This window comes from Zingiber officinale, chromosome 8B (genome assembly GCF_018446385.1).
Source record: "Zingiber officinale cultivar Zhangliang chromosome 8B, Zo_v1.1, whole genome shotgun sequence".
Taxonomy (NCBI): Eukaryota; Viridiplantae; Streptophyta; class Magnoliopsida; order Zingiberales; family Zingiberaceae; genus Zingiber; species Zingiber officinale.
In genome coordinates this window covers 18,732,055-18,874,765 of record NC_056001.1, presented here as the reverse complement: position 1 = coordinate 18,874,765, position 142,711 = coordinate 18,732,055, and the positions used below count along the sequence as shown (strand labels likewise).

The window sequence follows — 142,711 nt, the reverse complement described above, 5'->3', positions numbered from 1 at the left end:
ACCAACCCTAAGTCCACATCCAAGCTAAAACCCTACTGCAACCGTATTATTGCAAGGGGAAAGAACACACGAAAATGACACATGAACACAAGAAATCACAAAGCTTTCTCTTTCGCGTGCATTGAAACAATCAAAGAGAGAGATTTAGGGTTATTGGACGTACTGGGGAGTGCATCTTCCAGTGGGTCTGACGTAGAGATAGCCGGGCATTCTCGCATCTGTCGCCAATCTGAGGCCTTCCCTTCCGCTAGAAGTGGCTTGAACGCCCAAACCTGCACTACCAAGAAGATAGAAGACCGCCAGAGGCAGCAATACGGTCGCCATTCCTTCTCTCTCCGTGCTCACGCCGCTTCAGTACCCCAGATGAAGCCGAGAACACTTTATTTCCGCTGTCTCTCTTTCTCTCTCTCTCTGCTTCCTCATTTGAATTGACTGGTAGCAATTATTTCGTGGGTCGATTGACAAGAACGCCCTCAAACATTACCAAATTGACTACTTTTGTCCGATTCAAAACTGATACAGTTTGCCTGGTGAATTGTGAATCTTCCGAGGTCAATCCAATCCAATCCATGACGCTGTTAGATTATGATTCTGCAAATAGATTTTGCTGGAATTTTTTTCCTTTGGAAAAGGATAAATTATATTGAATAAAGAAAAATATATTCATAAATAATTTACATTAATTTATCAAAAGAATAATGTAAATTTTTGAATTTATCAAAATACACCACTACGTTAATATTTATTAAGGGACACATTTAATTAAATGTTTTTTTATTTTATCCCTTCGAATAAATTTAACTTTTTTATTTTATTTTTTATACTCTAAATTATATTTTAAAAAATTAATATTTCTTTATATAAATCTCTAATACATAAATATATTTTTTAAATACATTATAATACTCCATAAATACTTAAATTTATTTTATTTTTTCTTTTTCTTTTTACTAAGTACTATAATCTAATTGAAAATTTTTATTTTTAATTTTTCTTTTTACTAAATACTATAATCTAATTGGAAAATTTGACCCCTAGTGATAAAATCTTTAAAAAAATTAACTTAAAAATTATAACTCAATTGGGAAAACATGAATCCTAAAGACAATCTTTATCATTAGATAAAGCGCCCCCGGGGCTATGGTATAGCGGCAGGGCATTCAGATTGACACCTAAGCATCCGTTCAAACCCTAGTTATGACGAATTTGCAGGAATTTTTCCTCCAAATGGGGCACGCAACTAAAAGATGCTGGGCTCTTGGGCTGTCCGCTGCAAGTACTTCCCGATTAACACTGGTACCCGGTGGAAAACTTCCGTGGGACTGGACCGATCACCCCAAGCTCGACATTACCCAGCCTGGTTAATCTTTTTTCATCATAAGATAAAGCAAGTCCAACGTGGCCCTAAAATGGAACTATATCGAGTTACGATTCATATCAAGTCCATGCTTAGCTAATTATTCCAATAATATTTTAACATTTATAGAGAGGTCAAAATAAGTAATAGAAGATATCGTTGAACTTCTTTCAATATCAGAAATTCATAAGACTTGAAATGGATCTAATTGGACCTGTTTAGGTCGATCAGTAGATTCTGACCGAAATCTATTGATGTATCTATATAAGTTCGATTGGACTTATTTCAAGTCCTATAGATTTTTGATATTGTAAGGAGTCCAACGATGTCCTCCATTGTTTATTTCGACTTCTCTATACGTGTTAAAATATTATTGAAAGAATCAGTCCAATGTGTACCTGATATGAATCGTGGACCTAATATGGTTTAGTCCCTAGGGTCATGGTGTATCGGTAGGACATCCAGATTATTATCCAGGCATCCGCGGTTTGAACCCCAACTACGATGTATTTGTAGAAATTTTTTCTTCAAATGAGGGGCATAATCAAAGGATGTTGGGCTTATGGGCTGGATGCCGCGTGCGCTTCTAGATTTATTCTGGTGGACAGTGGGAAACTTCCTTAGGATCGGGCCGATCACCCAAGAATAGTCAATAATGCTAACTGATATTATTTAGTGGACCTGATATGACTTTATATTATTTCTATATTGACCCTAATATTATTTCATATTTAATTGATTATTCGAATAATATTTTAACATATTTGAAATAATTGAAATAAATAATAGAGGAGATTAGTCTTTACACCCTCATAAATCTATAAAACCTTACATGAGTCTACTCGGACTACCTATCCATGTCAGACACACAATCTTTTAGCTGATGCATGCTTTGTACGATACAAATTATACCACAAAGGCATAACTTTCGAAATTACATTGCATCCCAAACACAAACTACAAAGTAAGAACAATTTGCAACTGAGTCAAATCTTTGTAAGCTACACTGAATAGTTTAAGAAAATTAATCAAACATCTCAAATAAAGGTACTAAAATACATTGAAATAGATGAACTAATAATAATAATAATAATAATCTGGTAAATAGCTTCCAAAGTCCAAAGCACCTATCAAAATAAATGAGAGTGGTAGGTGCCTCAAAATGTAGCATAATTAAGCTATAATAAGCTTTTTTATCTCATGAAAAAAGAAACAAATAACTGAGTTCTTGATTGGTTAACTACAACCAAAGTTTAAATTAAGTGGGCAAATTTTCATTTTTTTTACTAGTGCAGAGTTGATTTTTTATTCAGTAGAGTGTATTTTTAGTTTTCAACCAATGAAAATTGTTTTCAATTTTTTATCATAGATAACTATCAGCTCCAAGAGCAATATCATTCTTTTTTACTGATAAAGCTACCATACAAGTATTGAATAGCTAAACGACCCAAGTTAACAATAGTTAAGCTGAGGGATGTTTCTAACTGTAATGCATATTTCTTAATGCAAACCATAAAGCACATATTGAGTAAGTTGAGAAGATATGCTATAACAATCTTAACCCAAGTCAAAAGAAAATAAGAATTACTTAAAAGACATTTTTCATCGTGAGATAAATCAGGCTCAATGTGGGTCTGATATGATATTACGTCAACAATTCATATCAAGTATATATTGTGTTAAGTTTTTCAATAATATTCTAATACCTCTAAAGAAACTAAAATAAGTAATGGAAGGTCCTATAGATTTTTGAGATGGTAACCAATTCAACGATGACCTCTATTGTTTATTTCGATTTCTCTAGAGGTGTTAAAATATTATTAGAAAATTCAACCTAATGTGGACTCATATCAGGCCTGGGGTTCATATAAGTCACGCATTTAGCTGATTCTTCCGATAATATTTTAACACACTTGGAAAAGTTAAAATAAGCAATGAAAAGCATCGTTGGACTTCTTATAAGCTTAAAAATCAGCATGACCTGAAATGAGTTGTGATCCTGTCCGAGAGTTGAGTCGACGGACGCTGGGGAGCGGGTGCTCACGTTGACTGAATGTAGACTGAAGATGATGTGGACCTCCGACGAGCTAAGCCTGCAACCACAAGTCGTTAGTGCCGAGCCAGGGAGGGGTTCCCCGGTGATGGCCCTCCGACGCTCAAGTCAATCACCGGCAGTAAGCGAATGAAGTGGAGAAGAGAAAAGACCAGTAGCGTAACTGTAGTTGCAGTAGGAGTCAACATACCTTCGTCGAAGTCTGAGAGTCCTTATATAGGGCTCCCGAGAGATGCGTGCACGCTTCTCAGAGCATACCTGGAAAGAATGTGTCAGAAAACCGTGTCTGACGTCATACCTTAACAACCCAAGCATATCCCTACCGTGACAGTGGAAGTTTCCACCGTATGATTTGTTAGGATCCTTCGTACGGCTAGAGAGGGGGGGTGTGAATAGCCGACCCCAAATCTTTGCTCGTTTCTTTCTACAAATTAGGTTAGCAGCGGAAATAACAAAAGGAAACGAAAACAAAACAAACCAAACCTCAACTCGTCGATGTAACGAGGTTCGGAGATGAAACTCCTACTCCTCGGCGTGTCCGTAAGGTGGACGAAGCCTATCAATCCGTCGGTGGATGAGTCCCCGGAAAACCGGCTAATACAATATACTCCTTGTGGGTGGAGAAACCTCGCCACAATATTCTTGCAACAGCAAGAAAGGAATACAACAAGAAATACAAGAAGACAAGAACAATAAATGTAAAAACACAGGTTTTCTTGCCTCCTCGCCGACTGGATTCGTTGAAGCAGCAGCTCCTCAGAACACCTCCAGCAGCAGGAGATCCCAGTCGAGAAGCTCACGCGAAGCTTGTGAAGATGAGCTCAACAAAGCTCAAGCACTAGAACAGCAGCTCTTTAGTAGAAGAGAAGAAGGAAGAAGAAGTCCAACAGTAGCTTCTCAACCTCTTTTATAACCTGCGAAGAAGACAGAAGAAACTAGCCGTTGCGTCGCAACGGCTAGAACCCTGATCGGTCTGCGGACCGATCGGCAACATCCTTCAGGCTTCGGTCCCTCGTCTGATCGGTGTCTCCTGATCGGTCTGTGGACCGATCAGGAACCTCCTGATCGGTCCATAGACCGATCGGGCTTCGCCCTCACGCCATCGATCTATGCCCGATCGGTCGCCGATCGATCAGGCCATGGGTGGATCGGTCGGCAGACCGATCCACGACTTTCTTCTCGCAGTTGCGTTGCCTCCTGATCGGTCTCCACACCGATCAGACTGATCTGATTCTGATCGGTCACCGGACCGATCAGGGCAACGCAATATCACCGGATCGGTCACGACCGATCCAACTCCTAGGTTTAGAGTGCCCTCTCTAACCTAGTTCGGAGAACGAGCCACCGAGCCCTCTCCGACTCCATATGCCAAGCTTCACTCACTTGGACTTCTCAACACCGGATGTCCGATCACCCTTGATCCATCCTGGATTTTCCCTTGCCCGCTTTACTCACCAGGACTTTCCACCGGCTTCACTCCCAGATTTCCACATGCCTAACATCCCGTTAGGACTTTCCCACCTGGCTTCACTCACGGGACTTTCCAACCGCCTAACATCCCAGTTAGGACTCTCTGCCCGGCTTCACTCACGGGACTTTCCCGTGCCAAGTCTCCATACTTGGACTTTTCCATTGCCAAGTCTCCATACTTGGACTTTTCCAGTGCCAAGTCTCCATACTTGGACTTTTCGCGTGCCAAGCTCCCTGCTTGGACTTTACCGTGCCAAGTCTCCATACTTGGACTTTTCCCGAATCAGGTCAACCAGGTCAACCCTGACCTATGGTTGCACCAATAATCTCCCAAACATCTATTCTTGTCCCACATCAAGAATAGAACTCTCTCACGAGTGTCAAACATCAACATGCAACACAACTAGGTCAACCTTGACCTAAGGTTCCACCGACAATCTTCCCAAGTCAAACATCAAAATACAACTCGAGTCACGTCAACTCGAGTCGGGTCAACCAGGTCAACCTTGACCTAAGGTTGCACCAACAATCTCCCCCTTTTTGATGTTTGACAAAACCATAATCAAGTTAGGTTAACCCGATAACCTAACTTAGGTTTTCAATCATCTTCCAATGTCCAATGTTCCTTCCTTGAACATTCTCTGGACATTCTCCCCTTAGGTTAACCTGATAACCTAACTTAGGTTTTCAATCATCTTCCAATGTCCAATGTTCCTTCCTTGAACATTCTCCCCTTAGGTTAACCCGATAACCTAACTTGGGTTCTCCAATAATTCTCCCCCTTTTTGACACACATCAAAAAGAATTCCAATGTTCTTCCTTGAACATTCCTAGACATTCTTCCCCTAGCTTAGGTTAACCCGATAACCTAACTTGGGTTCTCCAATAATTCTCCAATGAACACTCTCCCCTTTTTGACACACATCAAAAAGAAAAAGGAGGGTATCAAGGTCAAGATTTTCTTCCTAATGAAAGTCCCATACCTTCCATTGAAACTCTTAATTTCCTCCTTGATACTAAACTCAACAATCAACTTAGTGATAATCTCATATCACTAATCCTCAAAAGTCTTAAGGAGTAAAAACTCCCCCTAAAAGTCAACTCCCCCTTGACCATTGCACCAACAATGTCTTTGAGAGTTCCAAACCTTTAGAAATCCGAAAACACCACTTCCATAACTGAAATTTCAGACAACAGCTGAGAAATCAGAAATTCGGCACGCCCTGATCGGTCCCCAGACCGATCAGTCCTTCACCAGATCGCACTCGTGCTACTGGAACTCACTGGATCGGTCTGCAGACCGATTCAGATCTTCCCTGACCGATCAGATCTTCCCTGGATCGGTCCCCGGACCGATCCAGCTACTGAAATCAGAACTTCTGATTTTCTCCCCGGGAGAAGTTCAGAAAACCACAGAAAATTACAGAAAATTCTAAAAATTACGAAACTTTGAGGATACATTCCTCATATCATACACTATCATGGAAAAATAGTTTTAGATGAAAATAACTTCCATTTTCAAATCTTGATACAAAGTTCGAAAAGTTTTGCAATAGCTCAAAGTTTCAAAAACTTTGTATCACTTTGTTCAATGATGAATGCAATCACTAAGATGGCTTCATCAAGGTTTTCCAAATCAATTTTAAAATGATTTTAAACCTTTTAATTTAGGACCATAATCTTAGGGCTAGATGTACATGACTTGTACACAAGCTTTCCCTATGATCCTTAATTTCTTGAATTAGGGTCATCTAGGTACAAGGACTATGCACCTTGATCCTAACTCATGATCCTAATATCTCACACACATCTAAGGTGTATCAAACCACATTCAAGTCAATTTGATGTGAGACATGGATTAAGGTCAACTTAGGCTAAGTTCTCATGCATTTTCTAAACTACACTTTTATCTCAATATCAAAATGTGTTTTTATCCTTAAATCAATTTCATTGATTATTAATGCAAGAGATGATGACATGGCATAAAATGGTATCATAAATGAAAACATGTGCCAATGTCATGATGTCATGACATAAAGTTTGAAACTTAAATAAACATGACATAAAAACTAGCCTAAGCATTATCATGACATTTCAAATGATAATAAAATAAATATGATGTCATGGCATGGCATATGGCAACCAATCATGGCAAGTTAGCACAAATAAAATACCTAAATTCCCTATCTAAGTATCCTTAGTCTTAGCTAACTTAAAATCTAACCCTAGACTGCCCATATATCCCTAAGAGAAAACCAAAATCCCAATTATGGTATTTCTCTAAGTTTTCTTAAATTGTGCCAAATAAGATTAAAATCGATATTTTCCAATTATGGCACAATTTACTCTTCAAGGAGTAAATGATAATTCCATTTCATTTTCAAAAGTTCTCAAAACCTTGAAAATGCTCCTTGAGTGTCAATTTCCTCAAAGTTGGGTTAACTACCCTTCTAATTGGAGTTGACACTCTCTAACCCATCTATGGGGTAGAGAAGATGCTCCTAGGAACCCAATACCTATTTGAGCTCATTGGGTTCACTAAAAATTCACTAGGGATAACTTCCCTAGCAACTCTCCTAATGACCCTCTTAGGCTTTAAAGCCTTGGCCATTTGGGACTCATCAAGATCAACTCTAGGGGTGACTCCCCTTGTGACCTTGGCAATGGTCTTCCTAGCCCTAGGTTTTGTTCCATAATCGAATGGAACATTATGATAAGTGGGCTTGACCATTTGGGACTTAGGTTTGTGACCCAAACCTTTCTTGTCCTTGGACTTGGGTTTTTGACTCTTAAACCCTAGAGATGACTTCTCCATGTTTTTAAGAGCCTTTTCTAAATTATCAATTCTTGACCTCAAGACTTGATTTTCCCTCTCTAATACCTCAAGTTTTAATTTGTCATTTTCTCTTGAGATATTCCTAGGCATGTGTCTTGTTTTCTTGGGATTTCTACCTAGGTTTTCCTTAACTTTAGAAGCGTTAATCCTAGGGTTGGTATTTCTAGTGTTATCCTTACCTAGGCTAACATGTTTAGCTCCTAAGCACATGTATTGGTTCCTAAAGTTAACATGCTTATCATTATTAACAATTGCAACAAAACTACTAGCATGAGTTTTATTAGAATTGCAATAATGAACCTTAGAGATTACCTTAGGGTTTGCCTTAGCTCCCCCTATCGATGTGCTCGGTCTCTTGTCCTTGTGAGATTGCCTCCCCCTCGGACATTGGCTCCTATAGTGTCCCCTTCGCTTGCATTGGAAACACACCACGTGCTCCTTGCCCTTGCGTGTCGGGACTCCGGCTTCCTTGACTTTTGGCGCCGGTGGAGTCTTTCTAACCCTCTTTGGACACTTACTCTTGTAGTGCCCAAATTCCCTACACTCAAAACACATTATATGCAATTTACTTGAACTTAAAGTGTTTGAGTTACCTAGGGTTGAGGATGAATGGATGCTCTCTTCTTCATCCCTCTCGGAGGTAGAAGCTTCTTCTTCGTGCTCCGATCTTGAAGAAGAACTCACTTCCTCTTCTTCTTTAGATGTTGAGTAACCCTCAACTTCCAATTTGCTCTCTTCATGATGTGAGCTACTTGGCTCACTAGGCTCCTCTTCATGGCTTGAAGTGGAGCTCTCTTCATGGTACTTGGCCAAGTTATCCCATAATTCCTTGGCATTGTTGTAACCTATCTTACACAAGATGTTAGTAGGCAATGAAAATTCAATTATTTTCGTTACCTCTTCGTTGATTTCGGATTTGTGAATTTGTTCTCTTGTCCACTCCTTCTTCTCAAGTGGTTTTCCTTCCTTATCCACCGGAGGAGTAAATCCTTCTTGTACACAAAACCAATTCATTATGTTAGTCATAAGAAAATACTTCATCCTTACCTTCCAATACGCGAAGTCGTCGCATTCGTAGAAGGGTGGAATGGTGACGTCTTCTCCATAGAGATCCATTCTCTAGCTTTGCTCCCACGGGTGTTGATCCGATGAAGAGCGAACCTTCGCTCTGATACCACTTGTTAGGATCCTTCGTACGGCTAGAGAAGGGGGGTGTGAATAGCCGACCCCAAATCTTTGCTCGTTTCTTTCTACAAATTAGGTTAGCAGCGGAAATAACAAAAGGAAACGAAAACAAAACAAACCAAACCTCAACTCGTCGATGTAACGAGGTTCGGAGATGAAACTCCTACTCCTCGGCGTGTCCGTAAGGTGGACGAAGCCTATCAATCCGTCAGTGGATGAGTCCCCGGAAAACCGGCTAATACAATATACTCCTTGTGGGTGGAGAAACCTCGCCACAATATTCTTGCAACAGCAAGAAAGGAATACAACAAGAAATACAAGAAGACAAGAACAATAAATGTAAAAACAAGTTTTCTTGCCTCCTCGCCGACTGGATTCGTTGAAGCAGCAGCTCCTCAGAACACCTATCAGTCGAGAAGCTCACGCGAAGCTTGTGAAGAAGAGCTCAACAAAGCTCAAGCACCGCAGCACTTCATAAGAGAAGAGGAAGAAGAAGTAGTCTCGACCCCTTTATACTGCTGAAGAAACTGCCGCTGCGTCGAAGCGGAACTCGATCGATCACCCCAGCGCGTGAAGCTTGCTTTGTCACCGATCGGTCCCGGCCGATCAGGTGTCGCGATCGAAGCCCCGATCGGTCTGTGGACCGATCGGAATCCTGATCGGTCCATAGACCGATCGGGCTTCGTCTTCCGCCATCGATCTATGCGATCGGTCCGCCGATCGATCAGTGAGCGGTGGATCGGTCCGCAGACCGATCCACGGCTTCTTCTCGCAGTTGCGTTGCCTCGATCGGTCTCCGCATCGATCGATTACAACCGCGAGCCATCGATTCGATTCCGATCGGTCACCGACCGATCGAGGCAAACGCACATCACCGGATCGGCCACCATCCGATCCAACTCCTAGGTTTAGAGTGCCCTCTCTAACCTAGTTCGGAGAACGAGCTACCGAGCCCTCTCCGACTCCATATGCCAAGCTTCACTCACTTGGACTTCTCAACACCAGATGTCCGATCACCCTTGATCCATCTGGATTTTCCCTTGCCCGGCTTTACTCACCAGGACTTTCCACCTGGCTTCACTCACCAGGATTTCCACACTGCCTAACATCCCAGTTAGGACTTTCCCACTGCCTGGCTTCACTCACCAGGACTTTCCAACTGCCTAATATCCCAGTTAGGACTTTCCACTGCCTGGCTTCACTCACTAGGACTTTCCCCGTGCCAAGTCTCCATACTTGGACTTTTCCAGTGCCAAGTCTCCATACTTGGACTTTTCGCGTGCCAAGCTCCCTGCTTGGACTTTACCGTGCCAAGTCTCCATACTTGGACTTTTCCCGAATCAGGTCAACCAGGTCAACCCTGACCTATGGTTGCACCAATAATCTCCCAAACATCTATTCTTGTCCCACATCAAGAATAGAACTCTCTCACGAGTGTCAAACATCAACATGCAACACAACTAGGTCAACCTTGACCTAAGGTTGCACCGACAATCTTCCCAAGTCAAACATCAAAATACAACTCGAGTCACGTCAACTCGAGTCGGGTCAACCAGGTCAACCTTGACCTAAGGTTGCACCAACATGATTCTCTATCTGACCATGTCGTCTGTCGGCGACTGCGACACTGGTCTTTAGAAGATATTCTCAACTGCTCCTTTTATCCGTTATTGGGCCGAGCGGGAGTGCCACCCGGCCAGTCCGTTGTTCGAGCGATATCGTGGTCGGGTTGAGCATCCGCTCGGCCAATGGTCTGTTGTCCAGCTCCGTCCCGTCGAGCGAGGGAGCCCTGCCTGCTTGGTCGGGGCTGTGCCCACCGTTTAACTGAGCGAGACGGCCGCTCGACCCTCGTCCTTCCATGCTTGAGCTTTTTTAGCGTCGAAATCTTGGTATTTAGTGGAGCTATCGAAGTGTTGGATCGACTACTCTTCATGCCGATCGGGAAGGTGGTTCTCCCGATCGGACAAGTGCTCAGGACGTTAACCACTTTGATTATGACCCTCCGTGTGGCAATGACCACCTACAAGGCGGGCTCGACCCTTACCACCGGATCACGTGCCTCCTTTTCAAGTCTAGTCGAAGGAGGTTGTGAGTCCGACTGACTGAACAAGTAGTCTGGTGACCAATTGGTCGATCGGGCAAGGGTTGGTTGCTCCCCGATTGACCCACGTAGGGTTGATCTCCCAGGCTGCTCGACACCCTGAGGATTTACACTTGGGAAATTTCTCCTTCGGCATCTTCGGATGGTTGCGACCCTCGCGGTCAATGCTGATGTTGCCCAAATCTTCTCGAAATTCATGCAAATCCCGCCATCAAGGTCCGAGCATGCGCTCATTAAATGCCTCTCCGTAAGCGAACTCCATGTGGCATTGTCGTCGTTACCGTGCGATCGAAGCGACAGGGGTGATGTGACGATCGACGGTTCAAATTCAACTGTCGGATATATACTTTGGATTCTGTGCCCTAGATCGGACGACTCCGGTCGGCCGATCCCCCTCTTTATAAAGTCGCAATGTCGGCTTCTGCTCGATCGCTAGCGTCTTTCCCGTGTGCTCCGGCGATACCTTAGCTTCTTCCCCCAGTGATCCGTCTGTAAGCTCTTCAACCTTGCTTCTGCCTGATTCTTTTTCTAAAGTTGCTTCCTTGCTCCTGCTTTGGCGTTTTCCCATCCCCTTTTTCCGTCCATCTTCCTATTTTTTTATTTTCCGACGATGGCTAGTTCATCGCGGTCGTCCGACCCCTGCTCCCGATCTCTGGTATAACACCATGGAAACTCGGTTCGACACGAGCAACGCTGCGAGCCTCGTCAACGCCTTTGACATTCCTCTTGACCACGAAATAGTCTTAGCCTCCCCGTCCGATCGGCCTAATGATCCGTTGATTGGCACTGTCTGCTTTTTCCGCAACCAATTCGTGGCCAGTCTGCGCTTCCCAATCCATCCTTTCATAACCGAAGTCTGCAATTATTTTCGTGTCCCTTTGGCACAGCTCGCCCCTAATTCTTTTTGCCTCATGTGCGGTGTGGTTGTATTGTTCAAAGTGCATGGTATTCCCCTCACACCTCAGGTATTCCACTACTTCTATTACTCCAAGCAGTCCGAGCTGGGCATCTATCTCTTCCAGTCTCGGGGCGACTTGGTCTTCTTCGACAAAATGTCATATTCCAATAAACATTGGAAAGATTACTTTTTCTATATGCGTCTCCCCGACTGGCCGAGCTTCCGTACCAAGTGGCAGGTCGGGCTCCCGCCTCAACCAGAGCTGTCGAAGTATAGGAGCCAATCGGACTATCTCCATGCAGCAACCTGCTGGCCGGCCAGAAATTCAACATCCATAAGCTGCTGCCGGAGGGGGTGATGTATACCTTCGGGCTGAGTCCGACCCGGACGAAGCTCCCAAGCAGCCTAGGTATGAAATTTTCTCTTCTTTCTTCTTTTGAATCTAACTGATTCTTTCTTTCTTTTGCAATCGACATCATGATGCACTCCTTAGCCTTCGGACTTATGAAGGTCAAGCAGGCTGAGATCGAGGCAGCACCAGTAAAAGAGATGGCGAGCCTCAGTCTGACTCCGGTTGGCTCTCACGAGGGTGAGAGCGAGACAGCGCAAACTGAAGGAGAGGGTGTCGCCGGTCAGCCGCTCCCCACAGAACCAGTCGGGGATCCGCTTCCTTCTAAGTCCTAGCCTGCCACCCAAGTTAAGGGCTCGGGGTCTTCTGGCGAGGTTCCTTTACTTCAACGCAAGAGACACCACACGACCACCTCATCTCGTTCGACTGCTTCGATGGTGCACTCTCCCGAGCGGGGTGGCACCTCCTCTCCAACCGTTCCTGAGAGGACCCCTCTCCGTCGAGGTCATTTCCTCTGATCGGACCCCTCTCGTTTGTCGATCTACCCCCTGAACCGATCGCAATCCAACCACTTTCCTCTCTTCCTCCGGCTCAGCAAAGGGTCTTACGATCCGACATCCTTCCAGCCTCGGCCTCCCAAGCTTTTGGCCCGCGACTTCTTCTCAGTCAGCCCTAGTGACCACTGATCAGTGACTGTCATTCTCCACCTCCCAACGGAGGAGTTCCTGGCGGCCGGCGATCAATCGCAGACTCCCGAACATCAGATACACATATGTGGGTCGCTCGCTAAGGTCTGGGAGGAAGCCAGAGGGTGTGCTGCGATGATGCCTCCCGGGTTGCTTGGCAACAACCATATGTAAATGGCCGCCCACATAAGTTCTTTATCTATTCATGATTTACCTTCGTTCGACACTAACATTCTTCCGTTCGGATGCAGTACTGGGTGGAGAGTGTGGTGGTGTGCAACCGCCTGGTGCTGGTAGAGGAGGAGCTTAAGAAGCTCAAGATTTCTGGTGGAGCTTCTTCCTCCAAGGGCCTTTGATTGCCAAGCTGCAGGCCGATCTGGCCAAGACCAAGAAGCTTCTGGAGGCCGAGCAGAAGACTTCCTCTGACCGGGGGATCATGATGGGTCGGCTCGAGACCCTGGTGAAATCCTATGACCAGAAGATCGATCTGGCCACCACCAGAAAAAATCAAGCTATAGCTGACCTGGATCTAAAGAACCAGGAAGCTCGAAACTTAGCCGAGAAGCTCAAGAAGGTGGAGAACCTTTTGGCTGTCGAGCGAAAGAGCCGCTCAACTCGAGAAACCGCTCTTCAAGGGAAAGTGAAGGCCCTCGAGGATTCTCTGTAGACCTCCCGCGCGGCCCTGAAGACTTACCAGGATGCCGAGCCGAGCCGCTTCGTGGCCATTAAGCAGGGATACCTCCGCTCGGACCAGTTCCTCATGAAGGTGTCCACACGGATCGTCCAATCGTTTGAACTGGCCATCGACGCAACGATCACCTAGCTGAAGGTGAACGGTCATCTCCCTGAAGCCTTGCCTGCTGACGCTGTCGACCGCGTCCAGCTCCTCAACTCTATTCTTGACGAAGCTTTTGATTACATCGAGTGAGGAGGGCTTCTGTAACTCGAGTGAGGAGGGAGTCTGTAACAAAGTGTTGTATGTTTGATTGTCGTTTGACAGCTTTTTGTTCATTATAAATGAAGTTGTTTGGCGGTTCTTCACATATTTGCTTGCCTAAAGCTTTTGACCTTTCAATCATGGACGGGTGATACATATCCATTATTGAACTCATTAGGGTCATACCTATGGGGTTTATAGTCGCCGCTCGACTCTGGGATTTAACGTCGTCGCTTGACCGTCGGTGGAGACCTGAGTTTAACGTCGTCGTTCGACGGTCTTCTAAGGCAGGAGTTTAAGATCGCTGCTTGACCGTCGATGGAGACCTGGGTTTAATGTCGTCGTTCGACGGTCTTCTAAGACAAGAGTTTAAGGTCGTCGCTCGACCATCAGTGGAGACCTGGGTTTAACGTCGTCGTTCGACGGTCTTCTAAGGCAGGAGTTTAAGGTCGTCGCTCGACCATCAGTGGAGACCTGGGTTTAACATCACCGCTCGATGGTCTTCTAAGGCAGGAGTTTAAGGTCGTCGCTCGACCGTCGGTAGAGACCTGGGTTTAACGTTGCCGCTCGACGCTCTTCTAAGGCAGGAGTTTAAGGTCGCCGCTCGAACGTCGGTAGAGACCTGGGTTTAACATCATCGTTCGACGATTTGTGTTGCCAATGGGTAAAGACTTTAGCAAGCGTTTGCTTTTGATTTCAACCCTGCATTTTAAATGGCGTAGGGATAGGAAAAATACATTAATTACATCAACGCATCTCTCATCCGTCTTGGTACGGCTGGAGATGGTTCGCTCTCCATGGGCGTTCTAGTTGTCGTCCGTCTTCATCCTCTAGGTAGTAGGCGCCTGAGCGGAGCTTTTCCACGACCTTGAAGGGTCCGACCCAGGGAGCCTCCAGTTTGGTGATATCGTCGACCGACTTCACCTTCTTCCATATGAGGCCCCCGACCTGGAATGACCTCGGAATCACCCTCCTATTGTAGTTTTGTCGCGTTCTTTGCTTGTAGGCCATCAACTGAATGGCGGCTTTAGCGCGCACCTCATCCACCAGGTCCAGCTCTGATAGCCTCCGCTCGACGTTGCCCTCGCTGTAGTTCTGTATCCGATCGGACTCGACTTCGATTTCGACGGGGATGATCGCTTCGCCTCCATACACCAAGTGGAATGGGGTTACTCCCGTACCTTCCTTAGGGGTCATGCGAATTGCCCATAGCACGCCGGGGAGCTCATCCACCCAGCTTCCTCTAACGTGGTCAAGCCGAACCTGCAAGATTCCCAAGATCTCCCAATTGGCGACTTCGACTTATCCGTTGCTCTAAGGGTATGCTACGGAGGTGAAAGTCTGCTCAATGTCATACCCCTTGCACCATTCTTTGAGTTTCTGCTCGGTGAATTACCTACCATTGTCTGAGACGAGTCGACGCGGAATCCCGAACCGATAGATGATGTGCTGTCAAATAAACGTCTGGACCATCTGCTCGGTTATTCTCGCCAATGGCTCCGCTTCAACCCATTTGGAGAAATAATCCACTGCGACAAGCAAGAACTTCCGTTGACCTATCGCCATGGGGAAGTGTCCCACGATATCCATACCCCATTGGTCGAACGAGCATGATACCGTGGAAGCCTTCATTTCTTCAGTAGGTCGATGCGAAAGGTTATGGTACTTCTGATAGGACAAGCATGTGGCCACTGCCGAGCGACGTCTGCTTGTAAGGTCGTCCAGAAATATCCAGCCAACAAGATATTCCTCGCCAGCGGCTGGGCGCCCGGATGTCCTCCACAGGAGCCTTGGTGTACTTCTTGTAGTATGTAATCGGCGTCTTCCGATCCAATACACTTAAGCAGCGGCATAGAAAAAGCCTTCTTGTAGAGTTGGTCCCCGACTAGTGTGAACCGACCGACCCTTTTTCTAAGTAGTCGGGCCTCCTCCCAATCGTACGGTGTAGCTCCCAATCGTAAAAATTCTACCAATGTCGTCCTCCAATCGCCAGGGAAAGTGAGTCCCTCCATCCGATCGATATGGGCCACCAAAGACACTTGCTCGATCAACTGTGTGATAACAATGGGTGATAGCAAGCTGGCTAGTTTGGGCAGCTCGTCCGCCGCCTGGTTCTCCGCTCGGGGAATCTTTTATATGATGACCTCTAAAAAATTGGCCTTCAGCTTTTCCAATACCTCCGCGTAGAGATTGAGCCGAGTGTTACTTATCTCGAATGCTCTGATAAGCTGCTGAGCGGCTAATTGGGAATCCAAGTGAATTAAAACCTTGGCGTCTCCAACGTGTCGGGCGGCCTGCAGGCCTGCTGTGAGTGCTTTGTATTCGGCCTCGTTGTTGGTCGCCCGGTAATCCAACTGAACGGACAAATGCATTCGCTCTTCCTGGTGGGAGATCAGTAATATACCAATCCCGCTTCCTTGCCGAGTGGGCGATCCGTCCATATATATCCTCTAAATGGCTTCTAGATCGGGATTCTGTACTTCAGTAATGAAGTCCGCCAAGGACTGCGCCTTAATGACCTTCCGGGGCTGATACTGGATGTCGAATTCGCTGAGTTCTGTTGTCCACTTGATCAACTGTCCTGACGCCTCTAGATTGAGGAGGACTCTCCCCAGAGGGTTGTTGGTCATCACGATGATTGTGTGCGCGAGGAAATATGGGCGGAGCCTCCGATCGACCAAAACTAACGCAAAGGCAAGCTTCTCGAGACTAGTGCAGCGGGATTTAACATCTTTTAAAATATGACTCAGGAAATACACTGGTTGTTCTTCGCTGTTCTGCCGAACTAACGCCGAGCCGACAGCATGCTCGGTCGAGGACAAATAGATTCGGAGCGACTCACCGGCAGTTGGCTTAGCCAGTACAGGCAGCGAGTTCATATACGCCTTGAGTTCCTTAAAGGCCCGGTCGCACTCTTCGTCCCACTGAAATTTGGTGGCTCAGCGTAATATCTTGAAGAAGGGTAGGCTCCGGTCGGATGACTTGAAGATGAACCGAGATAATGTTGTTATCTGACCGGTGAGACGCTGAGCTTCCTTTAAATTTCTTGGAGGCGACATATCTTGCAATGCTTTTACGTTGCTAGGGTTCACCTCAATGCCCCGCTCGGTGACTATGTATCCCAAGAAACGCCCACTCCTTGCGCCGAACAGACACTTGTTCAAATTCAGCTTGATTCCGTACGTCCTAAGTGTCTAGCGAGTCTCCATGATATCTGTACAGAGGTCAACCACTCGGAGGGATTTGATCAGTATATCATCGACGTATACCTCCATATTGCTGTCGATCTGTCACCGGAACACCTTGTTCATCAACCTCTAGTAGGTGGCTTCGGCGTTCTTCAGTCCGAATGACATCACATTGTAACAGTAGGTTCCATCAGCCGTAATAAAGCTAACCTTCTCCTGATATTCCTTGGCGAGCGGCACTTGGTGGTACCCCTGATACGCGTACAGCATGCATATCAGCTCGTACCCAACAGTGGAGTCTACCATCTAATCGATCCGGGGCAAGGGATAGAAGTCTTTCGGGCACGCTTTGTTCAAGTCTTAGAAGTCAATGCAGACCTGCCATTTATTGCCTGGCTTGGAGACGACCACCACGTTCATGAGCCAGCTCGGGAACTGAACCTCCCGTATGTGGTCAGCTTCCAGTAGCTTCTCGACTTCCGCCCGGATGATCAGGTTCTGCTCAGCACTGAAGTCTCTTTTTCTCTGCTTTACCGGCCTAGCGTCCGGTCGGACGTGGAGTTTATGTTACGCGACGCTCGGAGAGATGCGGGGCAACTCGTGCGTTGACCATGCAAAACATCATGATTCTGCTAGAGGCAGTTGATCAGTTCGGCTTTTTGCTCGGCCCCCAGGTCGGACGCTATAAAGGTCGTTGCCTATGCTTGGGCGGGATGTATTTGTACTTCTTCCTTTTCCTCATAAACCATACTAGGAGGTTTTCGGTTATGGCGTGTACCTCTACCCGGGGTGTCTTCCGAGCAAACTTGGCTTCTGTCTTGACCATCTCCATGTAGCAGCATCGAGCAGCCAGTTGATCCCCTTTGATTTCCCCCGACCTTGTCTTCGACTGGGAACGTGATCTTTTGGCAGTAGGTTGACACTACCGCTTGTAACTCATTGAGGGCCGATCGACCCAGAATGACGTTATAGGCGGAGGGAGTGTCTACTATGATGAAGTTGGCAGTCCGCGCCCTCCAGAGTGGCTCCTCTCCGAGTGATATGGCCAACCTCATTTGGCTGATCGGCTGAACCTCATTACCGGTAAACCTGTACAGAAGGGTCATCATCGGCAGCAACTCGGCACGGTCGATCTGAAGCTGATCGAACGCCTTCTTGAAAATAATGTTGACCGATCTCCCTGTGTCAATGAATATGCGGTGAATAGTATAGTTGGCAATTACCGCTCGGATAATGAGGGTGTCTTCGTGCGACACTTCAATCCCCTCAAGATCCCTGGGGTCGAAGTTGATCTCAGGTCCGCTCGCCCTCTCTTGACTGCAGCCTACAACGTGGATCTCCAACCTCCGAGCGTATGATTTTCGGGCTCGATTGGAGTCTCCGCTAGTCGATCCACCAGCTATGATGTTGATCTCCCCCGGGCGACATTGCTTCTGTTCTCCTCCTCCCGAGCGGATGGTTTGCCTTGTTCGTGTGAGGCTCGGAGAAGGTCGTTACTCCTTGGCTGACGATGGTGCTGCCGCTTGGGTGATCGTTTGGTCTCCTCCCGTCGTTCGGTGCTCTGACGCCTATGTCGTCGGTTGGGGGAAGGCGGTCGATGACGATGACTTCTATGGGTCGTTTAAGCGATTGAGGGGAATCGGCGACAATCGCGGGTGTTGTGGGTTGCTGACTGATGGAAAGTACAAAACATAGGGGTTCATACCTTTCCCTTTGACTTTGGCCGCTCGGAGGCCACGTGCTGGACGACGTGTGACCTTGCTTCCTAATATGGCCATGCTCCTTTAGCTCGGGGCCCTCTCGGCGGCTGGTGGTTGGTCGGCGACCTTTGCTCGGGCGGCGCTGATGGTTCTGATGGCGCTTCCTTCCTTCTGGCCGCCTGAGCTTCCTCCATATTTATGTATTCGTTGGCCTTCTTCAACATATGATCATAGTCTCGGGGCGGCTTCCTGACGAGCGATCGGAAAAAGTCCCCGTTCATGAGCTCTTGTGTGAATGCATTCATCATGGTGTCGAACGAAACCGAGGGAATATCTATCGCTACCTGGTTGAAGCGCTGGATGTAGGCTCAGAGAGTCTTTCTTGGCCCTTGCTTCATAGAGAACATACTGACGCTTGTCTTCTGATAGTGCATGCTGCTCGCGAAGTGGTGGAAGAAAGCCGTTCGGAAGTCCTTAAAACTCCGGATCGACCCATCCAGCAACCTCCGAAACTAGCGTTGTGCCAAGCTGGATAATGTAGTGAGGAAGACTTGACATTTGACTCCATCTGTGTATTGATAAAGAGTAGCGATGTTGTCGAACTTACCAAGATGGTCGTCCAGGTCAGTTGATCCATTGTACTCTCCAATCGCCAGAGGAGCGTAGTGCCTCGGTAGCGGATCTTGCAGTATCACCTCAGAGAATTGGCGATTGATCCGCTTGGGGGATAAATAAGCTTTCGGCGCTTTACCTTGCCTCACGTCCCGAACGGGCGCTTCGTCTGACGAAGAACCTTGCTCTTGGTTTGCTTGCGCGATCTCGGCGGGTGTCTGGAATAAAGCCCGATGGAATGGTATCGAGGCGGACGACGCCTCCCCTTGCATGTCGGTCGACCCTTTATTTTGTCCCCAGATGGGCAGCTGTTCAAGCTGGTCTTCTTGCGCCGCTCGGCCTCTTGAGGCTAATGTCGCCTATTGCGCCAGCCGATCGACCAATGCTTTTTACTATTGCTGCTCAACTATTTTTGCCGCTCATGCTTGTATGAGCGTGTCGAGCTCCTCCTGAGTGACAGGTGAGTTCCCACAGACGACGCCAAATTTGATCCTGTCCGAGAGTCGAGTCGACAGACGCTAGGGAGAGGGCGCTCTCGTTGACTGGATGTAGACTGAAGATGACGTGGACCTCTGACGAGCTAAAACTGCAATCACAAGTCGTTAGTGCCGAGCCAGGGAGGGGTTCCCCAGCAATGGCTCTCCGATGCTCAAGTTAGTTACCGGCGGCAAGCGAATGAAGTGGAGAAGAGAAAAGAGCAACAATGTAATTGTAGCTACAGTAGAAGTCAACATACCTCCGTCGAAGTCTGATGGTCCTTATATAGGGCTCCCGAAAGGCGCATGCACGCTTCTCAGAGCATACCTGGAAAGGATGTGTCAGAAAAGCATGTCTGACGTCATACCTTAACAACCCGAGCATATTTCTGCCGTGATAGTGGAAGCTTCCACCATACGATTCTCTATCTGACTATGCCGCCTGTTGGCAAGACTGGTCCCTAGGAAGATATTTTCAATTATTTTTTTTGTATGTTATTGGGCCGAGTGGGAGAGCCGCTCGGTCAGTCTGTCGTTCAGGTGATACCATGGCTGGGCCGAGCGGGAGAGCCGCCCGGCCAGTCCGTTATTCGGGTGATATCGTGGTCAGGCCGAGCATCCGCTAGCCCAATGGTCTGCTGTCCGGCTCCGTCCCGTCGAGCGAGGGAGCCCTGCCTGTTTGGTCGGGGCTGTGCCCACCATTTAACCGAGCGAGACGACCGCTCGACCCTCGTCCTTCCATGCTTGAGCGTTGGAAGCTTGGTATTTAGTCGAGCTGTCGAAGTGTCGGATCGACCACTCTTCATGCCGATCGGGAAGGTGGTTCTCCCGATCGGACGAGTGCCCAGAACGTTGACCACTTTGAATATGACCCTCCACGTGGCAATGACCCTTCACGTGGCAATGGTCACCTACAAGGCAGGCCCCACCCTTACCACCGGATCAAGTTGAATAAGACATGTCTAGGTCGATGGCTTTGATCAAAATATACTATTTGACCTACACAAGTTCGATTTGACCTATTTCCAGGTCCTATGAAATTCTAAGGTTACAAGGAGTCCAATAGTACACCCTATGTTGCTTATTTCAAATTTTTTCATAGGTGTAAAAATATTATCAAAAGAATCAGCCCAACGTAAAAATGATATAGAACCATATCATGTCCACAAAGTCATACTCTCTTTTATACTGCAATAGGAGATGGTCCAAACTTATTCGCAATATAGGATGACTATTAAAGTCATTTTTTATTTAAGCAAAGGGTAAAAGGGAAGAGTTATAACTTGCCTTTCGTCGCCTACAAGGAAATGATCGGTGGTCGATTGATTAAGTCTTCATACTGTCTTTATAATTTCTTAAAGGGCTAGGTTCTTTGTCCCATTTGATTGGTCTAGTGGCTAGCGCATGAGGTGTTACCATCATGAGGTCTGGGGTTCGAATGTGCTAGTCACTATTTTAAAGGCTAGTAGCTGCCCTTGATTTACCTTCTCCATGTTGACCCTGCGATGGATTGGTGGGGACACTGGGAGCGAACACATTCGCCTTTTTTTTGCCACCTTAAAGGATTGGATTCTTTGGTTTGGTTAGATGAATTACGTAATAATCAAAATCAAGGTATTTGGACATGCATTGTAATATCTTTTTGAACCCCATGGTAAATTAACCATTGGTTCACTTCACTTAAATTCAACTTCCATGAAAAGTAAAGCTCAAAATCACAATAGGGACATAAGAGGAGGACGACCAGTTTGTAGGGATGATAATTTCACCCGAATCCAATGGAGGATCCGACATCCGACCCGAATGGAGGAGGGTTTGGAGGGACTATCAATACCTGATACCCGACCCGAATATCCGATTAAATAATATATATACATATATTAAAGAAAATTTCATTTTTCCAAAATCAACTGGCTATTTTTGTTGATATTAGGAGGAGACTATATAGATGTTTAATCTATTTTTTAATTATATATATAATTTTTAATAGGTTGTTAATTTTAATATATTTTTGTTGAATGATAATAGTTGGATAGAAAGAAGAAAAATTATAACTATAGAAGATATCCGATCATTTAATGGGTATGAATATACCCATCGGAGATCCTATACCCGATGGGTATGGAGATGGAGGATATAAAATTCGACCCATTGCTATCCCTATCAGTTGGCTTTGCTTACTTTAGATTTGGTGATAAGATTGGAAGTTATATTTCTAAGGACCTAGATACAGTTCATATCATATTCATGTTGGTTTGATTTCTTCTGATAATATTTTAATATATTTGGAAAAGCCAAAATAAGTAATAGAGGACATCATTAAATTTTTTACAATATGATAAATTTACAGGACCTGAAATGAATCTAATCGGACCTGTTTAGATCCATCAATGAGTTTCGATCAAACTCACTTATCGATTTAGAGATCCCAAATTGCAACAATTTCAAGTTCTATGAATTTCTGAAAATGCAACGAGTCTAACGATGACTTCCATTGCTTATTTTAACTTCTCCAAAAATGTTAAAATATTATCGAAAAAATCAATTAAATCCTAAATACTATGAGCCCGATATGATTTAGATATTAGACTCACATTATGTATGTATGCATCAACGAGAAAGGAGAAAAAAGAAAATAGAAGTGGCATGTATAGGAGAAATGAAAGATAATAAAGAAAAAATATAAAAGAAAAGAGAAAAAAATTAGAGAACAGTTGGTTTGCATGTTTACAAATTTAATATTTTTGAACAATACATATTTTCTGAAAAATAGTATTTGATTTATATTTTCTTTTTATAAAAAACATAGCATTCTCGGAAAAAACTAGAGAAAGTTAAAAGTTATTTTATAAGAAAAAAAAATACTCATTTTTAAGGAAATGAAAATAAAAAAATGTACAAATAAATGCTGTATTAGATTTGTTAAGAGGGGTACAACAGAAAGTACACATAATTGAGTGCATTGTAAATAATAAAGTAGTGGGTACCTATGTCCTTTTGATAAATTATTGTCGTAAATATTGGCACCATTTTGACATGAGCAGGAGCTTGATTGAATGAACATGGCGAAGGAGGAGGAGATGCGTGACCACAACAACTGCATCAGCGAGTGTTCAGTGATGTTGGACGTAGCGCGTGACCTGCAGAGAAGCTGAATCTTGTCTGGTCGATCATGATCAAGCTAGGCACGGGTAGCTTGGCTCTCTCAGTTTAAATTACACCAAAGCAGACCTCTAGTTCGAAATCTACTCTTTATTCTAAACAGAACTCGAGATTTGAAATGAATCCAACGGAGCTGGTCAGGTCGGACCTGACACGATAAAAATCGGTCGGGGCACGACCCATCTCGGGCCGGGATGACGGGACGGTCCAACCCGATCGACACGCTGACACCTTGCATATCCAATCCACCGTCAGATGGATCGCAAACTACTTAAAATAGGAAAACCGAAAGGGGGGAAAACAGGCAACGAAATAAACAGGGCGAAAAGAAGAGAGGCGAAAAAAGCGGAGCTCCCAAGAGGAAAACCCTAGTCTTCAATTCGTGGAAGGGATACGAGAGCTGATGGAACTACAGAACACGGTGAAAGAGGCATTGACCGCTCTCTACCATCACCCAGACGACGGCATCCGCGCCCGTGCTGATCGGTGGCTCCAGGACTTCCAGCGCACCATCGACGCCTGGCAGGTAGTAAATCGAGGCACTAAACACCCTTTGTCCGCGACTCTAATCCAGTCACTTTGATCTTCTATACGAGGTCTTGCTGTTCTTGATTCATCTGGGACAAGCTAAACTTGAGTTTAGATTTTTCTTTCTTTTCGGTGAAAGAATTTTTGTGTGTTCATTTGCTACTCTGCTGGAGGAGAAAACGCTATAGTCTACAAACTTATTGGTGGTTTGATGCTTTATAGAAGCACGAATGGCCTCAATTAGAATTACATACCATATGCATATTTTGTTAATACTATGTAGTTATAAAAATTTTCAGTAGTTAGGCATTTGAATTTGGTGGGGTTCTTGTAGAAGTTGCTGTATGATAGCTAAGTGGGAATGCGGGATATGTTTAAGAGTAGGGATGAAAGGGTTTAGATAACTGAGTCACTCTAGTTTGAGAAAGCATTACCAACCTGAATAGATTGGGTCTGAATTGCTGATTTTCATGATTTTGTAATATCAGGCTACTTAAATTAGAAATGAAATGTAAACAATGTTTTATAGTGGCCTTTTGCAGCAAAAGGTGATAACCCTCACCCTGGGGATCCCTCCAGGACTCGCCCATGCGATCAGAGGTAAATAACAGGGGGCTTCGTCCAGCACAGTGACCCTTTGCATAGGGTCAGGTGACCTAATGTTTTATAGTGGTCTTTGATTTTATGAATTGAGATCAGTGGAGGGTCATTTACGAGGAAAGAATTGATTTTCTTTTTTAATTCTGCAATGTATGATGCGAAAGCCGACTTTTATTTTGTATTTGTTGTCTGCATCCTTTTCTCAAGAGTAATGGAAAGATATGATAAACATACCTATATTTATTGAAAGCTAAATGAAAAAGTGTAATTTACCTTTAGGCTTTTCCTAATGTGATGCTAGTAAGGAAATTTTAGGTGCTGATGCTCCATTTGAACAATATATAACTTGTTGGAAACATGAAAGTCATCTATCTTCTGTAGAACAGTAGAAGTGGGTAAGGCACTTATAGTGAGACATATAATAGTGATATGTTCTGGAAGGAGTATTCTTGTCCTATTGGGAAACTTAATAAACATGAAATAGCAAAGACAGCAAACTGCAGATAAGTACCGATGAAAAATTAAAAACAATAAACCCTGTTCCAATCAAATTCTTAGGCTTGTTCTTCATCTTCTCCTACATTTCCCTTTATTTTATTTAAATCTTCTTTTACCTCATTTGATCTAAATGTTATAAAAGAATCTGCAATTACTAAACCTACTATGATTTTTCCAAAGTTATTTTTTCTAAGAGTAATTATTTAATAATTCATAAGTTTTGTTCATCTTTTCTATATGTATATTATCTTAATAGGATGTATCTGCTTACATAAGATCATGATTTTTTTTTTCTCTCTCCCTTTTGTTACTCTAGTTATTGTTTCCTACTGTTTCTTTCTTGTTTTTGTTTAGTGATAATTATTGAATTTCATGATAAATATTTTTCTGTAGGTCTCTGATAACTTACTTCATGACTCCAGCAGTAATATTGAAACATTGGTATTTTGTTCTCAGACTCTTAGGAGCAAGGTATGGTTGTTAACTTCATTATTTATTTTGTTTAGTAATTACAGGTGTTTTTAAGTTTATATTTCTTTCCCATTGTTGCTAGTTTCTTTGTATTTTTTTTTCTGAGTTTAGGTACAAAGAGATTTTGAAGAGCTACCATCTGAAGCCTTTTGTCCTCTACGTGATTCATTATATGTGAGTTTTTATTAGTTGCGATAGATTAAGTTCCTCTCGTTTTACTTTTCCACTTGAAGTTTCTGAGTTAGCTATAACATCTTGTTACTATTTTTGGGTGTTATGCTCATTGACTCATGGAAGCCTTGCCATTCATGCAAAAATTGGTGCACCTTGTTTATTACGTTGTCCATTTAAAATTGTATAGAAGATTATTGTATAAAAAATTAGAATGAAATTGATAAAGCAAATGATATGCATATCACATAGAGAAAAAGAACCTAAATTGATGAAGCAAAGAATAACTATCTTTAGAGATTTGACACTAGCACGACAATTCTCCTTTAAAGATTTGACTCTTACCAAACCAAGACAAAATACCACTAATTGAGAAACACAATAATTCCAATATACTCTCAAGATATCATATACACTTATCGAATTAGAAATTTTTTCCCAAACTAATAATACCGATATACTCTTACTAAACAAAATAATTTTTACCAAACTAAACATAGTTATTAAACTTTTACCAAATTAAAGATACCAACATCTAAAATAGGGCATTTACTAAAATCAATTACAAATCCAAATTTAAATGGAAATATAAATTTAATATTTTTCGTTCCTTGTATTATTCTCCCCACTAAGGAGAAAAGGGCAGCCCGGTGCACAAAGTTCCCGCTATGCGGGTCTCGGGGAAGGATCCATTGTACGCAAACTTACCCTGCTTTTTTGCAAGAGGTTGTTTCTAGGATTCGAACCCATGACCTTTTGGTCACAAAACAACAACTTTACCGTTACGTCAAGGCTTCCCTTCCTCCCTACTAAGGAGAACTTAGACTTAAAATCAGGTGCCAGTATCTCTAATATGTAAGGAACAAAAATAATATAATTTGAGTAATTAAATTTTAATGAGTAATATCTTCATTATCTTCTTCGCTGCTCCTTCTAGTGAGTGGAAAATTGGTCTCTTTATTCTTCCTTTTGTCTTAGATTTTAGTTTCTTCCTCTTTGATTGCTCTTTTCAACAAACCAGAAGACATCTCAGTTTGTCAGGGTGAGAATGAAATTCATGTCTGCTCAATAATCATGAGATATAAAAGTAATAATGTCAATGATCAATCTGCGAAAGTACAATCTGTGATACTTAATATATGAGAGGCTCAAAATTCTAGTCAATTAATATATCCTCAAATTTGAAAATTAAAGTAGTGCTTAAATAATTTGGTAAGATAAATAAACTAACATTATAATCAATTTTTCTCACAATTCCTAAATAAATTAGATATAAAGATATAAATCGTTTAAATACATGTTGTGATGAAAGTTGGATTCATGTGCATAAGATCATATAATTCATTAGATTACTAGGTACTTTATAATATTTATTAATTACTATAATTTTATTCTTAGTATTGACAAATATCTCTCATGTACATAGTAAAACTCTCAATTTAGTAGATAGAGTATGATTTGAGGATGCCTTTTCTTTTCTTAGGTAGTATAAATAATGCAGAAGTATGCATGATTGTTGCTTCTAGTATGTATTCTAGATGCTATAAGATTTCTTTATATGCTTCATAAGTATTTTCCATTTTCAATGTTCTACCTAAGCACTTGCTTCACTCACTTATTTGAGATAAGAGCTAGATTATGGTTTTAATATTATTGGAAGCTACATTTTAGATGAACATCCTGTCTAGGCTGATTGGCTTTGTTGTAATTAGTACTTTATGGTTTATAATGTTGACACAATACCAACAGTATCTGAGTGCTTCAGTTGTCAATCTGATGGGACTTGATATAGTGCAAGGCTATTTCTGTGTTTCTTATCCGGTGGTTTCAAGAAGCCGTGTACATCAGTTGGTTATTGGCGATCTTGTGAGGAAAAGAACAAATCTTATTGCTTATGAGGGCAATGAGAGGACTCTTCTATTTGTTTTTGAATAACCTTGTCTAATAAGACTTATGAGACCAGGCAAACTAGACTAGGTTCACTAGGAATAGTAAATATAGAGAAAATGAAAGTATTTTTAGTTGAAAATATAAATTGAACTAGACCATGTCTAACAACATGAGAAAAAATAGGTTGAGGTGGTATACACACGTTCAAAGACTACCAATTGATTTTGTAGGGAGACGAGTCCAATTGATTAAAATAGAAGGTGGAAAGGGTAGAGTGTAGCTAATGAAAAATAAAATAAGATTTAATTAATTTAAATATTACTGGTTATCAGCTTCCATAAAACTTAATGGAGGGATATTATTCAGTTTATTTTTATTAGAGTGATTTGTTTTAAATTGGTCATATGAACTCATTGCAAAGCAAGCATAAGAGCTTGTTCGTTGTCTACTTACTAAATTCTTTATGTTTGAGATTTCGAATTTTAAGTTTCATATTTATCATTCGAAAATTGGATGCAAAAGAAGGAGAAAGACAATTTATAGAATAGCTGTGAGAGAAAGGAAGACAAGAAAACTTATCCAAATAAAATGTATTAAAGATGAATGCAATATGATACTAGTAAACGATGGAAAAATAAAAGAGTGGTGGAAACAGTATTTTCATTAACTTTTTAATGAATGTTTAAATGATCAACTTAATTTAGTTAATTCAAGTAGGTCAATTGAGCATAAAAATTTAAATTTATATCGTAGAATTCAAATTTCAGAAGTAGAACAAGCTTTAAATGAGATGCACAATGGAAAAATTGTTGGATCATATGATATTAGAGGTATGGAAGTGCCTAGGAAAATAAAGTATTTAATGACTTACAAAATTATTTAACATGATATTGAAAATAAAAAAATACTAGATGCGGATAAGCACTCTGGTTCCCTTATATAAGAACAATGGAAACGTACAAAATTGTACAAACTATAGGGGTATTAAACTAATTAGTCGTATCATGAATGAAAAAAATAAGAAAAGAGATTAAGGGTACCGAAAATCAATTTGAGTTCGTGCCTAGAAGGTAGACAATAGAAGCTATACGATTTCTTAGACAATTAATTGTATCGGGAGCAAAAACAAGATTTACACATGATATTTCATTGACAAAAAGTTTATGATAGAGTCCCAATAGATATTATAAGGAGAGTTCTAAAAAAGAGTGGTGTTAGTGTTATTGAGCTAATTAAGGATATGTATGAGGATGTTAGGCGGATTAATTGAAACATTTCCAATAAAGGTATGATTACATCAAGGATCAACTCTAAGTCTCTATTTTTTTATACTAATTATTGACGAACTCACTAGACACATTCAAGGCTATTTTGTTTGTAGATGATATTGTTTTGGTAGATGAGACGCATAAAGGAGTAAGCTAGAATCTTGACGGGAAACACTAGAAGTGAAAGGTTTTAGGCTTAGTAGAGTAAAGATAGAATATATGGAATTTAAGTTTAGCAATATTAGACGTAATGAGATAATTGCTAAGATAGGAGATGACGAGTTGCCTGAAACTAAGAGTTTTAAGTATTTAGAATCATTTTTGTAAAATAATGGAGAGATTGAGAGTGTTGGGTGTTTTATGTGATTGTAAAGTACCTTTAAGATTTAAAGGGAAGTTTTATAAAACGACAGTTAGACATGTTATGTTATATGACGCTGAATGTTGGGCTTTGACTTAAGCACATAAGTAGCAGAGAGGTGATGATGTTAAGGTGGATGTGTAGACATACGAGGATGGATATAATAAGAAATCAGATAGAGAAAGTTGGAGGTACATCTATTTAGGGAAAAGTCTGACAGACACGTTTAAGATGGTACACACGTGTACTTAGACGACAATAAATGTTTCAGTTAGATGATGTGGAACTATGACAAATATGCACATCAAACGAGGAAGAGGAAGACCAAAAAAGATTTGGTTAATAATAATAAAATAAGATAAAATTTATTTAAGTATAGATGTTGATATAGTTGGGGATAGAGCCCAATGACAGTAAAATGATTCATATAGCTGACCCCACCTAGTGGGATAATGTTTAGCTGTTGTTGTTGTAGTATATTTATCATTCACGTGCCCATGAGTATCGAACCTTGGGAATATTTGCATTTGGAACATATTTTTCCTATATTGTATTTTGATCAAAACCATTTTTGTGCTGTCACACAAACTCAAGATGACATCAGAATAAAGGTTATGTATGTATTTGTTAAATATACCATTCCTATTCATTCTTTCTAGATTTTGTTTTATCATGACTCTCTTGGTTGAAACTGTCAAATGCAGACATTGCTTAAGAAATTCGGTAAGGGCCCACCTAAGGTCAGAACTCAGGTAATTAGTTGAGTGTTATTGATAATCTTGCTCTTTATCTTAGCCTTGCAGTAATTTTATCCCTTCACTTCAGATTTGTATTGCGGTTGCTGCTCTGGCTGCACATGTATCTATAAGTGACTGGGGAGATGGTGGCATTCTCAATTGGCTAAGCAATGAAATGCGATCAAATACTGAGTACATCAGAAGTTTCCTTGAGCTACTTGTGGTCTTACCTGAGGTATAAGCTAAAGTGTAAGATATTATTTCCAAATTGTACGAAACATTCTTTATATATTTTCTGGAAATGGAGTAACTCAAACATGTTTTTGATAGAAGTTATGCTATTCTAAAACCACTTGGCATGCTCAGCTTATCTTAACACTAAATTTAAGTAGCTGAGTCCCTTTTATTTATACTGATCATTTACTTTGTCTTTCTCCACAGGAAGCTTGTAACTATAGGATAGCTGCACGTCCAGAACGACGTCGTCAATTTGACAAGGAACTTACGTCATCATCTGAAGTTGCTCTCAGTTTGTTGACTTCTTGTTTGGGTTTTGATTATTTAAAAGAGCAGGTAATAATGCACAACTGTAGTTTGTTTTGGGAAGATTGCTGGTTGGCTGTTGCAGTCTTGCATTTGATACTCGGAAAGTGGATATGGTGGTAAATAATGATGCATTTATTGATAATATCATTTAATTTCTTGGCTTTTTTTTTTTTTTTTTTTTTTTAGATTTTGTACTGGGGGCATGCATTCTCAGGTTGAAAAGAAGTACTGATATCTGCGAACCATTAGGTGTAGATTATAATAAACTGAGAACCCCCCGGGCTGGAGCAGTTGATTCATGCAAGTGTGTTGTTGCCAATAGTCCTGGGTCGATTCCCAGTGGGTGCGGAATGCTCCGTTGATTGCTTTAACCCCTCCTTGCATGTGCTGCTGTTGCTGGGCCAAGTCCTTGTAATTTACCTCCCTTCATATAGTAGGGGGCCGTCCTGAAGGGGTTGCCGAGGTGATGGTTTCACTTTTGCTGCCAATATATGATAAAATGAGAGAAAATAAGTTGAGATGATAATGATATATTTACATGTGACCATTGGATTATATAATAGAAGATGTAACACATAGAGTTTGACCAAAGAAACTTAGTTAATGTAATAAAAAGAGTTAATTGATTATTGATTTGAGGACTTCTAGTTAGATAGCCTTGAACAGGACTCAATGGAATGATATGATTCATATACCGAACTCCAAATTCTTGTTACAAATATGGCTTGACAATGATGACAATAGTGATGACATGCATTCCAAGATGTGCTTGAATAGGATGTTGCCAACTAAAAAATGACATTTTTTTTTGAGCTGCTCGCTACCATTTTGCTTCCTTGGCAAAATGTTCATATTGTATCCAAGTGATTCTCGTTAACTAGATTTGCTATGTTTTAACACTACTTGATAGACATTTTATTGTAGTTATTATGAGTTGTTCGTCTGTAATTTTTGCCTGAAACCAATTAACAGCAGTATAGGATCTTAGTTATATCATCTCTCTATCTCTTTATGTTGTACATTTGGATGTTGATGTCTCAACTAGTTTTCTCTCTCTTTATGCACGGTATCAAGATTGACGCTGACACATGGACTTGCTCAAGTTGTGGATGAGTACAATGTCACATATATTTAAGTTTTCTTTGCTGTATTCGTCAGTGTTCTTTCCCAGAAGTTCTTAGATCCCATAGCTTTTGATGCTTTATCATTTTCTTCGAGGATAATGCCACTGTATTTTTTAATTGCTCTGTTGTATGCATGTTTGTTGTTTAGTGTTGAAAGGTGGTTGCTATGTGTTCATTGGTTTTCCGATGGTACTTACTGCTTAGTTCATGTGTAATAAAAACACAAGTGTACATTTCAGTCTCAATCTTTAACATAAACATTTTTGTGTATATTGCGGTTTTATTTAGCAACTGCACATTTGACACATATAGAAACATTAACATCGGTCCAATAACTCTAGAGAACTGACCAGTCATCTATTTTAAAGTGGTATTCTGTCAGGACAACCTAACTTTGGAGTTTGCCCTATTTTCTTCTTCTTCTTCTTTATATAATTATTTTCTTTATTTATCTGTTAGGGCATTAGATTATGTTGTTGAACATACAAGTGAGTTATTGATTATATTTACAAATTTATTTGCAGATTTTAGAGGGTTTTACTTCATGGATTCGAATGTGCCATGGGTATGCTACTTTTCTGGAACTTCCATATGTATTGTTTTTATCTCCAGACTAGTTGAGAAAGAACTCCTATGTCACATTATATTTGAGGTATTCCTAAAAGGCCTTTGGGTTCCAGGATTACAGCATCTACACTTGCTTCTCATCCTCTAGTACATGCAGCTTTGTCAAGTTTAAAATCCGAGCAATTTGTGGAGGCAGCTGTAAATGGTATGCACAAACGAGAAGTGTACATATATAATTGTGATAATGAGTTTTAACATGTGGACATGTCAGTTCCTCCAAGTGAATATTTTATTTGCCTTCAACTATGAAAATCAATATGTCCATACAAGCATATTGATGAAATAAGCACGGAATCAACAGATTTATTGTTGTGTTTTACATAGTTATTTGGTAGTCTTCTTACATGCTTAACTCGAGATGCTACCTTCATATTCAAGAAGCAAAGCTGATTCGTTTTGGAGAAGGGCTCATAATTATGTGGCAGAATGCACATTTCTTTTTTGACCAATGTGTACTTAAATCTGTATGTGGCGCTGAAAAATTAGTATGCAACTGGTACAACTCTACTCATTTAAGTGTGAAATGTTATGCCCAGTATGGAAGGAAACATACTGTACACAAGTTGATTTAACATTTTGCTTTTACTGGGGGTTTCTATACTGATAAATGATAACATGATAGCACTCAAAAAATAAAAATTTTGTCAGCTTATACTTTATTCAGTTGCTATTTTGAGAACACACACAAAAAAAGGGAAAAAAAAATCAAATGGAGACGGTCCACCTCATGCAACTTGTGGCATTATGCACCATCCAAACCATAGTACAGAGTTTATCTTTGTAGCTTAATTTTCTGTTGTAGAAGCAAAACCGATTATTGTTTGGTTGAGCTGAGATTGTTATTATTTTTTAAAAATAATTGATTCATATTATTACTTAAGTCATTGATATTGCATCCATAGTAGAGTTCCATTTTCTTATAATCTTATACTGTTTTATGGTAACTTCTGTATTTTATGCTGCAATATCAGAACTGATCCATTTATATTTATCCAGCTACATCGGAATTGATACGTTTCACTGTTTCTAGAAGTTCTGGTGACATTTCTGCTCAATCGCCGCTAATTCATGTTATTGTGCCTCAAGTAATGAGCCTGAGAGAGCAACTTCTAGATTCTTCTAAGGTAGTTAACAGATGAAACCTTCCCTTTTTCCTATGTCGGTTGTTATTTGCTTTTGTGTAATCTGTTAAATTAAAATTGCTATTAGTAATTCTTGTCCCTTTCTTTTTTATGCCAGTTTATGTTGTGGTATCTTTGTTGTTATTTTCACATAGATTACTAGATTTTCATATAGACTTAGAAAGTAATTTTTACTCTAGAAAAACAATTAGATCAGTTGTGCCACTCAGAGTAACCCATTAAGCTCCCGTCAATACAAGATCCCTACGATGGATTGGACCACATTGGGTCTATTGAACGCAACCTTATCCTACATTACAAGATGTTGTTTCTGCAACTCGTGGCTACAAGGTCACACCGCAATAACTTTACCGTTGCCACTAGAAGATGTAAAATGATACTGTTGTGCTTATTCTTAAATAGTTGTTCTTCACAAATGACCACATCTAGTTTTAATGGTGACCTTGTCACTCGCACTCCAGAAAAGAAAAGCCCAAAATGGCCGCATGATAGGAAAAACCATTATAAATCTTTTAAAATAACCAGATACATATAACATGCTGTATTCCCTCCACTATGAAGTAATTTATAAAAGATGCCCTCTGGCTGTCAAATATCGTCAGTCTTGCAAATCTTGATGGTCCCAACTAAAGTCAGCCTTCCACCTAAAGAAAAAGTGAGCCTTTCACCTAAAGAAAAAGTGAGTGTGAGTTTAAACTGTGCCAGACTTTTCAGAGAATGAAAAAAACAAAGACAACTCTAAAATTGAACTCAATGGTCTACTGATCTAACAATCTCAGCTCTCAAAATTGGCACACAATTCTAGAAAAACAATAATAAATAAAATAATGTATTTTTAAATGAAATATTAATTAATTAATTACATATTTACATCTATTTTTTTTGATTGGTATGCTTTATACCATAAAGCGGCCCTCAAGTAGTTTAGACAAATATAGGTTTTATGATGATGATGTAATATACTACATTAATTTTGTGGTTTAATTTTAAAAAAATATTTAGTATCTTAGTCAATATTTTATTTTATTTATACAACTATGATTTTAGAATTTTGTCTTTATACTAAGATATAAAGAATAATAATTTATAAATAAAAATAGTTGTTACAAATAGCTAATTACTAATAAAATATTTTAAGATTTTAAAACTTTCATTATTTGGTAAAATAATAGTTTTAATATATTTAGTTATTGATATAGTATTTTTAATAATAAATTTATAAAACAAAGTTTGTATTATTGTTTTGTGTCATAGTCTTGACTGGGCCAAAACACCAGTGGTTTAGATTTGGTTTACTCCACAATTAATTTGCCAATGAATGAAATTAATATGGTGAATACTGAATGTAACAAAATGCCCATGTTTTACTTGAGAGTTGAACACATGAGTTGTGAAACATGTTTTATAATTATTTGAATGTTTCAGTTGCTTCAAGTGGTTAAACGTCTTGCCCCATTCGAGCTAAGCATGTATAGAGACGAGCTTTGCTCACAACACGTGATTTCCAAAAATGTTAGAACAAAATACAACATTAAATCTAACTAAAATGCATAAATGCACACCTTGAAAGAAAATAAGACCACTTGTATGGCTGCTCAAATGACACTCTCCTAATGGCTAAAAAATTTCAAAAGGTGACTGCAAATCACAAAGTAGGTAAATAAGAACGAAGTGCATAAATTTAATCTTATTTAAGAGACTAAGAAAATCAGTTAAATAACAATTTATATTAAAACCTTATGTTCATAAATTAACCATTATTTTCTTTCAAATTAGTTGTCAGTTACAACTATCATCATCTTTATCACAAATTAAGATAATTTTTAAATCTCCACCAAACCAATACTATATCTTTATTAAATTCAACATTAATAAATCCACCACTATAGCTACTATCCTCATAATGTAATAATGGCAATGTCATTTGACATATGAACTGAAACTCTCTCTAGTGATATACAACATTATAGCTTTCTCGTCCTATTAAGGGATGCCACTCTGGTCCCATTATCTGCAATGCACTCTAAATTATAGGATTTAACTCTCACAACTAATCAACCATTAATCTTTGTTTCTAAATTTGATACACCATCATACATCCTAAGATAAGCCATAAAATAGAAATATAATAAGACCGACCCTTGCTCTCCTTGATCGAAGCAATAGAGTAGGTGCTTTGATAATGTGAGCCATCTTAGTCAACTCAACTCAAATTCCAAGTAATAATTAATTTAATTAAAAAATCATTTACAAGAAAATTCACCTATCTTTTGCCTTAATTTGACTAGTGTGCGAACAATGACCTCGTTTGAGAGGCTTGAAACATGAAGAAAGTTGGTGATCCCTTTTGGTCCAACCAAAAGCAAGTGGCTTGTGGTTCCAAGCATTGGGAAAATAGGAGAGAAAGATGGCAACAATAGAAAAGGACATAGGAGCTGGACAATGGTTCAGTCTTTTTCCCAGCTCGTTTCCTTCTTTTTTTTTTTTTGATAAGTAAATTTTTTTAGCTCGAACCAAGAGTATAAGAATTGACCACTAGGACCGGTATATATGAATTTGCACACTCTTGAGAATCTTCTCACAATCTGACCCTCACTAAAGAAATTTTTATTTCTAGCCTTCCATACATGGTATACGATAGAAGACAAGGAAAGATGACGAACCTTTGTCAACATTCTACTCCCACGATAATATCTCCTAAAGACCCTCATCATCTATCGATATGTGGATATTTCTCATTTGCAGCAATCTTTCATCCTCTATAACTCCGTTATAGGGCGGCACCTGAAGAATATATGCTCTTGTGACTCCAACATATGTTGACAGAAGGTGCACTGCCGGTCCTCCAGGTACTCGTATCTATCTCTCGTGGCTAGCCTCCTCAGTGCCAACATCCAGACGGTAATTGCATGACTCGGCTGGACATGTCTTCCATGTTTGTCTGGGCCCATGACTTCTTAGGACTAGGTTGCCTAAAGAAATCATATGCCTGAGCCACCCCACAATCCCGAGAAAACCATTCTGCTAGCTTCTATCTAACAACCTCTAGTGACCTAGCAGCCGATAATATAAGATCTCGTATCTGTAGCAATCACTTGACTAAAGGGGAATCTGTGTTGGTCCATAGCTTGTTTCCTTCTAGCTCCAGATCGTGAGTGCAGCAAAGGGGGAGGAATTATAGAGCAGAAGAAGAGTGGGGGAAGGAAGAGGAGGCAACAACCGTTGTCTTCTCTCTCAAGCGGCAGTGGCAGCGTGACAAGAAATAAAGGAAAAGAAGATAAAAAAATCAAGAGAGTAAGAGGAAGAGGGAAATGGTGGCAGGAGAGATTGGTCTCTGTGGTCAAGGTCAGACCGAGATCATGATGTACGAGGGGAGTAAGAGAGATTGGTGGAAGAGGAAGTTGGTTGGTGAATGGCAGCCAATGTTGGTGTCGTTTGTTTAGTGGTTGTGTTTGCATGGTTGAAGAAGAAGAGCATATCTAATTGTAGGTGAAAACAACGTGGGTGGGGAGAGGAGAGAGAAAATTCCCAAACTAAAAAAATTCTCTAAAATGATTAAATTGGTTTATTCCCACTTAAAATTTGATCTATATTAAAATTGGCCAAAAAAAAAAATCCAAATTGAGTTTGGAGAAAAATCCCTAACTCCTAAAAAAATCTTTAAATTGTTCCAACATGATTAAATTGGTTTATCCCCCCATAAAATTTGGTTCTACCTAAAATTGGCCAAAATAAATGAGTCAAGTTTGAACCCACGTGACCCTAATCACTGCACCTAGCCGATGAGTTCTCTCTGAACTCAATTCGACTTCAACTTGATGCCTATAATTAAATATATCCATCCAGGTCAACTTACTTTGGCATTAAAAACTAAAATAAAATAAGTAAAGAAATTTTAAGATGCAGGAAATAATTGATAAGAATTCAGTATTTAACATTAAATATGTAGAAGATGTTAACCTGATGTTCTATGCTCTTCAAAGTTGTTGATCATGCCCCCAGGGCGTAGCGCAGACGGTGGGCGCATGATATCTCTGACGTAATGGCCAGGGGTCGATTTTCAGGAATTGACGACCTGGGGTTTACCTCGCCATGCGCCTATGGACTGTGTACCTGCATGAACCTCCCTCCATATCCGTGGGGCCGGCACTAGGGGGGCCGCTAAGGTAGCGGATCTACCTTTTTCAAAGTTGTTGATCATGATGGTTGTTAAATATGATGATGCTCAAGATCCTGGACCCTTCCTCTATAACGGCTTTAAATATGATCTTCTACTGCACTTCTGTTTAATTATTAATATGGAGTGCTGATATCTTTTAGTCATTTCATGGATTTAGAAAGTGCAAAATTAGCCACTCACCAAAATTTGTTAGAGCTGTTGCTATAAGGATCAAAATATGAATTTGTGCACATTTAACTTCCTTTCTGATCTAGTTAAAATCAATTGACATTTTTGATGGTGTCAATTAGCCAAAAATCATAAAATTTTCAAACCGGTAAAATTTATGATACTAGGATGAAGAAGATGTGAAGGCTATTGCACGCTTGTTTGCTGAAATGGGGGATTCTTATGTGGATTTGATTGCAACTGGTATGTCTGACATTCATTGATGTATCTTTTTCTTCAAATGACTCAGTTATTTATGGTTTATAACATTCTTAATTGTTTCTTAATTCACTTTTGCTGATTTGTTTGCAGGTTCTGATAATTCAATGCTTATTGTACAAGCATTGCTTGAAGTTGCATCGCATCCTGAATATGACATATCGTCAATGACATATAATTTCTGGCACAACCTCCAGAATATCTTGTCCAGAAGGTATTTATTTATAATAGTGCAAACATAAAATTGTTTCTACTTGCAAATGATTACATGAGCTACAATATTCCAGGGAGTCTTGTGTTTCACATGGATCTGAGGCTTCAATTGAGGTTGAAAGGAACAGGAGGTTACAAGTTTTTCGTGCACCATTTGAGATGCTGGTTTCCCTGGTATGTTTAATGGAATCATGTTAAAATTTATGGAAACTATGTTTCGGATCGTTATAATTATTTGATTCAATGTTAAACAAGTTGATTTTAACTTCATTAAGTTTCCTGGCCTTTCCTGATTGTGTATGTCCATGATCTATATTTTTTTTTCAGGTCACCTTCCGAGTTGAATATCCAAAAGATTATGAGGAGCTCTCTGAAGAAGATTGCAAGGATTTTAGGCATATCAGATATGGTAAAAATATGAATGTTTGTGAAAGTCATTTCCTTTAGTTGCATCAGTCTTTGAGCCTGCAATCTCTATGATATCTCAAGTCCACATTTTTCGATTATGGTATCTGATTGGGAATTTGAATCAAGCCTAGTTTAGCTTGAGTCTGGAGCTATCAACTTTATTTTTTTTCAACATTGGCTTAGGATTTATCCATTATTCAATGATATGCTAAAGGGTAGGTGTTCCATAATTATCTTTTATGATAAGTCCCAGTGGACAGTTTTGTAGAAGCTACTTCTGGTATTTGATGTATCCTTTTTGAGGGATGTAAATGAACTTTTGAAAATCTGAATTCGTTCATGAGTTTCAGTACTATATGAATTATGACATATTTTTGATTGAATACTGTTATTATGGGTTGGATGGCACTAGCTATCATTCTATTTCTTAAGTATGTTTCTCTAGATCATGCTTTAATTTTCTTTTCTGCAGCATTTACATCCATGAAAATGTTTTGTTGTACATTAGTTATAAATTGGTATCACAGTTTTCTGGTATCTTTTTCTATGTGGGCTCATTCCATTCCTTATTGTGGCATTGGACCTAAATCATGACTTCTTGAAATGCATTGCCCTTTATTAGGCTGAATCCTAATTGACAGTTTAGACTTGTTTTTTTCATAAATTTCCAGCCTGCAAATTTTGACTGTGTTTTTTAGTTTCTTTCATCATATGGAGATAGATTACTTTTTTTTTCTTGATATATTTTGTCATTTTTTTGCATTTACATGATGTCATCATCTAGTTTTTTTGGGCTAACTAATGCCATTTTTTGTTAGTTGTTAGTGATGTACTAGTTGATGCTACAGTCATTTTGGGAGGTGAGCAGACACTTAAGCTTCTATTCACAAAGCTAGTTCAGGTGATTCTGTTTCCCTTTGCTTTATTCCTACCTGGCTTGTGCATCTTAGATGTTTATAACTATGTAACCATCTCTCTTCTGATATACTCTACAGAAATTTCATTATATTTACTTTTTTACTATGTTTCATTGAACCAAGGTCTAGCCTTTTCTAATTGTTTATTCTATGTAATACATCCTCGTTTAGAGCATCTCGATACAAATTGATTGTTCGTCCACTGTTACTATTTTGATAAAAAATGCTGATATATGCCAAGGTTTAAATTTTCTTTTGAGCTGAGTTTTAGTGGCTGTAGTGGCTACCTTAATGAGATGGTTTTGGTCATGCCGAAGTGCATACACATGGTTGCATTGGTGAGTTAGAAATTGAAAAAGGGGTGAGATGAAGAAAAATAAAGGTAGACAATTTGGGAGTTACTTTACAGCTCCTTAGTCGAGTCCTCGTAGAACTGGTTGAAGAAGACATTTGATGCGCTTACTTTGTCCTTATCGAGTTGTTTGTAAGCTGATGAAACGAAGGTTTAAAATTTTGATCTGTGCCGAAGTTTCGGTCCCACTGGAATGATACGGTTTCGGCATCGTATGTGCCATGCCGATACGGTTTCGGTATTTTTTTTATTTATATATAGTAATTATTAGATAAATATATTTATTGTGTATAATTTAAAAATAAGTCATATATTGATTTTAATATGTTCTTCATTATTAAATAACTTAATATTGTTAGAAAAAATAATTAAATATAGTTTTTATAAAAAAAATAATCTATCAATAATTCGAATTAAAATTAATAGATCATAATATGTTACCTTGCTAATACTAAAATGAGTGTGAAAATATTGATTCTTGTAACATTTTACTTAGGTATACAGTGTAATTAAATGAACTATTTATTCATTCAATTAATTATTAATTTAAATAATATATATTTAAAATAATAAAAAATATTAATATATCAATTAAATATTAAAACGGTAAAAAATATAAAATAATTAAAAATATATCAGAATATAAATTTAATTTATTAGAATTTTTATATATTTTTTTAATTTTTTAGAATTTTTAAATAAAATTTAAAACTTAAAAACAATTTCAGAATATCATTTAATAAAATTTATTATTATTTTTTAAAATTTTAAATATAATTTTTATATTTTATTGAGATAATTTAATTAGGATTTATGAAAACCTCTTTAAAATATCACACTTAAGTGATAATGAGAATTGTTTGAATTATACTAATTTTGTATCGTGCCCGAGTGCCCGTGACGCACCCGCGACGCGCCCCACTGCCGAAGGCATCCGGCGGCACCGGAAGTGTCCACGACGCCTCCGGCGGCACTGGAAGTGTCCGGCGATTCTTTTAGCGGAAGCGTCCTGCTACGCTTCTGGTGGCACCGAAGGCGTCCGATGACACCTCTGACATTGGAAGCGCCCGGAGACGCATTCGGGACGCCTGCTGCTCGCGACGCGTGCTCGAAACTGTCGAGCGTGGGGTGCCGGTTTCGCTTCCCCAGCAGAATGGTAAAAACCGTCCGTGTCGCCCGGCATGAAACAACATTTCAATCCCTAGATGAAACTATATTGCAAGTTGTGCATTTCATGCAGCATTGTTTCTCAAGTCGCTCTGTGGTTGTTATAGAGTTGTACTGACTCATCATAGAGCATGAAGAAGCTCCTTCGTTGAAAGATGTTCATGAGTTATGCAGAGTTGTTTTTGGGTTGCCACAAAGGAGAAGCTATTCTGAATCCTTTCTCTTGCTAAAGAATTTATATTAGTTTTTTTTTTTCTAAAATGTTCTTTATTTTTAAAAATAAATGAGACTATAGCAATTTGATAATAAATTAGACTATAATTTTAAAGAAATAGGTTATAAAAGAATAACAATTGTTACTTGAATTTTTCGTAACACATGCTGAAGCTTGCCGAGTATTGACACGGTATGTTAATTGACATGATACGAGATTTCAAAACATGATATGTACACTATTAATGAAATTGACCACACAAGAAGGCATCAGCCAACTATATTAGGATCATCACAGTTTTCTAGGCAAATGTTGTACCTAATATGTATGCTTATGTGAACTTATGAACGTATGCAATTTTCCAAATGCCTCTTTTTCTTCTTTCTGTTTATAGGACCTCCTAATTTTTCCGATCTCATTATTTTATATGTTAATCTTGTGAGAAATCATGTATTTGTTAACCATTTTATTTTGAGTAAATAACAGTCTATGACAAATAATAATGATTTGTGTATTTCTTTTTTCCATAATGATATTTGTTTTTTCATTGGATTGTTTATGGTTTAAAAATTATTCTGTAGCAGTTTTTGGTTCTCAACTAGAATGATGTAGTTTTGGTTCTCAAGTATAATTTCTTTGCATTTTTTACTTTTAAAAATAAGATTATAGTTAATTTAATTGATTTTTTGTCATTAAGCATATGATAATGTGAAAAAGCATGTGATAGTTGTAATAGTCAAAATGCTAAGCATGATGAGATAAATTCAAATGGATTTTACTTATTGAATCCTTTTCCACTGGTTTTAAAATGTCTATATTAATCACTATTCTAAAGATCACCTAGATGGTTGGAATAAAGGATCTTACCCAATCATGGGGAGGAGAAAGAAAGGCGAGAAGAGGCTATAAATTTGGTTATTGTGCGTAAGAGGGAAGCATATCAAAAGAGGTTGAGAAATCTGCAGCAAGCACAAGATGCAGATGTGCCATCTTGTTAGATCATGGAGAAATCAGATAGGTGAGCTCGGAGGAGCTATCAAGTGAGGAGTCACATTAAATTTAGATCATGATTTTGAGATGGAACTTATTTTCACGACCTCAGCAGTGTCGCAATAAGGATGTTAGAATGAGTGAAGGGAACCCATTTGATTATATAGCTTTATAATTTCATGTGCTTATAATTACATAACCATATAATTATAATTTATATCTTCATTTATAAACTATAAGCCATATACTATATATAATAATAATGAATTTTTTTATAAAAAATTAATGATTATACTCTAGAATTATAATTTTACATAAGTTACTAATTATATTAACTTTTATAACTTTATAATCATATAGCTAAATAAAAAATAATTTATTTATTTATATAAGGTTTTTTAAAGATATACTATAGAACTTATTAATTATGTTATATAGTTGGATAATTATAACTTTATACAAGTTATTTAAGTCGTAATATGATATTATAAGTTGTAACTATAATTAGATTGGATGGATATATATATTATTTAATTATAATTCTAAAGTTGCAAAATTATACATGAACGACATGGTACAATATTGAAATGGTACCATTGTGATCAAGTACCAAAACTTTTGCATGACTGCTCTCTTCAGTGTTGCTTGTTGATGACTAAGTATGGAAAGCCAATGGATGCTAGATTTCAATACGGATTGTGGATGCTATACTAGAAACAATGCGCTAAATTTAAGAATCATCTAAGGGATTTGTTGTATTAATCTATTAACCTTTTAATAAAAGTTTTTGCTATATTAATCTTTTAACCCTTCAATAAATATTGTGTCTTGGTGAATTAATTCTTGGTTCTTAGTGCTGCATCAGAGTTGTGCATGAATTATTGTTCCCTAAGCTGTCTGCCTTATTCCTTTTAATGTCTGTCACTCGGCTGTCTTGTTATCATTAGATTGTAACTGATGGCGAACCAGATTTTGTCTTCATATGTAATCATCTTTATCAATGATCACCTGGAGTCTTGATTAAGAATGAGGTCCACAAGCTAAGCTAGTAACCGTGCATAAGATTTCAGTTTGATGGTGATCCTGAGGATCCACTGGATCAGCAATCCAGCACTGCTGTATATCACCCATACTGAGAAAAAAATATTTAAAATGATTTGTCATGAATAAAAGCTAATTTTAGAATGTACCTATCGATTTGGTACCATCCTGATGCAGGACCAATTCAATATGACCTCTTGAACTTTAAATGAGTATAACTTTTGACTCGGGACTCAGAATCAGGTTATGTTAGTGGCCACGAATGTAGAATTCAGAGAACTACATTTGTTACTCGAAACTGTAACCTTCATGTTTCGGGCCTAAAATCCACCGTTTAAACCCTCATCCAAGCCTCCGAACATATTTTTACTATTTTTGGTAATTTTCATTTTTATGGTATTTAGGGTTATTTTGGTATTTCTTGTATATATGGGTTAAGGTTTGTCTATATCAACATCCTGTTTTGGTAATTTTGATTTCTGTTAAGAAAGTTTCTTTTATGGAAAGATCTTTTTTCTTTCTTTACAAAATAGGAATTGAGGTTCATATATTAGGATTTCTTTCCTTTATTAGTCTTAGGGTCTAGAGTCTGTATAAACCATCTGTTTAGATGTGCGAGACTTCATCTTCTATTATTAACAAAGTTTCCCTTTTTTTTTTGCAAACGACGGGTTTCTCTTTGTTTTTGGAGGTTCCTCTTCTTGTCTTCTCCTCAATTCCGTCTTCTTGTCAGCCACAAGATAGTCGATATCTTGTCCGGCATCACATCCTGTCTTGTACTGTATGTACCATACGATACTGCCAGTAAATTGCATTAAAGTTGTTATTTCACTGTTCTGAATGTTGCTGTTAAGGATGTAAATGGCTTTCATTAAAATTAAATGCATTTGATTAGTGACTTTTAAATTATTGTTTTTCTGAGTTAAACCTTTGAATTTGTTGTTACTTGCTTCTGTTTTAGGCTGTTGGAAGTCACAGAAATGAGGATAGCTTCAATTGGCGTCCAGTGGAGGCTGCTCTATTCTGTATACAAGCAGTAGCCAAGTCAGTCTCAACTCAGGAAGCAGAAGTGTTGCCCCAGGTAGAGCCTCAAATTTAGGCTAGCCAGTAATGGTTCTGTTAATATCTGGCTTTGCTAATTTTTAAAATAAATGTTCTTGTTGGATAAAAGATAATTGAGTTAATTTTTTCCTGATACTCTCTGCACCTTACAAAGTCTTACCATCGTTTCTTGCGTGATGTAGCATGTTTAAAATTCTGAGTTTTTTTGTACTATATAGGAATGTATGATTTTCTTGGGCAAATACATGATCAAACTTGGTGTGTGAATGGCATAACTGATCATCTAACTCTAATGTTGTTTTGTAGCTAGATTTGATTAAATACTTTTAATCAAATTTTTTGTGTTTTCCAGATTATGACACTGCTTCCAAAACTTCCTTGTGAATCACATTTGCTACTGACAGGTAACACGCCAACATACTTGTCATTACACATCTTGGTTAAATTATTTTAAAAGCATGCTAGTATGCTTCATGGAGTTTATATTCTCTTTTTTTTTTTTTCTAATTTAAATTTTTTATTTGTTCAGTTTGTTCTACTGTTGGAGCATATTCAAAATGGATTGATGTGGCTCCAGTTGAATTATCAATATTGCCACCACTAGTTGGTATTCTGACTAAAGGAATGAGTGCGTCAGAGGATTGTGCAGCAGCTGCTGCTGTTGCATTTAAGTATATATGTGAAGGTAGTATATCATTTATGTCACTTATTTACTATTTTCGAAGGGGAGCCTTGGCGCAACGGTAAAGTTGTTGCTTTGTGACCAAAAGGTCACGGGTTCGAATCCGGAAAACAGCTTCTTGCAAAAAACAGGTAAGACTATGTACAACCTTCCCTGGGACCCCGCATGCAGGAGTTTTGTGCACGAGGCTGCCCTTTATTTACTATTGTTTGTTTTGATAGAAACAGTGTATATTTGATGAATTCACTTTTTCATCATTTCTACCTCTACACCATAACTACAATTATAACCAACTAATTAGCTATCACTTCCTATTTTGGAATGCTTTAACTTTATTTTCAGCAGACCTGATAGTTGACATATCACGAATATAGTTGAACATACATTTATTGGAACCTATTCATATTGGTTTAGCTTTTGGTCCCCCTCTATTCCACTGAGCTAATGGCTCTAGGTGCCAGTCCTATATACAGAAATATTTTTCTTTTGTTATTCTTTATTCCTTTTTGATGATTGCTTTTGGTCCAGATTGTAGCAATAAATTTGTTGGATCATTGGATGGCCTTTTCCATATTTACCATATTGCTGTTAGCGGAGACGGAGGATACAAAGTTTCTTCTGATGATTCTATGCATTTGGTTGAAGCATTGAGGTTCTTCACCTTTTCAAGTATATTGTTTATTATAGTTCAAGATCCTGCTTGTTTTAACAGTGATCATATTACAGCGTGGTTATCAAGGAACTTCCACTTGATCATGCCAAGAAAGCATTGGAGTTGGTTTGCGTGCCAATTATTACTCCTTTACAAGTTGGTATTAATCTGTATTTGTTGATATTTAATTTAAGGATTCTTCTGCTGCTAACTTCTGCTTCCTGTTACAATCAGGAGTTCATCAATCAAGGAGAATTGATGAATGAGGTACCAGCACGTCATCTTACAATTCATATTGACAGACTAGCATGCATTTTCAGGTATTGGTTGCTAATCTTGTTTGTGTTACTGGTCATATTCAGAGTGGTTTATGTTTCATCAAGTCAACTTTTCAGGAATGTTACTCTTCCGGAAATTGTAGCTGAAGCCATCAACCGCTTTTGGCCAATTTTGAAATCTATCTTTGATAAGTAAGGACCAGTACCTAGCTAACTTCTATTACGTAGACAACATATTTTGTAGCCCTATCTCTAGAAGCTAATCCTCATCATTTTTGGTACAGTCGTGGCTGGGACTTGAGAACAATGGAGTCTTTATGCCGGGCCTGTAAATATGCTGTGAGTATTTTATAACTCAGATTTTGGTTTTGCAAGAATAGATATCCTCATAATCGATCATTTTACTGGGATTATATGGTTGCATATGCCATATGTGAGATGCAGATCAAGACTCTGATGGCTAAAATTTGAAAATAGTTGGACAAATAAAGGGTTATAATATGTTGTATTGAGATTGGATAATGATGATGGGATCAGATCGGAGGAATCATCTAAATCAAATTGAAAATAAATTGGAAAAAACATAAAGGAGAACAATAAGAGAAATTATTGAATAATGAAGTTAAATCATAAACTTTAATTCTGAATTAGGCATTAAATTGCCCTTCTACTTTATATTGATCCTCATGAGAAGATTGGCAAGTACCAAGTTTCACCTCCCAATTTTTTCACTTTTTAAGAATCTTCAAATGTTTGAACAATTAATTTTTATGAAAGTTGTACAACCCATATTTGAATTTACATAATTTACATCCAACATTTTTGTGTCAACAATTATTTTTTACAATCATTGTACAACCCAATATTTGTCTTATTCAAAAAGGATGGTTACTGAAATGTCCAATATGAATTTTTCTAGAATAAGTATTTTCACAATGCTTCTTGGGATCATATAGGACAAATCATCTAAATCAAATTAAAAATAAATTGGAAAAAACATAAAGGAGAACAATAAGAGAAATTATTGAATGATGAAGTTAAATATAAACTTGAATCAAGAATTAGGCATTAAATCGTCCTACTTTATATTGATCCTGATGGGAAGAGTGACAAGTATCAAATTTCACCTCCCAATTTTGTCACTTTTTAATAAACTTCAAATGTTTGAACAATTAATTTTTATGAAAGTTGTACAACCCAATATTTGAATTTACAAAATTCACCTCCAACATTTTTACACAACAATTAATTATTATAATTATTGTACAACCCAATATTTGTCTTATTCAAAAAAGGGATGGTTACTGAAATGTCCAGTATGAGTTTTTCTAGAACAAGTATTTTCACAATGCTTCTTGGAATATTAATTTTTTTTGTTTGATGCTTTTATATGGTGTGGTATTTCCCTTCTTTAAATCAATTTAATTCTTTTCTTCTCAACTAATATTAGAGCCAGTCTTATCTGGTTTTTGGTTTTCTTTTTTCCTTAAGGGGGAGATTATAGGGTTGATGTAATGGATATGACCTTCCCTCTCCCCTCTGTCTTGGTGCCATTCTTCATTCACATTCACATGCCATGGTACCTCCATTATCTCGGCTAACTCTGCTGTGCATGTGTGCAGGGGGCTGCATCACATTTCCCCTACTTGTTTAACTTCTTCCACCATACGAATTTGAGGCCTACTCCCACAGATGGTGAATCCTCCCACTCCCAGAGGAGGCTGCTGGATGGCACCATCCTTTAATGGCACTCAGGCAACTCTATGCTGGAGCTGCAACAGCCCACGTTACCCACCTGAACTCATCCCCATTGTTAAACACTCTTGACGTCCTGCTAGATCTGGCTCCACCTTGTACTTTCTGCTGCCAATCTCCTCAAGATTTACATTGCAGCCAAGCAAAGCTGTTGCTTTTGTTTTCTAGTCAGCACTATAACACGCATTTGACATGGACATAGATCTCCGTGCATAGATCTCCAACCCTGCACCAGCTTAGAAGGGAACAGGGAAAACAAATAGAGGGAGAGAAAGAGGGAAAACAATTGTTTCCCTTGTCTATTTCATGGAACAATAAAAATAAAAGAAAGGAAGTATTTGGATCTCTTTCTCACTCTTTATTCCTTCTAAAAGTGGGCAGAAAGAAGTGTTAAAAAGATTGATTAAACCTTGCATTTCTTGTCAATGACAAAATTGTTAGGATATATCATTTTTTTCCCATTTTATTTTCTCTCCTTTTAAATAAATAGAATGAATAAAATCTATCCCCAATGCTCCTCTTTTCTTCCCCCACTCCTCCCCTCAAGTAGATAGTGTGAATGGAGTACAGGAATTTTAGCACAACTATTATACTATCATTCTTATTCCTAATCATTTTTAAGTAATTATGTTGATGATGTAGATAAGAATTCATACATAAAAGACTCAATAAGAGACATTATTAATTAATAGTTACCAGCTTAAATGTCCTGGGCCTTTTGTTTCCTTTTGAACGCCTAAACAATTTTGAAGGTTGAAAATTTTGTGATTATTGTAGTGAGCTGCAGTTGATTTTCTTTGTTAGTGTTTTTTGTTCCTCGTATTTATTTGTTGGTCTAGCTTCAATTTATTTAGACTCTAACAGGATTAAAGGTTTTCCCTTCTTTTTCAAATTGGTATCATGTACGCGAAAGCCTATTGACCCTTGAAAGTTTTTCAATGTTCATTGCCATTTATCGCCCTCCACTACCACAGTGTGTTGCGTGTTTTCACAATACAAATGGGCTTCCATGTCCACAATTTCTTTGGCACAGAAGAATGCACAACATTAACAGTTTGCACGATGCATGCGTTACAATAATCTTGTGCTGGTGACACTGCCCGCAAGAAAAGTCGATGAGATGGCAACGGTATGTGAGTACGGAAGAGGGGGAAGACCATATATGGTTTGGAAAGCTGCATTACAATAATGTAACAGCTGATTGGGCTGAAGTTGAACAACAAATTGCAGGCTGAACTTGAACGTTATAAAATAAAGCGGCAAAGGGATCATGCTAAGTTTTGTGAACAAAAATCAAAAAGCTTAAGTGAAGGTTGATAACAGTTCGATATTTGTTTTTTTTTTAAAATTGTATTGTTATTGTTTTACGTACAAGATTTTGTCTTCTTGTTCTTAGTACAAGCGATGGTTTTCCCACCTCCGGAAAGGAAAGGAGAAAGATAGTGGGATTTGGGTGATGACTCATCGAACTACTCATAGACCGTGGAATAGAAACCAAGGGTTCGCAACCATATAAAAAGAAAAGTATTAACTGTGTTTATTTCATATTGTTATTTGTTCATGTATTTGCTGTGCAACTAACAACTAACCAAGCAAGGACCTGAAGCTATTCACTTCCCTCTAGCTTGTTCAGCAATCCTATCACAAACTTGTCAAGGAATTAATAATTTTAATATTTTTTATTCCATTTATACTCTGTACACTAAATTTGTAACTGTTATTGTTGGTTGTAGGTTTGCTGTTGGTGTATCCTAGTACCTATCATTTTCATCTTGTCTGATAATTAAGCTTTTCCTGTCTTGAAGGTGCGAACCTGTGGAAGATTTATGGTGATTACCATAGGTTCTATGCTGGAAGAGGTCCAACTCTTGTATCAACAACATAATCAATCTTGCTTCCTTTATTTATCAAGTGAAGTCATAAAGGTTTTTTTTTTTTGCCTGGCACTATATGTTGTTCACTTCCTGTTTTCTCTACTTATGTTTGTATTTACTTACAGATGTTTGGATCAGATCCCTCTTGTGCTAATTATCTTAGAAGTTTAATTGAGGCCCTTTTTATACATACAACCAAGCTTCTCAGGACGATACAGGTATTAGTTGTTTTGATTACCTTTTATTATTAGACACTTCCAAGGTTATTTCGTTCTTCTATCTAATGATTTAATATGCTAAAATTGTCCTTGGTTTACGTGTAGGACTTCACTGCTAGACCAGACATTGCAGATGACTGTTTTTTGTTAGCTTCAAGATGCATACGATATTGCCCAGATTTGTTTGTCCCTTCTTCTTCATTTTTATCGCTGATTGACTGCTCGATGATTGGAATCACTATACAACACAGGTAATATGTGCTTCCTCGTATATGTGAGTTTTTTTTTAACTCAATTCTCATTATCTAGTGTTATCTTAAAGAAGGATATATGTCTTAATTGACCATAGTCCATAGAGCTGAAGCTTGATGTGCAAAGTGGAATTTCTCAATTCTGGTTCTCTAATTTCTTAGAAACTTGCAAGGATGCAAAACTGATGAGTGCTACAAAATCACATTGCCCTTTCAATTAAAGAGTCCTATTATACCATTTACAAACCCTTCCAAGTTGTACGCACAAAACATGTTCTTTTAAGGATGCTTTCATTTGATCAGTCAATGAAGCTTTTTTCTACTTTCAATATTTATCATTTTGCCTTCTAGTTCCCAAATCAGTCTCGTTTACTGTATATAATGATTGTCGTACTCTCACAAAAAAAGAAAGCAAAGCAGTACAAAATGGTTAAAAGACTAGAAGCAGTAAGGTTAAATATTGTGGACGAGTGTATTGTAGTTTCTTGGTCATTTGTGGAATATAATTAAAACAAATATGAAAGGATATGGTGTTGTAAGAGGCAAGCTGATTAGATAACTCTAGGTGAAATACTCCTCACCCATAGGCTTCTCATGTATCATAATATTCGTATAAGTGGGGACCCATTTTTGTTTTTTGTATGCCATTTTGAGATGATTTCCGACAATGAAAATTAGAAGTTGAGCAAAAAGAACTGGCAGGGGATGGGTGAAATTGTTTTGCATTTGTTTATGTGATAAAAAAATACCTCAAAATTTTGTATAATTATACGACTAAGATGCTGGAAAGGTCATGTGATGATGAAAGACAACTTTGCGCTTTGTTTTCTTTGAGGAAGTAATCAAATTTCTCTAATTTATTTGCTTTGATTTCCAGGGATGCTTGCAAGTCCATATTGAACTTTTTGTCAGATGTCTTTGATCTTGCAAACTCCTCTGCTGGAGAAGTCTACCGCCCTATAATCAATAATATTTTAGTTCCTCGTGGTGCTACTCTTACCCGTATTTTAATTGCATCTTTAGCTGGAGCGCTTCCATCTTCTCGATTGGAGGAGGTATAATTGCTGTGTAGTTCATTTGGAGAGAAATTATAATCAACAGTTTTGCTAAGGTTGTATTTTTTCTTCCGTGCTCTCTTACACAGGTTACATATGTACTGTTGTCCTTAACTAGGACATACGGTGTCAAGGTGTTAGTGTGGGCAAAAGAGAGCATATCACTTGTTCCCCATACAGCGCTCACAGAGGCTGAATGTTCAAGTTTTCTGAAAACTCTATCAGAAGTTGCATCTGGATCAGATAGTTCTGCCCTTGCCAACACACTTGAAGAGCTTTCAGATGTTTGCCGTCGCAATAGGGCAGTTCAAGATATCGTCCAAGGAGCTCTAAGACCACTCGACTTGAACTTTACAACTGTGTCCTAGATTCTCAAATGAGATCCCAATTCCATCTTATTCTTCTACAAATATGGATACTGAAGCTACGTGATCCTTATTGCTGTGTGATTATGGTAAGAGATTTTGATTCTTCTGTGCGAGTATAAATGAGCTTATCCAATCTTGAGTCGTCTCCTTTTCCTTTTCATAAAGGAGCAGCTCGTTTAGCGAACTGTAAATTTTCTAGCAGTATTTATGTTCAATGTACATTTGCTCGTATCCGTTGATATTTTAGATATAGACAAATCATTGTGTGATGCAACAACATTTTTCATGTATATGTTCTTATACACTAATGTGAATCATCCATTTTTCTGTGTGAATTAAGCGAATTAAGCCAACGCTGTATGTCTACCTCTCCCATGCAGACATGATGTTAGTAGCCGAATGCCCCTATGGATGTAGTTGATAGTTGAGTTGGTATTCGGATGATAGAATTTTATTACATAAGTAAAGATTGAATCTCTTGAGATTTATTCTGGTAGGACGTGTTTGATTCGGGGTTATTGCGGATAACTTTGGTTATCCGTTTATGGTTATCCATGACTACCATGTGTTTGGTTCGAGGTTTGTTTGGATTTCGAAGTTTTCCTCGATTCTGAAACGTCAGTACACATCATCAATTGGGACATCTAACCTAAAATCTGAATACCTTCTGTTGCTTTGGTTTTTCTCGATTTTTGAAGTTAAGGAATATTTTTTTTGAAATTACCCTTGATGCAAGCTGACCAGAGCACGGAGGTGGCTGTAGGCAGCAGCAATAGGTGTCGGCCGGGGTCGGTGGGTGGCAGCAGGTGTCGCCGGAGGTGGCAGTAAATTGTCGGATGGTGGCAGCAAGCGGCTGGCGGTAGTCGATGGATAGCAGCACGTGTTGCCGAAGATGGCAGCAGATCTCCTGTGGTGGCAGCGGATGGTGGGTAGCGAAGGCAGTCCACAGCGGTTGGCAACGGGAGGAAGAAGAACCAACGTTTTTTTTTTTTTTAACTTTACTATTTTAATTAAAACGTTTCTATTTTAATTAAAATTTTATTAAATTAAAACAAATTATAAGTAAAACTTTAGTAAATTATTTAAACAGATTATAAAATAAAAAAGGAAATATTATCTAATTTTATTTATTTATATTATTATATATTAATATTAATAATTTAATTTATTAAAAAAATTAATCAAATACCAAATTGATTTAGTTATAACTATGAACCAAACATGCCCTTCGATATCATGATTTATTTTCGATATCATGATTTATTTTCATGGATAATAGAGGAGCACCATTACCATTATTATTATTATTTACATCACATAATGTTAGTAGCCAAATGATTTTGTCGCTGTGTGTTTGCTATACGTGGGCATCTCTTTTTATACTGCTTTTGCTATTAGGAATGTCAGATGAATAATGTGCTACTAATTGCATTTTACAGGAACTTTAATGAATTCCAATAAGAAATCTTTCTTATGGATATGGTCGTCCATTCATTATCTTTCCTTGGCAAGTCGCCATCTTCAATCGTTTATAAGTTTCCCCCTGCAGTAACAGACAGGTCCAAATATGAAATGGATTGAGTCCAACAAAACCCATCAAATTTTGTGACAAACCTAGCTTTCTTCTTATGATCGAACTGAGCTAGTTTTTCAGCCAAACTTTCCCCAAAATTACTAAATAAATCTAAAAAAGTTCTCATCTGAACATGCTATAACTTTCACTCTCAACTTTCAATTCTCACATTCTGATACTCAATACTCATTCCTAAAATTTTATCATTCGCTAATCTCTCTATTTTTTTTTTCCATTTTATTTTAGTTTTATAACATCTCTTTAATGGTTATGGATTGCCATCGTAGTCATAAGCACATCACCATTACGACAAACTCTTGGCACAGAGCTAACATTTTAATTCTTTATTGTAAAATTAAAAAAAATTATACACTCAATACAAATTCAGTAAGTAATAATCATATTGCATAGATAAACCTCAGTAAAATTGAGTACATAACTCTCACGCACTTGTGGCAAAATCCTACCTCAAAACCGGAGACGCACAAAGCTATGGATCAACGATAGTATGACGCCATGATATAGAGTGTGATCGCAGTTGTTAGGGTAACAAATGACTCCTGCAAATTAGAAGGAGGACCAATCAATCATGTTAAGCATACGAATGTGCAATCTTTCTTCCTCTTCCTTCTAACTGAAATACAATAAGCAAGTTTGACTTAAAAACTAAATGAAATTGCAGTAAAGCCTCGATAAAAAAAAAACACATACACGCATGTAATAGTCAGTGAAATAGGTATAGTTTATTAAAGCAACTAACAACCTAAAACAGGTGTCGATGGTGCTCATTTCTACTAAAACTTGGTGTTCTTGTACATTTTCAGTGTCTTAAAAGTGATGATCTTCTGGAGAAACTGGCTAGATAATCTTCAAGAACACTGTGCATTATTCCAAAATGGCACGCATCAGTGTCGTTAAATTACTGTATCGAGATTACTTGTATTGTACCCAGATATTGTCAATGAAGGAACCACTTGCAGCAAGGGTGTGCCTTATGGAGGTAAAATTTAAAAGATAAGTTGCATAATTTATATAAACCCGATAAACCAGCCTAGCTGACAATCACAGAAACAATGTCGTCGTGGAAATACAATACCTGGTTGTTATAGATAAACAAAGGAATAGAACGGCCGAAAAACTCAATGAGGTTAAGAAGTCCAGTGTATCCCTGTAAGAAAATGGTGGAATAAACAAAATGAATTGTATGAAATCAAGATGAAAAAGAGTGAATCTGCTAAAGAATCATTTCCCCCTTTTTGTCATACCAAGGATGACATGGCAATACATCCAAAAACCAATAGGAGGGAACGAAGTATCCGTTTTCCCATGCGCAGTCCCTTACCTTCATCCTCGCCATATTCCTGCAGCCAAGTGCAACTATATGACTACAACTTACTGGTTCCTCATTATTTCAAAAGAATTCCACCAAAATATAATTTCTTACTTAACATCAAAACAGAAAGAAAAAAGAAGTTAAAAGAATAAAGAATATAGTACTTATGGAAATATGTTCTCCATTACTTTACCTTTGTTCTCCATTACCAAAATTCATAACTAAAACGGCAGTTTGATTACTTTGAAGTTTACTTCCAAGAGGTGCATCTAAATATGACTCACATTTAGTGTGGGCGATACTGTAGGTTCAAACCCTTTCAACTTCTCAAATATTCTGTAGAAGAAAACAAAAGCTAGAAATTGCAATGGTTTCCATTCAGCATTCTGTTGGATCAGCGCCCAGATACTCTGCAAAAGAAATATAAAAAGAACCAATTTACTTTCTTTATGGTTCCTATAATATGAATCAAAAGATATCCATCGTCATCTGTTCAAGAGCATAATTATCTTCAAAGTACTAGAGAAGATCACATCTGATACATAAGAACAGAGATCATAACTCCTATTATTATCCATTCTCACCAAGATATTAGTTATCTAGGTGCAGAAACAGTGAATATATCATGCCTCACCTAACACCCCACTACACTGTATAGGAGCAAAGATATCAAATCACATGATCCCTAGGACATATACCCATGATGAAATTGTGATAGTTGATGTGATTTTCTGAATAGATACATAAAAGGTTTGGCATAATTCATGGAAAGCAAGCATTCAGGAATTGGGAAAATCATCTATGAGAATGTCATATTGTATGAGTAAGTTATTTTATTGAGGACCTGAATACGATTTTACAAACATGTCATGTGATAACTTAACTCGGCTATGCCCTGAGGGCTGAGGACCTGAATACAAGAACCATACGTGAACCATCATGAAGATTTGAGGTTCTATATGCATGTATTATGATGTTTGTAAGGATGAACAAGTTTGTGAGAGGTTGTAGGATGAAAAAAAAAATACAGTAGGGTCACAATATTAACTCTTGAAACCAGGAATTAATATTGGATGAGAGATGAAGATGACAGATAGGAATTGATTAAAGCTCTGACATCTACTTGAGAGAAAAGACACTGGAAATGGTACAAAGGGTACTAGTCCATTTTTTTCAATGTTACAATTGATGAAGAAAAATCTTACAGAAATAAGTGAGATTAGAGTTCTATTCATTTACTCCAAGAGAAAAAAAAACTGTAGGAGGCTAATTGTCGATCATTTTACTCCAAGAGAATGGGATGTTAGGAACGACAGATTATTATATCTAATCTCATCTTAAATAATACACAAAATCCAAAAGGATGATGCCATCATTTTTTAACCAAACTACTCCTTTTAGCAACTACATTCTCACCTTTTTCTTTAAATTAAAACTATTCATCGAGAAGGGTAAAATATAGCTGATACTGTGCTTTTATGATGGTGGAAGAAAGGAGAAGTGGAGGTGGGTTCTACAATAGAGGGAGGAAGAAAATTAAGGTTTAATCGAGGATGAACAGAAGGAAGAAAATTTGAATTTATGATAACAGCAAGCATTGAAGAAGAATTATGGCACTCTAAAGAGAGAGCAGAGAAAGAAAATGAGTTTATGTTGGTGTCAAAAGAAGGGAAGATTAGTGTTTCAATTCAAACCGATGTTCTGGAAATTCCCTTCTTTCTGCTTTTTTTTTTTTTAACTGAACAGCTTGAGTGAAGCAAAATCTTACTAACATAAAAAATCAAAATGCATTGCCACCTTGTTCCAACCAAGCTCCCTCTATGAATATGGAAATGTTTCTACTCCACTGAAGTGTAAATCGCACCAAACCACATCAGGCTCAGCTATTTGACCCAATTTGTTACTGTTGCTTTCGCTTTCTAGAGTCCAAGCTGATATTGCAAGTTATTTGAAACAAATCATATTATTATTTACCACACAGACATAAAGAGATCTAATATTTTATAAGAATTCTACTTTGATATTATAAAATATTAGACACTTCAAAGAAGTTCCTTCTCGGTTTAGTAGGCACTAAATCTTAAGGTCACCAACCAAGTAGTAACATGAAAGAGTCTCTTATGGTAAAAACATCAGAATATTTAAATTCAGGAGTTTGAGAGTATTCTTAATCTTACAAAGACTGCAGAGATAGCTATATTGATGCGCATATCCTTAACAGTAGATTTGGAGTACCTGCAAACAGAAGCATCATAGATTAGATACACCAACAATAAGCAAATAGGCATCAAAGTACAAGAGAGAGAAGTACAACTTAACAAAAGATGCATATCTGCATTATTCCCATTTTAAGAGACAGAAATGTGAATCATTTATAAGCAGAATAGCAACACAGTATACAAGTAGGAGAGTCATAGTACAATGTCATCAGACGATCATAATATGTTACTAGTCCAGAGTGAATCTATATACGACCACCAAATGATGAGATGTAATTCAATAGTGGTCTCACAGCCCATATCTACGCAGTCATGCGTGCTGAACTAATCTGTAAAATAGCCAATAGTTTATGAAAAAAAAAAGGAAACAATGTTTATGAGATTGCTCTTCCTTCGTTGAATCAATAATACACCTCATTTGACCAAATATAAAATAAAAGTTCTCTGGAGAGAGAGAGAGAGAGAGAGAGAGATGAGGAATGATTCAATAGTTCAAACCAGTCTATGAAGTTAAGTGAACTGAAACTATTTGTATAAAAATTTATATATCCTCAATATCACAAGAGCAAGGAACCTGAAATTTCTATCAGATTGCTCCTTTCATTGGAAATAGAAATAGGGTCCTTGCAAAATGAAAAATTTTCTCAATCGAGCAAGATCCTTGAACCATATTAGAATAAAAAGAAAGCATATACCATTTACTATGCATAATCTAAGAGAGTACCTTGGTCCCCATGGTACTATGGGCTGTTTATCAGCATACTTGATATCCTTTGACACCTGAATTAGGGAATAATGACAAGAAAAAAGTTTTCAATGGATGACTAAAACAAGAACAAAACTGTATTAACAACAACTATTCTCAAATATCAAAATCAGCCAGAATTTTAAAAGAAATTAAGATGGAAAAAATAATTGCTGGTTGTGCCTTCATTAAATACATATATAAAATAGAAAGATAATGAGTCAAAATGATCCCACCTTTTAGTACATTCAAAAACAAGAAAATTACATGTAAAAAACAATCCGCTGGTATCATTAAGGCTCAAAGAATGAGTAGGGAAATAAACATATGAAAAAGAATAAAATGCTCCAAATGTTACAATTGCAAATTTTGCACAGGTAATATTTTTTCATTCATTCTAAGTTCCTTTCCTTTTCTGTCCCTACAAGTAAACACAAGGACAATCATTTTTTTCTACTTTCCCTTCTCTTCAGTTTTATATCTCTCCACCAATCAATGTCTCGGTTCATCTGTGATCTTCCCTCCCATGTATACACAATAAAAAATGTGAGACAACAATTTATATGACTAAAACAGGCATTAGAATGTCACTACACCTAAAAATGGCAAAATATCACATACATATACTTGGAAGGTAAAACATTTGTATCATCTGAAAAACTAAGTGCCAAATAAGCTCCTCCTAACTTATACAACCCACAGATGTTATTTATCCTGTCATGTCCTTGAGTATTCTCATGCTATTTCCATTGTTATATGCTTCGTGCTAAAATTTCATCAGGTATAGCATGGGTGTAAATATATAACCTTCAGAAATACCAATCACAGTTAAAATACACAACAAGAAAACTGTTCACAGTTAAAAGTACACAAAAGAACAAGTGTTCAATGGATATATTCATAACATACTGTCAGTATATTGATTATAATTATTCCATTTAGTTACATTATTGCAAACTAGAAAGATCAATTAAAGCAATGCTCAAATATCTTAACTATTGGGCCAATTCTGCACAATGAAAAATGAAGAAAATGTGAAAATAAGTTGTCAAAGAGTGTTAACCTTAAATGATCCAAATGTCAAACCTTGCTTCCTGTTCTGTAATTGTGACATCATGATCCTATCATATGCTTTTTCTAACTGATACAACAAATAACCAATCATTATCATATAAGCTCAATAAAAAAAAAGAGCTAAGCGAATAAATGCAAGCAACAAACACAAGATAAATAGCTACAAAAACAGACCCAGTGGGCATAAAACGCTTACAACTATTGTCAAAGTAACTAGTAATAACCTGCCTTGGCAACATATGCTTCGTCTCCCTTTTTCTCAGCATCCTTGCGCTTTCTTGTATATGCCACCTTTATGGTATCAAATCCTTCTATTGAACTAACACCAATAACCTACAACAGAATACAAGCCAAAGGAAAAAACAATAAAACAAATAATTTCATTAAAGAAAATAATGATGGAAAAGGATATATGCTACCTCATATGGGTTTTCATCACTGCTCCCATATGTACTCCCTGAAGTTGATGAAGCCATACACACTACTAATTTACTCATTGGCTTCCTAAAGAACCTGCCCCATTGACAGAAAACAAAATGGTGGATCACTACGATAAGAACACAAGTCCTATTTCAGGGAGAATTTAAACTGAAAGATGGAAGAAGAAAGGAGAGATCAGAGAGTTGACATCTAAATGTCCAAGACTATTATTTCATTAATTTGATTAACACAAAACAGACCGATTATTCCTATACATCCAATAGTTTGCCTTCTCCACAATAAAACAACTAAATCCTTTTTTTTTTAAAAGGCTTATTTAGTGATAAGAAATAAAATTAATTTAGGTAAAAAAATTCAATTGAAACTCTGATTGAAGGGGATTTAAATTAATTCTTTTCTTATCCTACTTTCTTAGTGCCTGTTGAAACAACCTAGTATACAAGATTGACTAACAATAAATTTATGAGTTTTTTCCATTCTACTATTTGTGGCTTGCGTAGGATTCTTGTTGTTGCAGACCACTAGACATCGCTGAGTCTCTATCCAATAGATGCAGTTGCCATGGCATCTCTTTGAAACATTGATGAGAGAAGAATGACTTGATCGAGTCTTCTTTAAGAAGATGTGGGAGATGGAGACTTACTTCAGATCAAGTGAGTGGAAGATTATATCTCACATCAAATCTTCACATTGTAGCAATGGTCAGGGTGTCAGGAGTTCATTTAAGATCATTTGTTAGTAGGATCATCACTTGTGTTAACTCTTCATTATTTAAGCACTAAATAGACGAGAAGACCATCAACAAATTTCTCCCATCATAGATCCCCATGATATGGTGAACAAATTCTATTGATGTTCATAAAGGTTATCTCCACCTTGAGATCATAGATTGCGATGGAAGCATAAAAACTTTAAACTCTTAAATCCACTTGGCATGGTTTTTGTTTTTCCAAAGAGGGAATTCCAATTCCGGCAACATCAAAGGAAAGATGTTGTTATGATCTTCCTGACGGATTCTTTTATTGTTTTTGTTGGAAATGTCATGACCCATAAACCATCATCCCTTGCTTTGGTGTGTCATTCATTTGAGGGCTTGAGTTTGAGTTGTTGGTTGTTTGGGACTTCTACAAATGCTAGGATGGTTATTGCTAAGAAGTTTTAAGTTCCACAATTTTGGTTTCAAACAACTGCCCACCTTTCATCTAGATTAAACCCATTGTGATAGTGTTGGAATCAATTTTTTTATGAAGTTGAATTAGAATCATTCTCAAATTCTTTGAATGGTAATTTTTTTCTTAAAGCATTTTATCATAGAAAGGTAGTCTCTCGAACAGGAGAAATCATGGCATACGGTGTTGACCATCGTAGTCCACTAGTAGCAATGGATGAAGTCTAGCAATGATGGTAGTGGAGGAGCAACATGTCTTGACATGAAAGGCAACTTTAGAGGATCGTACAAGGCCAAAAAGTGGTAAGGTGACAATAAAAAAAAGGGGCATATATCCATGCCCTCAAACATTTTTTTTATATGCCATATTGAGAGCAATAAATTTTGAAATGCAAATAAGACTTTCTAAATCGATTAGATAAAGTTCTATGATCATGAACAATAACTTTAATCGATTACTACACTGTAACAATCAATTTAAAACTTTTTTTAAAAAAAAATTAAAAAAACTTCTAAGATAAAAAAATTCGCAATATGGTGTATCGAATTGATGATTGAGGACATGACTATAATCAGGAGAATTAGACAAGCACATATGATCTTATTCCATGTCATTCCGAACTCTTAGATCCATCAGCCAATTTCGATCAAAAGTGGCTTGAAAGTGGCTGATAGACCTAGAGAGCTCAGAATGACATGTAATAAAGTCATATGTGCTCGTCTAGTTCTTCTGATTATATTCATGTCCTCAAACATATGTGCTCGTCTATTTCTAGTGATTATATCTATGCCCTCAAACATCAATTAGATACATCGTATTGAGAGCAACGTATTTTTGATCATAGAAGGCTTTTTAATCCTTTTTTTATTAAAAAAAGTAGTTTAATCGATTGCTACACTATAACAATCGATTAAAATTACTATTCATAATCACATAACTTTACCAAATATTTACTACATTGTAGTAATCAATTAAAAAGCCCAATTTGTGTTTAAAAAATTGTTACTCGCAATATGACGTGTTGAAATGATTTCGAGAGCATGGATATAACCAAGAGAACTATATAAACACATAGGAGCTGGTTCCATATCATTTCGAACTCTCTAGGTCCGTAGCCAATTTTGACAGAACTGGCTAATGGACCTAGAGAGCTTGAAATGACACGTAACAAGGTCCTATGTGCTTGTATAGTTCTCCTCATTAAATTCACGTCATCAAACATCAATTTGATACACCGTATTGAGAACAACAAATTTTTTATCATAGAAGACTTTTTAATCTTTTTTTTTAAAAAAAGTTTTTAATCGATTGCTACAGTGTAGCAATCGATTAAAGTTTTTGTTCATGGTCACAAAACTTTACATAATCGATTGTTACAATGTAGCAATCGATTTGTAGAGCGAAAGCGAACAAGCGGAGAGGCAAAATTGGTATCGGGTACGCAATTTGGGTATTTTCAAAATTGCCTACGTGATTTGGGTAATATGAAACTTAAACTATGTGGTTCAGTAATTTTCCAGAAAAAAAAAATGGAGATAGCTGTAGAATCCATAGGTGGCGATGACCTTGGAGAGGTTGTGGCATATAAGAATAGAAGCAGCAAAGACAATCAGCAGTTAGTAGGAACTAAAGTCTTAGCTGACCGAGAACTCCAAAAAATTACCAAAAAATGTACGAGAAAATAGGATGACCACTTCGAAGGGTTCAACCTTAATTTGCTCGATGCAAAAGAGACCCAGAGCCCGATTAATAGAAGGCATCCAAGAAAGTTTTTCGTCTGAAGCAAAATGGCTTATTTTAAAGAAGATTCTGGATAAAATAAAGAAGATAACTTATTCTAGGAAGAAAAAAGAAAACCAATTCTCCATTTAATGGGTAATTCAAGGGATCATCGGATTAATCTTCCTTTCATATCTGTATCATACCGCTACCGAATTCAAAAACTGGATTTCCAATAAGAACCATAGACAACGTTATCCAAAAAGTCGAATCAACCAAGCATAACAACGACGTCCAAGAACCGCAGGGCGGTGATGTGGAACATCAAGTACATAGAATTAACCGCAATCAAGCAGAAAACTTGGAACTTGCAAAGGTTCGCCTCCACCCAGCTTACCTGATGAAGGGGGAACCTATTGGAGCCGCCGAAACCACGGTGGCACTCCTGTGGCAGGTTTGGCGAAACGTAGAGCATCGCAGGACGGTCGCGGTGGCCATACGCAAGACGACGGAGCGGAGGCTAGGGTTTTGAACTGTCCCTGGCGTCCTGCGATTCCTGGGGTGGGAAGTTGGAAGGGGCGATGTAGGTAAATCAGAGCAATGCAATTTGCCCTCCATAAATTCTGACGTGATTTAACGGCTAAGGTCCTTTAATTTTAAAATATCTCAACAGCACCTCTAAACCCTGGCAGATAATCAAATTTTATACAAAATTTATTTGAATGAAAATGCATTCATCACTTAAACCACGTGTTAGTGATTAGTTAGGAATTTAGTTGTGAATTTTATAATTATATAATATATTTTATTGGTAAACTAAAATTTAATTAAAACTTAATTAAGAACAGGGGGAAATTGCTCTACTAAAACCCTAAAAAAATTGCGACAATCCAAGACTGATAGACAAATTTTTAGATTAGATGAAATAGTCATTCGTGACAAGTAAAAATCATTCAATTTTTCTCTATCAAATAATATTTGCTAAACCAAAGCCACGAATCTTGAACAAGTTCTGAAATTACAGAGAAATATAAGATAAATTGTTGCTCTAGCTAGGCAAAAATCCAAAGCTCTTCGAAGCTGATATCTTGTCGCAATCGTCGCGATCTGCTTCTCAGGCTGGGAAAGCACAAGAGGATCCACAAGTGAGAATAAGTTGGAAAGAGCACTTGATAGAGAAATCAACTAAGAAAGATCAGAAAGTTTGTTATAGTGACAAAATAAAACATATCAAGAAGAAACAAGAATTAATATTTTATATAAAATAGTAGGTTACAATGACAAAATGAAAATTAGATGTCTAATACTTGTTCAAAATCAAAGAGACCAACTAGATTAAAACTTTGTTTGATACAGCTTCCAATGAAATCACTGGTCAGTATATATTATTTTCCTTTCGATAGCAAGCCAGATTATAGTAGGAAACAAACACTTTGTCCTTCTAATAAATATGTATTCCTTTTATAGAGTTTAATTTCTTTTCAGATAAATATTGGCTAATATAAGCTTGATCTAATTCATTTCACTTGATGCACATTTAAGTAAGCCGAACTAATTTGATTTGATTTGTTAACAAAAGAAACTTATAATGTACGATTGAAGGTATGGAAATATTAATGATTCTGTCTGAAAATTATAAAGATGGTAAGTTGGAGATGTGGCTACCGCGTTGACTGGATGTAGACTCCGCCCTACTCTGTAACACAAGAAACGTCAGTGACGAGCCAGGGAAGGGGTCCCCGATATTGGTCTTTCGACGCTCAAGTCAGTCATCGGAAAGAGGAAAGAGGAAAAAGGATGGAGCAACAGTAGACACAGGTGTGAATAGTGAATAACGCGTACCTTCGTCAATGTATGAACCCCCTTTATATAGTGCCCTAGTGTGCGACGTGAGCACTTCTCTCGCGACGTGAGCACGTTCTCCAATTTAGCCTATGAAAGGACGTTTCAAGACAGTGCCTCTGACACCACACCTTAACAGGGCATGTATATCCCTAACAAGACAGTAGAAGTTTCCGTCGTACGATCTGTTCGTTTACCAAGTCTTGTATCAGCGGCACTATCTCCCCGAAGGATACTGTAGGATCGAACGAGTGCGATAGAGGGAGGTGAATATCGTGCTTTTAAAACTTTTTTTTACTTGTTTAAAACAGAGTCGTGCAGTGGAAAAGTAGAGAACAGATTCGATTACTTGGTTTGGAGTCTAGGTCGACTCCTACTCCAAGGCTCGCGATCCTTGACCGTACCAATGGACAAATCACTAAAACTCTTCTTCCCGAAAACCTCAGAACGAAGTAGTGTGTACAAAAAAAATGAGTAAGATAGTAACAACCTACTATCTTACTTGAGTTAAGTACAATGCAAGTGATAAATTAAAAATATACTGACGGTATGTTAAAGTCGAAGCTCGATCGGCACTTGAATGATGTAGTTGCTTGCGAGTTATAGTAGCAGTGACACGAGCAGCTTTTGCAGAGATGATCTTTGAATCAACCAGAATCAGATCTACCAGTCTCGGACCTCGAGCTCTCTTTTATAAGAATCATCGATGTTTGGTCAACCAATCCCCAAGTTTGGTCGACCGAATCAGCTTCCTTCCATCTTCGCTGAGGTCTGATGCTGATTGATCTTCGGCATTTATTGTCATTAAAGTGTTTGGTCGACCGATCACCTTTTTCGATCGACCGAACAGATAATTTCCTTGTTCACCAAGATTCACACTCAATGCTGCATTTTTCGATTTATCTAAGTAGTGAATCTGACTCTTAGGGATCAAATAGAGATTTGATTTAGTTGGTTTGTTTAAATATTTTATTGAAACCCATGCTTGGACTTGACTTTTGATATTTTGACTAATTAAGGACAAATATAGTTTGTTTGTTTCATTTGGTTTATAGTCAAGTCTTGATTTGTTGTACACGGCTCGTTGCGATCCAAGTACCATGTTTAGACACTTGGATCTCAATTTGAACTTTTCCAACGTTTTCTTGAGTTGCTTGACTTGACCTTTCAAGCTGGAGTTTTCTTCCTCAAGTTTTGCAACTTGAGTTAAAGTTCTGACTTGAACTTGATTAGTCGAGTCACTCAAATTAACTTGCTTCTTAAGGTGTTCTATTTCCTTAAGTAGCAAGTTATTTTGTTTTTCAAATTTTGATAATTTTTTAAATAAACATTTAACTACTTTAAGCAAATTTGACTTTGAATAAATCGTTACCATATTTAGACCTTCGGAGATAGATGTGGATCCGTGACTTCTCTCGGACTCGACGTCGAACTCGGATTTGATGTCAGTTTTGGACTCGTAATCTTCCTCGGGTTCGGAGTCTTTGTTTCTTGCTATAAATGCAAGATGGCTGAAGTACTTCGATTTTTTTTGTATCGGATGCGTCGGGAGATGTCTTGTCCCACGTCGCTTGGAGGACTTTCTTCTTTCTTGTCGACTTGGGTCTTTTTTCCTTCCGACTTGGGCATTTATTTTTGAAATGCCCCTTCTTGTTGCATCCGTAACAAATCATTTTTGATTTGTTTTGTGTTTCATTCATTGGTGTCCTTTTTGAGCTTCTTTTAATTTCTTCTTTGTTAGCAATCTTCGAACTATATTGACTAATTCTTCTTAATTTGTTGAATCAAAATCTGACTCACTTTCTGATTCGATCTTTGTTCTAGATTTAATTTCCTTGCTTGGACCTACATACAAAGCAACTCCTTTCTCGACTTGGCTCACGTTATATTGTTCGTGTAATTCTAATTCGCAGAATAACTCATCTAGTTTAAGAATTGAAAGATCCTTAGAAATTTTGTAAGCATCTACTATTGATGCCCACAAAGTATTCCGTGAAAAGGCATTTAGTGCGTACCTTATTGTATCGTGGTTCTCCAGGTTGTGTTCGATCAGATGGAGCCCGTTAAGGATGTCCTTTAGTCGAGCGTGTAGTTGTGACGCCGTTTCTCCGGGAAGCATTTTAATATTAAATAAGTTATTTAGAAGTAAGTCTCTTTTATTTACCTTTGACTCATCGATCCCTTCGTGTAGCTTTACCAGGCAACCCCATAATTCTTTAGCGTTGTCGTAGGGGTCGACTCGGTTCAACTCCTCCATTGTGAGTCCGCACTGAATGGTGTTGATCGCCTTGTAGTTTAGTTGTGCCTTCTTGATCATTGGGGGAGTCCAGTCTTCTGGTTCTAGTGGCACTCCATCTTTCGTTGGAGGTGTGTAGCTTTTCAGTATTGTGAATCAAAGCTCGATGTCGGATTTCAGATAATATTTCATTCTGTTCTTCCTGTTAATAATTAGCCCTAAGAGCCAATCATGAGATGATTAGGCCTGTTGGTTACTAATTGAGTTAGACTCAAATGAACTCACTCATTGGATTGAGTCTAATCCGAATTAGACACATTGGATTAATGAGTTAGACTCAATGTGTTAGACTTATTGGGTTATTGGATTAATGGTTAATCCAATATAATAAACCCAACCCATTAAGAGGAATACAAAGAGATAAAAACCCTTGGTATTCATTAGATGAATATAAATAGGTTTTTGGATTTTATTTTTCATTAGATGAGAAAAGGTGTCTCTTGAGCTTCTCTCTTCTTTCTCCTCCTTCCTCCTTGGTCGAATCTTCAAGCTTGGCCGAACCATACTTCTTGCTAGCACAAGAAGATGGTTTTTCTCCGAAGGCTTCGTTCGTGTGACGAACGAAGGATATATTCGTGTGGATACCATAGAGGCGCAAACGCTTGAACGCGTTGATATTTGGATCCAAAGAAAAGGTTGCTGTCGGGATTGCGAAGGGCACACAACAAAGATATAATCCTATCATGTAGCTTAGTATAGTTTTCAGAAATTGTTTCTTCCCTTCGCATGGATCTGCTGGATAAGAGGATCTAATAATTTTTCCGCTACATTTCCGCGTCTTTGGCGCGCTAGATCCCAACACTTCCAATAGCTGAAGTTTTCTCCTTTAAATAGTGGAGGTCGGACTGTACTGTACCCTTCTTGATAAGAGTTCGTTATCCTTGTATCAACAAAAAAATAAACAAATTTCCAAGGCTCTCGTCTTGGGATTAGTAGTGCTCGGAAAAGAATTAAAGAGTAAGGGAAAAGATTTTTTTTTTAAGGTGCTCGAACAGAGCTACAAGGTTCTGATATCAATTGTAGGATCGAACGAGTGCAATAGAGGGGGGGGTGAATATCGTGCTTTTAAAAACTTTTCTTTACTTGTTTAAAAACAAAGTTGTGCAGTGGAAAAGTAGAGAACAGATTCGGTTACTTAGTTCGGAGCCTAGGTCAACTCTTACTCCAAGGTCCGCGATCTTTGATCGCACCGATGGGTAAATCACTAAAACTCTTCTTTCCGAAAACCTCGGAATGAAGCAGTGCGTACAAGAAAATGAGTAAGATAGTAACAGCCTACTATCATACTTGAGTTAAGTACAATGCAAGCGATAAATTAAAAATATACCGACAGTATGTTAAAATTGAAGCTCGATCGACATTTGAATGATGTAGTTGCTTGCGAGTTGTAGTAGTAGTGACACGAGCATCTTTTGTAGAGATGATATTCGAATCAATCAGAATCAATTATCACAGCCTCGGACCTCGAGCTCTCTTTTATAAGAATCGTCGATGTTTGGTCGATCGAACCAGCTCCCTTCCATCTTCGCTGAGGTCTGACGCTGATTCGATCTTCGGCATTTACTGTCATTAAAGTGTTCGATCGACCGACCACCTTTTTCGGTCGACTGAATAGATAATTTCCCTGTTCGTCGAGATTCACACTTAATACTGCGTTGATAAGGTATGGTTCGGTCGACCGATCTGCTGGTTCGGTCGATCGATCAACTTAGCTTCCTTCTCTGCTTCTGACCGAGCTGATTTGTGCCACATCATCAAGGTTCAGTCGACCGATCCTTTGGTTTGGTCGACCGATCAAGCTTTGATCGAATTCGTTCTGGTTTGGTCTGAACTTGTGTCTGTTCTGAGTTAGTGTTGTTCGGTCGACCGATCCTCCTGTTCGGTCGACCGATCCTCCTGTTCGGTCGACTGATCAGGCCAAACCTATAAAACAACGTTAAACAGTCTTTTCCTGCAAAACAGAGATTAGCACAGTAATATATAAAATGCATGAGTAATGATAATTAATAGTTCAACTGTTGTGATCTCAACTTGAAAATCTTTCTGGTTTCTTCAGTTGGATCAGCAACCTTAGATTGTTCCTTTCAGGAACACGACCTCATTGTCGCTCCTCCAGTTGTTTACCTCAACCTACCTAATAAACTTTGATCCTCCAGATCTGTTTGGACTTTTTACTTAGCCTTGATCGGCTCGCTAGGACTTTCTCTCGATCTTCGGTCCTCCAGACCTCTCGATCATACTGCCAAATGTCGGGTCCTCTTGACCTACTTGGTCTTTCCACCTGGGTTTCACGATCTGCTAAGACTTTTCCTGCCTAACGTCCAGCTAGGTCTTTCTCGGTTGAGTAAACAGCCTGCACACTTAATCAACTTATTAGATCACAACAAGACTTAACTTGAACTTTTGACAATATCAAAACTTAGGTTTGATTCCGGTGCAACTTGCACCAATAGATACGTCAGTGATCCATTTGCTCGACCGGATTCGGCTGCTCCTCCGCCTGGCAACATGTCTCGATAGTTTGTTTCTGCCCGACCGAACTAACGTGTCGGTCATACGCACGCTCCTCTATTTTGTAATGACCGTCTAATGATCTCGGCTGAACGGGTGCTTCACTTGGACCAATCCTTTGCCAATCAAGTAATACATGCCCAATCAGCCACTGCTGGAGAGATCCGCCTGACCTCTCAGCGTCCAGTCCTTTGTCGTTAACTTCCTTGACTTTGACCTCCACGTGGATTGCTACACCCGTCATTTGACCCGTACTTAGTGGGTCTCTCTTTATCACTACATCAACCAATAACAAAAGGAATCCCATAGGATACTATCAAGAACCACTAAAGCAACAATGCAACAACACTAATAAGCAAAATTTTGTGAAAACAGTCATGGAGCAGAATCCAAGAAGAAAATGGTTCACAGTGAAACAGAACAAACATAAGACTAGACAAAAAAAAATTCAAGATTAATTTTTTGTTTTCATGAAGTTTTAATGTAGTGAATGTCATTCAAAATAACTACCTCTTTCTTGACAGCTTCTTCCTTTTCTGACAAAATAACTCAATGAGCCATGGAGATGGCATATCCGCTGCAAGTAAAAAGATACAGAAATTTGTAAAATCTAAAGAACCTGAAACTAAAGCTAAATAAATGAACATACAGTTGATCCGTCCGTGAGCGCAGTAGGTTCTGCGTCTCTGCTTTTGTGCTTGATTTACTTGTATATGAGATATGAAGAGCACACCAACATCTAAACCTTTTGTCTATGCAAGGAGTAGAGACAGACTCATCGAGTCACAACAACATAGAAATGAAGACGGTAAGCACGGAGGAATGTATTAGAAGACCTCGACAGGCCAGCAGCCCTGCCCATTTAGATGTCGACCTTAGCTTGAGCTGTCCTATCAGCTCCGCCGCAATATCTTCGAAAAGGAATAGCTTGTTTGAGCGTATAATCCTAGTATCGACGCATCTTCAAATGAACCCTCAAGTCACCACCCATGGCCTTCGCAGCTGCAAGGACGAAGGAACATTTAGCTTAAAAGCGAATTGATAGAAACAGAAAGTAATACAGAGATAAAGCAAACAGAAGACCTCAAGGTTCTAAATTTACAGCAAATCAGAGGAAGATTCATGGATTCGATTCGAACCTCTAACTCTTTTCGAAGGAAGCAGGGAAGGTTGCTCCTGCTGAAGCACATTCTTCAGCACATCCTTCTGTTTAGGCTGGAAGAAATTCTCATGCATCTTGCAAATACTATTATCTTCCTAGATCAAAATTTTAAACTAAGAAAATTCAAAGTAAAAAAAAAATGAATCGACATTATTCATCGTTACAATATTTTCAGAATACTAATTGGAATTACGGTTAATGTTTTTTTTTCTAGTACATGTTAATATATAAATTAATCATTAATCTTTTAAAATAAATTTATAATTCCGTGATAGCCTCCTCCATCTTGGCATTCTTCTTCTCCCCGTCCGCCGTCGTGTCCTTCTTCGACGGTGGCACGGCCTTAGACTTAGAAGACCTGACCGACCCTCCATCATCTTTCGATCGTCGCCTCGATTGCTTGGGGACTGCTGGAACATCCTTATCCTGATCAATCGACTGATCCTTTTTGCGCCCGCGCCTACCTTTCTTCACCCCGCTGTTGGTCGGCTCAGAATCGTCGATCGTCAGAGTTTCAACGGATTTGTGTCGCCTCGAGTGGCGCGGCTTGGTGGAGTCTTGATCCTCATCGTCGATCGAAGACTCTTTCGTCCCATCTTGTAAAGCCTCGGAGCCTAATATTAATAAAGAAAAAAATGATTTATCTTTCAAATTTATTAAAATTTAAATATTCATAAAATAAAGCATACACAACAATTTTCCTGGTAAAAACTGTATAATTTAGAATAAAAAAACCATTTTATTAAATTTAGATATTTATTTTTAATATATTATATATAAATTTATAATATTTAAGAAATATAATCTATTTCTTAAATTTAGAGGGTTAAAATGAAAATTAATCTGTTGCCTTGAGAATCGGATGTGTTTGTGGCAGGATCTCCTCTTCCTTGAGCCTCAGTGAGGCTGATTGGGGCAGAGTGGTAATTTTTCATCTACAGATTTATTTTAAGTACAAAATTAAAATAATAAAAAAGTATTTAAATATATATATTTAAAAAAAAACTAAAAATGATAAAATACCCAGGATGCGTCTCCACTGTTGGGCCCATCGCTTCCAATGTGGGCCACATGCTTAACATCAGTTGGAAACCCGATTTGCATCTCTTCCTCCTTTTGGTCTGCATAAAAAATATTTAATCTCTATATATTAACTCTTAAAACGCGATTAACCTTAATTATTTTTTTTAAAAAAAAAATACCAAAGATTTGGGAAATATAGCGAATGGGCTTCAGAAAACCCTTCTTCACGAGGGTGCCCATCTCTCTTAAAATGTGTAATTTGTTCTTCCCCTGCTCCAATAAAAGCTTTAATTGCATACAAAATATATAAAAAAGATTGAGGCGAAGAACAAAGAGTCAAAGTACCTCAAAGTGAATACCCTAGATGATTTTAACTGTTATAGATCGAGAAAAAAAAACAAAAGAAGAAAGAACGAGAAAAACGAAGAGGAAGAAACGATTGGTATTGTTTGTGATGAAATGGGAGGAATTTCATGTTGTGGTCGATACCTCAAAATTGGAATGTCCTCATTAGAGAGATTTAGGTGCCTTTTTTTAGGATTAACAATTAATTAATCTGTTTCTATAAAAAGAAGAAAGGATTAATTTGTTCCAATCCTTTGGTAGTTGTCTCCGCTATGGTCGGAGATGATATGGAACTCTTGAATGATCTTTGATATTTGTTTTTTTTTTCTTTATAAAAAACTATATTTTAATTGATTTATTGTAACATAAATGAAATCGCATAATTCTATGGAAATTAAATCACATATAGTGTCTTTTTTTTACAATATTTACAAAAATGTTGTAAATAAAGATGTTATTTTATTGGATTTGAGAAAATTGTTGTGGTTATATGGAAAAAAACGAGGGGGCATTTTGGAATACGGATACGAAGAGAAAACCCTAGATCAAACGGTCACGGGCCATCATCGAAGCGAGATGATGATATAAAAACCCTTCGAGACTTCTTGGCCCTTGCCTTGGCTCATACGGTTTCTCATTTGCGGCCGAACTGCTTCCTTCTCGCCGCCGAAATGGTGAAATTCCGCCTTGATTCTTTGGATTCCTGAACTGATGATCTCTTTTGTCGTTTTGATTCGAGGCATTTTGCTCTGTTCAAAATCTGATTTTTGTTTTTGTTTTCTGATGGGTATTCCTTCAGCCGTTCAAGCGATATGTGGAGATCGGCAGGGTTGCCCTTGTCAACTACGGGAAGGAGTACGGAAGGCTCGTCGTTATCGTCGATGTCATCGATCAGAACAGGGTACGTACCTTACTTTTTCTTGTTAATTTTCAATCTTGAATATGGTTTACTTGAGAAGATCGATCTGTCAGCGTAGCGTCTGTTTATGTACGTTTCGAAAAAGAAAACTTTTCTGGACAATTTTTTATATGTATGCAATTGACGCAGTAGTAGTTCAACTACAATGATTTCCTTACTATCACCCTGCTTGTGGAACATTAAGGTCAGTTGGTTGATTTGTGATATAAAGATTATAAAATTAGTTTTATTCATCTTATTTGATAGATATTTTAACATTGTTTTATTCTTCCAATTGAGTTATGTTCCAGATCTCTTGTCAATTTTTATGGCACCGAAATTCTAATTTATGATATTTGTGACATCTTAGAGACCTGATTTTTTTTTCCCAGCGCATATCTGATTTTGCACGTTGTTGTTATCCAAAGCAATCTTCTACTTTGTTTCCAAATAAATGCCTTTTCTTTTAGCTCCTGATGTGAAATATCAGTAGAAATTTATGATTCCCCGCTGGAATATTTGTTGTGCCTGTTGCAATTTCTCCAAACTGCGAAAAGTTGTGTTGCCCTCTATCAGAAGGATGCCACTACTGTGTTGTTAAGAGGAAGTTTATCCAGCATCAAATCTTTGCTTGCTACAAATTTAGTGGCATAATATTTTTAAGCACCAAAATCAACTGACTGTGCTGATATATATATATCTATATATATTTTGTCAAATTTGTTGTGTTCTTTGCAAAGCGTATTATTGATGATCTTTGTTAATTCTGTCACAAATTTTAGGCTTTGGTCGACGCACCTGATATGATTCGTGGCCAAATTAACTTCAAGAGGCTTTCTCTTACTGATATAAAGATTGACATACCACGTGTTCCTAAGAAGAAGACCCTTATCGAAGCCATGGAAACTGCAGGTACCATACTTGATATTGTCTGTCGAATAGGGACTAAAGACTTGACATGTATTATGCATTCATGAGCTAAAATGCTACTGCAGATGTGAAGAATAAATGGGAGAAGAGCTCATGGGGCAGGAAGCTTATCGTGCAGAAGAGGAGAGCTGCGCTGAATGACTTCGACCGGTACAAAGTCATGGTGGCCAAGATCAAGGTAGAGACGACATTCTTCAAAATATTAATTTACTCTTTATTTTCATGATCTTAGTTAATTGCGAGGATTCTTTGTTTGATCATTGTCTTGTTCATATATTTCCCCAGAGAGGACGTGCCATCAGAGAAAAATTGGCTAAACTAAAAAGGGAGAACCCAGCTTGAGCTTGAGAAGATTAGTCTGTCTGATCCAGCATAGGTGTTTAAGTCCTGTTGAAGTTAGGGGATACCATTTCCATGTTTTTCATAGAACTTGAATTTCTAGAGATATTTGGGCTTGAGATTTTGCTATTATCCTCGACTCGTCCACAATGATGGTCGTGAACTTTTGTTTACAAGTAAATTAAGTTGTTTGCATGTCTTTATTATTCTCGTTGTCTGTTATTCTTACACCTTAGAATTTATTTTCATATTTTTATTTTCTGAAAAAAGGTTATTCCCTATAATGTTTTTTTCCCCAATTAGTATTGGATTTCTAAACAATTTTTGTGCGATAATTTCACTAATTGGTATTCGATACTTACTGTAGTAATTTTGGAAATAAAAAACGAACTACTCTATCGAGTTACATGTATCACAGTCCATAGCTTAAGTCAGATCCATATTTCTCTTCTCCTTGAATCCTTAATTGGGGTCGAGTCAGCACAAGTTGTTCATATACTTGCATATCTATTGTGATTGTCCCATAATAGATGCATTACGTAGAAAGATAATGGGCAAGGAAATTGGGGGGAGAGAAGGAAAAAAGTTCATGGCACATTCACCAGCGAAGAAAGGGCCAAAGGTTTCTAGGAGATTTGAGTGTCGCTTACATTTGACAATATTGCAACTACTGAAATTTGTCGTTATTTACAATGTGCGAGACTTTAGCAATTAGGATACTGCCATTACATCACACCATCGCAAATGTTGTGAATATGTTTACGATGATAAATACCGTCACTCAATGTGTTGTTTTGTAGTTAGTTACTCATTGAGACCAAAGTCATAAAATTGATCTCTGTGTAGGACGAAATTCGAATGTCTAGGCAATCGTGACAAACAGCTCACATATTAGAGCAACTAAAACTATAGATAGTTAATGGAACAATCATGCACGAATTTGATCTTCAGATAATGCGATTGAATTATGGATTCATCTGCATCAGCTGCTCAAAAATAGATTTGAGGATTTTAGCCAATAAGAAGCTATGGATTCACCTGAACCAATCTGGAACTATGCTCCAATGAATAAGAACTAAGAAAGTATCACAAATCCATAAAACTTAATAGTTTTTAAGCAATCATTGAAAAAAGGACAAACCTGCAAAACGATTCTCTAAACCTTGAAGCCCAACACATGCATTTCCTTGTCATATTTCTTCATTTCCCCTGACAAATTCCTTATCTTCTATGGCGTGTATATCAACAAGAAAATAAACAAATCATAGAAACTTAACATTAATGCCATAAGAATGTATAAAGGGCGAAGGCAGAAGATCTTGATGTCGCAGAAATCTTGATTGTGCAGAAGATCTAGATGTCGCAGAAATCAAACAGGTATTAGGATGCAACCTAAATAGTTACAAATGCATATCTGAGAAAACTATCGTAACTTACCAAATTCAATGGATCACAGAGTATGTTCAGGGGCATGTAGATCTAAACAAGGACAGTGTCTTCTAGTTTCAGAAACTAACAGCTTTTCATAAAACAGAACTAAATCTCAAGGATGAAGAAAAGAGATAACTTACCAAAGAGTATCCGTGATTGCTTAATTCATGATCAGCCATCCTAAAACATCTAGTTGTCTCAATGAAAGGCAACAGTTTAGAACATAAGAGCAGATATCACCGCCTTTCCCCAATTCTTCAAATAGAAAATCTGAAGACTTTCAGCAGTTAGTTTCCACAAGCAACTAAAGGGGTGGAACATATCAAGTATTTCAGAACATGTACCAAATCTAATTTACGCCAATAACCACTAACTGTTTAATTCTCTTGGTGATTTTATCTTTGCTTTAGTTACCAATAATCCCCGCACGAACAATCCCCATCCTTGAAATGGTGGAAGCGGTTCAAATCCCTAACAACTATCTCCCTTCCAACAATCCTTGAGATATATTTTGTTGCGGTATGACAATCAACACATACTCGAAGGTTCTTTGTTACTCTAATGGTAGTTCCTGGAGGAGTTCTTATTATGCCAAATGCTATCGCAAGCCTTTCACTGTGACCGCATAGCATATGCCTCTTCTGCTCTTCTTCGACATCATGCAGCACATCCTCAGTGTTAGGTACATAACCATCACGTTTCATTAATTCCATTAAAACTTCTAATGCCTTTATTATCTCATTATACCATGGGTGAGATGTATCATGCGCCACAAATCCATGTAAATCATTTTGCACTTCGATCCAGCTACAAGCCGGTTGCTTCTTCATCCCCTTGTGTTTCATCGTCATTCTTACTTTGGTCGCTTCTTTCCATCTACCAGCAGCTGAATAAATATTTGACATGAGAACATGCGATCCCAAGTTTCTGGGCTCAATCTCAAAGATTTTTTGAGCTATTTTCTCAGCTAATTCGGCATTCTTATGAACCCTACAAGCTGCCAGCAAGGTAGACCAAACACTTGCTGTAGGTTTTATGTGCATGGTGGAAATAAAATCATAGGCTTCATCCAGCTTCCCAGCTCGACCAAGAAGGTCAGCAACAGCTGCATAATGCTCCAATCTGGGAGTGATCCTGTAATCCTTAGACATTCTATGGAAGTAATCCCAAGCCTCGTCGACTAAACCAGCATGGCTACAAGCAGTTAATACTGCCACAAATGCCACATGATTAGGCTTCACATTTTCCATCTCCATCTGCTGGAACAGTGATAGTGCTTTTTTTGCTGGTCCATGCAAGGCGTATCCCATAATCATTGCAGTCCATGAGACGATATCCGGAGATTGTATCCTGTCAAAGACTCGCCGAGCAATACGGTTATTTCCACATTTCACATACATATCAATAAGCGAGCTGGCTACGAAAGCATTCTTATCGAATCCACCTCGAATGACATAACCATGAAGCTGCTTTCCGAGATGCAATGTAGTCAAGTGAGCACAAGCAGGCATGATGCTTGAGAAAGTCACTGACATTGGCTTTATCTGAAGAATCAGCATCTTTCGGAACAATTTGAGCCCCTCATCAAACATGCCATTTTGTACTAGACCAGCTATAATCGAATTCCATGATATGGAATCAGGGTTGGGTAAATTATCGAACACACGGCATAAATATTCCACATTTGTGCAGTTGGCATACATGTCGATCAAGCTACTCCCGATGAACACGTCTGAATCAAATGCGTGCCTTATTGCAAAGCCATGAATCTCCATTCCCTTGTAATCATCAACATATTCAGCAAAGATTGGAAGAATGCTCGACAAAGTGAATGAATCAGGCTTCAGACCAGAGACGCCCATGTCCCTGACCATGGATAAAGCTTCAAAATACATTCCAACTTCCGCAGCCCCTGCAATCAAAGTGTTCCACGAGACGACATCTCGTTCAGGCATTTCGTCGAACACCTTTCTGACGCTTCCCAAACAGTCAAATTTTGGCAAGCATTTAGAAACACCAGCTGTGGTCGTCCGCGCGTGGTCGTCGGCATCATGGCATAATTTGCAGTACGTGTTCATGAGGGCATTGGAGGAGAAGAGGTCGGAGAGCCAACCGGAGCGAATCAAGAATCCGTGAAGGGTTTCAGCGAGGCGCGGGTCCCTAAGGGCGGCGGAGGACTTGAGTACGGAGGGGAGGAGGGCGTGGGGTAGGGGAGCACCGGAGGAGCGGAGGCGGGCGAAGACGGAGAGGGAGTGGTGGAAGAGGCCGCGGGCGGAGGAGCAGCGGATAACGGCAGCGTAGCAGGCGGGGGAGGGGGTGGGAGGAGAGGCGAAGGCGCGGAGGGCGTCGCCGACGAGGCCGAGGTAGGTGTAGAGGGAGAAGAGGAGAGGAGAGGGGCGCGGGTGGCACTTGAGGAGGAGGGCGTGGAGTTGCCGAGCGTGGGATCTGGTTTGGACGGCGTCGGAGGAGGAGGATGGAAGGAGGAGGAGGAGGGAGTCGAGGAGGGAAATGGAGTGGACGGCTGAGTGCTGCATTTTAGAGATGTCTGTCTGCGTTGCCCACGCTGATATGCAAAAACGAAGAGGCGGACGCTCTTTTTTTTTTTTCAAAATAAATCAAAAAACGATCTATAATATATTTTGGGCAAAAATGACGTCCATCGGTTGCTGCGTTTTTGTCACGTGGGCATTTCATTTTTTAATTAAAGGCAAATGAATTGGGCATTTGACCAGATAGAGACTAATTGCTGGTTTCTGTAATAATAATTTTTAACATTTTAATATTGTTTATTTAAATAATAATTTAATTAAAATAATATTTTAAATAGTAAAATAAATCATTAGGACTCCCTGATACATTTCAAATGAATGATAACTATGAAGCTAATTGTTAACTATGAAACTAATTGTTAGCTTCTAATGATTTTATATCATTTTAATTTAAAAATGAATGATAACTATCTAATATGTGTAGAAACTAATTGTTAGCTTTTAGTAATTTTATATCATTTTAATTTAAATAAATGAATGATAATTATCTAATATGTGCATAAGCTAATTGTTAGTTTCTAGTAATTTTATATCATTTTCATTTTTTAAATGTTAATTTGACAGGGATTTCAAGACATTCATTATATTTTAAATGAACATAATTCAATAATTTAATCATAATCGATTATGTATAAACTAACATATAATTTACAACTACTTGCTAAATTATACATATGTTATAGAAACTAACCAAAAACTTCTAAATCTAGGGATATTTTTAAGATAAAATATGAGAGGGATGTTTATTTAATTCTTTTTTTAAAAAGAGACCCTAATATGATATTTCATTTCTGTTACTTTGAGGGGTATCTATCCTATGTTGTTCAAGAACTTCTAAATTTATCCAAATAATCATAATTTTTAGTCACAATTATTATCATCGACTCCTTGATTTCATCCTCTTTAATCTGGTAATTTTAAAAATAAAATTGATAAAAGTTAAACTTGACCGTATCGATTATGAAAATACTCCTCAAAGAAATGCTACTTTAACATACAAACAATGGCATCCACTTGGTCAAATAAATTTAATTAAGTTCTTATGTCAATCTCTACAATCTAAGATGAAAATCAATCAAGAGGAGCACAACATTCTCAAAATATATCTGCTTTAGGATCTCTCTCCAAATCAAAATTGGACTTGATATCCATGGCCGACTTAATCCCTTGAAAACTTGATAGGCAAATATAACCAAATCTAGCTTAGATTTTTTTTTGAGTCATCCAATGTGAATATCATATCAAACCAAGCCTTCTAATAATATTTTCTCACCAACTCTACCCCTCAAGGATCTACAACCCATCCCTTTCGAAAATTTAGGTGATGAATGCATTAGAACTCACATCTCCTTGAATCATCCGATTAGACAAGTGTATACACCTAAATGGGTCCCTTCTTTTAGGAATTTTTGTTTACCAATAATAAAGAGAGTTTTAAACAGAAAATATTTGGAATTCAGATGTTTTGCTCATCTCTGAATCAGAAAAATATTAGTTCCCGAGAAAAAAGAAAAGAAAATTACAAACAGGAATGGAATTAGTTTTCCTGGATAAGAATCAGAAAAAATTCATTCTGCAATGCAGGAAACAGCCTGAGGCTCTGAACCGTGGAAACAGACCTGAATACCACGAGCAAAATGTCAAGAGTCATGGGTCACAAGAATACATTGTAGGCCAAGCTCTCAGAACTCAATCGAGTCAATTTATTTGTTGCAAGAGGATCCTTCTTCACCGACTCTGCTATATAGGTATACCGAGGTTTTCGTAAATAAGAATGAACGCATAGCTGACGAGAAGCAGATATATTACCTAATTCACAGTGGCTTTAACAGCTTTTTCAGCTGCATCATCCAAATCTTCTGCTGTGATCAATGTCATTCCACTATCCTGTGAATCAGTACAAATCTCTCATGTTTCCTTATTTTACTTCTACTGTATGCAAACAGGGGGAAAATAATATGGGAAACAACTAATACCTTGAGAATTCGCTTTCCTTGATCTACATTTGTGCCTTCTAAACGAACAACGACAGGTACTTTAAGTGAAACCTAAATAAGTAAAGTCTTAGGAATATCAGAACGATGAGTAAGACAAACAAACAAACAAACAAAAAAACAAGCACTAAAATCTTGAAGCTCTGGAAACTCCAAAAGAAACAAGACGTATTCATCATCTCAAGCTCTGGAAGCTCCAAAGTAAACATTCTACCAAGGTGCTTTGCAGCAATATAATAGACCCAAAAATGCAGAATGCAATGAAATCCACCAACCTGTTTGGCTGCATTGACAATTCCACTTGCTATCACATCGCATTTCATAATCCCTCCAAAGATATTTACCAAAATGGCCTTCACTTTATCATCAGATGTTAATATCTTGAATGCTTCAACCACCTGAGCAACAATTTATCTCAATTAACATTAGGAAAACAAACAAAAATTTGAGAATATAATCAAATAGTTGCGACAAGCAAGTGACATGAGACAGATATTAGACAAATAAGACAAGAAACTTCTACAAGCGTTTACTAAATAAGGATATGAAAAAGCAATAGAAGAATGAACAACACATGTTTACATGAGAATTCACACCTGGCCTTCTGATGCATTACCACCAACATCGAGAAAATTGGCAGGTGAACCACCATGCAGTTTTATTATGATTAAGCAATAGAAGAATGAACAACACATGTTTACATGAGAATTCACACCTGGCCTTCTGATGCATTACCACCAACATCGAGAAAATTGGCAGGTGTACCACCATGCAGTTTTATTATGTCCATTGTAGCCATCGCCAACCCAGCACCATTCACCATACATCCAATCTCTCCATCAAGACCAATATAGTTGAGATCTGCTTTGGCAGCAGCAACCTACAGAGCATAAGAATAAAGAATTAAAATCTAAGATTCAACCATCTTCAATTTTATCAGCAGCAAGGATGCAAGCACAGTAGAAAGTGTAACTCAAGGAATTTCACCTAGTATGAAATCCTACACTTGAAGTTGTAAATAATTCATGAGATGACCAAATTACAGCCAATAATAAATTTATTCAAACCTCTCTAGAGTCTTCTTGTGATGGATCCCGCAGTTCAAATATTTCCTTATGACGAAAAGAAGCATTGTCATCAAAGTTCAACTTTGCATCAGCAGCTACTAATTGTTTATCCGCAGTCTCAGCAATTGGATTTATCTAATCAAGGTCCTATAGTTTAGCATTCAGGAAATAGCAACAAAAAGGGAAATAGAGAACACTTAAAAATGCACTAGCAGAAAGGAAATTTGTCCAGCACACCTCTAATAACGTACAATCACATTCACAGAACAGTTGATAAAGTTTTTTCACTTGTTCTATTGACGCACTTCTATCAGCTACTGTAGGTGCCAGACCATCAACAACTTTAGCTGCATCTTCATCAGTGATTCCCTTGAAAACATCAATTGGGACCTTTGCATGGGAAGCATAAAATTAGATTCTGAAGCAAGAAATTTATCAACTTTTAAAGGAAAAATATAACTTTTTATTGTGATGAAAAGAACCCTTTGAGTACCATTAGAAAACAATCTTCCTGAATCAAGAAAAGTAGCAAAATCACCTTAATAATCATGTCAGGAAACTTTTCTGCTAGGTCTTCAATGCTAGTTCCACCCTTTTTACAGGCTATAATTATCTGGAAAATCATAAAAACTATTTAGATAAAGAAGTTTATTGCTGCAAAGTGATGTCAGTGTAAAGACTAAAGACTCTATGATCAATTATAACTAAGAGTAAATGTCCATTGAGATTCATGTAGCAGTTGAAGGATTTAAGCTTGTATTCAAACAACCTTGCAAACAATATAGGGATTAGGACCCACAACATATAAGCTATTACTTTGACTTTTAATCAATATATCTTATCAATGAAGAAAATATTTGTAATAACTAGCATAACAATTATTATGATTTTTTTTTTTTTGCTTTGGCTGCTAGAATTGGAGCAATATCACTGTCTAATCTCCATAGGCTAATTAACAATGTCGGTAAACAGTAGGAAGTATCGTCCTTTATTTTCCTAATAAAAACTGTGGCAATGTTATATTATTCAGTTCTGAGGAAGGACATATTGACCATATTTAGCAACAAATCATAGAACAGCAAACAAGTATTATAAACAAAACTACATCAGTCAGAAACCTGTCCTTCCTTTTCTTCCTCAGTCTCTCTCTTATGCTCTATCTACATGATTATGGAGTCACCACAACAGCCAGATAAAAAGCTTTAACAGCTCAAATTTGATTGAAAGCAGCCATAGCACCTTCAAAGCTAGAATAGCTAAGTATTTATCCCACTGCCTATTCTCTTATAAAAGGACACATCTCTACCTCTATATGAAGACTCCCACTTACATGCGAGTTGGTGGACTTGATAGGAAGCATTGTTTTAAACAATTGACTGACACAAACATTTGGACTGACTCAAAACCTCCTGTTTGCACTTTGAACTTGATTGGATGATCACTTATCCCAAATTATTGAAAGGATTTCTTTCAGAATGACAAAGAGAGATGAAATACAAAAAGAAGGGTAAGGATTAGTAAAAGAAAAGAAAATATGAAATGGTAACAGCATAACACAGACATCATATGACTGTACTGGGTGCCTGACACTGTTTAAGCGTTACACAACAACTACCCAGCGAGAAGGATTTTCCCATTAAAAACTTAATGGCCCATTACTCCAGTAATTACTAATACTGCCCAACACATAAATCATCTGTAAGGTAGGCAAACCCACACTATAAGGCCAATCGAATTATTCATATACCCCTAGAAATACAATCTTTTTGTTTTTTGATCAAAGGGAGGTTATCCCTCAACAAGCAAGGTGTTTCTGGGTTGCTAGCAAAGTAACCATCTGTAAGGTAGGCAAACCCACACTATAAGGCCAATCAAATTATTCATATACCCCTAGAAATACAATCTTTTTGTTTTTTGGTCAAAGGGAGGTTATCCCTCAACAAGCAAGGTGTTTCTGGGTTGCTAGCAAAGTAACCATCTGTAAGGTAGGCAAACCCACACAATAAGGCCAGTCGAATTATTCATATACCCCTAGAAATACAATCTTTTTGTTTTTTTGGTCAAAGGGCGACCAATAGGCCTATCTGTAACAAATCTTTAAAATTACTAACAATTAGAAAAAATGAAGTGATAGAAAAAAAAGGAAAACGACACAGGCCTTCTCATCTTCTCCTCACTACCAATTCTATTCTTATTATCAGCCACCTAAAATTTAACACAGCCCATTATGATTGAACCCGAACTTTCTTAATGCTAATAAGTATAGATTTGGCTTTTTTATTTAATGCAGATATTTGGGTTGGAAGTCCAACATGTCTATTCAACTTTTACACCATCCAAATCTAAATTCAGCTAGAACCAATTAGGATCCCATGACTCCATACAAATACCCCTAAAATGTTCTGAAATGAGAAAACAACTTCATATCATTCTACGCAAACAAAGAGTAACTATCCTAGAAAAAATCTAATACAAAATTTAGTAACCACTGATGTGATTTCTTGTTGTTATATTGAATAAAAATCAGTTCACGACTCTTATTAATTAAAAATGAATAGTATGATTCTACAAAATCTGTAACCTACTCCTAAAAACAGATATATTATTAACTATATATACAGATTTAAATTGAATTAAATAATCAAAGTTTCAACACTGAAAACATACTGGACCAGCAGTACTACGGTCAAGGGTGATAGCAAAGTACATCTCATTTACAAGGGATAGCTTCTCACAGAGGTAAACCTGCAAAAGAAGTAAATATATTACACTGGAAATCTTTGTAATAGCTGACAACACTAGCAGAAAAATGCTGATTGACTTCTAGTAAAGAACCTTATGATCACCAACTTAAATTTTAGGATGAAATGCATCAAAAGGAGAACTGAATATCATCAAGAACAATACTATTTCCGCAAAAACTCAGCCAGAATACATTTAATCCCACTAGAAGTTTGACGCCCTTCTTCAAGCTCAAATATAGTGGGAGAGTGACTCAATAGGGTCTATACTAAGACACAATGGCAATTCCCACTGTATAAAGAACAAGCTTTGATAGAATTTATCATGACGGAAACCAGCCAAATGAGAGGAGGCCAATTAACTTAATAAGAGTTGAACTATTTGAGCTGAAATGCCTAAGTTACAGTTGATGATAGTTCTGCCATCAAGGCATGCAACATAATTACACAATAATTTTCCCTTTGTGACTAAACTAGGTGCGTCATCTTCTCTTTGATTTTTTTTTTATGCAATTCAATCATTAGTTTCATTATATGTGAAATTTATTTGGCAAGGCAGTACATTTTTAGACTACACCTGATTGCAAAAATGTTTCAGTTGTCTAAACTAAAAAGCACTTGACAATGCAACAAACAAGACAAGATGATTATGAAAGTTGAGAATGATCACAAGGTAATTTAAACAATTTGTTTTCAACACATCACTTAGCTTTAAATGAATTAAATGAACTTCTAACCTTGCTCACAATCTTTCCTTGAGAACCAGTTTGCTTGGTAACAAGGATCTGGCCAAGCATTTTTTCTGCATGCAATATTTAGTTATAAAAAACATGCAAATATCTTATCCAAATATTTGAATGCCTACTTAACAAAAAGTATCCACAAATCTGATTCTTCAGAGTTACATTTCATAAAGCGTAAGAAATGAAATAATTAACACATGAAAAGAATAAAAAAAATTCAGAAACATGAAAGGACATATAAGTCCACCAACTCTCCCAAGCTTATTAGAGAATTTTTGAAACAGTCCCAGAAGTACTACATTTAAATAGTCAAACTAGTAGTCGACAGTAAATAAAGATAGAAAGCTTGTGAACTTTAACTGGTGCATCATTGAGCTATTATTGAAAAAAAGCCAAATATCAGTAACAGAACTATTCTTATACCTACTAAAAATACTTTATAAATGCACATAAATGATGCATGACGAGATGAGAAAAAGGGGTAGAGAGGTAAGATACAAAGGAGGAAGTTGATTATATAAGCAATTAAGCATTCAGATTTTAGACAGATGCTGCTTAAATTTTAAACCAATAAACTACCTGCTAGCGAAGACAACTCACCGCCAACAAAGCAAAATACTCCACAAATTTTCGAAATTGGTTATAAACTAATTAATCAAGCCACCACCACATCAGTAACATGTTATGAGAAAATGTTTAAGGCTTTATAAACATCACACTCACTCATTATATCCATAATACCACTTAGCAATCAGACTCCTGTTCCTGTATTGTTATACAAAATCAAATAAGAATGATGTATGCTTAACATCAATCTAGCTTGATTCTGCTCTTTCTAGAGTATCAATGCAAAATAAACATGTTAACTAAATGGCCATAATCTTTGAGCAAAAAAAAAATTTGTCAGTTACCAGCTATGCTTGGAACTTCTTCAGTTTTAACAATATGCACTCCACCCTTTAGTCCACTTTTAAAGGTCCCCAAACCTCTCCCGCCAGCAAGAATTTGACTTTTGACAACAACCTATGGAAAGGCCACAGAAGTTCAATTTTAAGTGTTGCATTCTTCAAGTCAGTCTGTAATTCTGTCTCTAATTGCAAAATGAGAAAATTGGGAATGCAAATGATTTAACAATAAAACAAAATCATTGAATCTACACCCGCAATATCTTACCTAGCAAAATCTCTTTCACCATATATATGATATTAAAAAATTCCAGCTAAAATACCATCTCATAATTTCATTCATGGGCATTTGATTTGTTGCATGAGTGACAGCAACCGATAACAGCCTGTTTGGAATGATATGGAATTCAATTCCTTTTAGAATTGGAATTGAATTCCATGCTTTGGAATGATTTTTTAGCTAAGAATTGATATGGAATTCAATTCCAATTCCATCAAACAAGGCAAAAGTAAATCACACCTCTTTATGTGTGATTTAGATAGGGAATTCAATTCTCCATATTATGTCCATTGTGCCCTCATTCTCTCTTCTTTGTAAAAAAAGAAAAGAAAAAAAAGAGAAGGATAAAATGGTAAAACATAAGAATTCCATAACTTAAGTTGCAATTCATTCCAAACATGAGAATTGAATTCAATTCCTTATGGAATTCAATTCATAATGGAATTCAATTCAATTCCATGACTTGAGTTATTTCCATACAGGGTGTAAGTGAATTTGTTTAGAAATTATAGCATAAAGTATCAGATAATGTCATCGTCACACCCAATGTTTGAAAAAGTGTCCTAGGTGGCTGCCTAGGTAAAATGAACCAGGGGTCACTTTGCCTAGGTGGTAGGCAGCACCTGGTAAGCGGACTATTTAAAAGTCAGTCTAGCTGGATCACCAAGGTAACCAAGGTGGACTGGTTTGGGAAGTCCAATCAGGTTTAGGATAAAAAAAGTGTTTTTCTTAAGTGATAGATTCATTTGTCAAGACTCAAGAGAGACTAACATTAACTATTCGTAGCTACACTTGGAATTTTCAGGGATAACAAGACTCCCTCTTCACATTAATTTTCTGGGCATGATCTCTTCTCTTCTCTAGATTTATTCTCCCTCTTCTCTTTTTTTTTTCTCCTCATATATTTCTCACATTTTTCAGAATTTATTCTCATCCCTAATTTTTTTCTCAAATTGGTGACTATTTTACTTCTCTTTTTACCACTATTCGCTTATTAAGTACAATGTGAAATATGATGTAGTTTGTTATTATTACATGTTCTTACAATGTGGAACATGATTAAGAATTTACAATTGCAAATTTGAGTATACAACATTTTTAATAATATTTTAATGATGACTACCTAGGCCCCTGCCTAGGCACTAATAGTGGAATGATCGCCTAGACGCCTACCACCTAAAACTGTCTTTTAATATCTTGGTCACACCATTTACTCCCTACTTCCAGATTTAGACAACAACAAGAAGTAAACTACTGGTTAATATTTTTTTGTTACTGTCATGTTTCAACCAACTAATCACTCTCACTAGTCGACTAAAAATAGTCGACTGACAATGAACAGAATATCCCGAAACAGATATTTCAGTGACATCACTGCCTTTTAAATTCTCTGTATTTGTTTCATGCTTTTTATTTCATACTAACCTCACAGACCCCAACACAAAGTGGATACCAATCAACTGATCACTCTCACTAGTCGACTAACTACATGAACATAGTGGACTGACATCTTGACCAGTCAATTGAAAATGAACAGGATGTCCAGAAACAAATATTTCAGTGACAAACTATTTTTCAATTCTATCTATTTTTGTTTCATGTTTTCTATTTCATGCTAACCTCACAGGACCCAACATAGTGGGTACCAAATGTATCTTAGAATTATTTTATTGGCAGATGAGAAGCAAGAGCACCAAAAGTGAATGGATGATCAACTGAAAATAAATGTGTGTGGATTTAAAGGAGACGGGGAAAATAATAATTGCAAGATCAACTGAAAATACTAATTTCAAAAAATAGCTTATAGTGATCATGTAGAAGTTAGTCTGCTTTGTCTTATTTATGAGCACACCTCTTTCTCGTTTGGGAAAACAGATTTGACAGCCTCCTTCACCTCTTCAATAGATGCAACAGCCACTCCCTTTGGCACATTTATCCCGTACTTGCTCATCAATTCCGCACCCTGTCACAAAAGCAAAAGGTTTTTTCTGTCGTCAACAGATTCAAATTCGTCGCAGCATTTGATCAATCGTGTAGAGACTGAAAAACGCTAGTAAAAGGATGAAACTATATAAATGGCCAATGCAACCTAATATATCCTATTAACAAACAAATACTTACTTTAAAAAAATAGATTTTTTCTTTTTTACAAAAGAAGAAAAAGAAACAATCTTGATTATCACACACGTAATACAAAGGATCAGGCTTTTCCCTCCATTTTTTCAGATCCGAAGCAAAATAAAAACAAACAAGACAAATCAATTGAAAGAAATAAGGGAATGACACGAGAATAATTAATCGAGGAACCTGGTACTCGTGGATGTTGAGCCGCCGCAGTTGCTGATTCTGCCATCTCCCAGCGATGGAAAGAGAACCAGCAATGAGCTTCCCTAGCGATCTCCTCATCCTTCCTGCCAAGTGGATCAAAGCACACCACAGATCGTCAAAAGAGGAGGTGAGACAGAAGACGGAACCGCAATAAACTATCCGTATCGCGATTCACTTTTACTGAACACGCAGTTGGAAGAATCGTGCGAGCGCGACGAAAACTAGAGGAGAAGACTTACAGGCTTCGCAGGAGCTTTCTTCTGGGCGGGATCGAGGGGAGGATGCGTCGCTGCGGCAGGACGATGCAACCAATAAGTAATTAGGTTTTCGTAGATACGTGTCTTTTAATTAATTAGGGATTTTTATAGTATGTGATTTTTACTAATATACCATGCTTAATTTATAATAATCTAGCCCCCAAGGCTATGGTGTAACGACAGGGTATTCAGGTTGTCACTCAAATATCCGTTCGAATCTCAGCTATGGTGAATTTATATAAATTTTTCCTCCAAATAAAAGATGCTGAGCTCCTAGGCTGCTCGCTGTGAGTATTTTTCGATTTACCCTAGTGGCCGGTGGAAAACTTCTATGAGACCGAACCGGTCACCCCAGACTCGATGTTACCTCAGTCTAGTTAATCATTTTTTTAATTTATAATAATCTACCGTAAGAAATATTTAATTATATCATCACTTTGTTATAATAATTATTAGGTGGCTTTGGGTAAAGAGCATAGGGAATTAGGTTCATTCCTGAATTTTCTTAGTTAATTCTCACTATTGGTGTAATTTTCCTAAATCAAGGTTGACCAGTTTGATTAAGCTTAAGTTGACTTGAGTTTGAGTCTTAATATTTGAGTTTTGATATTTAACAATATATGAATATTACATGTGCAATCATCCGTTTGGGGAAATTATTGGTGTAATATCCCTCTAGTCAATGTTTGACCAATTTGATATGAAAAAGAGTCAAGTGGGTCAAGGTTGACCAAATACTTGACTGGAAGTTCTAACTGAAGGTTAGGCAAGAGTAAAACCAATAGGATGGTTGGCAGAAGAAGAAGAATCGAGTAGGTTAAGGTTATTCGGATAATTGACTTGAAAGTCCTGGTTAGTGAAGTCAAATAATTGGAAGTTTCAGTGAGTGAAGTCGGGTAGATGGAAATCCTAGTGAGTGAAGTCAAGTGAAAAACTCTAGTAAATAAGGCTAGGTCAATGGAAAATCCTGGTGAGTGAAGTCAGACAAAAAGCCTTAGTGAATGAAGCTAGGCAAATGAAAGTCTTGGCGAGTGAAACCAGGTGAAAAGCCCTAGTAAGTGAAGCTATGCAGTGAGGAAGTCCTGGTTAGTGAAGTCAGACAGTTAAAAGTCCAAGTGAGTCAATGGTTGACTGAACACCTGGTGATTAGAAATCCAAATGGGTCAAGATTGATTGGACATTTGACACGAGGAGGTAAGTACAAGTGGGTCAAAGGATTGATTGGACACTTGACACAAGAAGAAAAGTCTAAGTAGGTCAAAGGATTGACCGGACACTTGGTACAAGGAGAAAAATTCAAAAGGATTTATCGGAGACTTGGTGAAGAAGTTCCAGCAGGTCAAGATTGATTGGATGCTATGCAAGGAAGAGTCTCAACAGATCACGGTTGATCGGATGTTGGGTAAGGAACCCTATAACTCAAGTTTAAGAGCTAGGGTTGCTGAATCACTTAAGATAAGCGATTCGCCAGGTTGTAATCAATTAGGGTAATCAATTACAACATGCTTAATCAATTAAGCTAGTTTTATGCGAGTGCATAGAGAGGTACCTAATCGATTAGACACATCTTAAGTGATTAGGACAATCACTTAAGAGACTTTCTCGTACAAACAAAAAGCTTCTTAATCAATTAAGCTAATCGATTAGGAAGGCGTAATCGATTACGCTTGAAAATTAGTCGTTATGAGCCCGATAAAAGAGTTTTGGCGTACACTATTTCATCACCCCGTTCTCTTCCACTCTCTTCACCGAGCTTACAAGGCATCACACCAGTTCTTGGAGACTTAGAGAGAAGTGTTGTTGTATACAAGTAAGAAGAAAGAAGTTAGGGTTTCATTTGCTATAAATCTTGTGAGATTTCTTATTGTATTAACTTCTTCTTATTCTTCTTCTTGTATTTTTGTGTGTGAATTTATACGAGACTTCTCTGCCTTCAAATTGTTTCCAAAAAAGAGTATTTCGATAGTAGATGTGTGAGAGGATCAAATCCTTGGATTAGTTATATTATTTGATAAAATACCAATTAAATCTATCTTATTAGTATTGGAAAAGCTTGCTTCGAGTATTTTCACTGCAAAAGATTATTATCGACGAAGCAAGCGAATTATTTACCCTCCACTAGCTCCGAAGTGTTCTAACATCTCTCACATTCAATTTTCTCTTACATCTAATTTTTTCTCTAAGGATAAAATAAGAAATTTTAATGTATTTCAATATAAAATATGTAATGAATTAAACATTATTCTCATATTTATTCCCATTTCGCAGTATTATCATTTCAATTAAAAAAAGAATCATTAATTATTATTATTCAAAATGACACTTTTTTTGATAAAATATTTAAATAATATCCTATTATATATTTATTATTTTAGTATTATTGTATTAATTAATAGTTATCACTATGCAAAATTGTAGACATATTTATCCAAACTATTTAAACCACATTAAAACCATTTTAAAACTGCTATAGCAATGCCTATGCTGTAGCCTATATATATATATATATATATATATATATATATATATAAAGTTAAAATGATTTTTCATTAAATTTAAATATATTTAATTAAGTTGATAATTTTTTTAATAAATAAATATTTGATATATAATAATTTTATTTAAATTAGAGTATTGACTATTCACAGGCTACAACTTGCAAATGCTACAAAATTCAACATTCCACTCGCAAATAACAAATTGAGGATGGGTATCAAAAACTGACCATTGTCCTATAAAAAGCTCTGAGCAGATCAGCATATTCAAATTTAAAATAAGTGTATTCGAGGTTCTAATTTAGAAATGCTCATTTGAATATATTTCCAGGAAACTAACGAAATTAATCTCAATATATAAATAATTACAAAATAGACATTTTTCTATTTTTTTTTTTAAATCCCTATATTCCGGATACATGTCTATGAAGCACAAAACATTCACGTATCGATGTAGTAGCTTCCGATCCGTTTATTTGATAGGAAGAGAGATCAAATCACAAGTAAAGTTTCAGTTGTTCCCACCTCTACAAACATCACAAGTGGTGTAGCCCAGACCTTCGCAATATTGGCATTTTGCATCCTCACCAGCCCACTCTAGAAACTGGATGTAGCCACAAGAAAAATAAATGGATAACTAAATAAGTTAATGCAAACAAATGAGATAATCAAATCAACATGAACGGACCTGTGGCTCTATATTTGGTTCCCCAGATCCATCACATTCTGCCAGAAGCGAGAAACAGAAGCATACCAAGTTATAACTTCACTATAACAAAATCTGATGCAAGATATTAAAACGACAAAAGATGACTTTGGGAGTTGATATACTGGGGATTATGTATATGACAAATTTTCACATGACAGATGAATCCTAGACACAAGGAATGATAAAAAGAATCACAATCCAAAGATTTAATGAATTTCTTGAAAAGTAGGCATATCTTGTGGAATGACCATTCTTGCATTTGGTTGCAAAATGAACCTTTAATATTCATTAAGCCAAAGTTGTTACTACCTGTTAATCCTCCAAAGTTGTTCTTTTTATCAATCCTTGAAAAATTATCCTGATTAACTAGGTTTGTGGCCATTCTTTTAAGTCCAAAACCAACTAGAATTTTATATCTTTTTATTTCACCTCTTATTCTCCTATCAATCACCATTTTCCAAGATCTCACAATATAACAAATCACGGGGAATCTTCTTAATTCTTAGTTTTATTTAATAACATAGTTCCCAAATTAGATCTTGATCTCATAAACTCTTTCAAGCTCCAACAGTGATGCATTAGGTTTTACACACAATATTGAAATCTAATTTCTGATGAATAACAGAAACATTTTCCAACTTTAAAGTCACAAGTATTTTTAACTGCTATAGCAATGGTAAAAAATCAGTAGTGTTTGTGACATATGTACTTCCAAAAGCTTTGACACAACACTATCATAGAAATAAGTAGAAATTGTTTGGGATACCTGAGCACATCACTCTGCCTTCCCCACGACAAGAGAGGCACTTTGTATGGCTTACAAATTTGGCATTGTCAAATGGTTTACCCCTACCAATAAGCCTTGATGGTTCTTCCCATCTGTTCTCCCCAAGAAGAAACACTCTTCGCTCAGAAACTTTAAGTGGTGCATCACCATCTTCTGTTACTGCTTTCTGCTGAATCTCTGTGGTTTCTGCTATAGAAGCCACTACTGCTCCATTTGCACCATCCTAGAAGAATGATCTCAATATTCACAACCTCAATTAAATCAACATTTAAAGTGCAAATTGAAAATCTAAGTCATGATGGGAATGAATAATTGCCCCCAAAAATTGCATGAGACAAATCAAAGTCTAGTCACTAGACAATACTTGTACCATATAATATACTATATAGAACTAAAAATACATACTGCATTGAACTTGGAAGCAGCGTCTCTTGTACTCTTCTCCATGAATAACCATTCCAGAAGATCTGCTGTCATAATTCCATCTTCAGGTGCTCCTACAGTGGCCTGCATCAAAACATTACCTAGATATAAAAGAAACATTCTCTGAAATGTTAAGTAGTTTATCAGAAATTTCTGTGCATATAAAATTTGACAGATATCAATAGTTTTTTTTTTTAACTCAACATATGTTTTTTTAACTACTACCGACGGTTACCTGCCAAGTTCTCACAGCACGCTCTGTTCCACTTGAGAAGGATGAATATTCCATATCTTCTTCGCCTGAATAAAAACCCAATCTTTGCAATGCTTCCTGCTCAATCATGGTTATACAAGTAAATTATCTTGCAATATTTCATTGTTTGCCATGGTAGCAAATTTGCTAAGTTTGTATGCTGAAAGGCATGGAGCTAGGCATTTCACATGCACAGGAATAACATGAGGTAAGCACTGATATTGCTATATATGAAAGGATGTTGATAAACTGGTCTGTGAGTTCATTCCTTCCAAACATGATCTTATATGGATAGACAAAATACTAAGGCAAGGATTCCAGGGACAACATAATAACTATGCCAGACATGATGAATTTCATGTCTGGCCTTAGTTAAAGAATAGAAGTTGAATAAATAAACTAATTGGATCTCCATAAGAAGCTTGATCCAATCTTGTGTAGTACACTGAACACAAAGATCTGTTGCAGTAGACACGAAGGGTCTGTTGCAGTAGATGAATGTGCATAGCTGAATGGTAAACAGGTAGATGAATATTATCTAATTTCTCTTCCACTTGTTTCCCTTTTGGATAGATAAGTAAAAGGAATCATTCATTTTGCTTCCGCACTTAAATGAGCATGAACTGAGTCACATCCTGACTCAACTAACTTGTTTGATACACAACTCACACCACCTAACAAGCCTAAATAGGTTGGCACGTTCAATTTGACTAAGTCAACTGGCATGCATTGTTCCACGAGTCAAGGGAAGCTATTTTGGTGAGGGAGAGTAATTTGATTTCCAGCCGATTTACATTTGGAACCAAAATGGTGGATGAGAGATCTTTCATTCATTTGGTTTTCCATCCTCTTTAAGATATGTATGTTAGTGTAAGCCCTAAGGGTGTGTTTGGTTCAGGGTTATCTTTGATAACCTTGGTTATCCATCCAAGGTTATCAACCAAAACCTTATTTGATTTTGGTAATTGATGATTCCTAAGTTATGATATATGCCTGACACATCAGCAATTTGGGCATATAGTTCGGAATCAGAAAACCCCATAAAACTAGGGTTTTCCTTGATTCCCTGGTTAACCAAAAATTTAAGACAGTATTACCCCTCGAATATAATCAAACCCTCCCGATTCACAAAAAACCCTAGCCTTTCGCCGCTCCTCCTCTCGCGAACACGCACGGAAACCCTAGCCTTTCGTCATTCAAGAGTTGATTGACTTAGGACATATTATATCATGTTTCATTAATAAAAGGCAAGAGTTATTATATTTACTGCAAATCTGTGCTAGATGAATAAGGATAATAGTGTCCAAGGTTAATAGGTTCTAATCTACGACATATCAATTGGTTGAATTGATAGTGAGAGCTTGTGTGTGTGCGTATATATATAGACACTACTCTTAACTATTCCTAGTCAAACATTAATATGCAAGGACAATATTAATACGTTAAGACTAGCATGTAAGTCAATTGATGACTTAATCTCACAAGTCATGGATATGAGATATCAAGTCGACATATGAGTAGATATTAGAAAATATGTACTAAATTGGTCCGCTATGAGATGTTTTATGGATCGTTATATGAGTGTTATAAACACTTTTATAGTGACTATTGGTATGAATAGTCCTTAGATCTGAAGTCACTATGATTCTCTACATAAGGAGTTGTGTACTTTGGTATCGACAAACGTCACATTTGACAAGGTGGATTATAAAATCGATCACTGGGAATGCAATAAATTATGCGGAGGGATATGAGTGATGTAGATGGGTATTTGTGGACCCCTTGATTAAGTAGGACATAAGAATGCATGATCATGCTTAAATCAGTCAATATGAGATATTGAACTTATTTGATTGAGTGTGTCTACTTAGAGATCAAGAAACACAAAGATTGATAACAGAATGACACAGTCTATGCCTCATTGATCAATCTAGGTATTAAGGATAGAAGGATAAAGTTATACAAGATAATAAACACAGAAAGGTTAGATCGGATCACAACATTCTCGTCACTTGAGTAGCAATAATACATTGCTAGATGCCACTTATTGTTTATGTATCTAAAATGGTTTTAGATATATTGCCAACGTTGCGAGAGTCTATTGGGTCACACACAAAGAACATGTTGATTTGGAGATGGGTTTAATTTAGTTTGACTGAATTATTATGGGCCTTAATATTATTGGGTTACTCATTGAGTTAGACACATTGGATTGGATTGAGTCTAATCCGAATTTGACTCATTGAGTTAGACTCAATTGAATCCATTCATTGAAGAAGGAAGGTTAAAAGACAATGATGATTAATTTGGATTAATCATGCATTAATAAGAGGAAGACCAAAGGGAAAAAAACCCTTCATTGGATGAATATAAAAGGATTTTTGGCATTGTATTTTATACATGAGACTTATCATCTTCTTTTTCCTTCTCTTCTTCTTGGCCGAAATTTCCTTGAGTTGTTGCTAGCACAACCGAGGTTGCTTCTTCTTTGAGTCGTGAGTTCGTGAAACGAACGGGAGAACGTGTTCGTGTGGATATCATAAAGGCGCGAACACGATCGCGTTGAGATCTGCATCCAAAAAAAATAGTTACTGTTGGGAGTTTGTGTTTATGCAACAAAGGTAGAACTCTCAATTCAACTAGTATACGATTTCCTTAGCAAGGATCTTCTGGAAAAGATCTTGATAATATTCCGTTGTGCTTGTGTTGTTTTATGCTCAAGATCCTAACAATGTATGCAAGAAAGTCAAGGGACATAGTGATATTTACCCACACAAGAATCTAATTTTTGATGTAGTGATGTCGGCTTACATTTAAGATCTAAATAATGCGCAACCAGAAGATTGGGTAGGATAAGACCTGCAAGCGGTTAGGAGGACTGTGCTCTACTCAGATTCGAAATATAATAAACCATGAATCCATGATCTCACCGTACAAAAGAAGAAATATCTCATGAAAACCATATGAGAAAGAAGTTGAGCTATCAGCAAATGCTTGTCAACCAATCAGACTTGAATAATTGAATAATTGAACAGCCCAACACGAAAAATAAAAGGAAAGAGAGAGCGGTGAGGACCTGCATCAATCGAACATCGTTTCCCTCTGAGCCTCTCCTAAGAGCCTGCCGTCCAAGCGACTTCTTCTTCTTCTCATCTACCACCATCTCTCTCTTCTCCACAGTGGACTCCGAGACCCTAACTTCTTCGAGGATCAATTCCTGGACCTCGGTCTCCTCCACTAGCGCCGACCGAGGAAGGTTCCCCACCGGGATCCCCTTGCTCGCCGCGGCCGACACGATCACGGAATCGAGACTCGGCCGGTCTCGCTCCAGCGCCTCGATCCGATGGCGGAGGGCCGCGATCTCTCGAAGGAGGGAATCGCGCTCGGACACCCACCTAGACTCCTCCCGAAGCCACCTCTGCTCCTCGCGTAGCCACCTCTGCTCCTCGCGCAACCAACGCTGTTCTTCCCGCTCCCAGGAGGAGGTGGAAGGGGAGACGGAAGCAGAGAAGGGATTTCTCGGTGACGGGACACTGCAAGGGTTCTTGCGTGGTTGTCGTGGGAAAGAGAAGCTGGAGTTGGTCGGCGGCCGGTGGAGTCCGGGGAGGAGAGAAGCAGCCATCGGGGTTGCGTTGGGTTGGGATGGGGCCGAGATAGAGGCGGGGAAATGGAAATGGTTGGGATAATTTTTTCTTCTTCCGGCAGTTAATCGGATTACGGATTGAGGTAGGTAGCGTCGCGGGCATGCACTTCCACTAGATCCGATCCGATCCGATCCGATCCGATCTTCCCAAAGCTAAAGCACCTGTTCAATATTTGAATTATCACTTCTATATATTCGAGCGATCCGACCCGTTTCTTCCGAAAGCTCCATTATCCACAAATGGATTAGCCACATCCCCTTGCTGTGCCTCCCTCGAGGTTCAAGAATCTAGATTGAGCAATGGCGACCGTGGCCTGCCCCTGCGCCCGCACCGCCTCCTTCTTCCCTCCTCTCTCCCTTTCCCACCCTTTCTACTCCAGCTCCGTCCCGACGATGCCTCGCCGTCAGTTCCTCGGTGCCGCGTTCGACCTCCGCCTTTGCTCCTTCCGCCCTGCCAACACCCGCTCCTTCTCCGTCCGGATGTCCTGGGATGGCCCCCTTTCCTCCGTCCGCCTCATTATCCAAGGGAAAAACATCTCCGTGCGTCTTCCCCCTTTTCTAGATTCTTTCCGCTGCTGGATTTCGTAGGGCTTGATTTTAGTGCTATTTGATTGCTCTTCGCCAGTTGACAGATGCACTGAAGAAGCACGTAGAGGATAAGGTAGGGAAGGCTGTGCAGAAGCACAGCTACCTCGTCCGGGAGGTCGACGTCCGGCTCTCTATTCGCGGCGGGGAGTTCGGACGAGGACCCAGGCTTTGCCGATGTGAGGTATGTGCCTCAAATTACCCCATGCCATCACTTGTTTTTTGTATCCTTGAATTGGATGGCATGCTCGAAAAGTTTCTATTTTTGCCCTTTTGGTTTAGGTTACTTTGTTCAGCAAGAAGCATGGGGTGATTCGGGCGGAGGAGGAAGCAGAGACAACGTACGGGAGCATCGATTTGGTCTCCTCTGTTCTGCAGAGGAAACTGAGGAAGATCAAGGAGAAAGATACTGACCATGGCCGCCACATGAAGGGGTTCAATCGCCTAAAGGTTCGGGATACAGAGTTGGACATAGTTGAAAGCTCTGACGAGGAGGAACAAGACATAGTGGAGTCTTCACCTGCAGAAGAAGACGTAGAACAACTGGGCAAGGTTACATTTTTGCCGTCCTTTAGTATTTTACTAATGCCTTTCTCATATCAGAATGGAATTTGCATTCCTCTGAAAAGGCAGTTGTATATTTATTTTATTCTTGTTTTTAGCAAGTCTAGTTCCGTAGGAAATTATGCAAATTTTCTAATATTTCTGTTGATAATTTTATCATTCAGCGTTATGAGAGTGACTACATCCATTCAGTAACTACAATATAACAGCCGAGTATAATTTGATTACAATAGTAGTGCGCTTTCAATCGGTGAGAAGTTCTTGGGTCCCTTATAATTCATGGTGTTTTTCTTATGGTTGCTGAATATGAGTGTTTCCATATTTCTGACTCTAGCTGTGATCAGTAGGTTTTAGATATACTTTGGGTTTTGGTTGTTTCAGTTCTACCGTACACGCTATAATGATATAATGTCTAGTTGGCTGAGCTATTGTCCACCTTAATACTTTTTCAGAAAAAGTAGTGTTCTATTCTAGTTTTGGTTAACTTTTGGCAATGAGATTTTTATGTTAGTTTGCTTGCGTGTGCTCATTGTTAGATTCCTTACTTACCAAATAACTTAAGGAATCTGTTCTGCTGATCATACTCTCCATTTTCTTTTCATGTGGTGCTTTAGTTTTGTATAAATTGACAGAATATGTTTTCCTGAATCAAATCATATCAAAACATCTAAACAAGCTGATACCTTTTCTTGAATTTGCATGACATTAGCCTTGTTTTAATCATATGAGAAAGGCCCATCTCTTTATGCTGATGAAGTTCCAAACATGTCTTCACTTATCTATCAGTTGCCATCTATTATTAGGCCTGGTTGCAACTTGCTACTGTAATTCTTTATTTGGAACCACCTAAATTATCACAAAATCATTCCTTGAATTCCTCCTGACAAAGTCTACAAACATCCCTTGGTGTTTCTTGGTAGTTGTTGACTGCCACCAGAGCTCCATAAATCAGATGGGCAATAAGTTCACGCATAATGGTGAAACGATGATGTTTCTTCCGGCCCATTTAGCATATCTCAGCGACATTTCCTCCCTTTTCTTGCCTCTCCGTCTTTTGGTTAACAACTCTTCAGCTTCTGCTCAGAACAAATAATTGTACTCATACCATTTTTTTTTTCCTTCATGGCTTACCAAATTCTTCGTGGTGCAATCAGTAAAATGTGAACTATTTGAGTGGGTTATGATGATAGTTCCTTCAAAGAATTCATTTTATTTTATTTTTTTGCTGTATTCTCTTCTAGTAGAAGTTTTAAACTCATACAGGATATCAGAACTTATGAAACAGAAAATAACTCAATTTCTGTATCATGAGGCCTGCTTTAATGCCGGGTAGATGCTTTTACATGGAATGTGGACATTGTACAATAGCTCTTCGATCCATTTCTAATTTGCCCACTTAAAAATAAAAAGGCTCAATCACAAACATGGTTTGGGTGAGCTGTAAAAGTCTAGAATAAAACAGGGAGCCCATATGTTTGAAGATTGTTCTGATCATCTGATGTATTTCTGGATAAATTTTTGGCACAGAAAATCTATTTTTTTGCAGACTGAGAAGTAATGAAGATGAGTGTTGTCTTTTGGTCGGTTACCTATTCTTAGATAATATCTGAAGGTAAAACTATTATAATGTCAAATCATGAGTGGATTAGGAGCTAAACTAACAATAGCTTCTATTTCTGCATCTCATGATTTATCAATTGCAGAAAGCATTCTGCCTGTTGCATCCATTTCTTGACAGTCACTCTTTTGATCCATTTTTAGATTGTGCGCACAAAGTATTTTGACATGCCGCCACTGTCGGTTGAGGAAGCAAAGGAGCAGCTCGAGAATCTGGATCACAGTTTCTATGCTTTCAGGAACGAGGAAACTGGTACTTTTCTACTAGTTTTGTATGAGTGGCTTAACTTTTTCCTGCTGCAAGACAGCATCTGATTGCTCTTGTTCAGGTGAAATAAACATCTTGTACAAGAGAAAAGAGGGCGGATATGGTCTGATAATTCCAAAAGATGAACAAGTGCCAAATACCGCATCAGCTTCTGAACATACCATAGAAACTGTTATCGCAGAGAAAGCAAGTGGATGATGCAGGAAGCTACACATTATCGGCAATTCATCACTTGCTTCTCGAGCTAGATTACAGGAGAATCTAGTGGTTGGAGAAGTATCTCTTCTATGATGTGCGAGGCGCACAAGATCTGTTTGTTTATACAGACAAACTGGGATTTTAAGCTTGCACTTTTTTATCTAATATTTTCTCGCTAAACAAAAGATTATGGATCAATGATTTAATGGCAATCCAATCATTGGCTTAACCTTCTTTAATGGGGAGAGATATCAATCCAATCATTGCCTTTGATGTTAATAGACCATGCGGCATAACCTTCTTTAGATGGTTTCTTAAATTTAGTGTATTTTTATTATATTTTTTTAAAAAAATCTACCATGTCAGCCACAATTGATGTAAAAATATAGTGTTAACTTTTATTTATTCCTAGTTAAAATATTGATGTGCTATGTAAGTGACGTTGGTCAGTATAATACAATTATGGATCAATGATTTAATGGCGCAGATCATTCTCTTTTTGACTGATGATTGATCAATGAGCAATAAATTTTGCTATAATGAGTAATAAGTTTTAATATGAATAATGAATGCTATACTAGATTGGGAATATATGTATTATATTATTTTTAAATCTTTCGTAAGAACATGTAAATATTGTGGTAAAATGAGTACCTTTGTGACTTTTTATTGGTTAGTCTGAATATTTCAAGTCAACCTAATGAGAAACGACGAACTATGTCATATAAGAATTATTCTAATTTTATTTAAGCAGAATAACTAAAGTTTAGTCAACTAGATTGATGGTTTCAATTTAGCTTTCAATTCATTTATATGTTAATTTGATTAGTATCAACTATAAAAGAGAATTTATTTTAGTTTAATTTGAATTAAATGAAATGGCTAATTAAATCTTAAATCTAGTTCAATTTGTAACCAAATCAGTTTGATTCGTATCTGATGGATCGAAGCAATTTATCTTTAAAAAACAAATGAATTTCTTATCGCAATTTAGAAATTAGAATCTATTATGAAAATTATAGTATAAATTGTTTGGTACAAATCACGATCTGATAATTTTAGTATAGTTCAATTTGATCTATTTGGTTTAGACGACTCCATTTCAACCAAATGAACATATCCATAATTTTATTCGACAACTATTTTATTCTTGATCTATTTAATTATATTCCAAGAATCGAATGCACCATAAGTATTTCTCAAAAGTTTTGATTAAAAGGGAAAAAAAGAATAATTTTATTCGATAATGTAAAGATAAACAGGAAATGTGAATCCATTATACTCTGAAAAAGGTGCCTTAATCATCATGTGATGACCGTAGGCTTCTCTCTGCCGGTGAATTCTTCCAATTTGGAAATCGACAATGCCAAATCTAAGAAAAGAAATAAATCATCAGTAAATGTTCTCTATTATGGTAAAAGACGATCTCGGAACTCATTTCCAATGATAATGAGTTCACTAACCTATCAAAGGCTTCAAGGCTGTTTGTGCATCAACATCATGCTTCGCTACATCAGGCTCGAATTGTTCAATATAAATGCGAATTGTAGCACCCGCAGATCCAGTGCCCTGTAAAAGTGACATTGCGCATTGATGCACTAGGAATCAAGTTCATTCAAATGAGAAAGAAACAAGAGTTAACAATGATAATGAGAAGGTATATTCATTACTGATAGCCGATATATGATCCTTGATCCATCCGTGAAAACAAATCGAAGTCCTTGTTTAGATGCCACACTGCCATCCACCTGGTTCAGGAACCATAAAAGTATTGATTAAACAAATTCTCTTTAGCTTTTTGCCGATGAAGATGCCTAAATGTTGCTGAGTAATATAAAGAAGTAACCAAGCTTACGACATACAGGATCAGTGTAACTGAAATCATCAGCAAAGTCGAGGGTGTAATTTCCTGAAACAAGAGCAATTAACAGCAATGTGAAACAGAGGAGGAAATCAATTAAACAATCCAAACCTATTCAGTTTATAGAAGCGTACCATATTTTTCGCCCTGCTTGGTTTTAGAAATGATATCTCTAAGGTATTCCATCATTTTATTGGCTCCACTAGATTCACATTCCTGATAAAAGCAGGATTAGGTCCAGATCATTAGGTTTGATGGAGATAACATTTACTAGACTTTAACCTCATAATCATATCTAGAAAAGAAGTTTCTGCCATAGGTAGCCCAATGCTCTTTTGCAATGTCCGCAACCGAAACCAACTTTTCCCCAACTTTTTTGTCCTTGTTCTGGTAGGCGATGATGGAAAGCCAAGCGAGCACAGCCCTGAATGGTAAATATGTTAAACAAAAATGAAACAAATGCTCTAACTCATATGTAAACTTTCAAGTACTAGTGACAAAACCAAAAGCCACTACCAAAATAAGAGACGACATATAAATAAACATCAAGTACATATAGCAAAGCTTACCATATCCCATCTTTCTCCCTGATATGATCAGAACCTGTTCCAAAACTTTCTTCCCCACATATAGATAACCTCCCTGCGTCCATAAGATTCCCAAAGAATTTCCATCCAGTAGGAACCTATATGCCGAAAGATGGAGAAGAACTCAAACATATGTTTATGGGCCATTGCAGGAATACAAATGCAGAGAGAGCCTATGACGCTCTTCAAGTGACATGCTTCTTTTACATGCATACACAATGTTCAAGATGTTAATGATCTGAAGAGTTTCGAGTACCTCAAAGAAAGGAAGATTCAGTTTTGACGCGACACGATCAAGAGCTCCACTTGTAGGCATAGACCTAGCAAGTCCCTAAACAACAATATATGATAGTTTTTTTAATCGTAAGATAGTAGTTACAAACTACTTTCTCCAAGAACACATGTTTTACCTTAGGACCATCTTTGAAGTAGGGGATGGCTGCCTGAGCATTAGCTGCAATAATAGCAACAGAATCTGAAGGCGTGATGAAAAAGCCTCTTCCAAGTATCATATTTCGATCACCATCACCTGTTAGCAATAAAACATCTTTAGAAGCAAGCAGCCTGTTATAATGCATACCTATTCACATTTACAGAAATCGCCATCATAGGAGCCCGTAAAAATTGGTATGGAAAAAAACTAATCATGATCCTCAGTGGCCTAGCTCTGAAGGTCCATTTAGTGGAGTTTCAAGTTCTCTAAGTTAAACACTCTCAGTTAAATGTACAATATTTCTCCAATTCAGGAAAGTACATCTCAGGAAGTAATGAAACAATCATTCGAATTATGTTGGCATTTTGGAAGAAGAAGTAAAATCAGAGGACAAAAAATAGAAATTTTCTCTTTCTCAAGAATGAAATGGAATCACCATCTCCAAACAGAACAATGACAACTTAATGAGTTCATTTATCTGTATGTTTAATTTTAAGGATGTATCATCTGACAATCTTATCACTAGGTCCTTTGTCTTCTTGTGAAGTTATATGTTACTCTAAATCTGAAAAATAAAGATAAAAAATATACCATCACTTGCTGCTCCAAAATCTGGTGCATCCTTTGCATACATGATGTTAACCAGATCTTTAGCATACCTGTTCCAAATTAGATGAGAATATGAAAATTCTAATGGTACAAACAAACAAGAAATCTAAGCTCTCTTACGTAAGATTAGGATCTGGATGGCCATGTCCAAAATCTTCCAAAGGAACTGCATTTGAAATGGAGTCCTGCACAACAACAAATCATCATTGTCATAATGAAAACCGAGGTTACTCATATATCATGGAAAAAAATCAATTTCCAAACCAGACTAGCTCCCAGGCGATCCACAAATATAGGTTTGGCATAAGCACCAGTCACTGCATGCATCGCATCAAAGCTGAACCTGAAGGAAGTGGTTGAATAATTTAAAAACAAAGCCAGCATAAAGAAAGTAAGTTTATTCACGAAGCCATGTAGCCTAAATGACAACCATGTTTTTGAAAAGAACTGTCAAAGAAGAATAACCTTCAATAGTTTGATTATATAATTTCAAGCAAAGCCTGTTTATTATATAATTTCAATACCAGAAGCCTCAATGAATTAGATTAATAGACCTTAGTACATACAATATTTTCAATACCAGAAATTTTCATATCTTTCAAGTTTAAGATTGTATTGAGAAGGAAACTTTAATCTACCTTCTTAGTATCATTAATAGCTTATCTTTCTTTTTCTCTTTTTCTTAGGAGATGTTATGCAGAGATTAAGACCCTAATTAGGACATAATTTTACTAGTTTAGAACTTTAGATCATCCAAACATTAATTGTTTATATCATCCACGCAAACATCATTAAAAAAATTACATCAGATGGCTTTCATCTTTGCTTGCCTATTTGTTTCAGCAACATGGTTATGTGGCTAAGTGGAATAGTGCAAGCATTGACAAACAAACCAATTTTAAAAAGTTGATGCCCAATTAATAAGAACTTGAAAAAAAAACTGAGTTCTTCCCTTATCTTTAACTGTAGAATTCAAAACAAATCAGAGTGAAACTAGTATTTTGTAGTTGTGCATCTGAACATTTATTCATGGTAGCCCTTAAAAGGACCCTGATATAAATTGACGGTACTTTTGTTTGCGCATTTGGGCCCTTCACTCATGGTCAACCCTCACTAGGACCATGCCAGTCACAGCCTGAAAGGTAACCAAATTATAGACGAAACTTATTACATCTCTACACTTAATTGGTAATTCCAATGTCATGCAAGTGTATAACATCTACTCAGGCCTAGAAAAAAACTGTTCTCTCCCTACACTTAGTTGCCAATTTCAATGTAATGAAAATACAACATCGACTTAGGCTTAAATTCTAGACAAAACTGTTTATGCACTTAATTGCCAATTAAGTTTCATGCAAGCTTACAATATCTAGTGAGACATACAGCACAATAGGGAGCTAGCAATGTAAGCAACCATAATAGGGTGGCTCTTCCAAGCTATTAACAACAATGAGCTCAAGTAGTCAGGATCGTGATCTTCTAAAAGCCAATATGGAATAAGAAATAGTAAAGGAAGACATTATGACAAAAAAAATTACCCATGCAGTAACAGATTGCAGCTGTTAAATCATTGAAAATAAATAAACGCATTGAGATAATTGACTGAAAACATAAATATAGGATAGAAATTAGGAAATGCAAGAACATCTTTGATTTGGCAAAAAATGATGTACCACATGCATCTCAAGTCAAGAAAGTCATAGTGATAGTGAGATATGAGCAAAGTGCTTCCTTCTGTAAGTAGTAAACTTATAGTTCACGTTAATGTTAACTGAAACCACCCATCATATTGAAAAAATCCTTAAACACTGTTCTAAACTATTAGGATTTATATGAATATATAATCATGTACCCAAAATCAGCCAGTGAAAGATCTTATCACCCATCATGTTGTGAAAACCCTTAAACATCATTTTAAACCATCAGGATTTTGTATGGACATATAAATCATGTACCTGAAATCAGCCCGTGAAATAAGATCTTTGATAAGCTGAAAATCAAAGACTTCCTACAAAAATGGGAGCAAGATGTTACATAACTTCTGAGCACTAAAAAGCCAGTGCAAGCATTGTTATGTGACACCATCTAGAGGTAATTCTAGTTGGGCATATACCTCCATCAACTCCAGGTAATCAGAAACAGGATCAACCACCTCCACTGTGAAATTACCATATCTTACAGCGCCAACAGAGGAGAGATCAACATCTGGAATATCTGCTGTTTTTATCTCAGAAATCTGCAGTTAAGAATTGCAAAACATTTCAAACTGAGAAGAATATAAATGTAACAGTAGCCGCAAAGAGAGATCCTAATCCAATTGCGGATGCACTATAACCATAGTGATTAAACTATAAGAGCAGCAAATGTGTATGAATATTATAACATTTCAAATTTTCATGATTATCGATATCAGTACAATCTCATAGTGGAAAGGCCCAACTTCCAACATGTCCATATGATCTTAAGAAACAACTGAAATAGTTATTGACTAAATAAGAAAATCACGTATGCTGCAAAAATAGAGTTTACGGTATGATATTGTTGGCAAGCCAAGCTATTCAGCAAAGATTGCTGCATAATATTTCATAGAGAATGTATCTGAAAGCATCCTGTTGTTCTTACAAAGTAAATAGTTCAGTTTTCAGTCACATTACTTTCTTTCTAATTGCACCAACTTCAACCGGATCTATACTCAAGCAAAAACAGATAAGAATAGTTGATGAATTTAAACGAGACAATTTTGGAATGATAATGTTATCAACGAAAGATCATATATAGTTTACATCCTGCCAAAGATATGAGTGTAACTAGATTACACCCTTAATTTGACTTAGATAAACAAAAGCTGAAGCGAAAAAAAAAGGACTACAGACTTACAGAAAGTGTGTTTCCATAGATTTTGTCAGTTATTGATTCAGGCGCAGGTTGCCCACTGCTATAATTAAACTGCAAAAAATTAACAAGAGGAACATGATAATGAAGAACTCATCATCTTAAATTCAAGAATCCTTTCTTTAAAAAAAAATAGAGGAAGCTTTGATGCCATAATGACATGTGTTTACCTTAATACCCCAGTCATATTCTGGTCCACCGGGATTATGGCTTGCACTCATTATGAAACCACCATTAGCCTGCTAAGAAAAAAATTATTTAACAAAAATAAAAAAGATAGAAGTTTGAAATTTAATTAACACATACCTTTTGCTTACGAATCACAGCTGAAACAGCTGGAGTAGACATGAGACCATCCCTACCAAGGCAACGCCAATATTTAGACACCAATTTTATGATACACATTTGAGAAACAGTTTCCTAGGAAGAAAATGTCCTCTGACCAACTTCTAAAAAGGAAAAAATCCAGCAATATTCACGCACAGCTCCAAAAATTTGCATTCAATTAAGCATTTTTATAATTGATTAGGAGATAAAATAACATTCAAAATGTCCTTAACATATAAGTTGCTCGCTTAATTGGTTGTCAAAGGCATCCCAACAAGAGTTGCATTTGAGGTTCATAAATTAAAGATTGGGAACTAAATTGGGTTAGAATGAAGACTATATTGAAGCATCTTAAAATTATTGCTAGTCAAACCACTAAAGGAGAATGAAGATCCAGCCTTTGGTACAGTATAAGATAAGCATCCTTTAAGTTGTATTAGGTAACCAAATCAACCGAGCCTTTTAATCCAAATTCTTTCCTAGAATGTAGCTATGATCAACAGAAATTCTAAGCGTATACACCGATTCACCTGCCAACAAGTATCTTTCCAACGCCATTCCCAGCTGCAATCTTGATGATTATCTGTATCCACCGATTGAAACCCAAGATCAATAGATCATAAGAAAGCAAGAAACAAATTGCTAAGACAACAATAGGAACGATCTACGTATCGGACAAATTTAACGACGATAAAGTACCTGAGCAGCCTCTCGATTAAAATATCGGCCATCGCCTCCCAACACGAGCACGCCGTCCTTGTAATCCTCGAGAGGCAAAGAATTAAACAGAGCCTGCACCAACAGAAACCCATTAAGATTTGAATCTTCCAATCACTCATCGCAAACAATTCAAACAGAAGGAATTCACATACCTGAATCCAGTTGGCCAGGTAATTCTCTTGTTGAAAGACCTTAACCTAAATCCACCACAAATCCAAACACAGCTTAAATTCATCATTCATAAAAAAAAAAAAAAAAGAATAAAACAAGTGCACGATGTAGGAGTGCCAAAAGGAACCTTCTTTCTGAGTCCGCTAGTCCCAGTTTTCTGCCCTTCGACCGGCTTCGTGGGGATCGCTTTGATCTGCAAACTCTCGGCTATTACTGATCCGACATCATTGTGCAAAAATAAAGAAAAGCGAAAAGAATAAAAAAAAGAGAGAGAGATACCTGAAGCCCTTCAGAGGTGGTCTGGACGGAGGCTTTCACTACGAATCTAAAGCTCCTGCCGGAAATACAGCAAGGTAGAAGTTTCCGTGGGAGGAGAGGCGAGCTCGAAAACAATGCCACACGAGGCGCAGCGATCGGATGGAGAATGGAGATCGAGGGGAGCGTTGATCGAGCGAGTGCCCCTTCCAATTTCAGAGACGGAACGGCCATCAGGAACTGAGCTATCTCTTCTCCGCCAACTAAGCTATCTCTCTTCTCGTTGAAGAGGGCGCGACGGAGAGCGGCAAATAGGGAAAAGCTTTTATAAAACGACAGATCGAGGACCAGGTCTTCTCCACCTGTATATAAACATTCCAATTGAACTAAATAAAATATTTTTGTTTAAAATATAGCATTTTTAAATATATTTATTTGCAAAATATTTTGAATCGTTGATTATAGATTTATAAATAAAATATTTTAAATATATATAAATATTTTACTTAGATATTGAAAAAAATCAAATTGAGATTATTAAATAATTCTAATTAAATTTATTTAAAATATAGTTATTTTAAGTTTAAGTTTGTAAATTTATCTTATGAGAAGGTGAGTTTTAAGACTGATCCTTATTAGTTAGAGCATTCATCCTCATTAAAAAAATATAGGATAAAAAAAATACTTTATTAAATTTAGGTATTCATTCTCATTTTATCATACATCCGTTTCTTTATAATTTGTCACTATCTATTTTTTTTATTATTTTTTTATCTTTTCTTTATTTTTTATATCAGACATAGGAGAGAAAAATTATTTTATTATTAAAGAGATGAAAGAAATACTATTTTAATATTTAAGAAATGAAATCTATTTATTAAATTTAGAAAATTATTATTCATAAAATATATATTTAGGGAATTAATAAGGTAGTTGATGTAAATATTTTTTTTAATATAAAATGTAAAATTTAAAATAAAAATTTATTTTAGGATAATTGATATGGATATTGTTAGAATTTAATTGGATTTATTAGAAAGTTTATTTTTTAAAAAAAATATCAATTATTTTAGATTGATTTTGAATTTTAAATTTTATTAAACTATTTTTTATTAAATAATAAAATTGAAAAAATTGTATCGAAATAATTGATTTCATATAAAAAAATTATCGGTTAATAAAAAAAATAGATTTGGCATTAATTTTATTAAATAGATTTGGTTACTATTTAGTTAGTTAACTAAATCAAATCAACATTTTACTAAAATCGAATTAATTGAATTAATTATTTCAGTTAACACTAAATTAACTAAATTTATTTAAAATAATAATAAAATAAATTTATATAAAATTAACATTAAATTAACTAAATTAACCGAATATCATAACAGGATGGGGGAAGAAGATCGGCCGAGCTTGTGAAATGATAGATATAATATTTAAGCATTCGAAATTATATTTAAAATTAAAATATATTTGAAAATCATGAATATCTGGAATAAAAGCATTTATATATATACTTCTTACCATGTCTTTTAGGGTTTGATTGCGACGCACAACTACACCATTCTGACTAGGTGTACCAGACATAGTATACTGAGGCACAATTCTACACTCAGCTTTAATTTTCTTACCTAGTTGAAGTTCAACTTCGGCTTTGAAAATTTTGAACATGTCCAAAATTGTGATTTCTCATGAATAAGGTACATATAACAAAATTTGGAATAGTCTTCTGTGAAACTAATAAAATATGTGTGTCCATTTTAAGATGCCTTAGGAAATGGTCCACAAATATCCGTATGTATTAGCTCCAAAACATTACTATAACGGCTAGCCCCTTATTCCTTTTGTTAGTAATCTTCCCCTTGATACACTCTATGCAAACATTAAAGTCTGACATGCCAAGGGAATCAAGAATTACATGTGACATTAACCTTTCTAGGCGTTGTTTGGATATATGTCCTAAACGCCTATGCCACAACATGGAAGAATTCTCGTCAGTCAATTTCTATTTCATAGTTATACTATGCATTATTACGTTGTCAACTGTAGAAGTAATGGTGTTCAATTTATAAAGCTTATCAACCAAGGAATCATTGCCAACCAACATTGAATTAAAGAAAATACTGAAAATTTCATTTCTAAATGAACAAGAATAACCTGATTTGTCCAAGTAAGAAATTGAAATTAAATTCCTTTGAAAATACGGTACAATAAATATATTTTCTAAATCCAAAAAAATATTGGTTCATAAACAAAGGCTAAAAACGTCAATCGACTCAACTTTAGCCTTCTTTCCATTTCTTGTATAGATGTATCTTTCACCATCAAGCGGAAGTCAGCTCCTAAGACAACCTTGCATAGTGACACTTATGCGAGTAGTAGCACCAGTATCTATCCACCAAGTATTAGTGGGTATTATAGCTAAATCAACTTCCGAACTAACAAAATTTTGAAAACTTCCATAATCTGTAGTCTGCTTTCCTTTTCCTTTATTGATCCTCTTTCTCTTCTTGCTTGAACCTTGAGATCTAGATGCTAGGTCAGCACTTTCAGGTGTCTCAAGCCTCAATCTCTCCCTTGTATTTCCTTTTCTAGTATACTGCATAGTCACCAACTTCGTAAGAAGTGCGGTAGTCTTGACCTTTTCAATTGAGGTGAATCGGTCTGCTAATTGGTCCAAGAAACTCCTAGCATCTCCTCCCTCAGTTATTGAGCTCTTTATTGGTGCCGATATGGAAAGGTTCATGATACTCAGACATATGCGATTTGATTTCTCCCACAGCTAAAATTCAGCCCTCTGCTCTATAGTGCTAGCACTAGTCAGAGGTTCGAGATGATCATTCCTTAATGCATCGTCTAAGTTCATCCAACCTAAGACTACGGTCACGTATTCTTTCTATTCAGCAAAATTCGAATCAGTTAGTGTTGGAATGCTATTAATATTGGCAGTTACAGATTGCACTGAAATTAAAAAGAGAAATTTATTTAAGCTCACGATTTAATTAAAGCTAAGAACATATAAGTAATATAAAATTATGCAAATAAAATAAAATTTTAAATGCATATAAATGAGTTCTTTATTAGATAACAAGTACAACATAATGTGTCTTCCTTTGGGCCAACATATTATTTGTTAGTGATACCCTATGATATAACTCAAACTTTAATTGGCCACACAATATGCCTTTCTTTGGACCGACCCATTGTGCGTATAATATGATACTTTATATGAGTTATATTTTGGTTCATAGCTCACAACAACCTTAATCGGCCACATAATATGTCTTCCTTTAGGCCGACATATTTGTGCATGATCTAAATAAAATATTATTTTGTTCCATAGTTGTAAGCTACTTTATGCATATATATCTAGCATAAAAGTAATCTTCCTTTGGACCGATTACTTTTAGCATAGATATACGTCTATCGACACAAAATGCACTATACCTACCTAAGATGCATTTCTTTGGGCCGACACATTAGTTAAACTTGGTAGCACGTTGTGTGGATAGATTCAAGAAAATTTTAGGAACTTAATTTGAACAAAAATTACTTAATCAGCCTTAACAATATAAAATTAGACTTATTAATCGATTGATACAGTATGATAATCGACTGGTATGATCCAATTAATTATCTCAATCGATATAAAAATCTATTATATATGACTACATGATTATATATAGAATCTTTCCTTAAGAAGTTAAACTCCTTCTAAGTTCTATAATTAAATAATATTATTTAATATTATTTAATCATTTAATCATGGTATTAAATTTTTTTAATGTTTTTTATATATAAACAGTACGACTGTTAAAAAAACGTTTAATACCATGCATTTAATATATATATATATATAATTTTTCTCTCCGTGTCAATATATATTATTTTTCTCTCTTTTGACACGGTTTCAGGTTGAAACATTAAGATTTTTTTTTTATAAAATCCCGTTTCAAATTGAAACAGTATGTTTTTAAAAAAAATTGTTTCATGTTTGAAACAGTTTTTGTTTTTAACGAACACTGTTTCGTTGAAATAGTTTTTTTTTATCAATTAACAGAAAACCTAATCGAATAATTAAAAAAAGTTAATTGAAACAATAAACAATTCATTGATTAAAAATAATCTAATTGATTGATAATTAACGTAGTAATTTAATTAAAACTGTTAATTATTTCTGTTCAAAATTTTAGACTCTACAATCAATTATTCGAACAAAATAATTGATTGAATCATGACAATTTTATCTAAATTTAGATTAAACAGTAATAATTTTCATAGTTCTTCGTATTTTTTATAGAAATACAAAAAACTTGAAAAACAAGTTTATCCTAATTTTTTCTTATATGATTTTCGACGATAAAAAATTATGTTATAGTAGAAAATCTTGATCTAGTATACAAAAATAAAGATTGATGTAAAATTCAACATTTAATATCATGAAAATGATAAAATAGAGCCGTATGAATTCTAGACAATTAAGAACATGAATTTTTATTTCATCGAGAATATGACATAAGAAAACTATAATTATAAAGAACTTGAACACAATAAAATTATCATTCGTCGATCCAACGGCCCCAGGCTTTGCCGATGTGAGTTATGTACCCGTGCTTCAAATTACCCCATGTCATCACTTGTTTTTTGTATCCTTGAATTGGATGGTATGTTCAAAAAGTTTCTATTTTTTCCCTTTGGTTTAGGTTACTTTGTTCAGCAAGAAGCATGGGGTGATATGGGCGGAGGAGGAAGCAGAGACAACGTACGGGAGCATCGATTTGGTATCCTCTGTTCTGCAGAGGAAACTGAGGAAGATCAAGGAGAAAGATACTGACCATGGCCCCCACATGAGGGGGTTCAATCGCCTAAAGGTTCGGGATACAGAGTTGGACATAGTTGAAAGCTCTGACGAGGAGGAACAAGACATAGTGGAGTCTTCACCTGCAGAAGAAGACGTAGAACAACTGGGCAAGGTTACATTTTTGCCGTCCTTTAGTATTTTACTAATGCCTTTCTCATATCAGAATGGAATTTGCATTCCTCCGAAAAGGTTGTTGTATATTTATTGTATTCTTGTTTTTAGCAAGTCTAGTTCCGTAGGAAATTATGCAAATTTTCTAATATTTCTGTTGATAATTTTATCACTCAGTGTTATGAGAGTGATTACATTCATTCAGTAACTACAATATAACAGCCAAGTATAATTTGATTGCAATAGTAGTGCGCTTTCAATCGGTGAGAAGTTCTTGGGTCCCTTATAATTCTTCTTATGGTTGCTGAATATGAGTGTTTCCATATTTCTGACTCTAGCTGTGATCAGTAGGTTTTAGATATACTTTGGGTTTTGGTTGTTTCAGTTCTACCGTACACGCTATAATGATATAATATCTAGTTGGCTGAGCTATTGCCCACCTTAATGCTTTTTCAGAAAAAGTAGTGTTCTATTCTAAGTTTTGGTTAACTTTTGGCAATGAGATTTTTTATGTTAGTTTGCTTGCGTGTGCTCATTGTTAGATTCCTTACTTACCAAATAACTTAAGCAATCTGTTCTGCTGATCATACACTCCATTTTCTTTTCATGTGGTGCTATAGTTTTTGTATAAATTGACAGAATTAGTTTTCCTGATTCAAATCATATCAAAACATCTAAACAAGCTGATACCTTTGCTTGAATTTGCATGACATGAGCCTTGTTTTAATCATATGAGAAAGGCCCTTCTCTTTATGCTGATGAAGGTCCAAACATGTCTTCACTTATCTATCAGTTGCCGTCTATTATTAGCTAGGCCTGGTTGCAACTTGCTAGTGTAATTCTTTATTTGGAACCACCTAAATTATGACAAAATCATTCCTTGAATTCCTCCTGACAAAGTCTACAAACATCCCTTGGTGTTTCTTGGTAGTTGTTGACTGCCACCAGAGCTCCATGTGAGGTCCTCGAACCTCTGGATTTGCTCCTCGGTATTTGACATACTCGATTTTAGTCGACTGTCAGGACTTCCGAGAAATTGCTGTAGCGAGGAAGCAAATTGAGTTATCGTCGAGGCTAGTGTTCGACACTATATCCGTAAAACGATATTGCTCCGCTACGGTGCTCACGGATAGCAGCAATTCGTTCCCAAGATACAACGATGACGTCTTGAAATAGTAGCACTTCAAATTTCGAGACCGACGAACCTTCTTGTAGGCTTTTTGGACTCTTCTTATGCAAGAGATGGAAGAATAGTTTGAATGCAAATGTTTTTCGAATGAATGATTTCCAAGAAGGAGAGAGATCTATTTATATTGGGTGAAGAGGTAAGTAACCCTTGGTTTGGATTGATCTGTATCGTTCATTTTGAAAGGGTATAACCCTTTAAAGGTCCTTTGATCTCAGGCATCAAATATGAAAAGATATAACTCTTCAGATGACTTTTAATCTCAACCATCAGATCTGAAGAGATATAACTCTTCATATTCTGATATGATTTCATCCCTTGATCTGAAGAGTTATAACTCTTCATATCTCATCTTGATCTCAGCCGTCAGTAAAATGTGAACTATTTGAGTGGGTTAAGATGATAGCTCCGGCCCATTTAGGCCTGGTTTTTTTTTTTTTTTTTGCTGTATTCTCTTCTAGTAGAAGTCTCAAACTCATACAGGATATCAGAACTTATGAAAATGAAAATAACTCAATTTCTGTATCATGAGGCCTGCTTTAATGCCGGGTAGATGCTTTTACTTGGAATGTGGACATTGTACAATAGCTCTTCGATCCATTTCTAATTTGCCCACTTAAAAATAAAAGGCTCAATCACAAAAATGGTTTGGGTGAGCTGTAAAAGTCTAGAATAAAACAGGGAGCCCATATGTTTGAAGATTGTTCTGATCATCTGATGTATTTCTGGATAAATTTTTGGCACAGAAAATCTATTTTTTTGCAGACTGAGAAGTAGTGAAGATAAGTGTTGTCTTTTGGTCGGTCACCTATTCTTAGATAATATCTGAAGGTAAAACTATTATAATGTCAAATCATGAGTGGATTAGGATCTAAACTAACAATAGCTTCTATTTCTGCACTATCTCATGATTTATCAATTGCAGAAAGGATTCTGCCTGTTGCATCCATTTCTTGACAGTCACTCTTTTGCTCCATTTTTAGATTGTGCGCACAAAGTATTTTGACATGCCGCTGCTGTCGGTCGAGGAAGCAAAGGAGCAGCTCGAGAATCTGGATCACAGTTTCTATGCTTTCAGGAACGAGGAAACTGTTCTACTAGTTTTGTATGAGTGGCTTAACTTTTTCCTGCTGCAAGACAGCATCTGATTGCTCTTGTTCAGGTGAAATAAACATCTTGTACAAGAGAAAAGAGGGCGGATATGGTCTGATAATTCCAAAAGATGAACAAGTGCCAAATACCGCATCAGCTTCTGAACATACCATAGAAACTGTTATCGCAGAGAAAGCAAGTGGATGATGCAGGAAGCTACACATTATCGGCAATTCATCACTTGCTTCTCGAGCTAGATTACAGGAGAATCTAGTGGTTGGAGAAGTATCTCTTCTATGATGTGCGAGGCGCACAAGATCTGTTTGTTTATACAGACAAACTGGGATTTTAAGCTTGCACTTTTTTATCTAATATTTTCTCGCTAAACAAAAGATTATGGATCAATGATTTAATGGCAATCCAATCATTGGCTTAACCTTCTTTAATGGGGAGAGATATCAATCCAATCATTGCCTTTGATGTTAATAGACCATGCGGCATAACCTTCTTTAGATGGTTTCTTAAATTTAGTGTATTTTTATTATATTTTTTTAAAAAAATCTACCATGTCAGCCACAATTGATGTAAAAATATAGTGTTAACTTTTATTTATTCCTAGTTAAAATATTGATGTGCTATGTAAGTGACGTTGGTCAGTATAATACAATTATGGATCAATGATTTAATGGCGCAGATCATTCTCTTTTTGACTGATGATTGATCAATGAGCAATAAATTTTGCTATAATGAGTAATAAGTTTTAATATGAATAATGAATGCTATACTAGATTGGGAATATATGTATTATATTATTTTTAAATCTTTCGTAAGAACATGTAAATATTGTGGTAAAATGAGTACCTTTGTGACTTTTTATTGGTTAGTCTGAATATTTCAAGTCAACCTAATGAGAAACGACGAACTATGTCATATAAGAATTATTCTAATTTTATTTAAGCAGAATAACTAAAGTTTAGTCAACTAGATTGATGGTTTCAATTTAGCTTTCAATTCATTTATATGTTAATTTGATTAGTATCAACTATAAAAGAGAATTTATTTTAGTTTAATTTGAATTAAATGAAATGGCTAATTAAATCTTAAATCTAGTTCAATTTGTAACCAAATCAGTTTGATTCGTATCTGATGGATCGAAGCAATTTATCTTTAAAAAACAAATGAATTTCTTATCGCAATTTAGAAATTAGAATCTATTATGAAAATTATAGTATAAATTGTTTGGTACAAATCACGATCTGATAATTTTAGTATAGTTCAATTTGATCTATTTGGTTTAGACGACTCCATTTCAACCAAATGAACATATCCATAATTTTATTCGACAACTATTTTATTCTTGATCTATTTAATTATATTCCAAGAATCGAATGCACCATAAGTATTTCTCAAAAGTTTTGATTAAAAGGGAAAAAAAGAATAATTTTATTCGATAATGTAAAGATAAACAGGAAATGTGAATCCATTATACTCTGAAAAAGGTGCCTTAATCATCATGTGATGACCGTAGGCTTCTCTCTGCCGGTGAATTCTTCCAATTTGGAAATCGACAATGCCAAATCTAAGAAAAGAAATAAATCATCAGTAAATGTTCTCTATTATGGTAAAAGACGATCTCGGAACTCATTTCCAATGATAATGAGTTCACTAACCTATCAAAGGCTTCAAGGCTGTTTGTGCATCAACATCATGCTTCGCTACATCAGGCTCGAATTGTTCAATATAAATGCGAATTGTAGCACCCGCAGATCCAGTGCCCTGTAAAAGTGACATTGCGCATTGATGCACTAGGAATCAAGTTCATTCAAATGAGAAAGAAACAAGAGTTAACAATGATAATGAGAAGGTATATTCATTACTGATAGCCGATATATGATCCTTGATCCATCCGTGAAAACAAATCGAAGTCCTTGTTTAGATGCCACACTGCCATCCACCTGGTTCAGGAACCATAAAAGTATTGATTAAACAAATTCTCTTTAGCTTTTTGCCGATGAAGATGCCTAAATGTTGCTGAGTAATATAAAGAAGTAACCAAGCTTACGACATACAGGATCAGTGTAACTGAAATCATCAGCAAAGTCGAGGGTGTAATTTCCTGAAACAAGAGCAATTAACAGCAATGTGAAACAGAGGAGGAAATCAATTAAACAATCCAAACCTATTCAGTTTATAGAAGCGTACCATATTTTTCGCCCTGCTTGGTTTTAGAAATGATATCTCTAAGGTATTCCATCATTTTATTGGCTCCACTAGATTCACATTCCTGATAAAAGCAGGATTAGGTCCAGATCATTATGTTTGATGGAGATGACATTTACTAGACTTTAACCTCATAATCATATCTAGAAAAGAAGTTTCTGCCATAAGTAGCCCAATGCTCTTTTGCAATGTCTGCAACCGAAACCAACTTTTCCCCAACTTTTTTGTCCTTGTTCTGGTAAGCGATGATGGAAAGCCAAGCGAGCACAGCCCTGAATGGTAAATATGTTAAACAAAAATGAAACAAATGCTCTAACTCATATGTAAACTTTCAAGTACTAGTGACAAAACCAAAAGCCACTACCAAAATAAGAGACGACATATAAATAAACAGCAAGTACATATAGCAAAGCTTACCATATCCCATCTTTCTCCCTGATATGATCAGAACCTGTTCCAAAACTTTCTTCCCCACATATAGATAACCTCCCTGCGTCCATAAGATTCCCAAAGAATTTCCATCCAGTAGGAACCTACATGCCGAAAGATGGAGAAGAACTCAAACATATGCTTATGGGGCATTGCAGGAATACAAATGCAGAGAGAGAGCCTATGACGCTCTTCAAGTGACATGCTTCTTTTACATGCATACACAATGTTCAAGATGTTAATGATCTGAAGAGTTTCGAGTACCTCAAAGAAAGGAAGATTCAGTTTTGACGCGACACGATCAAGAGCTCCACTTGTAGGCATAGACCTAGCAAGTCCCTAAACAACAATATATGATAGTTTTTTTAATCGTAAGATAGTAGTTACAAACTACTTTCTCCAAGAACACATGTTTTACCTTAGGACCATCTTTGAAGTAGGGGATGGCTGCCTGAGCATTAGCTGCAATAATAGCAACAGAATCTGAAGGCGTGATGAAAAAGCCTCTTCCAAGTATCATATTTCGATCACCATCACCTGTTAGCAATAAAACATCTTTAGAAGCAAGCAGCCTGTTATAATGCATACCTATTCACATTTACAGAAATCATCATCATAGGAGCCCGTAAAAATTGGTATGGAAAAAAACTAATCATGATCCTCAGTGGCCCACTTAATAAGAGGTAAAATTAAACTACCTAGCTCTGGAGGTCCATTTTTCAAGTTCTACAAGTAAGTTAAACACTCTCAGTTAAATGTACAATTTTTTCTCCAATTCAGGAAAGTACATCTCAGGAAGTAATGAAACAATCATTGGAATTATGTTGGCATTTTGGAAGAAGAAGTAAAATCAGAGGACAAAAAATGGAAATTTTCTCTTTCTCAAGAATGAAATGGAATCACCATCTCCAAACAGAACGATGACAACTTAATGAGTTCATTTATCTGTATGTTTAATTTTAAAGATGTATCATCTGACAATCTTATCACTAGGTCCTTTGTCTTCTTGTGAAGTTATATGTTACTCTAAATCTGAAAAATAAAGATAAAAAATATACCATCACTTGCTGCTCCAAAATCTGGTGCATCCTTTGCATACATGATGTTAACCAGATCTTTAGCATACCTGTTTCAAATTAGATGAGAATATGAAAATTCTAATGGTACAAACAAACAAGAAATCTAAGCTCTCTTACGTAAGATTAGGATCTGGATGGCCATGTCCAAAATCTTCCAAAGGAACTCCATTTGAAATGGAGTCCTGCACAACAACAAATCATCATGGTCATAATGAAAACCGAGGTTACTCAAAAATCATGCAAAAAATCAATTTCCAAACCAGACTAGCTCCCAGGCGATCCACAAATATAGGTTTGGCATAAGCACCAGTCACTGCATGCATCGCATCAAAACTGAACCTGAAGGAAGTGGTTGAATAATTTAAAAACAAAGCCAGCATAAAGAAAGTAAGTTTATTCACGAAGCCATGTAGCCTAAATGACAACCATGTTTTTTGAAAAGAACTGTCAAAGAAGAATAACCTTCAATAGTTTGATTATATAATTTCAAGCAAAGCCTGTTTATTATATAATTTCAATACCAGTAGCCTCAATGAATTAGATTAATAGACCTTAGAACATACAATATTTTCAATACCAGAAATTTTCATATATTTCAAGTTTAAGATTGTATTGAGAAGGAAACTTTAATCTACCTTCTTAGTATCATTAATAGCTTATCTTTCTTTTTCTCTTTTTCTTAGGAGATGTTATGCAGAGATTAAGACCCTAATTAGGACATAATTTTACTAGTTTAGAACTTCAGATCATCCAAACATTAATTGTTTATATCATCCACGCAAACATCATTAAAAAAATTACATCAGATGGCTTTCATCTTTGCTTGCCTATTTGTTTCAGCAACATGGTTATGTGGCTAAGTGGAATAGTGCAAGCATTGACAAACAAACCAATTTTAAAAAATTGATGCCCAATTAATAAGAACTTTGTAGTTGTGCATCTGAACACTTATTCATGGTAGCCCTTAAAAGGACCCTGATATAAATTGACGGTACTTTTGTTTGTGCATTTGGGCCTTTCACTCATGGTCAACCCTCACTAGGACCATGCCAGTCACAGCCTGAAAGGTAACCAAATTATAGACGAAACTTATTACATCTCTACACTTAATTGGTAATTCCAATGTCATGCAAGCTTATAACATCTACTCAGGCCTAGAAAAAAACTGTTCTCTCCCTACACTTAGTTGCCAATTTCAATGTAATGCAAATACAACATCGACTCCGGCTTAAATTCTAGACAAAACTGTTTATGCACTTAATTGCCAATTAAGTTTCATGCAAGCTTACAATATCTAGTGAGACATACAGCACAATAGGGAGCTAGCAATGTAAGCAACCATAATAGGGTGGCTCTTCCAAGCTATTAACAACAATGAGCTCAAGTAGTCAGGATCGTGATCTTCTAAAAGCCAATATGGAATAAGAGATAGTAAAGGAAGACATTATGACAAAAAAAATTACCCATGCAGTAACAGATTGCAGCTGTTAAATCATTGAAAATAAATAAACGCATTGAGATAATTGACTGAAAACATAAATATAGGATAGAAATTAGGAAATGCAAGAACATCTTTGATTTGGCAAAAAATGATGTACCACATGCATCTCAAGTCAAGAAAGTCATAGTGATAGTGAGATATGAGCAAAGTGCTTCCTTCTTTAAGTAGTAAACTTATAGTTCACGTTAATGTTAACTGAAACCACCCATCATATTGAAAAAATCCTTAAACACTGTTCTAAACTATTAGGATTTATATGAATATATAATCATGTACCCAAAATCAGCCAGTGAAAGATCTTATCACCCATCATGTTGTGAAAACCCTTAAACATCATTTTAAACCATCAGGATTTTGTATGGACATATAAATCATGTACCTGAAATCAGCCCGTGAAATAAGATCTTTGATAAGCTGAAAATCAAAGACTTCCTACAAAAACGGGAGCAAGATGCTACATAACTTCTGAGCACTAAAAAGTCAGTGCAAGCTTTGTTACATGACACCATCTAGAGGTAAATTCTAGTTGGACATATACCTCCATCAACTCCAAGTAATCAGAAACAGGATCAACCACCTCCACTGTGAAATTACCATATCTTACAGTGCCGACAGAGGAGAGATCAACATCTGGAATATCTGCTGTTTTTATCTCAGAAATCTGCAGTTAAGAATTGCAAAATATTTCAAACTGAGAAGAATATAAATGTAACAGTAGCTGCAAAGAGAGATCCTAATCCAATTGCGGATGCACTATAGCTGTAGTGATTAAACTATAAGAGCAGCAAATGTGTATGAATATTATAACATTTCAAATTTTCATGATTATCGATATCAGCACAATCTCATAGTGGAAAGGCCCAACTTCCAACATGTCCATATGATCTTAAGAAAAAACTGAAATAGTTACTGACTAAATAAGAAAATCACATATGCTGCAAAAATACAGTTTACGGTATGATATTGTTGGCAAGCCAAGCTATTCAGCAAAGATTGTTGCATAATATTTCATAGAGAATGTATCAGAAAGCATCCTGTTTTTCTTACAAAGTAAATAGTTCAGTTTTCAGTCACATTACTTGCTTTCTAATTGCACCAACTTCAACCGGATCTATACTCAAGCAAAAACGGATAAGACTAGTTGATGAATTTAAACGAGACAATTTTGGAATGATAATGTTATCAACGAAAGATCATATATAGTTTACATCCTACCAAAGATATGAGTGTAACTAGATTACAAAAACAGGATTACCCTTAATTTGACTTAGATAAACAAAAGTTGAAGCGATAAAAAGGACTACAGACTTACAGAAAGTGTGTTTCCATAGATTTTGTCAGTTATTGATTCAGGCGCAGGTTGTCCACTGCTATAATTAAACTGCAAAAATTTAACAAGAGGAACATGATAATGAAGAACTCGTCATCTTAAATTCAAGAATCCTTTCTTTTTTAAAAAAATAGAGGAAGCTCTGATGCCATAATGGCACGTGTTTACCTTAATACCCCAGTCATATTTTGGTCCACCGGGATTATGGCTTGCACTCATTATGAAACCACCATTAGCCTGCTAAGAAAAAAATTATTTAACAGAAATAAAAAAGATAGAAGTTTGAAATTTAATTAACACATACCTTTTGCTTACGAATCACAGCTGAAACAGCTGGAGTAGACATGAGACCATCCCTACCAAGGCAACGCCAATATTTAGACACCAATTTTATGATACACATTTGAGAAACAGTTTCCTAGGAAGAAAATGTCCTCTGACCAACTTCTAAAAAGGAAAAAATCCAGCAATATTCACGCACAGATCCAAATATTTGCATTCAATTAAGCATTTTTATAATTGATTAGGAGATAAAATAACATTCAAAATGTCCTTAACATATAAGTTGCTCGTTTAATTGGTTGTCAAAGGCATCCCAGCAAGAGTTGCATTTGAGGTTCATAAATTAAAGATTGGGAACTAAATTGGGTTAGAATGAAGACTATATTGAAGCATCTTAAAATTATTGCTAGTCAGACCACTAAAGGAGAATGAAGATCCACCCTTTGGTACAGTATAAAGTTAAGCATCCTTTAAATCGTATTAGGTAACCAAATCAACCAAGCCTCTTAATCCAAATTCTTTCCTAGAATATAGCTATGATCAACAAAAGTGTACTGAACGATTCACCTGCCAACAAGTATCTTTCCAACGCCATTCCCTGCTGCAATCTTGATGATTATCTGTATCCACCGATTGAAACCCAAGATCAATAGATCATAAGATGGCAAGAAACAAATTGCTAAGACAACAATAGGAACGATCTACGTATCAATCAGACAAATTTAATGACGATAAAGTACCTGAGCAGCCTCTCGATTAAAATAGCGGCCATCGCCTCCCAACACGAGCACGCCATCCTTGTAATCCTCGAGAGGCAAAGAATTAAACAGAGCCTGCACCAACAGAAACCCATTCAGATTTGAATCTTCCAATCACTCATCGCATACAATTCAAACAGAAGGAATTCACTTACCTGAATCCAGTTGGCCAGGTAATTCTCCTGTTGAAAGACCTTAACCTAAATCCACCACAAATCCAAACACAGCTTAAATTCATCAATCATAAAAAAAAAGAATAAAACAAGTGCACGGTGTAGGAGTGACAAAAGGAACCTTCTTTCTGAGTCCGCTAGTCCCAGTTTTCTGCCCTTCGACCGGCTTCGTGGGGATCGCTTTTATCTGCAAACTCTCGGCTATTACTGATCCGACCTTAATGTGCAAAAATAAAAAAGATGAAGAAAAGCGAAAAGAATAAAAAAACAGAGAGAGATACCTGAAGCCCCTTGGAGGCGGTCTGGACGGAGGAAGCTTTCACTGAGAATCTAAAGCTCCTATAGGAAATGCAGCAAGGTAGAAGTTTCCGTGGGAGGAGAGGCGACCTCGAAAACGATGCCACACGAGGCGCAGCGATCGGATGGAGAATGGAGATCGAGGGGAGCGTTGATCGAGCGAGAGCAACTTCCAATTTCAGAGACGGAACGGCCATTGGGAAGAACTGAGCTATCTCTTCTCCGCCGTTGAGCGAGTGCGCGATAGAGAGATATCTTTAGAGAAATAAAGGAAAAGCTTTTATAAAACGACAGAACAGAGATTGAGGATCAGGCCTTGCTGAAACGGTTAAAGCCATGCCACGTGTATAGAAACATTCCAACTAGACTAAATAAAATATTTTTGTTTAAAATATAAAATTTTTAAATATATTTATTTGCAAAATATTTTGAATCGTTGATTATAGATTTATAAATGAAATATTTTAAATATATATAAAAATTTTACTTAGATTGAAATAATCGGATTATTAACTAATCCTAAGTTTATTTTAAATATAGTTATTTTAAGTTTAAGTTTGTAAATTTATCTTATGACAACATGAGTTTTAAGATTGGTCCTCTTTCAAAATTTAAAATTTAGATAAAAAATTTAATTTATTAAATTTAGATATTTATTTTTCATTTCATAATGCATCAGCTTTTCTAAAATTTGTCATATGATTTTTTTATTATTTTTTTTCCTTTTTAGTTTTTATTAGTAGACGGAGAGAGAGAAATTGTTTTATTATTACACCGAGGAGAAAGAACTAATATTTAAGAAATATAATTCATTTTCTAAATTTATAAAATTATTATTTATAAAATATATATTTGGAAAATAGATATGATAATTGATGTAGATATTTTTTTAATATAAAATATGAAATTAAAATTAAAAATTTAATTTAAGATAATTGATGTGAATATTCTTAAAGAATAAGTCTTAAACTTTGATTGAACTAAATTAATTCAGAAATTTGATTGGATTTATTATAAAGTTTAATTTTTTTTAAAAAATATATATATATATATAATTTTAGATTGATTTTGAATTTTAAAAATTGATTAAATTAGTTTTTTTATTAAATAATAAAATTGGAAAAAATATGGATCGAAACAATTGATTTTATATATAAAAAAATTATCCGTTAATAAAAAATAATAGATTTGGCATTGGGAGCTATCTTGGGGATAGGGAAAGAAGGTCTGCCGAACTTGTGAAATGATAGATGTAATATTTAAACATTCAAAATTATATTTAAAATTAAAATATATTTGAAAATCATGATGAACAGATGGATATATATATACATCTAAACTAAACTAAATAAAGCATTTAAATATTTTTTTTTTGTAAAATATCTTAAATTGTAGATTATAGATTTATAAATAAAATACTTTAAATAGATATAAATGCATGCGGATTAGATATTGAAATAATCAATTTAGGATGATAAGCTTAATCAAATGTAACCAGAAGCTAGTTTCAAACTCGTGAAATCCTAAATTATAAATCTTTAAAGTTAAACTTGAAGACTATGCACTTGTGTGTCTATTAATAAATATTGTAATTCTAAATTTATTTTAAAATAGTTATATTTTAGGTTGAGTTTGTAAACTAATCCCATGCCGTATAATGTTTAATAAGTTAATATACCCTTGAAGATAGATCCTTAATGGTTGGAGAGTCGAGATTATACATATATAAAAAATGATGAAGCATGTAATATTGAATTTGGGATTACTGATTTGGCTCTATAGAAATTTTTTATTAGCCATCAGGATAAATTAGAAAGCGTTCACGGTGAGCTACCCTAAAGTCCAGTATCCTATGATTATACATCGCATTTGGAGAAAAAAAATCTTTGCACTGGGATCAACCCCCGGAGCGATTCCAGGCATCCGGACCAGTCCGAGCGCTCGGAGCAATTCCGAGCACCCGGAATTAGATTTTGATCGGATCACGATCAAACGCGATCCGTTACGAAGGGATTAAAATTTTATCCCCTTCCAGGTGTCCCGACTAAAGCTATAAATACAACCTTAGCCCAGAAACTTTTCATTCATTAAAGAAATTGTAACAACACTTGTGCACTTCTATTGTTTTGTTTAGCTTCCTTCTTTCTGTGCTTACACTGCTGTAAAAGAGACATCTCCGTCTGAAGGAGAATTTAGTGCGATCATCTTCCTTGGATTAACAACTTCCCCGGTTGTAACCAAGTCAAATCCGATGTCTTTTTTTTTAAAGTTCTGTTTTAATTATTTATGCAAGTGTTACTTTAAAAGTCCGAGAAGAGTTTCTTTTTATTTTTGCAGGACTATTCAACCCCCCTTCTAGCCGACCGACGTGTTCCAACAAGTGGTATCAGAGCCAGGACGCTTTAGTAGGACTAACCGTCGATCGAAGCACCGAACAAATGGTCGGAACTAACATCTATCCACCAACATTCAAGGGGGAGTTCGTATTTTGGAAGCGACAAATAGAGGTTTATTTTAAAACCGATTTTAATATGTTATTAATAATGAATTATAGTTATGAAGCTCCAAAGGACACAAAAGGAGAAGAACTTGAGGAGCATCAATGGACTGACGAGCAGCGCGACGAATTCATGACAAACGGTAAAGTTGAATCCCGCTTTTTGAGTGTACTACCTGCCCAGGATCTCGAAAGAGTCGGAAAATACAAAAGTGCAAAAGAACTTTGGGAAAAGTTTTTGAAGCTCTACGAAGAATCGACTGAAGCCGAATCCGACTTCTCGATAGATACCGAGTCGTCGTCAGAAGAATCCAAGATCGAGGAAATTATCGGGATAGCCTTAATAGCCGAATTCCATCCCGAGGGCACTGAAAGCTCATCCCAGGTGAGCATCGATAAAGGGAGAGAGTTTTCGGAAGAAAACAACTCAATAAGGGCAGAATCAACAACCGACAAGGTAAGTCAGGTATGACATCCACCTCCTGACAAATTGATTAATTCAATCAAAACTTTGTCAAAAAATTTTTATGAATTAGAAATTATATCGTCGAAAGATTTTTACGAATTAAAATATAAAAAGTTATTAACAAAGAATAGTGAGTTAAAAGAAACTCTAGCAACAGCTTGTCGATTAAAGGATTTCGACAAACTAACAATAGAAAATGACATGTTAAGGGAACAAATACAATTTCAATGTTCAAAATTCCCTGCTTTAAATTTAAGAAATTATGATAAACTAAAATGGAAATTTAAACATCACTAACTTAAAACTTTGAATTAGACTTAGCGCTTTCAGCGAGAAAATTAAACGTTAAATTTCTTTATGAGGATTTGTTTAAGAAAGTTGTTGTTGTTCTAATAAGGTTTAGTGCATCGCCACTATCTGAAAGCCAAAATATTGAAATAAAATGTTTAATTAACTTTAAAAAATCTTAAAATTGTCTAAAAATGACTAAGATAGAATTTTCTTTTAGAAAATTTTCTTGCTTAAATTTTTTACTTATTCTCAAAAATAATTTTGCTTGCAAAAACTTAGAAAAATTTCTCAAAAATACCTGTTAAACATTTGTACTTAGAAATCTTTTTTGAAAATATTACAAAGGGGAGAAAGGGAATTTCTTTTTTTTTAGTTTTTCAAAATTATTACCCTTAAATTTTCTCTTGCTATCCCATTTTTTTATGTGATCAAAGGGGGAGAAGAAAAATGTTAAGTCTAGGGGAGGTAGATTATAATTTTTTATAATATTATTTGTTTTTCTTTTATGTCTATTTATCCTAGCTTAACTTAGGTTGCTCACATCAAAAAGGGGGAGATTGTTGGAACCCCAAAATTGTTTTGATGTGATCAACAAGTTAAGTTAAGTCCTATGGTATTTTAACCTTGTGTCTAAGTGTGTAGGAGCTTAGGAGCACAGGGAGTCGAGCAAAAGATGCAGCTAGCGAGAAGGACGACACGGGAGAGAGTCGACGGACTCGGTGTGTCTGAGGTACGAGGTGCTGCGGAAGAATACGCGGGCGGACGAGAAGGAGGTGTGTGGCGTTTCCGAGGGACGAGAAGCCGGAGCGGAAGGTTGTTCGAGAATACCGAAATTGGGTTCTAGTGAGCCTTATTTCGGTTAGTTGAAATCAACCCAAGCAAGCGGAGCCGGAGCGGAAGACCTGGACCGAGGCGAGCAGCACCGGAGCAGAGGGTCCAGACCAAAAGTCAACCTGGTTGACTTTAGTGGTTTGGACGCCCGAACCCATTCCGGACGCTCGGAATTAGATTTTGACCAGATCACGATCAAACGCTATCCGTTGTGAAAGGAATAAAATTTTATCCCCTCTCAGACGCCTGGAATCCTTCCATGCGCCCCGACCAAGGCTATAAATACAGCCTTAGTCCAGAAGTTTTTCATTCATTCAAGAAATTGTAACAACACTTGTGCACTTCTATTATTTTGTTTAGCTTATTCTTTTTGTGTTTACACTGCTGTAAAAGAGGTTTCTCCGCCTGAAGGAGAATTTAGTGCGATCGTCATCCTTAGATTAACAACCTCTCCGATTGTAACCAAGTTAAATCCGAGGTCTCTTTTCTTTTAAAGTTCTGTTTTTAATTATTTATGCAAGTATTATTTTAAAAGTCCGAGAATAATTTTTTTTTATTTTTACAGGACTATTCAACTCCCCTTTTAATCGGCCGATGTGCTCCTACAAAATCAAGACTCATAATTTCCTTCGTGTTTTGCTCCCTAAAATTTGTTTGATCATACAATTTTTAGGAATAATCGATTGTCATGTACACTACGGGGAGATTTTGTTGATGATATTATGAGTTACTTAGTGAAGTCATTAGAAGAAGAGCTTTATTTAATCAATGAAGAAAATCATTTTATTTGTTTTGCCTTTTTGCTACATTTAGACTTGAGTTCAGAACGCAAGACACTAAATACAGTCAGCACTATGACACCGCCATCTACCAAGAATATCTTAGAACAAATCTCTACTTCAAAAGCTAATTTCCGAATAATAGAGCAAATTTTTGAGAAACGTGAGGTGAATTAATATACCTTTTGCCAAATATGCCATTACTAATAATATTTAATTGTTTTGTTCCACCTCATTATCATTATCTTTTTTTTTGGATTTTGGCAAAAATAGCAGTTGTGAAATTAATGGTGATTGGTACTATCTGCCATGTGTCAAATGTCCAAAAAAGATGACCCCTGATGGTGATAGTTTTTATTGTGAAAAATGTGATCACTTTGATGCAAATGGAAAGTTGAGGTGATAGTTTGTATTGTGAAAAATGTGATCACTTTGATGCAAATGGAAAGTTGAGGTGGTAAATTTATGTACGAATTATTGTATTAATTTTCAGTAAATATACAATTTGATTAATTTTAAATATAACAGATTAAAGATGATAAAAGATGAATATGCTCATCCCTAACGTCTCCGTCAATTCGTTTCAAGACCAACACGAAGGAGATAAATCACGGACGACTACTAATTTTTGATTAATACATAAGAAAGATATTTATCTTGATTTTACTGATATTCGAATTTCAAATCTTATGATAACAATACTTCATATGTTAGTCACTAGATCATCCCAAAAAAACTAAATATAACATATTCAATATCCAAATCTGTATTATGGACAACACTAACAATGCTCTTTTCTTAATGTGGGACAGGGATGTGTCGAACTCATCGGGAAAACAGCAATGTATTTGAGATCTCAGTCCTAAATGAGGTTTTATAACGTAAGTCTTTTCAAAAATTTATAACACATTATGATTTGCTATACATGAAATAAAGCAAATATCAAGATTAATTTAAAATATAATAAATGTGGCAGGATTTCAAACGGAGAAATGCCAAAGGAAATAGATGGTTTGGTGGATCGAAAGGTTCTATTCAAAGTTCAGGTGAAGCCAGGTCAAACACTCGGATTCGATGGCTCTTAATTATACCGTCATGAAACTTACATACGATTCTAATATTATTGACACGTTCTATTGAGAAAGTTTAGAAAGTAAGGTACACTAAAATTATTATGCTCAGTAAATAAATTGAACTGAATACGAATAGATTATCTAATAATTTATACAATGCATTTCCTTTGGCTAACATAGGAATTTGATATTTTGTCCAAGTTGAAGAGTACTGAACATGGAGAATGAATGAGGTATTCGAAATAATCATTTTGAAAATTTTATTTTATTCTTAAATTTTTCTTTAATTCTTATAATTTTATGGTAGATTTGTTCATCAAGAGGACATGGTTGTTGGATTACAATAGTTACAAATAAAGTTTCACATTGAAAACGCATGAAAATGACTTATAAGGAAAAATATCTCTATTGATGTGAGATATTTTATATAGAATCCAAAGATAAAACTATGAGAGCTTATAATCAAAGTGGACAATATCATAATATTGTGAAAATATTTTAATTTTCTTGATCATAACAATTAATATCAGAATTCAAACTGCTAGAAGAACTACCGACTGTGCATAAAAACATAACGATAAGAGCAAATATTTTTACAACAATATTCAATCTTGCAACAATACATTTTGCTTTAGATCTATATAGAAGGAAAAATAGACTCAAGTTTAAATAGCAATGACTCTCCTCTAATTTTTAAATTACATAGCTAAAGTTATCATTTAATTGGAAGTCTACTTTTTTTTATGTGAAAGCTCAATTCTAAGTTTACTCAATTTTATATATATATATATATATATATATAACACGAAGAATAAAGTTCCAAATAAATATCTATTGTCAATGTTTTTCTATATATATCCACATCTTTTATTAAATTGATACATCCTGTAAACATATATAGTATATTGAAACTATTTACGCAGGCAAAATAGGCAAAATAATGACAGGAGTATCTTCATTCTAATATTGTACATGATTTAAAATTAATGTGAATCTCGATAAAGTCAAGATAAATATCTCCCTTATGTGTTAGTCACTATTCCAAAGGCTAGTAATCACCCGTGATTTACCTCCTTCAAGTTGACCTTGGGACGGGTTGGCGGGGGCGCTGGGGGTGAGCGTATTCATCTTTTTTGCCACAATGATTTAAAATTAATGTTAGATGAGAATAATGTTTTGGTCAAGTCATTTAAGATGGCCAAGTAAAAAATGATGAATAAAGGACGATCTAACATGAAATTAAAGTTGATCGGTAGAAGAGGTCGGAATGCAAGAAGGTATAATCTTCCTTGCTGCATTGATGGTGGAAAATTCTGATCAATCTTTAGGCATTAGGGATATTTTAGTAGAAACACAAATAGTACAATTTAAACATCTCAATGAATTGAATGTATTATATCTAGGTCTTCAATATCCTTTACTTTCCCATATGGTGAGGACGACTATAAAGAAGATATCATTTTGTCTACTTCTCGCTCAAGTATTGGGGAAAAACACAATGTTAGTATGAGAGAATTTTCATGCGTATCGATTATATGACAAGAATCATGAGTCATCGAGAATTTTGTATTCCAGAAGATTTTTCTAGCAATTTATTGTTAATGCATACACAATGATTGAATCTGAAAGGTTGATGTATATCAAGATGCATCAAAAGTAAGATGTGAAATGTACAAAGACCTTCATGATGCTCTTTTACACGAGGAATAAATGCATCTGCGCCAGGAAAAAAAATTATATTGCCATCTTCTTTTACTTGGGGCTAGATACATGTTTTAGAACTATATACGATGACTATATCTTTGTTTATAACTTTTACATATAACCCCAAATAACCCGAAATTATAAGATTTGTTGAGTCTAGGGGTTTGAAGTCCGAAGATTGCCCTTGTATTGTGTATAGAATATTCAAAGTTAAGCTGGATTATTTAATCAAAGATATTCATAAGAACAAAATTTTTGGTAATGTTTAAGCAGGAGATAATTTTATTTCTCGTGCATCAAATTATAATTATTTTTTTATCTTGATTTATAGATGCCTATTTTTTATAATAATTTCAAAAATTATTTATTAACTTTATTTCAGTTATATATACGATGGAATTTCAAAAACGAGGATTGCCTTATGCGCAGATTCTGATTTTTCTTCATAAAGAAGACAAATTTCCAAGAGCAGAGTCGATAGATGGTATTATTTTGGCTGAAATTCCTAATGAGAAAGAGGATCCAGTTTATTGTGCAGCTATGCATGACTTCATGATTTATGACCCATGTGGCGAGGCAAGAAAGCATTCTCCGTGCATGTCAAATGGTTGTTGCACAAAGCATTTTCCAAAAAAATTTGTTAACATCATATCGATAGATGAGGATGGATACTAAATCTATAAGCGTAGAGCTAGATAATGAGATAACTATTTTTAAAAACGGTATTAATCTGGACAACAGATATGTCATTCCCCATAATCATTATTTATTGATTCGTTATGGTGCTTATACGTTGAATGGTGTAACCAATCTCGAGCCATCAAGTATTTGTTCAAGTATTTAAATAAGGGACATGACCGTGTAACTGCATCATTTTATCAGAGTGATGATAAAGAGAACTCGAGTAAGCATGTTGACGAAGTTAATATGTACTATGATTGTAGATATATTTCCTCATTGAGGTTACTAGAAGAATTTTTGAATTTGATATTCAATACAGTGATCAACCAGTTGAGCGATTGATTCAAACAAGGGTGTAATGTTCTTTGTTTACTGTTATGAAGGTACTAGAAAAGCGTTTATATGGAAGACATTATCAGCAACCTTGAGATCGAAGGAAGAATTTGTGTTAAACGTGGCTTCCAGTGGTATTGCATCTCTTCTTCTTCCTAGAGGAAGTCCTGCTCATTCTCGCTTTGCAATTCCATTTAACCTTAATGAAGAATCAACACATAATATCAAACAAGGGAGTCCTCTTGTGGAACTCATTGTGAAATCCAAACTTATCATATGGGATGAGGCTCCAATGATGTATAAGTTTTGTTTTAAATCACTGGACAGAAGCATGTGCAACATATTGAGATTTGTAAACCCTTTAAGCTTTAATACCTTTTGGAGGCAAAATAGTTGTACTCTGGTGGTGATTTTAGATAGAGTTTGCCAGTTATTTTGAAGGATAGCAGACAGTATATTGTTCGTGCAACTATTAATTAGTCACATTTGTGGAGACATGACAGTTTTGAGATTGACTAAGAATATGTGACTTCAGAATTTAGCTTCTAATGAATATGGTGATGAAATAATTAGGAGATTTTTTTATTTGATTTCAAATATCGGAGATGGAAAAAATGAAAAAAAACAAATGATGGCTATGCAACGATTGATATTCTAGATGAAATGTTACTTAAAGACAGTGATGATCCCATTGTAACAATCATCGAGAATACATATCCGTTGTTTGGTAGTACAATAATTGATACAACATACTTCCAGCAAAGAACTATATTAGCATCCACTCTTGATGTTGTTTAGTCCATAAATGAATACATGATATCACTGAACAATTCAGAGGGAAGTTTGTATTTAAGTTCTGATTCAGCATGTCATTCAGATAGCAATGTTGATTTATTGCGCGACGTTTGTACGCCCGAATTCTTAAATGGAATTAGATGTTCCGGAATTCTAAATCATGAACTAAATTTGAAGGCTAGAACTCCTGTTATTTTCTTATGGAACATAGATCATTTTCTTAGATTATGCAATGGAACTAGATTGACCATCATGAGGCTTGGAAACCATGTTTCAGAAGGAAAAATTCTTACCAGAAGTAATACAGGTCATAAAATTCTTATTCCAAGAATGTCATTGACCCCTTCTGATCCAAGACTATCTTAGTTCCTTTCAAGTTCCAACGAAGACAATTTCGTTGATTGTTTCATTTGAACAACCCTTCGCCTATGCAATTTGCATGGAGGAGTTGGTCGAAGTGACATCATCTGTTGTATTAGCACTAGTACCAATTATGAGATGATTGTAAATGGCTCATTTTGTATCATATTTCATTACTAATAAAAGGTAAAGTTGGTTATTATATTTATTTCAATCCAGTGCCAAATGAATAAGTATAATAATTTTCTAGAGTAGGAGGTTATAATCTACAACATATCAATTGGTTAAATTGGTAGTGAGATATTATAGATATACATAGAACACTACTCTTAACTATTCCTAGTCAACCATTAATATGCAAGGATAATATTAATGCGTTGAGACTAGCATGTAGGTCAACGGATGACTTAATAATCTCACAAGTCATGGATATGAGATATCAGGTTGATATATTAGAAAATATATATTGAATGACCCGCTATGAGAATACTTTATGGATCGTTATATGAATGTCATAAACATTTTCATGTGACTATTGGTATGAATAGTCCTTAGACCTGAAGTCAATATAATTTCCTACATAAGGAGTTGTGTACTTTGGTATCGGCAAATGTCACCTGTAACAAGGTAGACATAAAGTCAATTACTGGGTGTGCAATAAATTATGCAGAGGGATGTAAGTCATGTACATGGGATCTATCTCTTCCATATAACGGAAGTGATATCTGCGGGCCCCTTGATTAGTAGGACACAAGAATGCATGGTCATGCTCAAATGAGTCAATATGCGATATTGAGTTTATTTGATTGAGTATGTCTATTTAGAGATTAAGAAACACAAAGATTGATAAGAGAATGACTTGTTCTATGTCTCATTAATTAATCTAGATATCAAGGATAGAAGGATTGAGTTATACATGACAAAAGACATGGAAAGATTAAGTCGGATCTCAACATTCTCATCACTTGGGTAGTAATGATGCATTGCTAGATGTCACTCATTGCTTATATATCTGAAATGGTTTTAGATACATTGCCAACTTTACGAGAGCTTATTGGGTCACACACAAAAAATATGTTGATTTGGAGATGGATTATGAGGTTAAGTTTAATGCAAATTATACACATTAGTTAGACTCGAATTAGACTTATTGAGTAATGAGTTAGACTCATTGATTTATTGGGTTAATGACTTATTGGGTTAATAGTTAATCAAATATTCTAAATTCAACCCATTAAGATTAATGAATATTAATAAAGATTAATATATTATCATTAATCAAAAGAAAGATCAAAAGATAAAAAAGTTTTTGTATTCATTGGATGAATACAAAAGTCATTTATAAAAATAACATTTAGGTGAAGTAACCTTTTTGGTAAAGTAACATTTTGGTGAAGTAACTCTTTTGTGAAGTCACCTTATATAGATGAAGTAACCTTTTGGGTGATGTGATCTTCTTGGTTTTTTTGCTCTTCTTCCTTTTTTCACTCTTGGCAGAAACGTCCACAAGAGGTTGCTAGCACAACCTTTGGTTGTTTCTTTCTCCATTTCGTGAGTTTGTGAGACGGACGGAGAACGTGTTCATGTGGATACCATAGAGGCGTGGACATGTTGATCGCGCTGAGATCTACATCCTAAAGAAACGTTGTTGTTGGGATTGCAAAGGGCATGCAACAAAGGTATATATATCTTTTAACAAAACTTAGTATATAGTTTCCTTTGCATGGATCTTCTGGATAGGAACTTATTTTTCCGCTACACTTTTCGACGTGTTTAGCGTTATAATTCCTTACATCATCTACTATTTGAGGGCATATTTATGTATGGTCTGCACTAAACTCTCCATTCAGAAATAGAAGAAATGCCCAAGTTGCAAGAGGAAGCTTAACATGAAAATTTTCCACCATGTTTATCTTTCTAATTAGAACAATCTCCAATGGAGTATTCTGTACATGTATTCATGATTCCATTTTAATTGATATAACTCAATTGCTATGGACATTGAGTTGGCATATAAAATATATGTTATTGAGTTGATATGTTATATTTGATTTACAGAAAGTAAAATATTGGATTTGTTTTTGTTTTTACATGATGGGTTAATTTATTTTGACTAATTCTTAACTAAAGAAAATTATCTAAAAATAGAAATTATATTAAGTTAACTTTTATTTTTTAAATACATTTATTCTTTATATCTTGATTAGTACTTTACCACAATAATTCTTAATATTTTGATTCTGCATATTTGTAATTAGCGGTGCAAATGAATTGTGCTTCAGATTTTTAGATCTGCTTGGAAAAATATTTGAATAGTATTTGTAATTATTAAATTTGAGTTGAATTTGAAATTTTGAATCAAATTTAAATTTATAATATTTTATTTTATTATTGTAAATCCCTCCCAAATCATTTTAAATTATATATTTTAATCTAAATATGTTTAAATTAAGATTTGAATAACTAGAATTTGAATTTAAATCATTTGGAATTATAATTTTGATTTGAGCTGTTGTAATTACCACTTGTAAAAATACTTAGAAAAAGGTAACAAAACAAAAACTCACACGCAAGTAAAACATTCACTTGTTCACGGATTAAAGAAAAAAAACATCAAAGTAATAAAAATTTTCGATATATGAGGGTGAACATATTAGGCCGAAAAATCGGTAGTAAAAATAAAATAAAAAATAGGTCGTAATTAAAATGTAGTTGTTATTGGAGTAAAAAAGGTTCCTTAATGCTTTGCTTCCACCATTCAATCCTTCTTAATACTTTGCTCACAGATTTAGAGTTTCTGAAAATAAAAAATATATATATCATTAATATTATTAATGCTAAAAAATCAGCAAATAATGTGGCAGAGTTACAGATAAAAAATAGCATAAGTATACCCATGAAGAGGATGTTGGCATGAAAGAATTATAGTTGAGTGTAACTTCTTTTTCAAAAACTAAATCACCTCTGGTTTATCTGTACTGATCAGAAAGGGTTCCAAGTATCATCTATCTACTATTTATTTTGGCAAAAACTTACACTCGGGTGTTGGTGTCTATGTTTCCTTCTCTCAAAATTATCTATATATAAAACAAGGTCAAATTATAAGATAAACTAATTCATTAGTATAACATATATATTAAAAAAACATATTACATAACTTGAGTTATAGGTAGAAGTATTTCATCGCTTGGATCTACTATTGCGTCACGCATTGAGGGAACTTTTAGACCTTAAATATAAGGAAATCATGAACTAATCCCAAAACCGAATACATATTTGAGCTTACATGTTTGAACAAAGAAAGTAAATTGAGATAACCGTGAAACTAATCATAAAACTGGATCTATATTTGAGTAAATAAAGTAAATCAAGATACAAATCTAAAGCTTAAGCATACATTCCTCGGTGTTGGAATGGCAAGATATTGTATTTAATCCCAAAATTATTGTGAAACTAATCCCAAAACACTACAAAAAAAAATCACGATTACCGATGAAAAAATTCATTGTAATTCTGTTGGCCGATTCATTTAGTAACTGAATTAAGATGGATAACCTTTTGTCAGATAATTATTTGTCGGAAATGATTTTACTGACAGAATTTAAATTCTGTCGGTGTATACCGACGGAATAAATTTATGTAGTAATATTTTTCAATGAAAATTAAATTTCAATAGTAACTTTTTCCCGATGGAAACATTAATTCCATCGGCAGTTACCAAAAGAATTTATTGATGGAATCACTATTTCCGTCGATAAATACCTAAATATTCTCTATATTGAATGCAAGGAAAAAATCTCCCTCAAATGTTACATGATTTATTGTACGGAGTGAGCGATAAGAACAAACATTTTTGCAACAATATTCAATCTTACAACAACGTGTTTTGCTTCATATCTATGAGAGAAAAAATAGACTCAAGTTTAAATAATGGTGACTCTCCTCCAATTTTTAAATTGCATGGCGAGAATTATCATCTAATGGAAGTCTACTTCCATATGAAGACTCAACTCTCAATTTCGCTCGATTATATATTATGACATGGAGAAGGAAATTGCAAATAGAATTTCTATTGTCAAGTGTTTTTCTATATCCACATCTTTTATTAAATTGATCTACACTACAACATATGTAGTTATTTACCTTATATTGAGCGCATACTATTTACACAAGCAAAATAATGATAGGAATGACCTTCATTCTGAAATAATACATGATTTAAAATTAATGTTAGATGATAATAATGTTTTAGTCAAGTCTTTTAGGATGACCAAGACAAAGATGATGGATAAAGGACGATCTAACGTGAAATTAAAGTTGATCGGTAGAAAAGGTTGAGACACAAGAAGGTATAATCTTCCTTCTACTTCTGAAGTTGTTGCATTGATCGTCAGATATTTTGATCAATCTTTGAGCGATAGGGATATTTTAGTAAAAACATAGACAGGATAACTCAAACATATCAATGAATTGAATGCTTCATATCTAGGTCTTAAATGTCCTTTATTTTTCCCATATGGTGAGGACGGTTACAAAGAAGATATCATTTTGTCTACTTCTCACTCAAGTGTTGGGGGAAGAAACAATATCAATATGAGAGAATTTTTTAAGTATCAACTATATAATAACAATCATGAGTCATCAACAATTCTATGTTCCAGAAGATTTTTCAAGTAATTTGTTGTCGATGCATATACAATGATTGAATATGTGAGGTTGACATATATCAAGGTGTATCAAAAGCAACTACAATGTGAAATATACAAAGGCTTTAATGATGCTCTTTTGCATGGGAAAACAGATGCATCTATACAAGGAAAATGAATTATATTGTCATATTCTTTTACTTGAGGAGTTAATACATGATTCAGAACTATCAAGATGTGATGACTATATGTAGAAGGATTGGATATCTAAATTTGTTGATAACTTTTATATGTAACCCCAAATGACCTGAAATTGTAAGATTTGTTGAGTCTAGAGGCTTGAAGCCTGAAGATTGTCGTGATATTATGTACAGAATATTCAAAGTTAAGCTAGACTCATGACTTGATTAAAGATATTTATAAGAATAAAATTGTTGATAATGTTCAAATAGGTAATAATTTTAATTTTCGTGCATCAAATTATAAATGTTTATTTTTTTTATCTTGATTTATAAATGACTATTTTTTTATAATAATTTCAAAAATTATTTATTAACTTTATTTCAGTTATAGGTAGAATTTCATAAACAAGGATTGCCTTATGCACACATTCTGATTTTTATTTGTAAAAAAGATAAATTTTTAGGAGCAGAAGCAATAAATGGTATTATTTCAACTGAAATTCCTAATAAGGAGGATCCAGTTTATTATGCATTTATGCATGACTTCATGATTCATGGCCCATGTGGTGAGGCAAGCAGCATTCTCTATGCATGTCAGATGGTTGTTGTACAAAACATTATTCAAAAAATTTGTTAGTGTCACATTGATAGATGAGGATGAATATCCAATCTATAAGCGTAGTGATAATGGGCTAACTATTCTTAAAAATGATATTAATTTGGACAATAGATATGTTGTTCCCCATATTCGTTATTTACTGATTCATTATGATGCTCACATGAATGCTAAATGGTGTAACCAATCTCAAGCCATCAAGTACTTGTTCAAGTATATAAATAAGGGACATGATCGTGTAACTGTATCATTTTATTAGAGTAATAATAAAGAGAATTTTGATAAGCATGTTAACGAAGTTAATATGTACTTTGATTATTATAGATATATCTCCTTATGTGAGGTTGCTTGGAGAATTTTTGGATTTGATATTTAATACAGAGATTCACTAGTTGATTGATTGAGCTTTCATCTTCCAAACCAACAAATTGTTGTATTTTCTTATTTGAATTAGATCGATAATGTTCTCGATCGTCATATTGTTAATCAAAGCATGTTTTTAGCTTAGTTTGAAGCCAATACAAAAATATCCCATGGCAAGATAATTGACATATGCTCAATTTCCAATAAAATTTGTCCGAGAACAAGATACACATGAATGGGTTCCAAGAAAACGAAGATTTTCAATTGGATGTATTTTTTTCATTCCTCCTGGATGTGGGGATTTGTATTATCTAAGATGTTATTGAACGTCATCTGTGATGCAAAATGCTATGATGATATATCTTTTGTAAATGATGTTTTGCATTAGTCCTTTTGTGACTCTTGCTATGAATTAGAATTGTTAAACGATGACAAGAAGTATATTGATGGTATTGTTCATGAAAGCCCATGGGTTTCAACACAATCAATGAGAGTGCTTTTTACTACACTAGTGTCTTTGGACTACATCAGCCGACTCGAAGCAGTTTGGGAGTCCTGCTATACATACTTATCGAATGATATTTTTTACAGACAATGAAACTTGCTGAAACACCAAGGTAATAACTAGGTATTAAGCTAACTTTTATTTTATAGAAGTTTTAAAAAATGTTAACATCATTGTTTTTTTACATAATTACAATTGAACGAAGAGGAAATTAAGAATAATGCATTGGTGGAAATTGAGAATCTTTTGCAAAGTTGTAGAAAGAGTCTATGTGATTTTCAATCAATGTCATTTCCCAGTGAAAAATATTTCTAGTCTTCACGAAACAAGTTAATACAAGATGAGTTGCGTTTTGATAGAAGAGCTTTATTAGAAGAATATGATCATCTCTTGAAAAATTTAAACTATGAGCAACGTCATGTATATGACATGGGGATGGCTGCAGTTGATTCAAACAAGGGTAAAATGTTCTTTGTTTACGATTATGGAGGTATTGGAAAAACGTTTATATGGAAGACACTATTAACAATCTTGAGATCGAAGGGAGAAATTATGTTAAACATAGCTTCCAGTGGTATCACATCTCTTCTTCTTCTTCCTAGTGGAAGAATTGCTCATGCTCGCTTTGCAATTCCATTTAATCCTAATGAAGAATCAAGATGTAATATCAAACAAGGGAGTCCTCTTGTGGAACTCGTTGTGAAATCCAAACTTATCATATGGGACGAGGCTCTAATGTAGAAGTTTTGTTTTGAATCACTAGACAGAAGCATGTGACATATTGAGATTTACAAATACTTTAAGCTTTAAACTCCCTTTTGGAGCCAAAACAATTGTACTTGGTGGTGATTTTAGATAGATTTTACTAGTTATTCCGAAGGGTAATAGACATGATATTATTCGTGCAACTATTAATTCGTCGTAGCTATTGAGACATTGCAAAATTGTGAGATTGACTAAGAATATGCGACATCAGAATTCAGCTTTTGATGAAAATATGACTACTATGCAATGATTGATATTCTAGATGAAATGCTGCTTAAAAATAGAGATGATCCTATTGTAACAATCATTGTGAATACATATTCGTTGTTTGGTAGTACAATAAGTGATACAACATACTTCCAACAGAGAACTATATTAGCGCCCACTCTTGATGTTGTTCGGTCCATAAATGAATACATGATATCACTGAACAATTCGGAAGGAATGTTGTGTTTAAGTTATGATTCAGCATCTCATTTAGATAGAAATGTTGATCTATTGCATGACGTTGATACGCTCGAATTCTTAAATAGAATTAGATGTTCTGGAGTTCCAAATCATGGACTAAATTTGAAGGTTGGAACTCCTGTTATGTTGTTACGGAGCATAGATCATTCTCTTGGATTATGCAATGGAACTAAATTGATCATCATGAGGCTTGGAAACCATGTTTTCAAAGGAAAAAATTCTTACTAGAAGTAATGCATGCCATAAAGTTCTTATTCCAAGTATGTCATTGACCCCTTCTGATCCAAGACTTCCTATGATGATTAACAAAAGTCAATTGCAAGGATAATCATTATCTCATATAAGATGTTTTTTTTGAAGAAATTCGTTTTCCGTCTTTGCTAGTTGTACGTCGTTGTCTCTAGAGTTACAAATCCTAAGGGCCTCAACATTTTAATATGCGATGTAGACAGTAACCAAGAAAGCTGACGATAAATATTGTATTTAAGAAAGTTTTTCATAATTTATAATAATATTTTTTTGCATATTAAATGTATTAGTCACAGTCAAATTAATTTGTTTTGCATAGCTAAAAAATTCATATTATCTCATTTTTTTTATCATATTTTATACATGATATAACCCGTGCAGATGAAATAATACTGATTTATAAATACTTAGAAGTCGACTCCTAAAATGTCTGCCCTTAGAAGAATTTAAATCTTAATTTTTTGTTGTTATTTTGAGTCTTTACTAGTGATTTAATTTTTTGTTGTTATTTTGAGTCTTTACTAGTGCACCACACTTGTGGGGGTGTCAAGAAAAAAAAATCAGTTCATCTTGAAATAGTAAGGGTGAGCCAAAGTGTTCGACCGATTGGAACCAATCAACAAATCGAATTAATTCGAAAATTCAGTTATGGGTGTAAAAATGAATTTGACTTGATGATCCGATCTGAGTTGATTTGAAAAAAAAAAAATCATGTTTAGGTTGGAAGTTGGAGGTTTTACCGTTTGGATCGGGTCCGGTTGGAAATTTTCATCTTGGATTGAGCCGAATTTAGATTTTAGTAGTTTTAGAATTAATCAAATTTTATTTAAAAAACCAATATAATTTTATGTATATCAATTTTAACGTTAGTATAATGATGATCGAGCATTTAGATAAAAGTAAAGAATAATAGAAAAATAATAAAAAAATTAATCGAGTTATTTAGATCGGATACGATTGGTTAGATTCAGATTTTAATTTAGGAGTTTTGAGTTGTATTGAAGCTCAGGTCGAATTTAGATTTAAATTTTTTATAATTATTTTTAGTCCGATCCACTTGAATTAACCCCTAATTTTAGTTGAATTAAATTTTATTTTGAATTTTATTTTTTAATTAAATCATTTTTTATTAAATAAAAAAAATATTGCAAATTTTATATTGAAATGATTAATTTTTTAATAAAAAATTTAATATATTTTTATTTTTTAAAAAATAATTAATTCAATTATTGATGAATTAATTTATTTTATATTGATTCAATTTCAATTTTAATAATAAAATTTGATTGATTCAACTAAAAAAATTATCGATTGGTTAATTAATGCAGTTCAATCGATTCCATTTTAATAGAATGTTTACATGTATGAAATTGTTGTTAAATCTTGACTCACCCTTGTAATGATTGACCTGTAGGCTGGTCAACCATTTTCTTTAGTCGAACTTATAATATTGTTTTGTCAACTTCTTGTTACGATGCCAACTAAGTTAAAGTTGTGTCAACCAAGTTGATTTGTAGATGAATCTTAACGTGTCAAGAATAAATTTGACGTTCATACGATACGATATAAAAGATAAAATCGTCACCTAATGATCTCATCAGAATGATCTCACACATTAAGAAGGACTAAATTATAAATAGTTTTAATGGAACAGGTACAGATAATCTAAAATAGTATTTATATTTATCAAAAATCAAATCATATTTCACTGTGATAAATCCTAGAGCAGGTAAGTTTTTAAAAAGTTTGTAAAATAAAAAAAGCTCAAAAAAAAAAAAAAAAAAAAAAAAAAAAAAAAATCTAATGAGCGGGGAGATAAGCTGTTGAGGTTTTTATTTTAAGAATAGATTTGATTTTTCAAATTTATTTTTTTCTCTTGAAGATGGAGTAATTAATCATTGAAAAATTAATATTACATGTTTGACTTTTTAAAACCATTAATTATTTTATTTAATAATTAAATTATACATTTTTCTTTTGAAAATAAATATATTTGATAAATTAAAAAATACAAATGATTATAATTAAATTAAAATTCATAAGTTAATTAAATATTAAATAAAAAGTATAAATTAAATTAAAAATCATAAGTTCATTAATTTATTAATTAAAAATTGTAAATAAATTAAATGAGAATTAAATAAAATATTAAGTAAAAATTATATAGAGATATTAAATGAAAAAAATAATAAATAAAGATGTGTGATTTGTAATGTATGACAAAAAAAAAAAATTGTATGAAAATTTTTTTTTATTTGGAGAGAATAATAGATTATTTTATTTTTGATATGATATTGATGTGACATTAAAAATTATAAAAAAACTTACGATGAAATTTAACTATTAAAGATGACCTTATCTAAGTATCAACTTGAGTACGCCATGAGACATATCGAACATTAATGTTCTCGTTCACGAATAATTTGAAATTTATGTAAGAAATATTAAACATGCATCAATTTTATAACCATGTGCATTTGTGAAGAGAGATTCTCAAGCTTTAAATTTGAAGCCACTAATACAAAAACGTCTCTTTTTTATTAGAATGATTAAAGCAACGGTCTCTTTTTTTTTAAAAAAAATATTAAAATAAAAAAAAATTTTCCACCCCAATTAACCCACATAAAATTACATAGTTACTCAAATACACTAATCGAAATTGAATTTAGCTGTCACATGCATTAAATTCAATCGGTCATTCCGTTGTATGAACTAGACCAGTTGATATTATAGGTTTATAACTGCTGTAAAATTATAACGGTTACGACGTATAAATAATCTATTAAAAATATTTATGTTGTAATAGTTATGATTATATTATTATTATAATATGAATTTGGTGTGTTTATCTAATATTTATGTTACAACCGTTATAAAATTATAGGTATACAACTGATGCTTGTCTGCTTAATATTCAAGTTGTGACAATTACGAAAAAACTATTACAACTCAATTTTTTTCTATTTGAATTTGTTATGTTCAATAATATTTACATTGTAGCAACTACTAAATTATAACTGCTACAAAATAGACTTATCATATTCATACAATTAGCCAGTCAATTTATTGGTACAGGCAACATAAGAATCAAACTTATATTTTGATGTTAAAAAAAGTTCAGAGTTAAGTCGTATTGTAATCTAATGAATTGGTCAAGTGTGCACGTAGCTCAATCTGGAAAGTCCTTATAGGTAAACTAGACTAGATATTAGACAACGGAAGTCTCGGTAGATCAAGGACAACATGCAGGAAGTCTAGATAGGTTAGTGGATTAGGCATTTGGTAAGATCGACTCGATATGTTAGTGAAGGCCAAATATCGAGTCAAGAGAAAGTCTTAACAGGTTGATGAACGAATGATGAACAGAGAAAGCCCAAAACAGGTATGGAGGACTAGAT

At 36.0% G+C, this 142,711-nt stretch overlaps 12 protein-coding genes across 16 annotated transcripts in view; 4 read left to right on the top strand and 8 right to left on the bottom strand.

The window, feature by feature from the left end:
• LOC122017158 overlaps window positions 1-417 on the bottom strand; it is a 3,868-nt gene extending 3,451 nt beyond the window's left edge. The window contains exon 1 of the mRNA XM_042574696.1: window positions 164-417. Coding sequence (XP_042430630.1) covers window positions 164-324 — 161 coding nt within the window. The 5' untranslated portion in view covers window positions 325-417. The remainder of the gene's footprint in view (window positions 1-163) is intronic.
• A 22,868-nt stretch (window positions 418-23,285) lies between these two features.
• On the top strand, window positions 23,286-51,417 carry LOC122015733 (transportin MOS14-like). Its single transcript, XM_042572751.1, has 27 exons — window positions 23,286-23,536; window positions 25,030-25,107; window positions 25,219-25,281; window positions 29,502-29,549; window positions 29,623-29,769; window positions 29,976-30,107; window positions 31,729-31,769; window positions 31,885-31,976; window positions 32,828-32,955; window positions 37,489-37,564; window positions 37,673-37,793; window positions 37,867-37,966; window positions 38,120-38,201; window positions 39,019-39,101; window positions 43,843-43,962; window positions 44,296-44,347; window positions 44,473-44,628; window positions 45,154-45,277; window positions 45,352-45,433; window positions 45,512-45,597; window positions 45,673-45,747; window positions 45,840-45,894; window positions 49,116-49,235; window positions 49,310-49,402; window positions 49,508-49,653; window positions 50,531-50,708; window positions 50,798-51,417. Exons 1-27 carry the CDS (start codon window positions 23,414-23,416, stop codon window positions 51,074-51,076), a joined length of 2,880 nt encoding a protein of 959 aa, XP_042428685.1. The 5' UTR covers window positions 23,286-23,413; the 3' UTR covers window positions 51,077-51,417.
• A 1,005-nt stretch (window positions 51,418-52,422) lies between these two features.
• On the bottom strand, window positions 52,423-61,973 carry LOC122015692. 2 transcript variants are annotated; one of them, XM_042572707.1, is made up of 11 exons: window positions 61,747-61,973; window positions 58,440-58,533; window positions 58,249-58,353; window positions 58,010-58,087; window positions 56,926-56,981; window positions 56,160-56,217; window positions 54,267-54,392; window positions 53,915-54,010; window positions 53,746-53,817; window positions 53,117-53,209; window positions 52,423-52,619 (listed from the first exon to the last, which is right to left on the bottom strand). In XM_042572707.1, exons 1-10 carry the CDS (start codon window positions 61,965-61,967, stop codon window positions 53,147-53,149), a joined length of 969 nt encoding a protein of 322 aa, XP_042428641.1. In that variant the 5' UTR covers window positions 61,968-61,973; the 3' UTR covers window positions 52,423-52,619; window positions 53,117-53,146. The 2 variants fall into 2 exon arrangements, with proteins under 2 accessions (XP_042428641.1, XP_042428640.1); XM_042572706.1 differs by lacking the exon at window positions 52,423-52,619 and having other exon boundaries at window positions 52,975-53,209.
• Window positions 61,974-69,418: 7,445 nt separating this feature from the next.
• Window positions 69,419-70,423, bottom strand: LOC122013570 (CRIB domain-containing protein RIC7-like). Its single transcript, XM_042569830.1, has 4 exons — window positions 70,363-70,423; window positions 70,184-70,281; window positions 70,011-70,095; window positions 69,419-69,774 (listed from the first exon to the last, which is right to left on the bottom strand). The coding sequence occupies exons 1-4, from the start codon at window positions 70,421-70,423 to the stop codon at window positions 69,419-69,421; spliced, it is 600 nt and encodes a 199-aa protein (XP_042425764.1).
• Window positions 70,424-71,085: 662 nt separating this feature from the next.
• LOC122017791 (60S ribosomal protein L14-1-like) lies at window positions 71,086-72,901 on the top strand. The gene is made up of 5 exons (XM_042575482.1): window positions 71,086-71,202; window positions 71,328-71,429; window positions 72,209-72,338; window positions 72,422-72,534; window positions 72,642-72,901. Exons 1-5 carry the CDS (start codon window positions 71,200-71,202, stop codon window positions 72,696-72,698), a joined length of 405 nt encoding a protein of 134 aa, XP_042431416.1. The 5' UTR covers window positions 71,086-71,199; the 3' UTR covers window positions 72,699-72,901.
• An 859-nt stretch (window positions 72,902-73,760) lies between these two features.
• Window positions 73,761-76,690, bottom strand: LOC122017891 (putative pentatricopeptide repeat-containing protein At3g23330). Of its 2 annotated transcripts, XM_042575604.1 has the most exons (4): window positions 74,471-76,690; window positions 74,267-74,396; window positions 74,133-74,174; window positions 73,761-74,048 (listed from the first exon to the last, which is right to left on the bottom strand). In XM_042575604.1, the coding sequence occupies exon 1, from the start codon at window positions 76,658-76,660 to the stop codon at window positions 74,537-74,539; it is 2,124 nt and encodes a 707-aa protein (XP_042431538.1). In that variant the 5' UTR covers window positions 76,661-76,690; the 3' UTR covers window positions 73,761-74,048; window positions 74,133-74,174; window positions 74,267-74,396; window positions 74,471-74,536. The 2 variants fall into 2 exon arrangements, with proteins under 2 accessions (XP_042431538.1, XP_042431537.1); XM_042575603.1 differs by having other exon boundaries at window positions 74,267-76,690.
• Window positions 76,691-78,051: 1,361 nt separating this feature from the next.
• LOC122015800 (succinate--CoA ligase [ADP-forming] subunit beta, mitochondrial) lies at window positions 78,052-87,106 on the bottom strand. 3 transcript variants are annotated; one of them, XM_042572838.1, is made up of 14 exons: window positions 86,973-87,106; window positions 86,713-86,816; window positions 86,258-86,368; window positions 84,132-84,243; window positions 83,215-83,279; window positions 82,404-82,481; window positions 80,275-80,349; window positions 79,974-80,126; window positions 79,737-79,871; window positions 79,385-79,549; window positions 78,945-79,067; window positions 78,652-78,723; window positions 78,485-78,562; window positions 78,052-78,415 (listed from the first exon to the last, which is right to left on the bottom strand). In XM_042572838.1, the coding sequence occupies exons 2-13, from the start codon at window positions 86,809-86,811 to the stop codon at window positions 78,485-78,487; spliced, it is 1,266 nt and encodes a 421-aa protein (XP_042428772.1). In that variant the 5' UTR covers window positions 86,812-86,816; window positions 86,973-87,106; the 3' UTR covers window positions 78,052-78,415. The 3 variants fall into 3 exon arrangements, with proteins under 3 accessions (XP_042428772.1, XP_042428771.1, XP_042428774.1); XM_042572837.1 differs by having other exon boundaries at window positions 78,052-78,412; XM_042572840.1 differs by having other exon boundaries at window positions 78,052-78,294.
• A 2,651-nt stretch (window positions 87,107-89,757) lies between these two features.
• On the bottom strand, window positions 89,758-95,374 carry LOC122014619 (protein disulfide isomerase pTAC5, chloroplastic-like). The gene is made up of 6 exons (XM_042570945.1): window positions 94,734-95,374; window positions 91,640-91,735; window positions 91,387-91,488; window positions 90,961-91,204; window positions 90,174-90,211; window positions 89,758-90,089 (listed from the first exon to the last, which is right to left on the bottom strand). The coding sequence occupies exons 1-6, from the start codon at window positions 95,277-95,279 to the stop codon at window positions 89,997-89,999; spliced, it is 1,119 nt and encodes a 372-aa protein (XP_042426879.1). The 5' UTR covers window positions 95,280-95,374; the 3' UTR covers window positions 89,758-89,996.
• LOC122014620 (ribosome-binding factor PSRP1, chloroplastic-like) lies at window positions 95,363-98,792 on the top strand. The gene is made up of 5 exons (XM_042570946.1): window positions 95,363-95,840; window positions 95,926-96,069; window positions 96,168-96,437; window positions 98,211-98,319; window positions 98,396-98,792. Exons 1-5 carry the CDS (start codon window positions 95,601-95,603, stop codon window positions 98,530-98,532), a joined length of 900 nt encoding a protein of 299 aa, XP_042426880.1. The 5' UTR covers window positions 95,363-95,600; the 3' UTR covers window positions 98,533-98,792.
• Window positions 98,793-99,725: 933 nt separating this feature from the next.
• Window positions 99,726-106,723, bottom strand: LOC122014479 (phosphoglucomutase, chloroplastic-like). Its single transcript, XM_042570712.1, has 22 exons — window positions 106,412-106,723; window positions 106,260-106,325; window positions 106,114-106,158; window positions 105,941-106,033; window positions 105,772-105,824; window positions 105,221-105,272; window positions 105,085-105,153; window positions 104,900-104,968; window positions 104,136-104,258; window positions 103,978-104,030; window positions 102,287-102,365; window positions 102,143-102,207; window positions 102,005-102,072; window positions 101,391-101,509; window positions 101,237-101,311; window positions 100,963-101,078; window positions 100,676-100,817; window positions 100,528-100,609; window positions 100,395-100,441; window positions 100,203-100,280; window positions 99,996-100,101; window positions 99,726-99,904 (listed from the first exon to the last, which is right to left on the bottom strand). The coding sequence occupies exons 1-22, from the start codon at window positions 106,619-106,621 to the stop codon at window positions 99,837-99,839; spliced, it is 1,878 nt and encodes a 625-aa protein (XP_042426646.1). The 5' UTR covers window positions 106,622-106,723; the 3' UTR covers window positions 99,726-99,836.
• A 4,251-nt stretch (window positions 106,724-110,974) lies between these two features.
• LOC122014480 (ribosome-binding factor PSRP1, chloroplastic-like) lies at window positions 110,975-114,107 on the top strand. Its single transcript, XM_042570713.1, has 4 exons — window positions 110,975-110,990; window positions 111,094-111,363; window positions 113,532-113,640; window positions 113,711-114,107. The coding sequence occupies exons 2-4, from the start codon at window positions 111,238-111,240 to the stop codon at window positions 113,845-113,847; spliced, it is 372 nt and encodes a 123-aa protein (XP_042426647.1). The 5' UTR covers window positions 110,975-110,990; window positions 111,094-111,237; the 3' UTR covers window positions 113,848-114,107.
• Window positions 114,108-115,040: 933 nt separating this feature from the next.
• LOC122014477 (phosphoglucomutase, chloroplastic-like) lies at window positions 115,041-121,968 on the bottom strand. The gene is made up of 22 exons (XM_042570711.1): window positions 121,694-121,968; window positions 121,534-121,599; window positions 121,395-121,439; window positions 121,222-121,314; window positions 121,049-121,101; window positions 120,504-120,555; window positions 120,368-120,436; window positions 120,182-120,250; window positions 119,408-119,530; window positions 119,249-119,301; window positions 117,629-117,707; window positions 117,486-117,550; window positions 117,348-117,415; window positions 116,708-116,826; window positions 116,554-116,628; window positions 116,278-116,393; window positions 115,991-116,132; window positions 115,843-115,924; window positions 115,710-115,756; window positions 115,518-115,595; window positions 115,311-115,416; window positions 115,041-115,219 (listed from the first exon to the last, which is right to left on the bottom strand). The coding sequence occupies exons 1-22, from the start codon at window positions 121,904-121,906 to the stop codon at window positions 115,152-115,154; spliced, it is 1,881 nt and encodes a 626-aa protein (XP_042426645.1). The 5' UTR covers window positions 121,907-121,968; the 3' UTR covers window positions 115,041-115,151.
• Window positions 121,969-142,711: the final 20,743 nt, after the last annotated feature.

Bases quoted from the DNA above. Each gene is read 5' to 3' on its own strand.
- LOC122015733 (XM_042572751.1), top strand. From the start codon at position 23,414: ATGGAACTACAGAACACGGTGAAAGAGGCATTGACCGCTCTCTACCAT. The intron at 43,963-44,295 runs GTAGAGCCTCAA...TGTGTTTTCCAG, and splicing joins AAGCAGAAGTGTTGCCCCAG to ATTATGACACTGCTTCCAAA. The intron at 44,629-45,153 runs GTAGTATATCAT...CTTTTGGTCCAG, and splicing joins ATTTAAGTATATATGTGAAG to ATTGTAGCAATAAATTTGTT.
- LOC122015692 (XM_042572707.1), bottom strand. From the start codon at position 61,967: ATGGAGGGCAAATTGCATTGCTCTGATTTACCTACATCGCCCCTTCCA. The intron at 58,088-58,248 runs GCAGGTTATTAC...TTGTTGTATCAG, and splicing joins ACGAAGCATATGTTGCCAAG to TTAGAAAAAGCATATGATAG. The intron at 56,218-56,925 runs GTACTCTCTTAG...TTCTGTTTGCAG, and splicing joins ATAGTACCATGGGGACCAAG to GTACTCCAAATCTACTGTTA.
- LOC122013570 (XM_042569830.1), bottom strand. From the start codon at position 70,423: ATGGGCACCCTCGTGAAGAAGGGTTTTCTGAAGCCCATTCGCTATATT. The intron at 70,282-70,362 runs GTATTTTTTTTT...TTTTTTATGCAG, and splicing joins CTATATTTCCCAAATCTTTG to ACCAAAAGGAGGAAGAGATG. The intron at 70,096-70,183 runs GTATTTTATCAT...ATAAATCTGTAG, and splicing joins ACAGTGGAGACGCATCCTGG to ATGAAAAATTACCACTCTGC.
- LOC122017791 (XM_042575482.1), top strand. The intron at 71,430-72,208 runs GTACGTACCTTA...CACAAATTTTAG, and splicing joins ATGTCATCGATCAGAACAGG to GCTTTGGTCGACGCACCTGA. The intron at 72,339-72,421 runs GTACCATACTTG...ATGCTACTGCAG, and splicing joins CGAAGCCATGGAAACTGCAG to ATGTGAAGAATAAATGGGAG.
- LOC122017891 (XM_042575603.1), bottom strand. From the start codon at position 76,660: ATGCAGCACTCAGCCGTCCACTCCATTTCCCTCCTCGACTCCCTCCTC.
- LOC122015800 (XM_042572838.1), bottom strand. From the start codon at position 86,811: ATGAGGAGATCGCTAGGGAAGCTCATTGCTGGTTCTCTTTCCATCGCT. The intron at 86,369-86,712 runs GTTCCTCGATTA...CTTTTGTGACAG, and splicing joins TCAACATCCACGAGTACCAG to GGTGCGGAATTGATGAGCAA. The intron at 78,563-78,651 runs GTATTAGTTGTT...ACTGATTCACAG, and splicing joins AAGGAAAGCGAATTCTCAAG to GATAGTGGAATGACATTGAT.
- LOC122014619 (XM_042570945.1), bottom strand. From the start codon at position 95,279: ATGGCTGCTTCTCTCCTCCCCGGACTCCACCGGCCGCCGACCAACTCC. The intron at 91,736-94,733 runs GTCCTCACCGCT...ATGATTGAGCAG, and splicing joins ACGATGTTCGATTGATGCAG to GAAGCATTGCAAAGATTGGG. The intron at 90,090-90,173 runs GTCCGTTCATGT...GGCTACATCCAG, and splicing joins AACCAAATATAGAGCCACAG to TTTCTAGAGTGGGCTGGTGA.
- LOC122014620 (XM_042570946.1), top strand. From the start codon at position 95,601: ATGGCGACCGTGGCCTGCCCCTGCGCCCGCACCGCCTCCTTCTTCCCT. The intron at 96,070-96,167 runs GTATGTGCCTCA...CTTTTGGTTTAG, and splicing joins CCAGGCTTTGCCGATGTGAG to GTTACTTTGTTCAGCAAGAA. The intron at 98,320-98,395 runs GTACTTTTCTAC...GCTCTTGTTCAG, and splicing joins TTTCAGGAACGAGGAAACTG to GTGAAATAAACATCTTGTAC.
- LOC122014479 (XM_042570712.1), bottom strand. From the start codon at position 106,621: ATGGCCGTTCCGTCTCTGAAATTGGAAGGGGCACTCGCTCGATCAACG. The intron at 105,154-105,220 runs GTATGTGTTAAT...TTTTCTTAGCAG, and splicing joins CTGTGATTCGTAAGCAAAAG to GCTAATGGTGGTTTCATAAT. The intron at 101,079-101,236 runs GTACTCGAAACT...TTCGGCATATAG, and splicing joins TGAATCTTCCTTTCTTTGAG to GTTCCTACTGGATGGAAATT.
- LOC122014480 (XM_042570713.1), top strand. From the start codon at position 111,238: ATGAGGGGGTTCAATCGCCTAAAGGTTCGGGATACAGAGTTGGACATA. The intron at 111,364-113,531 runs GTTACATTTTTG...CTCCATTTTTAG, and splicing joins ACGTAGAACAACTGGGCAAG to ATTGTGCGCACAAAGTATTT. The intron at 113,641-113,710 runs TTCTACTAGTTT...GCTCTTGTTCAG, and splicing joins TTTCAGGAACGAGGAAACTG to GTGAAATAAACATCTTGTAC.
- LOC122014477 (XM_042570711.1), bottom strand. From the start codon at position 121,906: ATGGCCGTTCCGTCTCTGAAATTGGAAGTTGCTCTCGCTCGATCAACG. The intron at 117,416-117,485 runs GTAAGAGAGCTT...AATTTGAAACAG, and splicing joins CATCCAGATCCTAATCTTAC to GTATGCTAAAGATCTGGTTA. The intron at 115,417-115,517 runs GTAATGAATATA...TCACTTTTACAG, and splicing joins GGATCATATATCGGCTATCA to GGCACTGGATCTGCGGGTGC.